Below are 144,179 nucleotides of genomic sequence, written 5' to 3'. Positions count from 1 at the left end.
GATGTGTAGATCATTTGCATCAAATGACTTAAAACTGATTTCTTTCTCATATGGGTTCTCTTAACATGTAAATGATATTGCTGCATCACTGTCTTGCATACCCTTAAAAAACTCTCTTATCTTATGTGGATTGTCTTTATAATGTATTCCATATTGCTTCTTTTTTGCCTTTATTATCTCTAATATAACTAGTTTATAACTATTGTGGCATCTTTGCCTTTGTATCACTTTTTAAAATAAACAACTTTATGGACCTTAAGTGTTTTTCTTTGACAAATATTATTATACAGTACTTTTAATACTTTTTCTATGACATGCAGTGCACTCTGTGTGCCTTTATATACCAAAAACTTGGTGATTTCACCACAAAATGATGTAATTGTTATTGCTGTGCTATCATTAACAGTTGTTAACAGTGTAGTGAGGCACATAAGATTCAAACAGCTTCCCCCCCTGGCAACGGCAATTAGACCCGCTCACCGAGATGAAAAGGTACACCTGATGCCCGCTGGGATAAAAGCCAGCGAGTGAAACAGTTCAATGAGAAGTTGGTGAGATGTACTGCAACCACGCTCATATACAGTAATATGTAAACATAGAGTGATCACGCTTACACATCTTTCTATGTTTTACAGGCAGAGATTAAGAGGAACGTGTTGGCATCTGGCTGCCTCAGGACTGGAATAATCGGCACCCATTCACCTCCACACAGCACAGAGGAAAGGAGGTCGACTGCACTCAGAGCACCTTCGCCTACCCTGCGCACTTCTCCATTCTCACTTCACACAATAAAAGAACCTTGTACCTTACCTGTATCTTGCCTCAGTCTATGCCCAACGTGTTCTGCTACAACAGTAAAGTATCTAATAATAGGTCAGACTGAAGATGGGTTTTGTGTTTAGATATCGCCATGTTAAATTCGTAACATGCAGGGTTTTGAGTAAATGTATAACTAGTATATATGGCAATAATATACCATCAGTATTGCTACTATAGAGCTGTTCAGCCATGACGTCAATTGGTAAGCAAACCTAGAAGTCTAATTTGCCATTAATTCCCTTGGGATTTTCCTATGGGTTTTTATAATTGGGATTTTGATCTTATGAGTTAAATAAGATTTTAGGTAAACACTACTTTACCAAAGGTGGATGTTTTGTTCTACAACATAAATTACACACTTTCATACTTCAAACATGAGCTTTAAATTTTTGGCACCCATTCACTTGCATTGGATGGACCAAAAGAGCTGAGATATTTTTCAAAAAATCTTAATTTGTGTTCTGCTGAAGAAAAAAAGTCATACACATCTGGGATGTGTATGATGAGAGACCTAAATGATGAGAGAATATTTATTTTTGTGTGCATTATTCCGTTCAATCCCAATGTGGCTCCTATACCAAACATCTTCTCTACCGCCTCTATTGTGCGGGACATGACGCACCAAGTGACCCTGATTTTTTTGTGTTACTTTTATTGTATTTTTTTGCATTGTATTGAAAAAAAAATTTTGTGCAATAATAACTATCACAGTCGGCATTAAGCAAAATTTTGCTCCTTCACATGAACTGATTTTAAATGTAATTGTTTCATACATTATGATATTGAAAATAAATGTTTCATCTTTTCATGTCGCCCTTTTATTTTTTTCCATCAGATTCATGTAGTATTTACAGTATCATAGATAAGTGATGTACCGTATATACCCGTATATAAGACGACACTGAATATAAGACGACCCCCCCCCCCTATTTTCCAGACTTATTTTGGGGAAAAAATAGATTTTTGTGGAAAAAATCTGGTTTTCAACAGAAAATAATTTTATTTGAAAATTCTAGTGATAATTCATTGGAAAATCTATCATCAAGTTCTGCAAACTTGCCACTTTGAGGTCCACGGAAAGCTTTCCTTTGGCTGTTGGTATTTTATAGTCGTTCTTTTTGTGCTCGCCACCTTCGAACGTTGCATTCTGTGACTCCAAATTTTTTGGCAGCTTTGCAATTATTAGATGATTCCGCCTCATTCACGACCATAAGTTTAAAGTTGGCGTCATAACTGTTTCGAACATGTTGGTTTATTTGACCAACTTTTGAAGCGCGTTTCTCAAGATGATCTCTTGATCTCTCCATGGCGGCACTTTACTGTTTATTTAATTCAGAACACTGTCACTAAGTAACCTATCGTGTTAGCGCCCTCTACTGTTTCCCCCTGCTTTCTCCCTTTCCCCCCATGATTTTGTCTATATCGCGAATATAAGACGACCCCCCATTTTTCAGCCTATTTTTAGGACAAAAACCTCGTCTTATATTCGGGTATATATGGTATTTTAAAAGTTGTCAATCACAAACACCTGTATAATACCTCTATTTTTTATTCTTTCTGGCAAACAGCCATAAAAAGGAATGTAAATTACGGTATGTGTGCTACATTTTTAAATTGCAGCATCGAGTTTTTATTATAAAGGGGCATAGTTTTCGCAACTCAGTACTCATGAGTACTTTTAAATGAGCTACTCTTTTAGGTTCTAAAAGTACAGGTACTTTTTCTCTACTCATACAAAAAAATGTAATAAGTAACAGGACTTTTACTTGAGTATTATTTTTCAGTACTCTTTCCACCCCTGGTAATTACACGCAACCTAGCAACCTCATAATGACTAAACAAATGCCATTTTATCCAGGAATTCACAGTCAATCTGAAATGAAACTTGATGATAACTGTAATTTCTCCTGCTGTGCATAGATTGCATGTCAACATGACTTTTCGACTGTGTAAAGACATGCTAATTCCTGAACAATGTTGGGCGCAAAAAATGAATCAGTCTTTCTTATCTGCATTCTCGTATGGCCGCCTCATTGTGTGGGATTTATTCTGATTTGTGAGACATGTCAGAGAGAGAGAGAGCATAACTCAGACTGATGCTTTCTAAAGAGATCTTCAAGCATGTTCTAATGAAGACAAAAGAACAATCTGGTTTGATGGGGGTGGGGTGTAGGATCACAACACATTAGGAAGTGAATGATGGCTGGATTTTCATTGATACCAATGCCATTTTCATCAGAGGTCCACTGAAAAGCTCACAGCCTTAACTTAAATTTGATTAGAAAGTAACACCAAGGTAATGGGCTGGTTAGGATATTAGTTGCAGAGGTTGTTTTACAGATTGGACGTTTTCTTTGATGGAAATTGTTTGTTTTTGAATATATATTATGGGGAACCAAATAGGGGGTAAATTGTACATTGATGTGCCAAAACATTATGACCACTCATAGGTGAAACAAAAGGAGATTGATCATCTCCTATCACGGCCACATGTCAAGGTCTAGATAGCATAGATGGCAAGCGAACAATCACTTCTGAAAAAGTGGAAAAAGGTTGCCTGGTCTGATGAGTCCCATTTTCTTTTACATCACATGGACGGCCGTGTACATATGCAACATTTACCTGGGGAAGTGATGGCACCAGGAGGCACTGTGGGAAGACGACAAGCCTGGGGAGGGAGTGTGCTCATGCTCTGGGCAATGTTCTGCTGGGAAATCCCGTGTCCGGCCATTCATGTGGATGTCCATTTGACACATACAATCTACCTAAACCTCACTGCAGACCAGGTACATCCTTCATGGCAATGGTATCCCCTGATGGCAGTGGCCACCTTCAGCAGGATAATGTGCCATACTGCACACATTGTTCGGGACTGGTTTGAGGAACATGATGAAGAGTTCAAGGTGTTGCCCTGGCCTCCAAATTCCCCAGATCGCAATCCGATTGAGCATTTGTGGGATGTGCTGGACTTACAGATCTTGAATGATCTGCTGCTAATATCTTGGTGCCAGACACCACAGGACACCTTCAGGGGTCTTGTAGAGTCCATGCCTCGGCGAGTCAGCGCTGTTTTGGCAACATGCGGAGGACCAACAGTATATTAGCCAAGTGGCCCTAATGTTTTGCCTCATCAATGTATACTGTATACAGTGTATGTATAATTAATTGTTACATACATTATATCAGATTTACAACGATATATTCAATTTATACAATTATATCCTGTTTGGTGCTCCATAATATACAGCACATAGCAACTTTTAAATTCTAAGATATAAATGGAAAATTTTTAATTTCCTGTTTCTTTTTGCATCCCGTTAGCTCACAAGCCAATTGGTTAGCCTATTAGCTTAGCATCTTTTTCTACTCTTTATTTTCATTACGTTTATCCTCACTGTCGCCACCTAGTGATATGGGTTGCTGCGGGACTCCAAATAAATCTATTTATCCATCCATCCATCCATCGATCTTAGTACTATTACAGTAATTATTACACATTGGGAAATAATGTAAGTGTAATTTATCCTTATATAATCGATATAAAATATAATATAATATTTATTAATTCCTGAGGTCATTTACTCACACCACATCCAATGGTTTCTCACATTGTGTTTGATAGCGACACAACAATGCGAAGGAGGAAAGTGCAGCAACATTAGTTATGGTAAATAGGATGAGCCCAAGTATAGGTTGGACATGGCATTGTCTCATTTAACAACTTTTTGAACAAGCTTTTGTCTTTAAATGTAAAGCAATTCAATGCCCATTACCAAACATACAACTTTTTCCATAACCGTAACAGAAAAGATACTCAGTTATAAACGGATATTCAAATTAGCTTACCATCTGTACCTTTTGGCAACATTAAATGTAGGTTAACTTCAAGCATTTCTTCAAGATTTTCAGGGATACAGTGGTATGTCAAGCCTACCAATCTTTCTTTGTCCACTTGGGTATTGTTTTCCTTTATTTTAATGCACTGTTTTTCATTTTCCATCGTACTTTTTCTGATTTGCACCGCAGGCCAGAACGTATTCCCCTTCTGACCATTTTTGTCATGTGACAGTCAGAGCAACGTCAGTAGATTATCTATAGGAGATTTTACAATGATTGTTACAATGATGTTACCAAACAAATTACAATTAATTCTACATATGTTTCCATTGATCATGGTAAAACATATTTTATAATATTTATAATAATATTTATAATTTTAGCATCTTGATGTTTCCATCCAGCATATTTGTATGTAATATCATATACCCATATTCACATGTAAATAAGAGAAGAGAAACCTAAATATCACCCAGCTTCAGATGACTGTGAAAATAGCACTCAAGTCACATTAACTACTATTATGGTGTTTTTTTTATTTTTTTTTTGTTGCTGTTTTTGGAGCTTGACAGATGTGATCACTATGAACATCTATGGAAAAGAGCTGCATGAAGATTCTATACTTCTTCTTACATAAGGCGAGTACATAATAAATTATAGAATTTACATTTTAGAATTTACCATTCCTTTTAAGTATCAAATATGCAAGACTTAGAGCTGTAGAGAACCTGAGTGAATAAACTCATCCTTCATTCTGGCCTTGACGTGAGAATCTTATAAGGAGGATGCATTTAAGACGTTCCACTTTAAACTCTTCCTGAATGCTACCAAGGACATACGTAAACCAACACAAGCATTTTAACCTTTTCAACTTTTAAGTAATATTGATGTACTTTCAATGTTGCTTTCAGTGCTTGCATTTGTTCAGACAACTCCATTTTAAGGAGCACAGGTTTGTGTCCTACCATGTCACCACAAACTCATCACAGAGCAAAACACATCACAGAGCAATGTGCGAGAGAGGTTTCTTTTCTCTCTCTTTAGATTAAGAGAAAATGCCGAAAGCCTGAGATGTGTGCAACCTGAAGAATTCTCTCTCTCTCCACAACCGAGAGACCTGAGTTGCATGTAAACTCAACATTTCCATAAACGTTTTTGGAGTTTTACATTGGAACAGCATCTCTGTAGAATCGGCAGCACTTTGCAATGAAATCCCCCGGGAGAAGATGTGAACCGTGCAGCAGCTTGCCTTAGTTACAGCATGCTTTTTTATTCTCTGTGCAATTGGACATGTGCTAAGGTCTAATCAGCACACTTTCCCTCTCTACATGAGAGACATATTTAATTGGCAAATGGGGTGAGGCATTACAGCAATGCCAGGTTTAATATTGCCCATTGTCAAACATTACAACAGTCCAAGAATACTGATGAGAGTTACAAAGATTCAGAAGAATCTATGTGATTAGACAGACAGACAGACAGACAGACAGACAGACAGACAGACAGACAGACAGACAGATAGATAGATAGATAGATAGATAGATAGATAGATAGATAGATAGATAAATAGATAGATAGATAGATAGATAGATAGATAGATAGATAGATAGATAGATACCTGCTGATGATGTTCAGTTGGTATTCCCTTTTCTGTCTACAGGCCTCTCACCTACTCCCATCTCCTCTACATCACACTCACAGAGACCTAGATAAGAAAGAGGGGAGAGAGAGAGAGAGAGAGAGAGAGAGAGAGAGAGAGCAGGTCAAGGTATTAGAGCTCTGAAGCAATTAAAGCTCTTACATCTTGTGATTGAGTTTCCATCATTAGAAACTACACTGCTCTCTCACAGCATGATGGTTACCTGCTGAAGTTCAAAAGTCATAAAGATTTTTATAAAGACAACCCCCAAAAAATAACGTGTAGTGATGCAATTTATTGTTTCTATATATTCGATTAATCGTTGATTATTTATTCAATTAATTGGATAAAAAAAGATATATATTATTTCCTGCATTTTATTAAAAAAATACATTATTTAAACATTTATGATTGTATGCTAGTTTTGAATGTTGCCCATATCCGAGTGATCGATAAAGAAATTAATTGTCAAATATTTTCATTATTAAAAACATTAAGTCGGCACGGTGTTGCATCCAAACAGGTTTTAATAGTTTTCTCACCCCCAAAATGTTGTGTAGTGATGCAGCTATCTAATATTTTTCTAATCAATTAATCATCGATTATTAATTTGATCAATCATATAAAAACTATTTTGAAAAAATTCTACATTTATTAATCAAACTAATTTTATCAAGCAAATGTATTCATATCTACTGTAAAATGACATCACATATAGAGCTTCGACTAATTGATAATGACATTTTTTATCTATTATTTTCATTATCGAAAATATTAAGTCGGCACAATGTTGCTCCCAAACAGGTTTTTAATAGTATTCTCTTCCATCAAAATACTGTGTAGTGATGTAATTATCTGTTATTTCTATATTTGATTAATCATTGATTTTTTTATTCAGTGAATTGGATAAAAAAAATACATTGTATTTCCTGAATTTTATTAAAAAAATATATATATATATATATATATATATATATATATATATATATATATATATATATATATATATATATATATATATATATATTATTTTCATAATCAAAAAGATTAATTCAGCACAATGTTGTTCTCACCCCATAAAATATTATGCGCAATGATGCAACCTATTTTTTTCTAATCGATTTTATTAAAAAAATATTTAAAAATTGACATTTATGATTGTGTGCTATAAAATGCTAACTCATCTTTCAAACTAATTTAATCAAACAAATGCTTTTCTGTGAAATTTGCACATATCTGACTATATATATGTTGTCAATTAATTTCATTATCAGTTATTAGCAATTTTAGCAATTAGCTGTTGCAGCACTTTGTTACATTTGGTACAGTAGCCTACACATTTTTTGTTATGCACATTGCTGTGTGCAATTGTTCTTGGAAGTTTATGTTTCACAGTTTTAAAGAATAAATGAAGAAAATATTTACACATAAAACAAGAAAAAAATATTTGCAAATGGCGCATGAAAAAATAAACATGAAAATGTGAAAATGACGAGTTTTGGTAGATGTTTGTGTCTCTCAAACAGAGTTGATTGAAGTACACTGGAGGAGCTGGCTGTATCTACCAGTGATGATTTATTCAGTAAAGCCTGTGTAATATGAGCGTGTAGTCCAGGTCTCCAAATGCGCTCAGGTTTCTATATTCTTTTCAGAAAACCCTGATGACTTTCTCCTGCCTAAACAATTGCTTGAAGCTTTAAACCATCACTGCTATTCAAACTGAAAACACTGAATAGAACAGTGAATAGTTCTCTGGCTTTGATTATCTTTATGGCTGAACACAGAATAAATTGTTAATAGGGGCATAATGGTAGAGTTTATTTTATTGATTTTAAATGATGCCAGTCAAATTATAAAACTCGATTATGTCGATACTGAAAAAGCATAATTTTGTCTTAGGTCAAGTATCAAAAGCATTTTATTTTACCAACGAATGCAGGATAACAAAAAAGAACAGATTTTTGTAAAGAATGAAAACCTTTGGGTAATTAAGTATAACAATGTCTATAGAAGTTTTCTTTCTTTCATGTTCCAAATCATGGTTAGGTTTGGGGTTTGGGTCAGGCATTAAAATGAGAAAAAAAATCAAAATAAAGATCTTTGTTGTTTATTTTTCTCTATGGGAGTATAAATTCATACATCTTCAATTTCTTATGATTTAGCCATCTTCAATCAGGAAGGAGATTCAAGTCTATTAGAACAAAAACAACAAGACACAAGAATATTTGTTTTCCTAGAGCTGCATCTTTGTTTAACACATAAGAGCATAGGTGGCGCTGTACTCTCTAATATTATGGGCCATTTACATCTGCACTTGCACTTTTTGTCCATATATACATACACATTGATGGAACTGTATAAATGCTGTACACCGTTGCAGACCTTTGCTTTTCTCTCTTTATCTATTCACACATATTTGTATTTACTGTATTGTACTACACGTATGTACTTAGAAGTATGTTTGTTTATCTTAATGTATGTCCTCTGTCTGTAACTACCAAGTCAAATTCCTTGAAAGAGTAATCTTACCTGGCTAAGAAAAATTCTGATTCAGATGAAAAAATAAATAAAACACTATTCTGATCTCGTATTTTTATCATGATGAAACTATCCCTATGAATGTAGTGCATCACAGCTTTTAATTTGACACAAAAACAGTTTAGTACCATTACAAAAATAACTGCAGTTTTTTAATTGTAGTACAAGTGTGGTATATTGTACGCAGTATTACTGCAGTACTGGAAACTGCAAGAACACTGCGTCCAAATTACCACACTTGTACGGCAATACTGAAAACTGCATGAATATTGTGTCCTAATTACCACACTTGTACTGCAGTACTGAAAACTGCAGGAATACTGCATCCCAATTACCACACTTGTACTGCAGTACTGAAAACTGCATGAATATTGTGTCCTAATTACCACACTTGTACTGCAGTACTGAAAACTGCATGAATATTGTGTCCTAATTACCACACTTGTACTGCAGTACTGAAAACTGCAGGAATACTGCATCCCAATTACCACACTTGTACGGCAGTACTGAAAACTGCATGAATATTGCGTCCTAATTACCACACTTGTACGGCAGTACTGAAAACTGCATGAATATTGTGTCCTAATTACCACACTTGTACTGCAGTACTGAAAACTGCATGAATATTGTGTCCTAATTACCACACTTGTACGGCAGTACTGAAAACTGCATGAATATTGTGTCCTAATTACCACACTTGTACTGCAGTACTGAAAACTGCATGAATATTGCGTCCTAATTACCACACTTGTACGGCAGTACTGAAAACTGCATGAATATTGCATCCTAATTACCACACTTGTACGGCAGTACTGAAAACTGCAGGAATACTGCATCCCAATTACCACACTTGTACAGCAGTACTGAAAACTGCATGAATATTGTGTCCTAATTACCACACTTGTACTGCAGTACTGAAAACTGCATGAATATTGTGTCCTAATTACCACACTTGTACTGCAGTACTGAAAACTGCAGGAATACTGCATCCCAATTACCACACTTGTACGGCAGTACTGAAAACTGCATGAATATTGCATCCTAATTACCACACTTGTACGGCAATACTGAAAACTGCATGAATATTGTGTCCTAATTACCACACTTGTACGGCAATACTGAAAACTGCATGAATATTGTGTCCTAATTACCACACTTGTACGGCAATACTGAAAACTGCATGAATATTGTGTCCTAATTACCACACTTGTACGGCAATACTGAAAACTGCATGAATATTGTGTCCTAATTACCACACTTGTACGGCAATACTGAAAACTGCATGAATATTGTGTCCTAATTACCACACTTGTACGGCAGTACTGAAAACTGCATGAATATTGTGTCCTAATTACCGCACTTGTACTGCAGTACTGAAAACTGCAGGAATACTGCATCCCAATTACCACACTTGTACTGCAGTACTGAAAACTGCATGAATATTGTGTCCTAATTACCACACTTGTACTGCAGTACTGAAAACTGCATGAATATTGTGTCCTAATTACCACACTTTTACTGCAGTACTGAAAACTGCATGAATATTGTGTCCTAATTACCACACTTGTACGGCAATACTGAAAACTGCATGAATATTGTGTCCTAATTACCACACTTGTACTGCAGTACTGAAAACTGCATGAATATTGTGTCCTAATTACCACACTTGTACTGCAGTACTGAAAACTGCAGGAATATTGTGTCCTAATTACCACATGTGTACTGCAATACTGAAAACTGCAGGAATACTGCATCCCAATTACCACACTTGTACTGCAGTTCTACTTTTGTTCTCTTGAACTGCACTCTGTACTCCTAAACTTAATACATTTGCTGTTCTTCCCTTCCCTACAAAACACAGCCAATTACTGGAAACACAATGCAGGTTATTAGCATTCAGCAATTTATTGACATTCAAATCTTTAAAAAGGTTTAAAAGCTTTTAAAGATGTGTCTGGCCATTAGGACACCTGAGTATCAGCAACACAATATTTCTAATTAATCATTCACTAGCAAATTTAAAAGTATAAATTAAACATGAAAAGATTGGCAATGTATAAAAATTATATATATACATATACGTACACAATTTTTATACATTGCCAATCTTTTCATGTTTAATTTATATAAACTGTATATATATATATATATATATATATATATATATATATATATATATATATATATATATATATATATCAGAATGAGCTTTATTGCCAAGTGTTCTCATGTACACAAATATTAAATGTTTTATTTTTTGCTGATAGGAGAAACAAGTGCACATAAACATGTGAATTTACATATTTATATGAGATGTATGCATTTATATTACTGTACTATGGGGGAGTCCTGAGGCAGTTTAATTGTTCATGTGGAAAATGGCCTTAAAGTAAAAACTGTTCTTGTGCTTGGATGTGAAGTCCACTATGATCTTCATTGTTTTGAGCGTGTTCAGCTTAAGGTAGCTGTGACCACACCAGACAGCCAGCTGTTCAACCTCTTGTCTGTATACAGACTCGTCACCATCGGTGATGAGGCCAGTGATCGTGGTGTCGTCTGCAAACTTCAGGAGCTTAACAGTGGGGTGTTTTGCAGTGCAGTCATTCGTGTACAGAAAAACACATCCCTGAGGAGCACCAGTGCTAATAGAGTGCCGAAGTTATGACGTTTTTTTGTAGGCCAAAACGCGGAAGTGAGTTAGCATTTTAGCACTTCCGGTTCCCTCGCCCTAAAGTCTATGGGTTTTTTGAATGGGTTTTTGCTAAATCGCCTGAAATAAGGTCTGTGGTTAACAAAGCCTCTAAATATTTTCACGTTTTGATCTATGAAATAAAACACACCAGTTATAACCTGCTTGTGGTTTTTTAAACTTTATTGTGTCTTAAAAACGGTGATTGCTAACAAGTTGCTAAAAGGGACTACATCCTTTGGCGGGGACTTTAGACGTCATCATGACAAATAGGACATCTCTCACTAGCCCGCGTTTCAGCCTCACGTTCTTAGAAGTTTACCTTTTCATCTCTCCCTAGTTTTACTTACCGAGACTCGATAAACCTTGTCCCTCATGCTGGCCCTTACAATACCGGCAAGTAAACCAGCATCTAATCTGCACTGTTCTACATGTCCGGATTTATAGTGGTTCTCTCCTCGATCTATGGTTTTTCTATCGTTTAAGAAAAAGGACATAAGATTGGAAATTGATACGGCCATAGCTAACGTTAGTGCTTATGAGATGGTAAAATCGCGGGTTTTTTCTGGCTGAATTAGCAAATGGTATGCAAACATACAATCAAACATAATACTGTGAAAGATAATCTTTAAAGTTTATTTGGGGCACAATGATCAGGCATAATAATCTTAATCACAAAGAAAATAATATTAAGGTTTATATAAACTAACAAAATAATAAACGAATAAATAAAACATTAACAAAAGATTTTAAAAAAAAATCTCAAAGAGACACGCATAAACAAAATTAGTTTCTAACATTTTTGGAAAAAAACGAATGGGCAATATTTCTCATGAAAAAGTGGATAAGTGTTCATACACAGCGCAGATCATAATGAGCGAGCGTGTTTTTTAAATAAAGTTTGAGGAAGCTTGATGATGACGTTGATCTGCGACCATGGTGTGCTGTAGTCCGTTTATAGCCTACCGTTAGCATTTTATATCTGACGGCTTTATTTAAGCTTCAAAATGTATACATTTTGGATTAACTTGTAAATATTATCTTGATAGACAAAACGTGTAAGGGTCACAACTCTTTGCCGAACACAGATCTTATTTTTTGCGATTTTCCAAAAGTCTATGGGGAAAATGCATAGCTTTTCGATCGAGGGATCCCATGCGCCGCTAACTTCAGAATTGTCCTACAAAGTGACGTCATAACTTCGGCACTCTATAGTAAGGGTCCCGGATGTTACCCCAGTCTCACAAGCTGCTGCCTATCTGTCAGAAAGCTGGTGATCCATTTACAGATTGGGGTGGGCACAGAGAGCTGGGTCAGTTTGGTTGAGAGAAGATCTTTCTTCTCAGAAGTCTTTTTGGGGGATGCTGGAATGATGGTGGAGTGTTTGATGCAGCAAGGAATTTCGCACTGCTCCAGTGATCTATTGAAGATCTGTGTGAAGATGGGGGCCAGTTGGTCAGCGCAGACTTTCAGACAGGCAGGTGAAGCACCGTCTAGGCCTGAAGCTTTCCTAGTCTTTTGTCTTGGAGAAAGTGACTTCATCAATGCACTTGCTGATGTAGCTGGTCACTGATGCTGTGTATTCCTCCAAGTTGGTAGAATCGCCATCTGTTGCAGCCTCCCTGAACATGTGCCAGTCAGTACACTCAAAACAGTCCTGAAGAGCAGAGATGGCTCCTGCTGGCTAGGTTTTCACCTGCTTCTGAAGCGGTTTTGTGCGTCTGATGAGAGGTCTGTATGCTGGAATTAACATAACAGAGATGTGGTCTGAATTGCCGAGGTGGGGGTGGGGATCCGCCCGGTACGCGCATGGGATGTTTGTGTAAACAAGATCAAGCATGTTCGCTCCTCTTGTTGCAAAGTCCACATACTGATGGAATTTAGGGAGCACTGTCTTGAGATTCGCATATTGCATGCATACTCAATGTTATTCTGCTAATAAAATGCTGTAGGCCTATCAATTTTGTAACAGATGGAATAAGCAATTTGAAAGGAAACATTACAACAAAGTTAGTTCTAAATAAAAATAAAGTCTAGTAAAGTCTTGTACTGTGGGTGGCAGTGCTGTGAAACACATAAATATTCATTAGTTTTTGTACAATAAAATACTATTTTAAATCACTTATTTTGATAAACAGTCATTCTTAATGACCGATTCAAGCACTCAAATAGATATTTCACTTAATATGGTAATTTCGTCTAAACCCACTATCAGTCTTGGGATTTTGTTAGTCAATAGATGAACACATAGATAAGCAATTTCATCAAGAAAATTTCTGATTGGTCAAGTTTTTTATTTTTTGTGCCTAGTTTTTAGAGGTTCTGGTTTCTAATTCACCCAAATATAACTTTTTATTGTAATAAACCAAGATTGCATCGGTATGTAAGTGGATGGGTGTTACACTTTAAAAATGAATGAATACTGAATACAAGTTACATTTATATAGCGCTTTTCTGACACTACACTCAAAGCACTTACACAGTGAACAGGGGACTCTCCTCAACTACCACCAGTGTGCAGCATGTGGTGTAGCTAGGAGGAGGGTGGATCCGGGCCGTGATGATGCACACCTTGCCCCATTTCAGGCTAATCAAGCTGACAAGTGGGATAAAGGCGGTCAGAGGTGGAAGTTCGGCAGAAAGAGAGCTACAGGCAGCTGCCCTGTATGCGTTTGTGTTTAAGATTGTGTCTTTTTGTTTAATTAAATATTACTTTGATGCTTCGTCCGGATCCTCCGCGTCTGAGACCATCAACCCGCACATCTTATCACGTTGCCACGGAGCGCATTGGCACAGAACGTAGCCAACATAGATTGTAGTAATACTGCAATTAATCTGTGCAATGCATTTTTGTAAGGGTAGAGACACGAGAATTTCCCTAAAGCATTTATTTCATAAATAAATTCCATAATATGGTATTTCTACCAATTAAATCAAAACTACAGTGAATCAGCAGCCTTGAATCAATTAATCCTAACCTTCTGTCCCCAGACACACACTGAGCTGTCATAAATCACATGCAGTTTTAATGCCCAGGTCCCAATTAACGCAACACCCAATTTCTACAGCAAGACAATCCAACTCAAATGAGGATGCATAAATCTGTAAATGCATGAGGCAGCCCATCTCAGGAGAGCTCATTCAAGCTAATAAACATAATTTTAAGGTGAAGTGTGTAATTTCTACACCACTAGCTGCTCTAAAATGAATTGCAATCTGTTTATTGAAGCCAGGGGCTCAAAGCTTGGCTTTGTCAGTTAGCCCCTGCTGGTAGATGCTGGAACTACACTATTGTGCAGGCAAACAGCATGTTTCTCTATTGATAGCCATTAGAATGTAGCCATATATATTTTAACAAAATGCATATTATTGATAAATATGTTTGGTTTTTGTAGGGTTTTAAAATGAATAGTTCACCCAAAAATGTAAATATATAATTTTCACTTAATATAATTAAAACATAATTTACTTACCCTCATGTATTAATTCATATGACTTTTCTTATGTAGAGAGGTATAATTCACCAAAAATGTTTAATTCTCAAATCATTTATTAACCCTTATGCAATCCCAGATGTGTATGACTTATCCTTAGAGTAATCCATTCGACTCCAATGGTTAAATTTATGTCTTCAAAAAAGATATAATAGGTGTGGATAAAAAACAAAACCATTTTTATGTCCTATTTTTATTTTCTTTTAAATCTCCACTTTCACTTTCACATTCTGAAAGTGAAAGTGGAGATTTATAGTAAAAAGGATTGAAATATTGATTTGTTTCTCACCCAAAGTGATTGCATTGCTTCAGAAGACATATGGATTACTTTTATGCTGCCTTTATTTGATTTGTGGAGCTTCAAAGGTCTGGCCACCATTCACTTGCATTGTATGGATTTACAGAGCTGAGGCATTTTTCTAAAACTCTCTGTTTGTGATCAGCAGAAGAATGAAAGACATACACATCTGAGATGGCATGAGGGTTAGTAGGCTAAATGATGTGAGAATTTTCATTTTTATGTGAACTATCCCCTTACGTAGTCCATGCGGCTTATTTTTTAAATGTATTAGTTTTATTCATTTTTTGCGCTAATAAATGTAAGTTCTCCCATGAACACAAGTAACTGTGTAGGATCTTCTCTCATAGCGCTCGTAAATGTTGTTTCTAATTAAACAAATTACTTAAATTACAAATGCCCTCAGAAGACTTGAAATATGACACACGAGTCATATGGACTACATTTACAGTATGATACTTTTGAGTAATTTTTTAAGCTTTAAAGTGACTTTAAAGGCAGACAGGGATATTCATATTCTTTTTTTCTTTTTTTGCGTTCCACATAAGAAAGGAAGTCAAACATGTTTAGAATGATATGAGGTTGAGTTGGGCAAATTATAATAAAAAACAATTTATTTTTGAGGTAACTATTCTTTTAAATGCGCTAAATGGACTTAAAAAAAGAAACACTCTCAGTTAAAAAACGATAAATGTGCGATAAATTATTTTGAACAGCAAGATGTAGATATGCCAGAAAAGAGTCTAAATAGGAGTCTCATGTGTAACTGTGAGTGAATTTACAAAGGTTGTAGTTGGGGACACATGTGAGCGCTGGCAGCACTGTTGCTAGGCATTACCTCAGCTGGCACAGGTGCAGTTCTGTACTGTGGGTATTATTTTTAGCCTCTTTGAAATCAAAGGAAAGATGCTTTCGCACACTCAAGGTCTCAAGCTGATTAAATAAGCCATCCTGAATGTCAAATTAAGTCAGAGAACTGTGCAGTCATCTGTAGCTAGCATACAAGTGTGGATATAGCATCACTTTCATTTCAACAAATGGAACGTGAAATTAAAGGTTTGCTTAAAAATTCCCTGTAAATATGGAACACACAAGCACAGGAACTGTAATTATTTGGTGCCAGACCGAATGAGTCTATTTGCATAAAATAAATGGGGCAAAGGCCACTTGTGGTTAATTAAATTTCTAAAACGGATAGTTACGACTCTGGATGAGTCTGGATGAGACGCACTGGAAGCCGTTGTAAAATGACGATAAACACACACCTGCAAATTTTATATTATGTACCAAGTTGCTATGTCGCTTATGACTATGATTATGAAGGAATTATGATATTCAATTAAACAAACCTTCATTTATAACTGACGAATGAATAGATACAGTAGTTAAGTAGCAATTTTGGTGAAATTCTACCTTCATTTACTCGTCCTCTGTTAGTACAAACCTGTGTGACTGTCTTTTTTCAAAAGGCAGAATATATAATCTCAGTCACCATTCACTTTCACTGTATGGGAACAAAAATCATACAGGTTTGGAACAATAGGAGGGTTAGTTAATGCTGACAAAATGTGTATTTTTGCATTTATTTTCACAGAATACAGAGATGACATTCACTTTGGTAATGTCCAATGCCTGGAAAACTCAAAATATAATTTGCTTATAATTTAGTTCAAAAGCATTTTTTTAATTTCCAAACCATTTGGCTTTAATTAAACATTCACAGCAATGTTTGAAATGAATTGCTATACTAATCAAAGCATTAATCCACTAATAAACCCTCAATTTAAAGAGGGAGTTATGAAACGCAATGCATTTTTATCCATTCGTGTTTTAATCTGTGAATGAAGAACACAGTGTAATTGTTTTTCACAGACGCTCATCCCTGGAGTTAACAGAGGAACCTCACAACCTCACAATAAAGAGACTATCACTTCATGAATTACAGGTATTTAAGCAGTGTGACCTGGTGCCACGGTAATATTCTCACAGTGCTATAGTGATGCCAACATCACAGAGAAATACATTACTAATCAAATGCCATGCAACAAAATCTCACATTCAAGAATTATATGAAATAATGTGAATTGGATGTTAAAGGTGATGCTGGTGAACGAAATGCTTTTGACAATGACTGTCTAAAGATGAGCACTAGCCAAAACTTCATTACAATTTGATGAATGGGTTCACCACAAATGGATTTCTGCTCCTGTGTTTCCTGTGAACATTTAACATAATTTTTTCCAGACTGTTTTAATCATTAAAGAAAGCAGCAAATGGACAAATGTCAGCATGGGGGTTGTCATCAGGTTAGACCCAACATGATCACACAGGAAATAGACATGTTGCTTTCAAAAGTTAATGGAACCTGAAATTCGGCCAAATTACTGAGAAGTGACACCCCCCATCAGACATGTTTGCAGACATTTTATTGCCAAAGGTCTGGCAATGCAGCTCCGGGAAATATTTATCTTAACATACCATCCAGTAGATCTAAGGATTTGCGATCCACAGTCCGCTAAGTCTGTTTTATTGGCCTTTTATGGTTCCTGTTGAAATTGGACTATTGAGGCCACCCACTGTTTTAGGGTTTCAAAGTGTTCCAATATTACATTTATTGCTGGAATATTTGACATCTCAGAATGAGACTAAAACTTTAATAATATTGTATATTTATAAATGACATGTTTTAAGGTGACTGGACACCTGTCCAGTCCGTTTCCCTACCTTCGGCCCAAGACAGCTGGTATAGGCTCCAGCATTACCCACAACGCTGCACAGGATAAGCGGCTATAGAGAATGGATGGATGGGAGTTTTAAGGTTAATTCTTCAAAGAAATATTAAAAAGTATGGGACATGTCCAAATACAGTTTCAAACCCTAATTTGTGTGAAATCATGTCATATATGTCATATACAGTACATCAGTATCATAATTTTAACATGATTTGTTCAAAAAACAGTCTTTATACTAATATAAATATACATATTTATATACAGTATATCACATGAGAGATCATCAGTATAATGACTGAATGGGAATCTGTAAACTCTTAGCAGCACCATACTTTTTTTACAGTACAAATATAGACAAGATGTACTGAATATACACCGATCAGCCACAACATTAAAACCACCTGCCTAATATTGTGTAGTTCCCCCTCATGCTGCCAAAACTGAGCCAACCCTCATCTCTGAACAGCATTCTGACATGACATTCTTCTCAACATAATTGTACAGAGCGGTTATCTGAGTTACTGTAGACTTTGTCTGTTCGAACCAGTCTGGTCATTCTCTGTTGATCTCTCTCATCTCATCTGGTCATCTCTCTGTTTTCTGTTTTTGGCACCATTCTGAGTAAATTCAAGAGACTGTTGTGTGTGAAAATCCCAGAAGATCAGCAGTTACAGAAATACTCAAACCAGCCCTTCTGAAACCAACAATCATGCCATGGTCTATATCACTGAGATCACATTTTGTCCCATTCTGATGGTTGATGTGAACATTAACTGAAGCTCCTGACCCATATATGCATGATTTTATGCACTGCACTGCTGCCACACGATTGGCTGATAAGATAATCGCATGAATGAATGTTGGCATCAGACAGGCTATTTCTGTAACTGTTGATCTGCCAAAATTAAAGCTCCAGGTCAATTAAGTACAACAAAAAAATATTACTTTTGTACAAAACATATACATAATCCATAATAAATAAATACATAAATATAATAATAAAAATAATAAGAAATAATAATTCATTATTATATTTTACTATAATAAAATACTGGGCTACAAAAAGTGAGAGAACTTTTAGTTTTTGTACATCATGTTTATTCACAAGAAATGTTACAGTAAAATTACATGTAGGTAAATATTGCTTTTTATTACTGTACTGTATTGGTGCATTTAATAATAATAATAATAATAATAAAAGATTCTTTATCATCCTTCCTTGTGCTCATTAAGTGGATAACTGAGGAAAACATAACTTCATTATTTATAAATTTTTATTTCATGCATTAAACATTTTCAGTATACTTGGCTTTAATGGATCTTTGGTTGAATTTATTGGTCTTTGATTTAATAAAAAATGGCACATTAAATTCCATTTTAGAACAAATACATAATTATTGAGAAACATATTGAATATCGTCAATAAAATGAAAAATATTGAGATATAATACTAGACTAGTGCTTTAAAAAACATAGTAATGGGGCACCGAAGTGTAACTAATAATAGTCAAATCCTGTCATGTCCATATTTTGGGGATAATAAGGTGACAAGATAATTTACATCTAGATTTTTAAAGCCCTATTCTCCTGGATTTAAAACAGCAGCAGTCTGTGTGTGTGTGTGTGTGTGTGTGTGTGTGTGTGTGTGTGTGTGTGTGTGTGTGTGTGTGTGTGTGTGTGTGTGTGTGTGTGTGTGTGTGTGTGTGTGCATGTTTTTGTGATTTACGAGGACAATTTTGTAAGTTACAAACTGGTAATTACAAGGTTATTATGCTATAAATGTGATTTATGAGGACATTTATAGTGTCCCCATAATTCAAATCGCTTAAAAATCATACTAAACAATGTTTTATTGAAAATGTAAAAATGCAGAAAGTTTTCTGTGATGATTAGGTTTAGGGGTTGTGTTTAGAGGTTTAGAGGATAGAATCTATAGTTTATACAGTATAAAAGTCATTATGTCTATGGAAAGTCCTCATAATGATAGGTAGACCAACATGTGTGTGTGTGTGTGTGTGTGTGTGTGTGTGTGTGTGTGTGTGTGTGTGTGTGTGTGTGTGTGTGTGTGTGTGTGTGTGTGTGTGTGTGGCATCTCTTTAAAGTCACATCACAAGCATGGTTATCATCATACATTTACAAGAGATTTAAAACGATTCATTACTGTGTGTTTTTTTACAGCATTTGTCTTCTAAATCTTTTGGCAGCTGCTCTTTGGGTTTCACACTAAATCCCTCTTTGGGAATATGAGTCAGCCGCTGTGTATTGTTTACAGGTTAGTCACATAACACCTTAACCCCAAACCAGTGTTCTGAATGGTTATTCTACAAAAAGTTAATGAGAGGGTGAATCAGATAAAACATTAATATAAATGCATGTTGACAGGAGAATAATATGTTACTGTTATCACTGGAGATTTTTCATCAGCTCGGCTTGGCAAAGAGCGCTAATGGTTAAGGCAAGCATAACTATTACTATTGCTCATGCTTATGTATAGTATAATGGTCAGTTTAATAATACCTATAATAATTTAATAATTATGCAGCTTTAAAAAGGGAGGTGTACTATTACACATGACACATTTCATGAGGGGAATATACAGTTACTACTTTTTGTAAATTTTTGGTAATTTTCTGCCATATCGTTCAGTGTTTCGATTATTTTGAGACCCTACACTGCAGTCATTTGAAAGTTTCTTGCCACGTCTAACGTTAAAGGGATAGTTCACCCAAAACAAATATAATCCTCCCATCATTTACTTACCCTCAAGCCATCTCAAACTCATATGAATTTTTTTCTTCTGCAAAACACAAAAAGAGATATTTTGAAGAATGAATGAGGTGATTTCGGTCCAAATGTCAATGGGGTCCAAAACTTTTAAGCTCCAAAAAGGACAAAAACACAACATAGAAGCAGGGGCGTAGATTAATCAAAACAAGTAAGTATTGATGTATAGTGATACCTGGATGGAAGTGTCAAACAATCAACTTATTGAAGCCTGCACTGTGTTCCAATTGAGGTGTATGTCAAATTTTTTAGTGAATAAGGACTTACAATTTAGTCTGTTTCTCACTCTAAGCAATCGTTTTGCTTCAGAAGATTGGCTGGATTACTTTTTTGCTGCATTTATGTCCTTTTTTAGCTTTAAAGTTTTGAACCCCAAAGTTTTGAACCACATTAGCTGCTTTTGGCCCAAATGAGGGCATGCTAGTGCCATCGTGCCTTCAGCGTTCCTCTTCGGGTCTTTCTCGGGGGAAACGGCCAATGGCCTTTGGCCCGCCGATTACCCTAGGGCCAAACAAGGCCTAATGGGGATAGAGGTGGTTTCAATGTCAAAGACAGAGTTTCGCCGAACTTGTCAGGATATGTAACCAGCACACAACAGTACAGGGGGGTTGGGGGGGGGGGGGGCATTGTCCCTCTGTTAGTGGAGAGACCACTCAGGACATCATGGCATTTACAGTCGGTGAGTTGTTATTGCTCAGTTATCTTGCTAGCTAGCCAATGTTTACATTCAATATAAACTCAATATTCTAGATAACTATAACATGATACTTCAGCTTTAGCTCCCCTCTTGCTTGTGAAATGGGTGATGGGTGTGACGTTGGCACCAGGGCGGCATGTTAAGGGTGGGTTTTAGGGCAACGCCGCAGGGCTATTGGCCAGATGGTCCTGTGGCTCGTGGTCCGAGACTATTGTTCCCGGCTGGCCAGTTGACAGCCCTGGCTCACACTGGCCCAATAGTACAAAAGTGACTATTGTGTGGACAAAAACACTTCATTAATTCTTCAAAATATCTTTGTTTGTGATCCATAGAAGAGAGAAAATGATACAGGTTTGGACAGCATGAGGGTGAGTAAATGATGTGAGAATTATAAACATTTGTTTGAACTGTCCCTTTAACCACAAACACACTTGGAGACGCACTGAAAGCTGATTGGCTTAAAAGTTTATCTCAGATAATTATTGGTTATTCATTAGGGAAGACGCACATATAATAATGACGCTAAATAAATATAAGGGATTATTATAATAATAATGGTAATTATTATTATTATTATTAAACGAGATATGGTGATAGTACAACTTACTGAAATATTTTATTGAACGATGCTGATATATGTTCTCTCATGGATCACCACTGACGATTATTAAAATTCCATGATATCGCCAGGTTTACCAAACCCGACGGAATCCTGCAATGTCGTGTCTGGACAAATCCTAAAATCTGCCACCAGATGTCAGTATTTAATATACTAAAGATAGATTGTACCGTCAGCTGAGCACCTTGGTCAGCATGGAACGATGTAATGTATCTTTATTAAATCTTCCTTTTTAGTGTCCTTTTCCCTGTTAGAAACGCGTGTGTGTTTATTTATGTATTTATGTAATTATTATATATATTTTTTTTATGTTTATCAAGCTCTTTAGAAATACAATATCCTCGCCAAAATCCAGATCTTTTTATTTGTGTATTTATGTAGAAAATCTGTGTAATTTAATTAATGGATAACATTATGTTCATAACATACCTGTAGTAAAATATCTTATTTATTTAATGAAAGTATTATAAAATAAATATACGATTAGTATTACACATTATGTAACTAAATAACATTATATATATATATATATATATATATATATATATATATATATATATATATATATATATATATATATATAAAGCGCTATACAAACAAAACTGTCTTTATTAATATCTTTATTTCAAGCAAAATAACAGCCGGTCAATTTTAGAACACCCCACAGTCACTGTGATCTTGCACTCTCTAGTAATCATCAACATCAGCCTGGAAAACCCTGAATCTCCCTCAGAAGACACTTGTGTGGCTCTCTAGTGGCCACTGGCTGACTTGTCATTCCCCAATGCAGCCTGAGGGATGTGCAGTCAGCTGTCTGAAAGCCAGTTTACACATTCTACTACGGCGAAGGTTTGCTACTTCCAAGCCCTTCGCCATTGGAAGTTGCCAATGGAACGTCGACGTCACAAAACTAATATTCATTACTTCCGCTTTCTCCATTGGAAGACTACCGAAGAGTGTCAGCATGATATAATTAATATTCATGAGGTAAGCCTTCGCTGTAGTAGGAATCGCAATTTCTGCACCATTGTTTCCACTGTCGGCTCCACGAAAGCGGTGTAGCTGCGGCAGATGCCGGTCTGGCACAAATCATACATCCCACTGTAAAGCTGTCTGTAATATCTGCGATGACAGTGTGATATGCGACCGTTATTTGTACTATTTTATCTCGCGCCTGTGTACGATCAAAGCGACGGCGGTGTGCTATCAGCTGACGGTGATTTATCAGAATGAATGGTGAGTGCGTCCGTTTATTCGCTATTGTCAAGTGAGTGAAGCGAGCTGTGTGCTTTTCCCACGCTTTCATCAAGGCTTTTTAAAGGTGTGTTCCGTGTTGACCCGTGATGCATCTTAGAGACCGACCGGTATTGTTTTATGTTGATTATTGTTATGTTTAAGTGTCTGATTATCAGAATCGATTTTCAATTATTGTTTTATTTCTTCTTTTTGACACAATAACCAAATAATAATTAGTCTACAACAATAAAACATGATTATTATTATTATGACTACTACTAGGCTATTATTATTATCAATAATAATAATAATTTTTTAGTCGTGCTTATGTTCTTATCTGCACATAATTTTTTTATTATAACTAGAAAATGTGTTGATCAACAGTATTAATCGTTTATATATTAGCCTATGTGTGTATATCTGCTATTCAGTGTGTGCATGTATGTGCAGTAACAAAAGTCTGTGTCTGTGAGTCTGTGAGTGAGTGAGTGTAGTGTGTGTGTGTGTGTGTGTGTGTGTGTGTGTGTGTGTACTGTATATATGCATAAATATTATATGCATGCTTGAGGGAGTATGTGGCAATTTCGAATGTGACCCCACTCACAAACCTGCCCTCCTGCCACTGAAAGCCAGTGAACCAGAGGTCCAGAGAGGAGGCTGGCTGCCATCACATCTCTCCTTGAAAACGTGCAGCTGTGTCAGGCAGAGCTCTGCTTTGCTCCCCCTCCCCTGGGAACACTTCCTCCAGTAATGAGGCAGCGTTCATAGAGGGCCCACACTGGCCTACTCTACAGCCAGTGCTGTAATGGCTGCTCTTACCCATTACTAGAGGAAAAACGCATAATATTTTGTTTTTATAAAGTGTATTTAATACATCGTACTTGACTCGTTTTGTACTGTAAAATTAGGTTATGAATGGTTAATGGACAATGTCTAAATACAATGTAATAATTCTTAATTTATCTATTTTTCTGCAGAAATGTAAAGCCTGTTGCATTCTGCAATCAAGGTAAGAGAATGGATTCACTTTTGTTTTGCTAAATGTTCTCACATTGGTTTGTTGGTAAAGCTTTATCATATTTGCTCAAAATCAATCACAACAGCTGTGACAACCATGTATTATAACTTCCTTAACTTAAAATTTACTTTTAAAATTATGCATTTTTAAGGAATACATTTGATCAGTTTGTGTGGGCTGATATTTGAACTGATGACCTTACCGTTGTCAGTACAGCGCTCTACCAGTTGAGCTACAGGAGCACAAAAGCTGTTGTATTGTTCATTCATTAATACACACCCAATATAATTGTGTTTGAGGTCTTTAGCTTGAGATAGCATGTGCCGTTCATTACGTTAAGCTAATCTTATGCATGTTTTGTCTTTGCTATAGTAATAAGTGATGACTGTCATTAGTCAGTCATCTTTCTGGAGAATTGACTTCCTCATGTGCCTTCAAGTCAACATTAAATGCGGTTTGCAGGAATTTATTTCATGTTATCATCAGGATTTGATTGGATTGTGAAAAGTGGGGGTTATACCAGAATGGAGTCAGGTGGTTGGAGGGGTTACATGATGATTGATGCACAATACGATCGAGAACATACGTACTGTACACGGGGAAAAATTCTTAAATCAGTATTTTTTGTCTTGTTTTCCAAAACACTGCAAATGGGATAAGAAAGAGGAAAACGTAATTCAAGAGATACTGGTCACTATTTTAAGAGTGCTAGCATTAAGCGCAGCAAAAAGCCATAAGCCATACATGCCAAGTCATTTGGCATGGCCAGGAAGTTTGGGTATTTTCATGCAAGCATGTGCAGCAGTGCGTCTGGTCTTCAATCAGCCCAAAAGGGCTCATGTCACCCCACTCTTGATTTAATTTCTCTGGCAACCTGTAGCTGCCTGCATCAAATTCAAGGCTTTGACTCTGGCCTCCAGGACAGCCAAGGTAACCGCACCCTCTTACTTCAATTCACTTCTCCAAGTCTATGCTCAACTCGCTCTCTGCTATCTATGAAATGAGCAGCGCCTGGTGGTCCCTTCACAAAGAAGCTCGAAGTCTATTTCAAGATCTTTGACTTTCTCTGTTCCACTGTGGTGGAATGAGCTTCCAACCTTCACTTGACCTGCTGATACCATCTCAACATTCAAGAACCAGCTGATAACACATCTGTTCCACGAGCACTTAACCAATCCACACTAAATGCACTTGCTATTGAACTTAACTTACACTTACTGTACACACAAAAAAACAATGTAGATGTTATTGAACTTTGTATAAAAAATTGCTTGCTATGTTCCTCATTTGTAAGTTGCTTTGGATAAAAGTGTCTGCTAAATGACTAAATGTAAAATGTAAATGTAAGTCTAGGTGCAAATGGGTTTGGTGAAATTATGCGTGCAAAGCGCTAATGGGCTGGGTCAAGTGTAATTCTCTTGTAATTGCAATCATCTGCGTCCTGTTATACAGAAAAGTTCCTCAAGCACCAGTGATATAAACAAAGCCAGAACTTTCATAATAATTTGGTAGTATAAATGGATTATATGCAGTGAATTAGAAGAATAGAAATATGGACTCGCATTCTTTTGTGCAATAACTGCGTTCTTGTACGTCAACAAGGCAATTTTGATTTTGAAAATGTAATTCATTTATTGAAACATAAAGAACTAAACTCTCTCCAGCTTCTTCGACTGACTTAAAAATCACCCTACGACAACAGGTTGAAACATACAAATACATATTGCATCATAAATTCAATTGCATATATAAACAAAAATGATAATTTTAAAATAAACCATGACCTAAAGATAGTTTAACACATGTCAAAAATATTTGTTTCATATAACGGCTACAGCAGTGATCGTCATGGACATAATTTGATGTTCCATTTTATTGTCAGAGTTTGCACATGAACTTTATTACCACCTACTGGTGGAATCTCCAAACTGCAAATGCAGGAACTGAGTTTAGACTTTGCACTGCAAACAGACCTGCTTTTGTAACATCTTAGCACATTTACCTTTTTCTTAGGAAAATGGCAAATTGCGCTTTGCGCCACTTTATTTGCATACAATACACCCACAGTAGCATAAAAACTCTCAGCCACGCCCACATGCGCTTTGCGCTGGCACGAAAACTATGCTTCGAATTATCGCTCTTATGAAAATTGGATGAGATGTAGCGTGCATTTGTAGTGCACTCATGAATATAGAGCCCATTATCTGTAAATTAAGTCTCAGGAAAACGTGACAAAGATATTGATCAAGAAACAAAAGCAGTGTAAATACTGTACAGTTACATGTTTCTTTCATTGTATGTATTAGAGGTCTTAAACAGTAATATAGGTGCTGAATAAAGAAGTCTCTCTGAATGTTCATCCTGCTGTAGAGTGAGTTTGTAGCTGGCTTGTGGTCTGTAGGGACATGCATGGTGTAACAGTATGACAGTTTAACCAATTAAAGACTGTTGCAGTATGAGGTGCAGCATGTGTGACTGAGAGAAGATTGGTCCATAGAGGCCAAGGTGTTTTCAATATTAGCAAGAGAGTGAGCGAGAGAGGGGGAGAGATACGATGAGGCGAAATGTGCCAGTGCAGCTTGTTACCAACTTCCTTTGTTGCAACCCCACTAGCTTCTTTTGTCATCAGGAATTCACCAAAAGCGAATGGCAGCATGCACAGAACACAAGCCAACAATTTTAGAATCTTTGTAGTGGCCTTCAGTTTACACCTGTTATTCTTGAAATTACCTAATTAGTGGTGCTTGCTGAGACTAGCATCACTGGTACTATAAGCAGTGTTTCAAAACCTTAAACATGACTTCAGTTTATCTCCTTTTGTGTCTCACTGAAACAAGAAAATAGAACGGGGCCAGAAATAAATGAGGATAAGTAAATGTTGACTATTTTCATTATTGGGCTAACTATTCCTTTAATCATGGCTTCTGAATGCACATTCAAACACAGCAATTTGAACATACAAGCCGGCACTACACACCGTTTATCAGTCAGCAGTATCATGATGATCAGAGAGGTTTGATGTTCACACCACTCCTGACTGCATCTGTTTATCCTTTCAAATCTTTCCCCCACAGGAACGAATGATTTAATTACTCTATATGACACACTTAAAGGACACTGAAACATTACAGAATGGATTTCCAGACTGCAAGGAGGCGCTGATTAAGCTGGGTCATTTGAATAACTAAATCTCCACACATGGCACAGATGGCAATGCTGCCAGCTCGCACTGAATCCCTCTGATTACAGATTCGCAGGAGAGGTGGCATGCCGTTTCCCTGATAACAGCCCAGCGCTGTCTCTCTCCGCATGAAGTATTCACACATTATGCTACTACAAGCGTACAGCCAATCAATTTGGGAACGCTTTGTATGGAAATGGCTGAAATGTGTTCGCAACAAGTTTCCTACAACAAGAAAATTGTGCACACTGCTGAGTGACATGACACAATCACAGCCAATCAGAACTTATTTGATGTATAAATGTATAGTTACAGTCAAGACAGTTAATTTACAGAGCACATTAAAACACGTGTATACCAAAGTGCTGCTCTAAAACTGTAACATACTATAGAAGAATAAACCAAACCAAAATGCTGAGAAACGACAGAACCCCGTAGAGGACAGGATGGGAAGATTTTTTCTGAAATTATTTTGCATTCCATCACAGTATGTATGCGCTCCCTCGCAGTAGGTATGCGCTCCCTCGCAGTAGTATTAGCTCCCTCGCAGTAGGTATGCGCTCCCTCGCAGTAGGTATGCGCTCCCTCGCAGTAGTATTAGCTCCCTCGCAGTAGGTATGCGCTCCCTCGCAGTAGTATTAGCTCCCTCGCAGTAGGTATGCGCTCCCTCGCAGTAGGTATGCGCTCCCTCGCAGTAGTATTAGCTCCCTCGCAGTAGTTTGCGCTCCCTCGCAGTAGGTATGCGCTCCCTCGCAGTAGTATTAGCTCCCTCGCAGTAGGTATGCGCTCCCTCGCAGTAGTATTAGCTCCCTCGCAGTAGGTATGCGCTCCCTCGCAGTAGGTTTGCGCTCCCTCGCAGGAATAAAACGTATTCCAGGGTAATATTATGCAAAGTACAATGTTATAAATTTACACAAAATATTTTTAAAATTGGAAATATAAAAAAAGTTTGCTACTGTGATGTTGTTAAAAAAGGTAGAAACACATCATAACAGTTCTGTGAAAACAATACATAGTTTTGCATTCCCTCACAATAAATTGACCATGGTTTTACTACAGTAACCATATTTTAACCATGATATTCATAGTGAAACCATAGTGATAATACAGGAAAACAAAATCTATGGTAATGCAAATCATAATTTTGTGTTCATTATGGTTTTACTTTACAAATACCATAGTTTTACTTAAGTAATATTGTAGACTATAGTAACCATAGTTTGTGGTGGAAATAATTTGTCTATAGTAATATTGTAGTAACCATAACTGCTGTAGGCTAATCAGTCTGTCCACAGCCAGATGTTTCATGTTAAATGTAGCTATGCCTTGCTGGATTATGGATTAATGAACTTTCAAAGTAGGGAGTGGTGGTGGTGGCGGCGTGAGTGGTCTAAACCACATAACTGGTAATCAGAAGGTCGCTGGTTCAATCCCCACAGCCACCACCATTGTGTCCTTTAGCAAGGCACTTAACTCCAGGTTGCTCCGGGGGGATCGTCCCTGTAATAAGGGCTCTGTAAGTTGCTTTGGATAAAAGCGTCTGCAACATACATAAATGTAAATGTAAATGCAAAGTGGGCACAGCTACACAGCAGGTACCCGACCAAAATGACGCTTACTGCCACGGTAAAACTACATTCAAAATCAATTCAAAGTGGCGCAATGGGAAATTTTTTGCACGTTTGTTAAGTGTGAATAAAGTGAGATTTGTTACTTTTTTAACACTGTTAATATTATTTTGATTTGTACTTTTTGATTTGTGAATGGAGATCATATAATGCATTTCATAAATGGTTGCATTAAAGTTATAGCTCATGAGTTAAACATTGGCATTGTATAATTGGGGGAAAAATGCTAGAATATCAGCCTTTTTTAATAAATGGAAACTGTTTCTTCATAGGTTTCTTAAAAAAAACAATGCAGCAAATTAATGGTGCTGCCATCTCATGCTACTGTTGACCCAATGAGTCGGTAGTTGTAAGCTAACATAGTGGTTCAAATAAAACCCCACTCGCAAGTGTGTTAAATTTATTATTGTCGTTATTGTGTGTGACACAAGCCAAATAATGAAAGAAACGCCTTACACTTGTCGCGGCTGGTTAGGACAAAAACTCATCAATTCAAGTCAAAGATTAAGATTTACATAAAAAAGATAGCAGTTATGAACACAGTGTAAAAGTTAACTTGGAAATCTATTCATATCCAGACCTTTTACAAGGCAGCTTGTAAAAGGTCTGGCAAGCTTTGTGCCATGGTGGGAGAAAAAAACAGTGTCTGGTAGCTAGACAAACGTGGCTGTTTGATCAATAAACATGCTCTGCACTCTAACAAGCATGCATGCCTTAAGAAAAAGTGTGAAAAGAAAGAAAAAGGAGAAGAAAGAATGATGTTCAGAGCAAACGTAATGAGAAACAAAGCCTCTTTCAGTCTGTTGCCTTCAGAAATATTGTGGTAGTGAGGTGAAACATATAGGGAGCTCGCTGCACCCTCAGCTCTGGGCCATGTTGTTTTAGGCATGGGTCCATACTTTCAATTTTCCCTCCGATTTGTGAATTCTTTCAGTTTGTTATAGCACACACTACAAAGCTAATGTTAAAATGCCCCCCAAATGTTTTGGAAATAAGATCAGCTGTTATATATTGCTACAGTTGCTTGCCAATTATACAATGGAAGAAGATAAATAGTTTTGTCCTAAACAAACTAAAGCACCCATGACAAAAGGTGCATCCTGAACCGCACGTTTCAGCACTATTCTACATCATTGTAAGTTGTGCGAGTAATATGTTAACACTGAAAATGCAACAAAAAGAAGCGTACTATGAGTCCTCGGATGATGCACTTCTTCAACTGTCAAAACCGTGTCGAATTTTGGACACTTCATGCACTCATTACTCGCACCTTGCGATACGTAATTGAGTAACCTGGCTGCGTTTAGTCTGACATAACAATAGAAAATAATAGAGAATTTAGCAACTAGCGAAACTTCATTGAAGAAGGCACCTAACAAATGTAAGTTGAATGCTTTACCAACTCCCCACACTCTGTGAATATGTACTTACTTAGCAATACAATTGTTGAACTGAGGTTGGCTAATGCGCCAGAGCTAGCGGTAACACAACGCATGCGTTTTAAATGTCTCTCCCGTAAGCCGTTTAAATGGCAACTGCTTCATATATTACTTGTTTATTCTAATTAATACCAGTTCTTTATTCAGTAAACAATTCTTGGGTGAAGAAATATAGTTCTTAAGCATAAATGGACTGTTTGTGGTTGCCAAGCAAGCGCATGAATATAGAATGTGCAGTCACAGGTGTGTATTTATTGGCATATAAAACATTCACAACATGGCAGATCCAATTAGAATTTGCATTTCTTATTAAGGGAGAGTAAATGATGAAAGACGGATCATTTTTGGGTTAACTATTCCTTTAATATTAGCATAGAATGAAGTGCTCTGTATTGACATGCTCATTCAGTCATTGGAAGCAGTTTGTTTGTGACCGTAGGACTCTTGGTGATCAATTAGAGACTCGCTGTGTTTTGAACATCGCCGTGTTTGATCTGTGTTCGAATTCTCTCTCTCTCATATTCCGGGATTCATCCATGACCGGTTGCCATGACGCCTGCATAGAATTTTAAGTCTGTGTCTTGCCTATTATGTGTCGAGGGGAAGAGCACATGTATTTTCTTTGCAAGCAAGCATCGCACAATTACATGGCAAACACACTCAAGCACTCGACTAGACACAAACAAGATGACAGATAATACATTACCTTGACCCGCTAGTCTTCCATTTCCCATGTAGTGAATGAATTGATAGTTTCATACTGTGTGATGTAGCATGCAGGTTATTGATTGAGTTGTGTGTCATTGCCAGTGGAATCAAGCCCTGTGTATTTCAGTGTCAGCACTCATCAACCACCTAATTTTTGCAGTCCATATAGTCTTGTGTAGCCAGACTTTTTGATTATCGGCATAAGGTCTGGTCCACATTGCAACTATCAAGTGAGGAACAGCCGATTTAGATGGAAAGATTCTGTCTGAATTACATGTTTTTTAATTTGTCGTCTTGGACATAAACTCAAGGGCGGATTAAGGACTGTGCGGCTCATGGGCCAGTACACCATGGAGGCCCCATGATGTGTCACGTGATTACGTTCAACTTTATGCACTACAGGAGGCTTGCCAGATATGGTTGGATTTTTCAAATTGACAGAAGAGAAGTTTTGAACAATAGGCCAATTCTATGTACTTTTTAATTATGAACTGATTCAAAATGATGCATTATTAATAGGGATGTGCATGGTATTCAAATACCAAAATCACTATTTGGTTATTCTACACGTGTTTAGAGGTCGTCAACCCACGCTGAGTCCAACTGTACCCGACAAACCTACAGGTTGTGGGCCAGGTTCGGGTCAGGTTTTCAAGTAGGCTATAGGGCGAGTTACAACTGTTCACATGTGCATCAAGGCCATGTAAACACACTGGACGGATGTCTTTGATCGTTGTGCCACAACCTCAGCATATCGCGCAGATTTTTTAGAGACTGTTAAGTTTAAAAGAACTTTAATATTCATAAACGCATCTCAAGACAACTGTGTTCTGTTTTACAATTCATTGTGCAGGAGTTTAGCTTTTTTGTTACACTGTTAAGAATTTCAATATCTATTAATGCATCTAGAGATACCTGTGTTCTGTTTCACCATTTGTTGCGTTGCATAAAACTTTGTCAATGCTGGTGTCACAAATTGACATTCTGATGAAGTTCAGGTGGCAGAGAAGACTTGATGTGACTGTTACACATGATTCCAGATTGTTTTTCCCCTGGTAAATTTTCAGTGCTTGATAAACGGTGAGTGTTTTTCCCCCATTTGCTCTGGTGTGCAGACAATAATTACACAAGTTAAATGCTGAATCATTTAAAAATCAAAGAATCCCGAAGTCGTGTAGTAATACGTTAGTTGCTAAAGCACCCATGACAAAAGGTGCATCCTGAACCGCACGTTCGTGAGTTCAAGTCCAGGGTGTGCTGAGTGACTCCAGCCAGGTCTCGAGTCCTAAGCAACCAAATTGACCCGGTTACTAGGAAGGGTAGAGTCACATGGGGTAACCTCCGAATGGTCGCAATTAGTGGTGCTCGCTCTCAATGGGGCGCGTGGTAAGTAGTGCATGGATCTCGGAGAGTAGTACGAGCCTCCACATGCTGGAAGTCTCCACGGTGTCATGCACAATGAGCCACGTGATTAGATGCATGGATTGACTCTCAGAAGTGGAGGCAACTGGAGACTTGTCCTCCACCACCCGGATTGAGGCGAGTAACCGCGCCACCACGAGGACTTGCTGAGTAGTGGGAATTGGGCATTCCAAATTGGGAGATTAAGGGGATACAGAGAAAAAAAAAGAAGGACTGGCCTATAATGTTACAGGCAGTGACAGAGATTATTTTTGTTTGACTTTAATAATGTGATTTTATCATTTGAATATTTATGTAGGACTTTTGTGCAATTTAGGATGATAGCTCACTGTGCACTTTATTCCCCGCTGTCTGAGATTGTGTTTGATGCATCCATGGCAATAAAAACATTTTTATTCTCGAGGTTGACCAAATATTACAAAAGTTTACAGTGCACATATTTAGGGTATTAAGGCATCTTTTGCTTTATCATTAAACATTAAATGCATGCAGGACTTAAACATTTTAAAGTCCTCTATACTGTTGCACAAATTCTGTGGCATATATGAATTGAAACTATCAGCTTTGTACACAGCCAGGGTAAACTGCACCTTATCTTTGTGTTTGGAAGCGTTTTGTAAATCAGATGCTGTTCTCTGTAGTCCATCAAATAAACGCTCTGCACCTGTGAGAATCGGATTCCTTGAGCACCCACACGATTCGTCCAGCTCACATTCAGCTGAATAAGTAGTATTTCACATAAGGCTGACATTTATGTGGATTTATAATAGATATATCAAAATAAATATATGATTGATTTAGAGCTTGAGACCTTTGGGTTTTGAGGCCCTTTAAATTAAAATCTAATTTCTGACACTGGTATACAGTGCATTCAGAAAGTATTCTGACCCCTTTATTTCACATATAGTTATGTTGCAGACTTATGTTAAAATGCTTTAAATTATTTTATTTCACATCTATCTACACTCCATACCCCATAATGATAACTGCATATTTATTAAAAAGAAAAAAACTAAATATGAAATATTACATTGACATAAGTATTCAGAACATTGCTGAGACACTTGAAATTTAGTTTCTGGTACATACTATTTCTCTGGATCATCTTTGAGTTGTTTCTACACTTTGATTAGAGTCCACCTGTGGCAAAGTCATTTGACTGGACATGATTTTGAAAGGCCTGTCTATATAAGGTCTCACAGCTGAAAATGCATATCAGAGCAAAAACCAAGAGGTGAAAGGAACTGACTGCAGAGCTCAGAGACAGGATTGTGTCGAGGCACAGATCTGGGGAAGGCTGCAAAAAATGTGGGCTGCATTGAAGGTTCACATTGGTACAATGTCCTCCATAATTCTTAAATGGAAGAAGTTTGGAACAACCAGGACTCTTCCTAGAGCTGGCCGCCTGGCCAAACTGAGGGGGGGGGGCTTGGTATGTGAGGTGACCAAGAACCCTATGGTCATTCTGGTTAAGCTCCAGAGATCATGTGTGGAGATGGGAGAAATTTGCAGAAGGACAACCATCACTGCAACACTCCACCAATCTGGACTTTATGGCAGAGTGGCCAGACGGAAAACTCTCCTCAGTACAACACACATAAAAAGCACCTAAAGGACTCTCAGACTGTGAGAAACAAGAATCCCTGGTCTGATGAAATGAAGATTGAACTGTTTGGCCTCAATTCCAAGAATCATGTCTGGAGGAAACCAGGCACTGCCAATCACCTGCGCAATACCATCCCAACGGTGAAGCATGGTGGTGGTAGCATCATGATGTGGGGGTGTTTTTCCTCAGCAGGGACTGGGGGACTGGTCAGGGTTGAAGGAAAGCTGAATGCAGCAATATCCTTCATGAAAACCTGGTCCAGAGCACTTGGGACCTCAGACTGGGCCGAAGGTTCACCTTCCAACAGGACAATGACCCTAAGCATACAGCCAAGACAATGCAAGAGTGTGAATGTCCTTGAGTGGCCCAGCCAGAGCCCAGACTTGAACCCAATCTAACATCTCTGGAGAGACCTGAAAATGGCTGTCCACTGACAGTCCCCATCCAACCTGAAAGAGCTTGAGAGGATCTGCAGAGAAGAGTGGCAGAAAATCCCCATCTCCAGGTGTGTAAAGCTTGTCGTATCATACCCAAATAATTTTAGGCTGTAATCGCTGCCAAAGGTGCTTCAACTAAGTACTGCGTTAAGGATCTGAATATTTATGTCAATGTGATATTTCAGTTTTTTTCTTTTTAATACATTTTCAAAGTTATCAAAAATCTGGTTTTTGCTTTGTCATTATGGGGTATGGAGTGTTGATTGATTGATTGATTGATTGATTGAGAAAAAAATATAATTGAAAGCATTTTAGCATAAGGCTGCAACATAACAAAATGTGAAAAAATGAAGGGGTCTGAATACTTGCTAAATGCACTGTATGATTTCAAGCCGACCAAAAGTAATAAGTACGTATCTAGTTTGCTACTAATGCCTCAAACAAAATGGTGACTATCATTGTGTGTAATAACAGAAGGGACATTTTTATAAAGAAAATGCCAGGAAGTCTCATCACCTTTCAATCTATTAAGAGTTAATTACAGCTCTCTACATAGAAGCATTGAAATTCAATAGTGCAGCATTGGGGGTCATCATAATTAAAGGTGTGATCTTTTATCTTGACAAAAGTGTGAAGGCTGTCACAGCACAGACATGCTTTTGTTTTAATGCATAAAAGAAACACATTATTATAATGCTTAGACTGCCTTTTAATTACGCAATTTCTTGTTTAAAACCAGCGCCTTCAGTGTTTTAGGCAACGTGCCATAATAGCAATAAAATATGTTTGTTGTTGTTATAATTGTTCTATCAGGAAGACCTGCAGACTTGAGTGAGATTTAAGATGACATTTATTTGATGAATATAAAACAGAAAGGTAATGTCTTTGGCGTAGGCCCCGTCTGGCGGTCCGAAGAAGTTGTACTCGGAACCTTCATATTTCCTGCCGGAAATAGGAGGCAGAGGTGAGGAGCCTACCCCCATGCAGGACGGCACTCAACTGGTGGTGGTGGGGTGGTGGAGGTTGCAGTGTTAGCACACTGAAACAGCAGTGTTATAGATTGTGAGCAGACTTATAAAGCAACAGCTTACATGTGATTGGCTGGGAATTACCCAGCTAATGGTGCGATGATGTACAGCTGCTAGTCTTCCCGCTAGAACTACACTGCGCTTACATTTACTCTCAATCTAACAGCAAAAGAACAGTGTTATTAATTACTTAAATGAATAGTTTACCCAAAAATGTAGTTAATCATGTAGTTCTAAACCCATATGATATTTAAAAGCATGCATAATGCATTCACATTTTAATTGGATTAATTGTGCAGCCCTACCTATCAGAATAGGTAATTGTTTCAGTTTGTGTTTATTTGTGTTCTAACCTAATGCTATCCATTATGCATGCTGACTGTAAAAAGCAAAGTGTGTGGGAGAGAAGGGGAAAGGAGGCGCACATAAAGGGAAAACTGATGCAGATAAAATGTGAATGGTTTGAAGTTTATGACGTATGATATAATCATTAATGCAATTTTCAAATGCATCACATTTTTATATCAGTGCATTGAAATGTTTTAAACACAAAATACCACAATAGAATGGATATGGACTATCTCTCCTGTTCTCCATTTTTGGCTTGTAGCACAAATACAGAAATGGAGATGTAGCTGCTTTTGCTTAATCAAAATTCAAAGAAGATTTTCTAATATGTACATTATAGCATTTCTAGATTCAATTTCATATATATATTTTAAATAGACTATTTTTCATGTATTAATATTTTTATCTCACAGTATATAAATGCAGTTACAAAGCTTATTGGAGTCTTAAATTAATTCTGAAAACAATAGAGGTGCTTTTTCTTATTGCGCCTTGTTTCAGTTTGTAGTCTTTACACTGACATTGTGTTGTGAAAATAAAATAAAAAAACATGGATGGTCCCGACAATTCTGATTGGATGAGCCACCTTCAAAGCCTGTATAAAATGCCATTTAAATGCACACCTGTGACCGCATATTCTACATTATAGTTGAGATGTAGTTGCTATGCAGCCTACAGATATGTTAATGAACTAAATCGCTTGGCTGTAGAACAGTTAGTTTAGATTATTTTTAATAAATACAACCACATTTTTTAAGCATTTGTGTCCTTAATCATGTTGCAGTTGCTGTTTTAAGAATGCAATAAGTCACAAGAGGCCATGTAGTACAGTGATTTCTTTATTGATTTTTTACCACAGTTATGCCATTTTGTTCTACTTCTCTGCTTCTCTGTCTCCACCCTCCACACTCATTGCTATGGAAACCACTTTTAATACAGGAGAAAAACTCTATAGTGAGACAGTTGCCGTATGGTAATATCCGTGCTAGTGTCAACCAAGCTGCAACAATCCTTCAGATATAAATGACAAACATGATAATTGGCGCTGCCTGCCGTAGCTGGACGGATGTGTCAGTGATGTTAAAACTGGCAGATCATTTGTAACAAATCATAATTAGCCGTCAGTTGTTAGCAAAGTAAATAAAACTGTCGTCAGCGCATCAGAGATTAAGGTTAGCTTTTGTTGATGTTCTGATGTCAAACATACTCAGCTCTACATCAAAAGCTCTAAACTGTTAAAGCGAACAGGCTGACATCCATTTGAAATATTGGCTTAATTACACTGACAATATACTCTCACACAAATAAGACAACAACATACAGAAACATACAGTACTTTATGCAAAGAAGCAGACACGAATGCATGACCAACACATTGCAAGTGCACAGCCCCGTTGAACATACCCCAGTACTCAAGGTGGGGGGGGGGGCGATAGAGTTACCTTCAAATATCAATCAAGGATGACGATATCTATAGTCTAATATAATACTGGGGTTGGCAACCTTTTTGACACAAAGTGCCAGTTTTCTTGTTAATGAAAGTAACAAATAAAATACAAAAACCTAGTCTGTCATCCACTTAACCGTACTATTACTCCTGCAATACACCAAAAGCGATGTGTTTGTGTTCGCTGTCCTTCTCTGCACATTGCGGCTCCGTTGCGGTCCGTTCTGCGTAACGCGGCGGCTCATAGTTGCTTATCACGGCCCATTCGGCACATTTTGCGACAGCACCATTGGCCCGCTCTGTTCTCCCGATGGCCATTACGCCCCTGATCGGCACGAAAGTGCGTCGGCCCACAGGGAAAATGCCCGGTATGCCAGATTACCAGTCCGGCCCTGATGTAAGTGCCAAACCGGCTGCATTATCAATCAGATATCCTGCCATAAAATTATCAAATGTAATTAATTTGATCAGTTAGATTTGGACTAGGGCTGTGCCGATACAATCATATATTGATATATTGTATCGATACTTTAGATTCCTTCATTTTAATTGCAATCCAGTTATGATATTGTGATGTATCACTGTATATATTGAGTTGTGAAATATGCATAGCAATAAGTATCAAATTGAGAGGTGGTTGCCGATACCCTGCCCTAGTTTAGACTTGGTTTGCACTAAAAATTACTACAATTTTATACACAATTTACAGTCATATTTAATCAAACTACACAATGATCATGAAGACTTTATAGATATTACAGTTAAAATGTTTTGTTAATGCATGATTTTCTGTAAAGCTGCTTTGAAACGATGTGTGTTATGACAAGCTCTATACAAATAAAAATGACTTGACTAATGGCTAATGGTTATAGCGCCACTTGTGGAAGCACAGAGAATGCAATGCGTGCTTGCAATGTTTTCGGTTTTATGACACATTTCCAAAACACAAAAATACTGTACATAAATTTGTGCTTGCATAGCTAGAAGAATCTAAAACCACTAATAACTAATAAAGAAAATAATCAACAATGAATTTCATTATTGATTAATTGGATATGTGCAGAATGAACGGAGGAGCTATATCAGTGACATCACCAGGGACGGACTGGCCATCGGGAGAACCGGGAACCACAAAACAGGCAGAAATAAGCCGCCGCATTATGCAGAACAGGCCACAAAATGGCGCTGCTATATGCTGAATGGGGCAGCGATATGCAGAAAATGACAGCGACACCCCTATATATAAACTTTGGGTTTGGACATCAAATTTAGGTTAAAATGTAACCATTAATGAAATTCTACCTATAATGCAAGGAATTATATTGTAGAAGAACAGTAACTGTAAAGAGTCCCTTATATTCATTGAAAAAAATGCATTAAAACATTCTACCTTTTTTGGGCCAAAACGTAGCCCATTTGTATGTTGATTTCCCCGAAAAGTGTAGACACTATGGCTCTTTCAAAACAATGCTCTGTTGGAGCATACCGATAATTCTGTTGGTGGTGTTAGTGATGCACACATTACACACTTTCCCTTATTTCTAAATTGACAATATAGCTGCTTAACTCAATGCTCAATGCAAGTTCCTTCTAGTATGTTGTGAACAGCGAAACTTCAAAACAAAATCCACAATTAAACTTCTCAAACAAAGATACAAAACCTTATTCCATGGGACCTTCAGGTGAGGTAATGGCTTGAAATGGTTCTGATGTTTGACACAATCAGGTTGCAGACAGCAGACTTCACTAGAAAGGGGATGTCATTAGTCACTCATCGCTCTAAATGCCACATCTCTATTCACAAGAAGGGTGCCACGGCAACAGCGCATCTGTCTAATATCCCAGATAAGAAAGCGCTGCTGTTACAGTTCTAATTAATATTGAGAAGTACTCTCATGAGTAAATCTTCCTTTGAGGGCTGCTATTTTTTTCTCGTGAACAATGGAGGGGGCTAGTTGATTATCAGTTGTCTGGAAAGTCTTGACTGGTTTGGTTGTTCAGTTCGCCTGCACTTCTCTGGCATGAATGACGGTTTAGTCATCTTTTAGTGACACGCTCACTGTCTCAGCCCACACTCGCGCTCACAGACACTCGTCTAATTTTAGACTGCATGCACTCAGTCTGTGAGGTAGCTGCCAATCAGCTGTGTATATCTTGAATAGGACTGTTGCATGACAGATGCAGAATATTAATTGTGTGAGGTGTGGTGTTATAACATATGTGACAGACTCCTGTTAAGAGAGTTATTATGGTACCAATGGGTACATTATTGAAAGGTGAATACATTTGTATCTTGCGTGCCAAGTATACAGATTAGAAGCATACGCAATTTTAGTGTGCAACCATGGACGCTTCATTTTTGCCTTAATTTAGCAGGTTAAATCTAGCAATATTTATTATTTATTATATTAAACTTATATAATGTATATGTTACGTTGTATTACAACAAACCGAACTACTCACCACTGCTGTGATGTGGTTTCAAATGGAAAGAAATGAGGGAGTGACAGTAAATTTGTCTTATTTATCTTTCTCTCTTTTAACTATAATGCATTCATCTCTGTATTTATTTCTCTTTTGAAAAGTTTTAGAAATGTTGTTGTGGGTTTTATTTTTGTATTTTGTTTTAAGCAAATGGGTTTGCAAAAAGATAATACTTGCAATGGTCTCCCATTTATCTCTATACACCATCCACAGTACCCTTCTGTTGTATACTTTCATGTTCCAAAACCAGAAATGTGCTGCTGAACGTTGAGTTTAATGTCAGCATCTTTAGCGTTGGTTGAAATGATCTAATGTATATGCTACTGTAGAAGCCACGATCAGTTTAGTTTACAAAATGAGTTTAATTGTCAAATTCCCAGAGATGAACAACACTATCAAAAATCCAGAAGAGAGCACCACCAATCAGACAATCAGAAAAGTTGATCGTACCACCACCAAAAGAGCATTCATTTCCCTGTTCCATAAAAAATTATATTTTTATCCTCCAACTGTTAACCACAATAAAAGGCATAGCAATCACAAAAGGAGGTAAAACCAAAGTTTAAGAAACAGAATCCCAGCAGTAATCCACACAAATATGTATAAATCCAATTTTGCCAGTCATCTAATCTAATCTAATACTAGGGTTGGCAAACTTTTTGACACAAAGTGCCAGTTTTCTTGTTACCGAAAGTTACAAATAAAATACGAAAATCTAGTTTGTCATCCACTCAACCGTACTATTACTCCTGCAATACACCAAAAGTGAAGCACTGCCTGAATTGATTTGTGCCGGCTCGTGGTGCACGAATGGCTTGCTCGTGCTGCGCTCGTCTTTTGACTATACACAGTCTCGATGCGTAAATAGTGTTTAGCTTCCCATTCAGCTCATTAAAACACGCTGTGTGATCATTAAGATATATTACATCAAGAGGTAATTTGACATGCAAGGGACTTCAAATAAATAATATAGCCTATTCCTGTCTCGATGTGGCTTGCGTTCCAGTGATTACCCCTCTGCGTGCCGATGCTACCATGTGTGCCATAGATTTCTGACCCCTGAAATGATATAATTGGGGCTGTCAATCGATTATTTGAGAGAGGCCACCCGATTAAAAATTATTCATAAATAATTACATTATTTTATATATTTAATTTGTATGTATGTATATATATGTGTGTGTGTGTGTGTGTGTGTGTGTGTGTGTGTGTGTGTGTGTATAATATATATGTGTGTATGTGTGTGTATATGTATGTGTGTGTGTATAATAAATATATATATATATAGGCCCATAGACTCTCTTTGTCTGTGCATTGATTAAATTAACAGTTGGATCTGCCAAAAGTTCCTTCACTTAAACATCGACAAGACAGAGGTCATTGTATTTGTCAACCAAGGCAAAATTCCCAAGTGAATGCATCCTTGACTCCAAGTAAGGAATCTTGGTGTCATTTTTGATTCAGACCTTAGTTTCATTAATCATATCAAAGTAATAATAAAAAATATATAGCGAGAATTAGATGTTTTGTATCTAGTCAAGATATTTGTTCATGCATTTATCACCAGTAGGGTGGATTACTGCAATGGGCTTCTCACTGACCTTCCCAAAAAAACCATTAGACATCTGCAGCTCATTCAAAATGCCAATGCCAGGATTCTTACCCAAACTCAAAAATCTGAGCATATACTATTCCAGTCCTCATGTCTTTATACTGGCTTCCAGTTATATTTAAAATTGATATTAAAGAACTATTACTCATTTATAAATCACTCAATGGCCTAGGACCTTAACACATTGCAGATATGCTTGTTGAATATAAACCTAACAGACCTCTACGATCATGAGGATCAAGTCAGTTAGAAATACAGATGGCTCACTCAGAACAAGGTGAGACTGTGTTTAGCTATTATGGGACCTGCAGCAGGAACCAGCTTCAAGAAGAGGTCAGGTGTGCTCCAACACACCTGACCGAGTAAAGTGTGAATGTACAAATCCAGACTGAGAACTGTTTAGCTGTGGATTTACTGACTGAACAATTTGCTGTACTTATTGATTGCACTGCATCATTATTTCTGTATTCTTTTTATTTTCTATTTTAATAATTTTTCCCTTTTTAATGATCATATTGCTTTTATTCTATTTCTTGCTCTTAATTGATTTAAAAATATATTTTTAATATATATATATTTTTTTAATGTACAGGATTTTTAATTGCCAGTGTGTATGAAATGGGCCCGGCCACACCCTCATCCTCGTCACAGTGCTATATAAATTATCTTGCCTTAATAAAATAACTTAATTACACAGTAACTTTCAGGGTTGGTTCATTTGGGGCTCTTAAATATTTCCTATAAAGAAAATGATTGGCTCTCATATGAAGTGGGAGGTCCATAGATATCAATACCTAGATATCGCATTAGCAATAGTTCCTATGGACCTCGATATGTCTCTTATAAAACAGCTAATTTGTTTCATAGAAAACTCCAAATAAAGGCAAACAAATTGAAGATTAGCACCCAGGCAGTCGATTCATTATATAATGAACTGTTTACACACTAAAACCGTTTATTAAACTCACTAAAGCTTCTCCTGCATTGACTTGCAAGAGGTTGACGGATGTTGGTGCTGTTGATATTTGTTGGTAATTAGACCAGCCTAAAGTGGTATTAAGGTATTCATATCTATGAGGTGATATTTCTGCGTCATGCCGACACCCCTCAACATTTGCGGTGCCATTTTGTCTTTCAAATTTCAACCGGGCTTTCTGTTTTCTTTTGAAGAGAGACCCAACTAAATTTCATTTTGATGTTTGTGCGTCACGAAAGAGACCGTTTCTTTTGTAAGATAAACATAAACAAGCGTAGCTTCATAGATCCTCACAGACATCACATCCTAGCGTTTTACATATGAAAATACCAGAAGATCTCTCTGAAAAAATAAATGAATAATGAGCGACCGTGTGAGCATGTGTGTGTTTGAGGCTTGCGTAGACCCCCGACACCCCCAGCCTCCCAGCTCTTGTATTAAAGATGAAAGCCTCGCTCACTTTGCGAGGTGCTCTTCTTCGCTGTCTGTCAGAGAGCTTGGCTTTCTCCAACTTTTTTCGTGCGCGGGGGGGGGTACAGACATAAATAAAATATAGTTTTATGAATAATTCAGGTGTGCATTGTGATTGGCATGAGGGTGAAAGTACCTGATTATGCCACGGCGGTACGTGAGTGGAATGAGCTCTCGAGCAGGTCGGTGGAGCTGTAAAGTTAAACTCCCTCTCTGCATCTCTGTAATATCAAATTCCAGTCTGAGTGCAGAAATCAAGTCCTTCCTTGAGTTTGTGGAGATTTTCAATCAGTTCCTTCCTCTTCTTCCATTTTTATTGTGCAGAAATTGCACTCATTCAATTTTGATTGTCTAGACTAGTGGTTTTTCACCTTTATAAATACTCTACCTGTTATTTTCCAAACCACCCTCAAGGATTTGAGTGCTACATAGATTTTATCTGGTTTACCTAACAGCAGTGTCCTAAAAGGCAATGGGTTGATATAGAGGTCTGCATGGGCCTTAAAATGAAATCTGACCCGTACCCTAGACTGTGTGGCACAACTCTTCTCGGCCCGAAAAATACTGTCAGATTTTAAGCCCGACCCAAACCCCTGCGTGAAACAAGTTTGGTAATACTGGGTATTTTTTCATTCATACAAACCCAACCCGAACCCGTAGTCCTACTTGGAAAAACTGACCCGAACCCGGCCTGAAACCCATTGGGTTCTCTGGTCCCGTCGGGCCCGGGTCGGGTTACAGACCTCCAGGTTGATACAATGAAATTTATCAAACATTTTGTGAAATAATTTTATCAGCAATTTAATTGGTATTCGGATAACTTTAACTTCAAGGTTGGATGGAAGTATATTAATGACAAATGTGGGGTGTGGGGTGTGGGGTGTGGGGTGGGGGGGGGATGTCATATGGTTGTATATTTTAACTGTGAGTATTTCAATTATAAATATTTCACTAAAATTTTTCAAACAACTTCCAAAGTTCAGTTTCAATTTAGACATTTTTTTTGCTTTGCAAATTTGCTTTTAAAATTTCAGTGGCTAAAATTTGGTTTAAAATTCAAAATTGCACTGGCATTGCAGGAAAAGCAGTAGAGTGCCGATGCACAATCTTCACTTCATGCTACTAGGGTGTTGATGAAGAACAGAAGCAACAGGGAGAGATCTTCACCGAGAAGAAAAAATATATATATATATTTTGGAACTGAACTTTGGAAGGTGATTGAATATATATTATAGAATTTTTTAATTATACAGTTTTGTGCAAAATATTTTCAGTTGAAATATGCACCGCTTTAATATACAACCATATGAAATTGCATCCCACAAAAATGCAAGCACCGTTAATAAAATGCATTTATTTTTCAACTAGTGCAATTCAGGATGCTATTTTAAAGACTTTTGATGTTAATATACTTCCATATGGTTATGTCCAGCATACTATGCAGTTTTAAAGTCTAAGTTTAACTAAATAAACAAATAAATAATATTTTGAGGAAAAACGTTTTGTGATGTAAACACTAATATTTTCAATAAGTTATTATTAATATGTTACCAAGTAAGATCAAGATGTTTCCTTATTCAAGAGAAATTATCTCTTTTATTAATCTTTTAGACTATCACATACAGTATTTGTCCATTACAGGGTGGGCATTTTGTGTCAATAATTTGTTTAAAATGTTGCCGTAAATAATGCAATGTATGTCCCTTTTACATTTATTAATGTCCCATTTATGATGAATAATGAAGACGCTAAAAAGTTTCAAAGCCCCAGACCGAATTGTGCGAATACTCTTATGTATGTGTGGTAAAATCACTGTAACTTTTGTTGCTTATTGCTTTGCTCTAAACTCCACTCAGGTGCATCGAGACATTTCTAGATCTCATTACTGTATGCAAATGCGGTTAATCGGAATAACCAAAGCCCAATGTAAATCATTATTTCAGCATAATGCCATAGCCTCTCTTTCAAAACTTATAGAGCTGCCTCACTGTCTAACACCTACATAATTCCATTTCATTACTTTTAATATTATTTGCATAAAGGTTTTTTCAAAACATATTGTTCTTAAGCAGTTTTACAGTAAATAGAAAAAAAAAAAAGAAAAATAGTGCCTAAAAAAGTCAAAGGAATAGGTAGCTGCCGTCTTAGGGGCCGTTCACACGGAACGCATCATTGGCCTAAAAATCTAGATGCAGTGCCATAAATAGTTTGGAATGTAGGTGTCACAATACGCAATTAACAGTTGAAGCAAAGTCCCTTTCAAGCCAAGTCAGTTCACTCTGCGGCTATCTTCGGAACACTCCCGGGCAGCCATGTAAATAAGTAGCACAAAAGTACAGCTCCTATCTACTTGAATGGGGAAAGACTGAAATCTCCAAAACAGTTGTTTAAGATTTGGATCAAAGAACATATTTTTAAATATGGTATCATAAATTGTGCTGCTTTAGCTCAGATCAAGGGAAAAATGCTATTTTTAAGGCTGGTCCAGCTTAAGAGTTGACTGACAGGAGATGTCTTGATCTGAAAGGCTCTATCTTTTACCTGTAAGGCAGACTGCTGCCATATTGAGCATTCCAATTTCATTTTAATAATAATAATAATAAAAAGAAAGTGGTTAGGGCTGGGCGTATATCGAATATTCACAATATAATCACGATGATTTGGCTGACGATATATAATTAAGCAATATCATGAATATCACAGTGATTTTAATGTGCTTTTTATTTGGCCATTAAGTTTCATAAAAGGTGCATCAGTAGACTAATTTCACTAACCTTCTGGGCAGCACAATTTATCAAAATAACACAAAAATTTTAATATGGTCATATATGATTATAAAATTGCAATGGACTGTAACAAAAGGCATAAACCTGGTCTGTGTGTGCTTCAGAATAGGTGATGGGCTGTTCTGAGCATGCGCTAGACCGATGCGTGGTGTTAGCGCTTTTGAAGCAGATCACATGCATTGTGAAAAAAATGAAGTACTGAATGTTCAAGAATTTGCGCAATTCCAAACATTACACAAATTCTGCTACAAATTATTATTCAAATCTACAAAGGTGGCATATTATAACAGAAAAGGAGTGGACAGTATAACAGAAAATAGCGCTTCACCAGATGCGGGGCATTGTAAAATACACACTGCAAAATAAAAGCTCAGTGTGAAGTGTCAAAATAAAAGCTCAGTGTGAAGTGTCAAAATAAAAGCTCGACGGGAAGTGTCCAAATAAAAGCTCGGTGGGAAGTGTCCAAATAAAAGCTCGACGGGAAGTGTCCAAATAAAAGCTCGACGGGAAGTGTCCAAATAAAAGCTCGACGGGAAGTGTCCAAATAAAAGCTCGACGGGAAGTGTCCAAATAAAAGCTCGACGGGAAGTGTCCAAATAAAAGCTCGACGGGAAGTGTCCAAATAAAAGCTCGACGGGAAGGGGAAGTAAATAGGAAAGAAATATATTACTTTTAAATTAAGCAAATTTAATCCTCAAAATATTTATAATTCTGTATTATAATAATAAACTTGACTGGGTCCCACAGTGATAATTTGGTATCATGCAATATTCAACTGGCTTAACAAAAAATAAGTGGAGTACTTTTTGCACGTTCATTTACAAAAAATATTTTAGTAAAAAATATATGAAGGTAAGTAATCGTTTATTATTAAGCTATTACATATTATTGTAGATAAACTATAAATATTAATGTGAATATCAATGACAATGATTAGATCTCATTCTACCATTTATTGCAAAACTGTTGGAAAACATGCCTTGATTTATTTTATAGCAAATACATAATTATCGAGATATATTTACATTTATGCATTTGGCAGACGCTTTTATCCAAAGCGACTTACAGTGCACTTTATTACAGGGACAATTCCCCCGGAGCAACTTGGATTAAGTGTCTTTCTCACATTGCCCGCAAAGTGTCGTGGGACTCTTGTGAATAATCTGATTTCTAAAAATCCATCTTTAACTTTACAATCTAATCAAAAAATTCTGGTTACTATTTGATTTCTTTGAGATACCTGATCACAGCAGCATGATACCTGCTGTTTTTTGCTATTAATAAACTAACTAACTAAGCTTTTAAATAATGTTTAAACTTTTTATTATCATTATTATGGTGTCTTGCAACATGCATGGTAAGCAGGTTGTAATCTTAATGAGTGCATTCAAGCACAGATCCTGGATCAGATTCCATAAGCCCTTCAGTTCAGATTCAGCTGGCACGCACTGACTGATAGAAGAGCAGAGTGTTTTTTTTTTTTTTTCTGTTATTCTGGAGAGAATCAATGCAAACTGCAGCAGTCTGCTCCGTGTGCTGGATACTGAACAGTATCCAGATATGTCTGTCTTCCTTCCTTCCTCTGTGTGTGTGTGTGTGTGTGTGTGTGTGTGTGTGTGTGTGTGTGTGTGTGTGTGTGTGTGTGTGTGTGTGTGTGTGTACTGCCTTAGGCTACAGCAAGTTACAAATGTACAGCGAGCAAATGAATCCTCATTTCCATAAAGCAGCAAGTGTAGTAGAGTATTTAAATGAGCTCCTTTGTTTCTAATTGTATCCTGCTTTCTTACTTCTCCAAAAAAACCTTTCAAGCGTTTAAGAATGCATGGTGAATCTGGTTTTATTTGCAGTTTCTTTTAATAAACTATCTTTTAATGAGAGCTGCCCTGCTGAAATGTTCTTCACAGCACAATATTAAAGATTTAACGGCTAGCTGCAACACTTTTATTGGAATTCCAACGTCCGTAGGTCTCTGAATCACTAATTCTTCAGAAGTAATAGCATAATATTCAGTGCAGCAATTGGAGACAAAGTCTATAGTTAGTGAAAGCAATGAAATTAGCGTTATATTAAGCATACAGTGTTAAAGGAATTGTTCACCCAAAAATGAACATTCTGTCACTATTTACACATCCTCATGTTGTTCCAAACCTGTGCCACTTGCTATGGAATGAATGTGAATGTAAATTTGGGCTGTCAATCTCCAAAATAACAAAAAAGCATTATAAATATGACTACATATGACTCTGTGCTATATTCAGGGGTGTAAAAAGTACTCGGAAATTATACTTGAGTAAAAGTATGGATAATGAGTGAGATTTTTACTCAATTAAAAGTCGAAGTACCTAGCCAAAAACATACTTGAGTGAAGTAAAGAGTGAAAAACTGTGTGAGAGAGGATGTTGTTATATTTGATTGGTTTAAGTCACCTTTTTACTCTCTCTGATGACTATAGAATTGTTACAGTAGCAACATTTTTACAGAATTATTTTTATGTGGCCTGTTGTACGTAACACGGCCAATGCTATCTGGTGGCATCTAAAGACTTTTACTATAACGCATGTCTCATTTCAATGTTTGCATTACATAACCAGCAACATTTACAAGCTTGTTTAAGTAACTCAACCGATAGTATTGCATTTGTGATGTAAAGGACCAGGGTACGAGTCCTGAAGAGCATGGGAGTCGACACATGAGCCGGAAGTGTCAAAGAGGCACCACAAAATGACGTGGTTGCTTCAAAAATAATTTTTCATCTCACATTTGCTTTTTATGACACTATCGGCTAGGTTTGGGTTAGGGAGGTCGGGTTTGTTGATTTAAATCTCGATAGAACATTAACCTTCAAATCGCTACATTCGGGAGAACATTTCACTCGCTTTTAGCACCACACAGTGGACATTTCACTTCTAGTTGCCAAACAATGTTGTTTGTCTGATGCAGTGAAAAGGTGGCTTCAGTCCAATAAGATGAATGAAAATGATCTGCGAAAATGATCTGCAAAAATGTAATGAGTACTTTAAGTTGAAATAACATTGTAATGAGTAAAAAGTAAAAAAAAAAAATATTTGGAAATGTAATTAAGTAAAAGTATTCTGTTTATATTGCACTAGAGCAAGGGTTTTCAAATTGGGTTGAAGTGAGCCTCCCCCTAGAGAACTTGTAGACTGTGTACAAATGTGAACCGTTATGTTTTTTTTTTCCCGCGCTGCGCCTCACCTGGGGCTCTCTGGCGCCCCCTAGGGGAGGCGCACCTCACCATTTAAAAACCTCTGCACTAGTGTGAAGTACAACCCCCCAAAATAAATAAATATTTTACTCAGTTTCTTAACACCCCTGGCTATATTACAAGTCTTCAAGTCATTCGCTGAAATGACTCTTCGCTAAGCCCCGCCTTAAAAGCATTTTTGAGCAATCCTGTCTTAGCAACTGTTGCCCCACCGCCATTTCTCTGACAAGTGTTTGCCTTTTTACAGTGAGAGATTACAGGAAAATGTGTTTGAGTAGTTTTAAATGGGATTTTATCAAAAGAAACCCTTGTTGCTGGCAATAGTAACATGAGGTACCTAGATGGGATACATCCAGTGTTTTTTCCTTTCTTTTAAAAAACTTGAAATAAATATCAAGAAGAGCATACTATGGATTAAACCGTGTCTGTCATCATTCCCAAATGAGCATGAATAACATCAGCAAGAACACCCACACTTCCTCAGATAAATTAAAGCTAATAACTGAATGTTAATTAACACCAAAATAAGTGTATTATGAGTTCTTATAAGCAGTTCTGTTCACTTAAATAAATGTTATCAGGTGTGTTTCAGGGTTTCTCTCAGTGACGGATAATCTTTATTCTGATTCACAATCTCTGCAGTTTTCAATCAAATTACTCTATAATGATTTCTGTTTCTAAAAATTCCATATATATGTCTTATAATGTCACTCTTCATTCCAGCACATTTAAGAATATTATCCATTCTTTTTCTGAAAATATTTGGCAAAGAAACGCACCGTTCACAGCAAGCTCCCATTCATTCCTCTATGGGAGTTCTGCAGAGCTTTTCAGAGCGAGCGACTGTAACCAAAGATGTGGAGCCTAGCGAAGGGTCAATTATGCATTATTATTCACTGAAAATATGATGAGAGGATTATCAGTAAATACAACTTAAATTTGAGTCTGTTCCTCAAACAGAGCTCTCGATATTGGCACATTTTCATATGACCTCGCTTACTTAAGGATACTCTTTTTGGTTGCATGTGATATTATAAGGTTGAACACAACCTCTGAGCCTGTACTGCTGTACTTGCCTAGTAGATCTCAAATGTGCTTGTAGTCTTTCAAACAGCCTGTGTGTTGGCACAGATCCAGTCACCCCAATTCAGTTAAGCCTGCAGGGCCCGTCTGTAGAGCTGAAATGTTTGCATTATGCCATACGACAGTAAACACACTGACACTTAGAGATGAGATGACCCATATTGAGCTTTAAATTAGCCTTGCAAAAAAAGACTCATTCACTTGCTTTTTAGCTCCGTTTTGTTTCTGTTCCTCTGTTTCTTCCCCCTATAATGGCTCTGACTCAACTCACAATGCGATTACTCTGATAAGAATAAAAATGCATGGCACACATGTAAATATCATGTAAATAGATGCATCTAATATTTTTAGTAATGAAGGAATTACATTTATAATTGAGATAATCTTGGATGGATTTTTAGCACTGTGCTTGTTGCATTGCATAATGCATACATGCTGCTTTTGTGGTTGAGTACATATAGCAGAAAAGTACTTTCTACATTTGAATAAGTTTAAGCATGAACTTGAAAATATTAAGTAAATTCTACATATGTGCTCAATTCAAGCATTTAACAAATAATACTCTAGCTTAAAGGTAAATATTATTTATGATTGTTTGTTATTTTTACAATGCGTTATCATGTATCAATCCTCAAGTACGTAGAAAAGCGTTTCATTTTTATTCGCGAAATTCAGTACATTTCACTGGTAACTTTTCATTATATATTTCTTGAATAATTAATGAGACTGTTCAAGTTTATTTGCACCATTTTTACTGTTGAGTTTGTTGTTAGTTATGTGTGATAACTTTCTATATCTCTATTCCAATGCCATTTAATGCAAGTTGATTTCACTATATAGCATGCATCAAGCTTCTTTGTATGGTACATGATTAAACTCGTTTATAAGTATAGTTCAAAACGTGAAATATTCTAATAAAATGTCCATTCATTTTTACTACGTTAAAGTACCATGTACATCAGATTTGTATGTTAAAGTTACTTTATTAACTGAAATGTTTACGTTTAATTTACGCACTTAAATCAATATTATGTCATGAAGTTAAGAAGAATTTATGTAATTTTATACCATTAAAAATGTACTTAGATAAACTGTGGGCAAAAAACTTGTGAAGTAAAAATGAAAGGAACAGTTCACCCAAAAATTTTAATTATTGCATGATAGACTCGCCTTTAAGCTGTCCCAGATGTGTATGTCTTTCCTTCTTCCGAAGAACCAAAATTAAGATTTTTCTAAGCACATTTCAGCTCTGCATGTCCATTCAATGTATTTACTTTTAAAAAACGCTTCCTGCTAGCAGTCAATGCATCGAGCTGCCGCATGATGATGGCGCACAAGCGATCGGCCTATCGATTTGCTTCATGAGACATTTATTGATCGACTGTAGGTGTGTGGATTACTTTTATGCTGCCTAAATATGCCTTTTGGACCATCACATGTTTTTGCATAAAAAAATGCTAGATGCAGCGCAAAGAATGGGACAGAACAGAGGTGTCTAAAGATGCGTTTTTTAGTTCGACACTCCTGCATAAGACAGTGCAACTGTCAAAGACTTCTGTCTAGCGTATGTTTGCATAGAAAACTATTTAAAAACAGTGCAGACAGATAAAAAAACTGTCAATGGCCTCTTAGAAGATAACATAATCATGTTCCTTTTGGAACAGCCCTTTCATCACGAGGGAATCTATGATGCCTTAAAATGCTGGCTCCATACAGTAGGCAGCTCACTTGGTTTTGGAACAGAGCTTTTGTGTTCTGTCTATCTCTCATTCTCTTTCTCCCTGCCCCCTTTGTAATTCCCTCTCTGTCTAGGTGCTTGCTCGCGCGCGCTCTCTCTCTCTCTCAATTTTTAAAGTGGTACCAAATGGAACACATAACTTTTTTTCCTACACTGAAGCGTTTGCTGTTTAACAGCTGATGGACGTGACGTTTCAAATGCATGTGATGTGTTGCCGCTAGCTTTAGGGCAGCGGTTCGAATTTCGGTAAGCACTGAGCGATTTCAGCAGCAGAACTTTTGACCTACTGTCACCGAATATACAGTGAAGTCATTGCAGTATTAATCCCGACCAGGGACATATTATCGACCAGGCCAATGAGGCCAGTGCCCAGGGGCCCATAATTACCAGGGGGCCCTTGACTGCCCGGGGGTGCCTTGGGCTTTAAAGCTGCGTGATCTAGTTTGGTGATCCCCCCCCCGCTTGAAAACCCTTTTGGGCATGAATAACTCAACAACGTTTGGGTGGAGGGGGGCCCTTGGAGATAATTGGCCCCAGGGCATTTGCAAGTCATAATACGTACCTGATCCTGACATCCAATGAGCTTGGCCTTTTTGTGCATGTTGCAACTTGAACCCATACTTTAAATGGCCTGGGATGTATTTTCTTTTACCTTGCGTAGTTTTTTCATGAGGGCATGTTACACAACCTGTCCAGAGCTGAATTTGCACCAAACTGCCATTGAGTTAACTTGGATGCACGGTCTTTGATGTTAACGGCAAAATCCATGTTCTCATCACTTTTAAAAGTTGATAAGCCTATGTATTTTGCTATTCTAACTATGCAGGATTGGTACAGGGTTTGTTGCTTATTATTATATGCATTTAGCATTGATTTTTCCAAGCTTTCCATGATCCACCAGTTGAGAATCACTGAAATAGAGAAGGGGAGAGTAGAAAATTAAGAATATTTAAACAATCAGTTACATCCTCAATGCTGAGGTAAAGACTTGTCACCTTTCGTGTGGTGATACTGGTAGCTCTGAGCACCCCTTCAGTTGACTCTTAGTAACAGTCCATTGATTTTGTTCTGTGGAGTTCAAACGGAGTCATGGAACAACATTATTTTTTAATGCTCTCGCAAACTTTAATCACTGGAGCTGAATCATAGCTTCAGGCTCTCTCTGAGTAGTTGTTTCAGAATGGCAGATATAACATTTTATTTATTCTGTCATTCAGAAGTCAGTTTATTGTTCTTTCTTGAAGGTTTAGCAGCAATCTTGGCAGCAGAAGATAGTGTGTGCTAAAAGCCATCCAGTTATTAAAAATCACTTTTCTTAACTCCTCAGGCAGCAGAAATAATGACTTTTTTATTTTTTTCCCGGATTGTGCCATCAATTGTTTTAATGCAACCGTCTCAGCCAATCATTTGATTTGGAACCGGACTGCTCATTTGCATATGGCCTAATTTTGTCAGAACATTAGTAATTCTATGGGTGCTTTAACTTTATTTAAGCTGTGTTTTTTTGTAATTCAGTATTTTGTTTTGCGTTTCCTTTAAACACATACACGAGAGATGTGAAATATTTTATCAGACCAGATTAATTCCTCCCACCCCACCGAACATCAGAATTCCAATATCAAGGGGAAAAAGTCTATATAGCATTCAAGAGTCTAAAACACTTTTTTTTTTTTTTTTTCTTTCGGGCTTGTCAAGTGTGATAATTATAAACGTTAAATGAGTTGAATTTGCTTACCTTTGCACTTGGCTCCTCTGAGAACTCAAATGATGTCACTTCCTCTTCATTATGTCATATAAAATGACAGTATTCTTTCATTTTGAGGCAAATACTGGATGTGGTGTCAGAATTCAAATAAAATGTATACTGCTTTAATTCAAATTAATGTTTTTTTTTTTTTTATATTAACTTTATAAAACCAATACACATTTTTATCATAAAGTTTTAGAAATATTTTAACAATTTCTATGACCTGTAAAAGTGCATTTACTCCTTTTTAAATGTTTATTAAAAAAGTAATATTTCATAAACAAAAATAAATTGCATGCCAAGAAATGATTCATTTTGAATTTATATATTTAAGCTTGGATAATAGATTTTCGTGTTTAGTGCACTTAAGCTCAATTATAATGACTCCATGCAATATTTGTACATTATTTGCTTTTTTATGATATTCACATCACTCATATGCACAAAAATGACAAAATAGGTCATGAATTCAAGCATTCGAGGAACAGTCAGTATGTTTAAGAAAGCGAGTTCGACAGGCATTTGTTTTGCATTTTTACATAATGGAGCTCCCGGTATGATATCCCATAAGAAAGAGACTAAATGCAAATTAGATATGACTGTTATACAATAGGCATCTTTCCAAGACTGAGAGGAAACGAGAGGGAATAAATTGATTGCTTTGGTGAAATCAAGTTCTGAACTGCATGAATGTCTATAGTGCTCTCTAATAGGCTACAGAGAGTCTGGTCAGGATAAGCCTTTTAAACAGAAGGACATTTTTTAAACAGAAGGGGATACCTGGGGCAATTGTATCATGTTTGACATTTTCCTTCATAATTCACAGACTAATACAAATCTACCTGCCATCATTTAGTATGAGAAAAATGTCCCAAAAGTAACTGTAACATGAATAGGCTTATAATGAGAAATCGTAATATCTTATTTTATACAAGAACTCACGAGGTGAATTAAAACCATAAATAAGTCTCTGTATCCAAAAGAAGACAACTCAAAAAAGATGTATGGTCTTTTTTTTTTGTGCTTCACTTGTGTGCCAAAATAATTTAATGAATTTTAATTATCTGTATATTTTTCATATTATTTTTATTTGAGGGGATTTCTCAGCAAATATTTACATATGCGATTAATTGTGATTTAATTAGATTAATTGTAATTCTATTAAAAAAATATAAATTGACAGCCCTAATTTGACCACAACTAATTCTTAAAGCTTTCTGGAGTAATATGTTCTTAAAGCAAAAGTCTACGTTAGACTTGCACCAAAATAATTTAATTGATTAGCTGATATAACAGTCTTCAACTTGATACTTGATATAATATTTGTTATGCATTTCTTTTTTTTTTTTTTTGTAATAGTGTTACAGTTGTCCCTGACTTCAAAGCCATTAAAAAATCCTATTAAATATGAGCTACAGTAAGCATCTCCCGTTCAATCTAACTTTTAAACGATAACCTAGAGATAAATAGAAATATAGTTCAATTCATAGGATCAGTAATAATCAGTAGACACTTGGACAGGAAGCAACAGTCTGCTTCTGCAATACTGAAAACATTCTCCATGTCACAACGACTTTTATATTTGAGATTTCCACAAAACAGAATTGAATATGCTGTCTCCCAGGATGTTTTCAAAGAAAGTTCAGTCCAGGATAAGTCCACCCACAGCCAAAAACACAGCTAGAGCTCTGATTTAAACCTTTATTAAATCCAAATCTCTCATACAAGCTCACTTCGTCTGAGAACAGCTTTCTTTCCAGTAAAACTGCCATAAAATGCTGTAAACACACTATGAAATCTGCATTGGTAGGATTAACTACTTTTTGATGAATGATCAACACTTTAATATTCTTTATTGGAAGGATTTGTAGATTTATAAGCCTTCTCACACTGTAATGGTCTATCCTTCTTTAAAGTAAGTTGGCATACACTGCAATTACAGGGATTTAGAGAGGTTGTAAATGAATTATTAGACCTCCTAATAGACTTTTGCTTAATAACAGGAAGTCCACATGCCTCGGTGAGCAGAGGACAAGTCATCCTGCATCCAGTATTACTGCAGTGGCGGTCACACAACGCTGAATGCAATAATCAAAGTCTTTTGACAAAGCATTTATTCAATTTGAAATATCTGGATGACCACATACCTTTTAAATGTGCCATCAAGTTGTTGCAATAATTTTAAGACTAGTTTAGAGGCATCCAAACCTTAAAACTAGGTGATATAGTTAAAAATCTCAATATTTTTCAGTCTTTTGATTATATTAAATATATATCTTAAAGGAGACCTATTATGCCCCTTTTTACAAGATGTAATATTAGTCTCCGGTGTCCTCAGAATGTGTCTGTGACGTTTCAGCTCAAAATACCCCACAGATCATTTATTTTACCATGTTGTAAATGCCTCTTTTTGGATGGAATCAAAAACATGCCGCTTTCGTGTGTGTGTCTCTTTAAATGCAAATGAGCTGCTGCTCCCCGCCCCCGAAATAGCTCTGGTCTCAGTGAATACAATCAGAGACAATGGTAACTAGCTGCATTAGCCGTGGAATCAGCTAACAAGCATATTCGGAAAGGCGATTTGCAAACATTCACAAAATATAAAGTGCGATACTTACATCTTCAGGATACAAAGCTGGAACACGAACAGTTGGTGCTGATCCATGCTTGAGACTCACATTTATGGAAAATCCTGCTTTATATTGACACTCCTTCACAAAGTTGTCCAGTGTAAAATTATTTGCACAAACATACACATATTTTTGGATGTTTTGGGGCACATTTCCTTCAAAAACAAAACTTGTCCACTGCGTCTTCATTGGCTCTGATGACGGGAGTACATGAAGACTCTTATGTTCATTTTTACAGCCAACAACAGAACACTTATGAAGCTGAAAAGTGAATTTTGCATAATAGGTCCCCTTTAATATTTATGAACAATGTTTGGCATTTGGCATGTCTTCAAAGAAGAATCATTTTTAATAATTTACATTTTTTTATGTACCCACAATAAGTAATTAACCGTAATATTTACCTGCATATATTTTTGCTTAAACATTTGACTACATGGAAAATGCAATTTGAGCATTCCATGAACATTTGACACACATTAATTGTTGACTTAGTTTTAAATCGATTAATTGAAAAAGGCAAGTTTAAACCAAGTAATAGAAATTAATTGAATTGACCAAATCTAATGCCATTTTTGCTACTGAAGTTTAAAGCTGAAATGTGTCATTTCTGCATGACTAGTGCTACCAAACAGAATAAAATTTACATATACATTTAGGCAGATGCTTTTATCCAAAGCGACTTACAGTGCACTTATTACAGGGACAATCCCCCCGGAGCAACCTGGAGTTAAGTGCCTTGCTCAATGACACAATGGTGGTGGCTGTGGGGAATGAACCAGCGACCTTCTGATTACTTCTGAGTACTAGTTATATGCTTTAGCCCACTACGCCACCACCACTCACCTATAACATAAATAATGACCACTTTTTTATCATCTTCAAAAAATTAGAAATAAAGTCTTTCGTTAGTGGGACAAACAGATAGTTCCACTCTAATTAGCCAGTATTTTCGCTGCTAGATCTAATGAAAATTACCTGACTGTGGCGACATTTTGCAAATTGATATGACATGATTCCTTAAACATATCACTGTAGTCTCAAGGCCAAATGTTCTCTGTGTGGTGCTAAAAGGGAATTAAATGTACATCCAAACAAATGAGGTTTCAAGTTATCAATCAACAAAACTGACCTCCCTACACTACACCTTGAACCTAAACCTAACCGTTAGTGTCATAAAAGCAAATGTGAGAGAAACACAATCGCTGAAGCAACCACATAATGTTGTGGTGCTTCTATGATACATGGCTCACGTGTCGACTCACGTGCTCTTCGGGACTCGTATGCATCACAAGCGCAGCGCTCCATCAGTTGAGTTATCCCGCAGTTTTATCGAAATTGAACAAGCTTGTAAAATGTAATTGGTTATGTAATGCAAAAGTTAAAACAAGTCATGCGCCATAGTAAAAGTATTTAGATGTCATAATATAGTACTGTGTGAGTAATAGGGCAAGAAGTACGTGTTTTAAATATGCGATTTAATTATGATTCATTAGATTAATTAATCAGTACTCCATGTAATTAATTCAATTAAAAAAAAGGTAATCGATTGACAGCCTTAATTATGACAATTTTATTGCCTGGAATGTGCATTAAGACATTAAACAGTCAATTTTAATGTCATGTTTACTTTTATACCTTGAATAGAGTATTTGTAAAGCACAACAGCAGGACCCAAGTTAATTACCACAAATTCCAGCATGCAGAAGTGTGTGTGTGTGTATGTGTGTGTTTCAATATTTATATTTGTGTTTTTGGCTCATTTCTTAGTGCCCTCAATCACCTCTGCAGATTATCCTGCTGTGCCGGGTATCTCTGCTTTTCCTCATGCTTTATCTCTACCTCTCTCTCATGATGGTAAAAATATCTGCAGACAGCAGGAACACAGGCAAAGCTGCCCCCCCTCCCATGTGATCTCTCAGGCAGGCGTCTCTGTGCTCAGTCTCCAGCTCTTTGCCGGCAGCAGCAGCTAATGAGTCTTTGTGTGGCTGGAGCGAATGAAACTCAGTCTTTGCTTTTTTTTTTTATACTGAAGCGTATGCAAACAACACTGGAAAACAACTGGAGCCAGAGAGCTCACCTTCCTTACTATCGCATCTTCCTGTCTGTAATCCTCTGCTCTCCTCTCGTGTGCTCTAGAGTGTTGGGGGTCTGGAGTCACAGGGCTGTTGGTGTGAAATGGAGTTCCTTCATTTATCACTTCTCGTCTGGCTTTGAATCGGCTCATTCACGACACTGAGTGAAGTGGCGCGGCGAGAGGGAGGAGTTAACCAGCGTCTGACACAGGTCAGTGCATTCTCAAGTGACTACATGACTCGTGCCCTCTGTTGGTGTTTTGAATTGACGTGTCATGCCGGGCCTTTGCCTCGGGCAGCCAGCTGTGTGCAAGGGGTAGGGAATCTTGGGTCAATTGAGGTCTGTCACTTCTTTAACTTATAGGGCGGTATGACTTTACATACTGTGTGATTGCAGAAATGTCAACTGGTAGAGATTTGAAACGATGGATGTATTTGCGTGGCTCTCAGTGGAGGGCTGCTTTTATTCACTTAAGCATACTGTAATAGCGACAAAGAAACGTGGACTAATATGAAAATACAGAACTGGACGTGTCCCAAACAAATGAAGGCAAGGAACTTGTTGGAAAGGTACTTGTTGTTTATGGTTGCAGAGCAACGTCACATCTTTAAGGAATATTCCGGGTTCTAAATATGTAAGTTCAGTTAACAGCATTTGTAGCATGATGTTAATTACCACAAAAATAATTACGACTCATCCCTTGTTTATAAAAATAAAAAGCAAAAACTACGGTTACAGTAAGGCGCTTACAATGGAAGTGAATTGGGCCAGTCCATAAACATTAAAATACACATCATTTCAAAAGTATAGTCACAAAAATTTTAACTTTTTATTTGCTAACATGATTTTGGTTTGATAAAACACGGGATTTACCAACGTTATAGAGTTTTACCAGATTACTGGGTTTAACGGCATAATGTTGCCATGACAACAAAGATGTAATTTTTTAGTAAGAGATTTTATCACACTGAAACCTTGTCAAAACATATGTCTTGTGGCTATAGTTTAGAAACAGTGTGTAATTCAATGTATATGAACTGGCCCCATTCACTTCCATTGCAAAGTTTTTTTAGTTTTTTTTAAATAAACGAGGGACAAGTCAGGGAAGATATATATATATAATGTATATGTGTGTATATGTATAATGTTTTTTGTAATTATTGTGGCAATCAACATCATGCCACAAATGCTGTTGATTGAGCTTAACTTGTACATAACACCTTTAATATTACAATATATATATATATATATACAGTGAGGAAAATAAGTATTTGAACACCCTGCTATTTTGCAAGTTCTCCCACTTGGAAATCATGGAGGGGTCTGAAATTGCCATCGTAGGTGCATGTCCACTGTGAGAGACATAATCTAAAAAAAATCCAGAAATCACAATGTATGATTTTTTTAACTATTTATTTGTATGATACAGCTGCAAATAAGTATTTGAACACCTGTCTATCAGCTAGAATTCTGACCCTCAAAGACCTGTTAGTCTGCCTTTAAAATGTCCACCTCCACTCCATTTATTATCCTAAATTAGATGCACCTGTTTGAGGTCGTTAGCTGCATAAAGACACCTGTCCACCCCATACAATCAGTAAGAATCCAACTACTAACATGGCCAAGACCAAAGAGCTGTCCAAAGACACTAGAGACAAAATTGTACACCTCCACGAGGCTGGAAAGGGCTACGGGGAAATTGCCAAGCAGCTTGGTGAAAAAAGGTCCACTGTTGGAGCAATCATTAGAAAATGGAAGAAGCTAAACATGACTGTCAATCTCCCTCGGACTGGGGCTCCATGCAAGATCTCACCTCGTGGGGTCTCAATGATCCTAAGAAAGGTGAGAAATCAGCCCAGAACTACACGGGAGGAGCTGGTCAATGACCTGAAAAGAGCTGGGACCACCGTTTCCAAGGTTACTGTTGGTAATACACTAAGACGTCATGGTTTGAAATCATGCATGGCACGGAAGGTTCCTCTGCTTAAACCAGCACATGTCAAGGCCCGTCTTAAGTTTGCCAATGACCATTTGGATGATCCAGAGGAGTCATGGGAGAAAGTCATGTGGTCAGATGAGACCAAAATAGAACTTTTTGGTCATAATTCCACTAACCGTGTTTGGAGGAAGAAGAATGATGAGTACCATCCCAAGAACACCATCCCTACTGTGAAGCATGGGGGTGGTAGCATCATTCTTTGGGGGTGTTTTTCTGCACATGGGACAGGGCTGACTGCACTGTATTAAGGAGAGGATGACTGGGGCCATGTATTGCGAGATTTTGGGGAACAACCTCCTTCCCTCAGTTAGAGCATTGAAGATGGGTCGAGGCTGGGTCTTCCAACATGACAATGACCCGAAGCACACAGCCAGGATAACCAAGGAGTGGCTCAGTAAGAAGCATATCAAGGTTCTGGCGTGGCCTAGCCAGTCTCCAGACCTAAACCCAATAGAGAATCTTTGGAGGGAGCTCAAACTCCGTGTTTCTCAGCGACAGCCCAGAAACCTGACTGATCTAGAGAAGATCTGTGTGGAGGAGTGGGCCAAAATCCCTCCTGCAGTGTGTGCAAACCTGGTGAAAAACTACAGGAAACGTTTGACCTCTGTAATTGCAAACAAAGGCTACTGTACCAAATATTAACATTGATTTTCTCAGGTGTTCAAATACTTATTTGCAGCTGTATCATACAAATAAATAGTTAAAAAAATCATACATTGTAATTTCTGGATTTTTTTTTTTTTAGATTATGTCTCTCACAGTGGACATGCACCTACGATGACAGTTTCAGACCCCTCCATGATTTCTAAGTGGGAGAACTTGCAAAATAGCAGGGTGTTCAAATACTTATTTTCCTCACTGTATATATATATATATATATACACATACATACATACATACATGCATACATGCATGCTTGCATACATATGTTTATATATATATACATCTGTTAGTTCCGATCCTCGAATGTGATTGGACAAGAGACATTCCATGAGCACTCGGACACTTCACAGTGTGTATCACACTGCTTGTGTTTGTGTCGTTCTAAATTAAAGTGTCATTTGTCTGTTAAGAGCTATGGTTTGTCTTTTTTTTTTTTTTTTTTTTTTAACATGTATTTTTTTTTTTTCATATGTTAGCCAGCAGGTGGTGGCAAAAGATCCATTTATGTGTAATATGAGCCAGTTAGGTGATGTGAAGCCGCTTTAGCCGGTTACAGCTCTTCGTGATCGCTTGGATTACTACTACACTATTAAAGCTAGGAAATGGCTTTAAACATGTTTAAACGGACAACTTCAGCATTATGGCTCATCACAGCTGAGAGACGCAACAGACTGATTAATTACACAAACTGAAAAAATCATAAATACTCAAACCAGCCCATATGGCACCAACAATCATGCCATTGTCCAAATCACTGAGAAAATGTGTTCCCCATTCTGATGGTTAATGTGAACATTAGCTGAAGCTCCTGACCCGTATCTGCATGATTTTATACACTGCACTGCTGCCACATGATTAGATAATCACATGGATGGTTGTTGGTGCCAGACGGGCTGGTTTGAGTATTTGTGATTTTCACACACAACAGTCTCTAGAATTTACTCAGAATGGTGCCAAAAACAAAAAAAAACATCAAGTGAGCTGCAGTTCTGTGGATGGAAATGCCTTGTTGATGAGAGAGATCAACAGAGAATGACCAGACTGGTTTGAAGTCTATGGTAACTAGATAACCGCTCTGTACAATTGTGATGAGAAGAATATCATGTCAGGATGTTATTCTGAGATGCAGGTTGGCTCAGTTTTGGCGGCACAAGGGGGACCTACACAATATTAGACAGGTGGTTTTAATGTTGTGGCTGATAATTATAATATATACCAGATTTTTTCCCTTATACTAATTGTATCATTTAATAGTTATGAATATTGTCATATTTTGGTTTGCATGCTTCAAGCGCCAAATAAAAATAGAAAATAATCAAATGAGATTTGATTCATATATTATATATCTTAAATACATCAAATCAAAATGTAATATATAAATTGTTCATTCGTTGAATTTCTAGCAAAACATACTGTATTGTGATGCATACACAATCTTGATATAAAATTACTCGTACTGTTATATACGATTTTTGGACATACCAGCCAACCTTACTATAGGGCTGCAACATGCAACATCGAAGCGTACAGTGGATACTTAATGAAGCATCAGTTGCTGTAGGTTGTTAGAGCTGCTTTGCCAGCATTGAAGGATGTGTATGTAATTGTACATACATGTCTATGTCTAGCTTGAGCCTTGTAGCCTTTATTCTACGGAATTTAATCAAGGAGTGGCTGTTTTTGTCTGCTGGTTTTTGCTGCAGGATTTTCACTTGCAACATGCTGTAAGTGTGCTGTGGAAAACTACAGCGGCTCAGAAGAGACAAAGGGAAAGAGAGAAATCAAAAGATTTAGAGAAATAACTAGCTGCGTGTGTGTGTGTCTGGACAGTAGCTCTCTCTGCAGTTCAGCGGTCGTATCATGCCAGTTCATTGTGTCATGGAATGAAGAAGTTGTTTCTCTTGCTTTGGTCTCAGTAGAACAGTTTCAAAATCTCTGGACCTTTAATGTTGACCATTATAATGCAGAAAACATCACCATAGTAGAATCTGCTGAAAAAATAAAGACATCAGGACAAAAGAATATATTAAGTGATTGTTCACATAAAAATAAAAAGTCTGTCGTGTACTCTCTCTTTCTTTTGTGAATCACAAAAATGAGCTGTTAAGGCCACACTACACTTTGCTCTCCATTCACTCCCATTCAAACGCGTCTAAATGCTGCAGATGGGAAAAACAAGCTCATGCAAAGAAGTTTCATAATATGATGCATGCCAAAGTTCAAGCTTGGTGAACTCTGAACTGTGAATGTTTTACGACAAGAGGGCCTGTGACCATATGAGATCGAAACATCACACAATGACCTCTCGGCTTAATTCAGGAGACAAATTTTAAAGATGCGAGATTAACTGTTGCAGGAAATGGAGTATAATTTAAAAAATGTAATATAATAATATGTGTGATTTGTGATTTATTATTTACTTAGCCCACCCACGTGACATCCATATCCTGGTTCGTAGTGCTCAAAGCCTAGTGTGACCACCCTTTTAGGTAGAATGGAAGTCTCAGTCGCTATTCACTTTCATTGTATGGCATAAAGATGTAATGAGAGTACTAAGGCTTGATTCTTTTTTTTTTTTTATTGTTGATTTAAGGCTTGATTCTTTCTAATTTTGCCAAAATTAGATTAGATAAAATTGGCAAAAATTTTGAAAAACAAACTTTTTGATTTGAGATCTGAAAACAAGTCCTAATATCTTGTGCAGTTTAGCTTCTTTTTACGTAGATCTCGTTTTAAGGATGTTTGTATATCATTTGTATTACAAATAACATTGGTTATGCATATAAGCATACATTTATACAACAGTTAGTTCTGGTCCTCGAATCTTATTGGACAAGAGACGTTCCATGAGCACTGATGGTCTCACACCATCAGCACTCGGACGCTTCACTGTATGTGTATCACTCCGCTTGTGTTCGTGCCGTTCTAAACTAAAGTGTAAGAGCAGTGCAGATGTAATAAGAGCTGTGTTTTCTTTTTTTTTTTTTTTTTTTTACATTACATATGTTAGCCAGCAGGTGGTGGCAAAAGATCAATTTATTTGTAATATGATCCAGTTAGGTGACGTGAAGTGAAGCCGCTTCAGCTGTTTACATACAACAGCTCTTCGTGATCGCTCGTATCACTACTACTAAAGCTAGGAAATAGCTTTAAACGGCTTTAAATGAACAACTTCAGCATTACGGCTCATCACAGATGAGAGTGTAAACAGTTTTATTAATTACACAAACTCAAGGCGTTTACCTCTTATCGGACTTTCCACATTGGAGTGGACACACGAGGACATTGCGGTTTCTACAGTGACACACACACACACACACACACACACACACATATACATATATCTTGTTTATGTACTGTATGTATTTGTATTTATTTTGTTTGTAGTTATGAGCGATCGACTTGTAAACAGTCAATGACAGAAACACGAATATTCGCAGCTTACTGTAAGTGCAGACCTAAATATAATTTATTTAAATTGTTTTCTTTTAAGTAATTTCCTTAATGAACATCCTGTGATTACAGATGCACTCTTGTATGAATGTTTATTTTCGGATCTCGGGGATGTGTGTGGTAGATGCCCCAAATGAAAAAGCGAAATGACTCCTCAGATGTGAAATTTGTGCACATTTTTAACCATCTCCATGGCAACCATTTTGGGTTTTGCAGAGCAGCGCGGCATCCGCTGAGGACGAAAAATGCGAATGGATTTTCAACAAGGGGAACTAATTATGATGATTACAAGAAAATTGACATGCATTTTGTCCCCAAAACTAGAAGAGCCATTTTCAATTATTTCGCACCACCTGTATCTCACAGAACTGCTGTGGGAAACAATGTGATTCAAACGGATCTGGGGCTTAGATCAACAGAACCTTCCTGAAGGTCCATAATATTCATCCTTACATCCAGTTCTTTGTAAGTTTGGAGCCAAGAGTTCTAATATACCTAAAGAAAGCTTTCTGTAAGCATTCCCATTCATCTCAATGGCAGTTGCTCAGGTGATGGACCAGTATGCTCTGTTGCAGATACAAAGGAGTCAGTCACATGAGCAGTAAACACCATGTGACTAATCACTCTTTAGCTGCAGGAAAACAATGTTATAATTATGCTGATATCACTAGAAGAATGTTCCCATTCCCAAACCCCTTGACTAGCATCCATTTAACTTTTAAGGGAACCACCAAAAACAAAGAAATTATAGAAGAGACGAGTCTAGTTGTTACATGGGGAAGTTGTCACAAGGGCTATATGTCAGAAAGGATGTGATTTGGAGTCAAATGTTCAATTGCACAAAAGTGTGTTTTCTCAAGCAGAGGTTTTGTATGTTGGTTTCAAACACCTGATTTAAAACCTAATTAAATTTGAATTATTTTTATAAGTTTTACCTTCCAAAGTAAATTTTCAGTATCATATTTGTGTTATAGCTCTTGGGTAAACACGTGAACCTAATCAAACCACTCTGGTAGACATTAATGCAAGTCAACTCTATTACAGTATAAAAGCAGATTTTTCATGAAAATAAATGTTCATGATTTTTTCATGTTGTCACTTTTTTATCAGGGCAGGCTGTTAAACACATTATGTGTTTTAAATGTCATATATGTATACAATTTATCAATTGCTATATTTGTTTGCCAAAACAAGGTTATAATATTTTTGCAGGTTCCTCTTTAATTTTGATTGTTTCATTAATCATTTTGCACCTTTAAATTTAGCTGAAAAGCCTATAATTGTCTGTTTAATGCAGGCTTAGATTTAAAGAGAGCCATATATATAGATTATTATATATGGCTATATATATATATATATATATATATATATATATATATATATATATATATATATATATATGCCATCCAAAAGTTTGGAATAATGTCAAGATTTTGCCGTTTCATCTATAATAAGGACATTATGAATGTAAAAAACAGCACCGTCACTATTTAAAAAAAGTCATTTTTGATCAAATCTAGACAGACCCCATTTCCAGCAGTCATCACTCCAACACCTTATCCTAGAGTAATCATGCTAAATTGATAATTTGGTACTAGAAAATCACTTGCCATTATATCAAACACTGCTGAAAGATATTTGGTTCATTAAATGAAGCTTAATATCGTCTTTGTGTTTGTTTTTGAGTTGCCACAGTATGCAATAGACTGGCATGTCTTAAGATCAGAAATGGCAAAAAAGAAACAGCTTTCTCTAGAAACTTGTCAGTCAATCAAGAATAAAGGCTATACAATGCTTGAAATTGGCATTGGAAAGATTTCGTACAAAGGTGTACATACAGTCTTCAAAGACAAAGGACAACTGGCTCTAACAAGGACAGAAAGAGATGTGGAAGACCAGATGTGCAACTAAACAAGAGGATAAGTACATCAGAGTCTCCTAATAGACGTCTCACATGTCCTCTTCTGACAGCTTCATTGAATTCTACCCGCTCAACACCAGTTTCATGTACAACAGTAAAGAGAAGACTCAGGAGTGCAGGACTTATGGGAAGAATTGCACTGAAAAAGCCACTTTTGAAACAGAAAAACATAAATAAAAGGTTAGAGCGGGCAAAGAAACACAGACATTGGACAACAGATCATTGGAAAAGAGTGTTATGGATCTTAACCCCATTGTGATTTTGTGGGATCAGCTAGACTTTAAGGTGTGTGAGAAGTGCCCGACAAGACCGCCACATCTATTGCAAGTGCTACAGGAAGTGTGGGGTGAAATGTTACCTGAGTATCTGGACATACTGACAGCTAGAATACCAAGTATCTGCAAACCTGTCATTGCTGCACATGGATGAGTTTTTGATGAAAACACTTTGAAGTAGTTTAAGAAGTTCTGAAAATTGTTTTCAAATTGTAATAGTCATTTTTCACATTATTAACTTCCTGATTATACATTGTGATTAGTTGAATGTCATGTGGTGAATAAAAGTACTAATTTCTTTCCATAAGGGCAAAATCTGTACATTATTCGAACTTTTGGCTGCGGATGGATGGATGGATGGATATAATTTTTGGTGGTTGTGATCAGGGCTTGACGGGGGAACGTGTACCCTCCAATGTCCACGAGACCTATGCCACTGTGATATCTTGCCACATATAGTGTGATAACATGCATCTTTTTTTCTGGGCAATAATGGTGAAAATATTCAATAGCTTTTTTGTAGCTTTGACGTTAGCCTGACATATAAAAGAATTGTTGGAAAATTCTATTTGTATTTTTTTTGTGTGACATTTATCTGTTTTAGTAACGTTAGACAAACTCGAAGAAAACTCTTCTTTTTTTTTTTTTCTTTCTCTTTTAAATTTTTTTTTTTTTTTGATGCATTAGGCTTTAAAGGTCATTATCCTCCTGAGGCCCAGCAATTCATTATTTTGTAGGACATTTGTTATTTTAAGATTTTCTTAGCCCATACATGCTACAGTGGTAAATCTTGGGGTACTATCAGAGGACTCCCTGGGCTTTTCAGAGACCCCAAATATTTGAGAGTTTGGCCATGACAACTTCCCTCATTGGTCTATAAATATGGATTGAAAAAAAAAAAAAGGAAATTGTAAAACTTTTTTCGCTGGGTCTCAGGAACTTATGGTAAGATGACATCATCATAGCTTGTAATATAAAATAATTAGATCTTTATAATGTCAGAGCAGGCTGCATATATGAAAATACACAGAAATATTAGTTCACACTTTAAATATATCTTATAAAAAGTATATGTTAGAATTTTCAAAGCTCTGTGATTATTTATTTATTTTTTTTGTGGAGAGCATGAATGGAATGCAATGGCGATTGAGAGATATGCCTCAAAAACCTGTTGTATCATATTTGATAAATGGATTTCAACAGGCTTTTTCAATAAATAGATAAAAAAATAAACAAGCACAAGTTGTTATATTCAGCAAATACTAATTTAAAATATCAGTAACGAAATAATCATTACTGACACTTTTGCTTTATTGTTGGGATAAATTACAGCTTATTTTAATAGTCACTTTTCATGCCGCCTCCATTTTAAATAGATCAATATAAACATTGAAACCATTTTGTTTTTCACATGTAACCACTAGATGGTGCCATAAACATATGAAACTTACATGCCATTGGTTGTTTAGCTCATCAGCTTGAACAGTGAGGGAAACAGGAGCCGTCAAATGTTTTGTATCATATTTGATATACTGTATTATAAGGTGGAATTTTAAAAGTAAACACACCTGAGATTATTCACTGGAGTACAAAGTGTGACAACTAGTCCAGTCTCCCCTCTATAACAACCTTCATGATATTCAGGTAACATTCATGTTCATTATATAAATGGCGGAGGACAGGTTATGCACCAAATTTGAATATTTTGAGTGAGGGGTTTGTTCAAATCATTAAATCAGTCCCACATTATATTAGGTGTCTTTAAGTACTATGTAAAAACATGAAAATACATACAATACAATGTGTTTATTGTGTAACTGCATAATTCTGACAAGATTCGCATTTGCTGCTGCTGATGTTGCGGTACAGACAGGGTTAGGGGTTTAGGATTAGGGTTGAGGTTAACAACATAACTACAGATGTAATTAAATGCAGGTACTTTAAATGTAAGTACAATGCAACAACATGTATGTACTTAATGAGTAGAGTGTATGAAATGCTTTATGTACATAATAGTTAAAGACACCTAATATAAAGTGGGCCCACTAACTTCAAGTATGTGCAGTAGTAATTATGATGCATTTCAATCGATTCATTCAAACGATTGTTATCTGACAAGCAAATGTAATTCTGCCCCGCAATCTCTCTTGATTTATAAAAATGCCTTTTCCAGTAATCATGAATGACTTGAAAGGTCATGGAAATTCATTGGGTTTGGGAAAACTGCCTACCAAAAACTAGTTGTTTCAAGTTGGTTATTGGGTTGCTGCCTTACCTCGTGACCTTATAGTAAAGAGCCAAAAGTTTACACTAGGTATGTGTGTGGAGAAAAGAGCTGTGTTCTTGTCCTTTCCTGAGAGAGAGAGAGACACATTCTGCAGCAGTACTGTGGTTTGGAGTCTCTCCAGCTGCTGTGTTCTTGCAGAACACACACACACACAGGAACAATAGTGCTTTGCTGAGACCCATGTAGCCCAGCCACGAGGCTGGTCTCGCTCCAGTTCCACACCCCATCTGCTTGGACTTCTGTAGTCACCTGATATAGCTTTGTGAGGGGGAATTCTCTAAGAATTGAATTGCCGATTGCAGCTTTTATTTGCATGCACTGTCTACGTTTGCACCTGATTCACTACAGGAATCATGCAAATCAGGTAATGGCGCAAATGCACCCACAAAATTAGAGCTGAACGTAATTTGCATGTTGCAATTTCCCATATTGCTGGCCGGTTTTGAGTTCTGTGTCTTAAATGATGCAGCAGACCACCATGATCTGGCGTAGTTTACTGGGACTATACAGCATTACTCCAAAATTGTGATTTGGCTTTTTAAAATGCAGAAACTTCATTTAACTGCATGTGATGTCTGGATATACAGGATGTCTGTTATAATATTATATGAAATAATATAAAAAGATTATCATTCAACAAAAACCTATCTGCTGGCATGAACCTCTCTTTGAAATTTAGTTTACCACCTTCCCCAAGTGGTAACAAAGCAGTGGTAATTGCGGCAGGCAAAAAGCATCCCATTTTCTCCCCAATTTGGCATTCCCAATTCCCAATGGTCCCTAATTCCTCATGGTGGCGCTATGACTCGCCTCGATCCAGGTGCCGGAGGACAAATCACAGTTGCCTCTGCTTTTGAGACAGTCTACCCACGCGTCTTATAACGTGGCTTCTGAGCGCATTACCATGGAGGCCTAGCGCAAATGGAGGCTCACGCAATTCACTGTGCCATCACGCACAACTCACCACGTGCCCCACAGAGAGCGAGAACCATCTTATAGCAACCATGAGGTAGGTAACCCATGTGACTCTACCCACCCTAGCTAACGGACCAATTGGTTGCTTTGGAAGCCTGGTTGGTGTCACTCAGCACACCCTGGATTATAGCTCACGATTCCAGGGGTGGTAGTCGGCGTCTTTGCTTGCTGCACTACCCAAGCCCCTAAAGAAATTTTTTTTGTAATTTTTTTTTTAATAAGGTGTATGACAGAAATTATGACAGAATTGTAATTTTTGGGTGAACTGTCTCTTTAATTTAAATACATGGTGCAGTGCTATTTACATTTATGCATTTGGCAGAAACTTTTATCCAAATTGACTTGCTGCCACGTCCACACTGCTAAAGTTTTTCGGTTATCATTTAGTTACATTTACGCCTCTCATCCATACTGGAATGGAATGTTCTCCACTTAAAAAGAACGTGTTTTGAAAACGCTCTTCAATACAGAATACTTTGGAAAATGATTATGTTAAGAAACTAAAAACTATGTTTTCAAACAAAGGAAATACAGCATGAAAAAGTGATACAACCGTCTAGTTGGAGTCTCTGAGACTTGCAATTAAACATTACATTGAATACTTCGTTAATGATCCTGCCAAGCAGCCATTCTCTCTATCGCCAGACTCCTTTTTGTATGTGTGTGTGTGTGTGTGTGCGCGCACGCACGCATGGTTTTTTCTCTTGTCACTTTGCTGGCTCAATTGTTGTTCCAGAAATCCAGAAATAAGCAGTAGACAAGGGGAAGAGAAACTGTCAGGATGTGTTGTGGTGCTGAGCAAACTATGTGAAATCTGTCCAAATTGTTCACAAGATTTTGTGGAGACTTCATCCATGTTAATGTGGTGTGGGTGGTTGCCAAGGGCATTGTTACACAGTTTCTAAGGTTTTCTGAGTAGTTTTTAATCTGTTACTATGCGGTTGCTAAGGTGTTTTCAATGTTTGCTAGTAGTGTTGGGAAGTCAGATTCTTTTTGGCAAATTGATTTGGTTCGTTTCAACGAACCAGTTCACAAAATGTTTTTCAAGCTTCAAAAGTGTTTTCCGAAGTCCCCACCCAACATTTTACGTAAACATTTGTTTTAAAATAGCTGTTGGGTTAGGTTGTGTAGATTGTGTTCAAGATGTTGTTTATTGCTCCAACATTGTTAAAGGAATATTAAAGGTTCAATACCAGTTCAACTTAATCGACAGCATTTGTGGCAACAATTTATTTCGACTCGTCCCTCCTTTACACACAAAAAGAAAATGCATCGAAGAAAAACATTGGCCCCATTCTGCCAAGTCACAAGCGCCATCTCTCATCAGTTTATCTTCTCTTTAAGCGTGACTGGAAGCATATTGTATTATTCGTCCGGGAGACCCGGGTTCTCAACTCAAGTTGAAATCAGGAAGTATTTGCGTTCACATAAACAGTAATGAGCGTTATCCGGAGGATCCATTTTTTCCCTAAGAACACGTTTTTACTTTACTGATGGTTAGAATTAGGGTTGGGGTTGGGTTTGAGGGTATAGTTAAAATGTGCATTTCTTTTCACTGTATTACATCCTTTACAGCTAAAAACAACTCACTTTACAACTCACTTTTGGTGCCCCTCCGTGGGCGTTTCAACTGGAAACTGGCAAGTAGGTTATGCTGCAGAAGGGGGTGGAGCCAACTCCAAAAGGGGCAACATGGTAAGTGTTAGGGAAAAGGATAGGTTAGGCTATATATGTTTGCTGGTGGTTTGGAGGTCCACTCCATTTTCGTCCTTTAGCTATATCCTTTTCGAAATTGCATGTGCCTTTATGTTCAAAAACACTACCCACTCTGGCCACTGGGGGCAGTGCTTCGAATTTCTGTAAGCATACTGTAGACCAAGTTTAGCCCAAGTAAATTCAACTGTTTCTGAGATCAGTCTGGAGGCAACTAGGTTTTGACTTTTGTGTACCATTTGTACTAATGTGTTCCTCTCTTTCTGAGCGACATTGAGCTTTTATGTCTATTTATTTTTTTATTTTTTTTCAGTTATGCTGCATCCTTGTACTCCAATTAATATATTTTTGAAGCCGAAGTAGCTATTTTCTGATGAGATAAAGAGAAACTCCAAAAACTCATCTCAAGTTTCCAGTTTGTTTTCTTTCCTGAAGCCACTCAATCAAACACAGACATAATGGACTTCCTGGAAGGTTGAGGTAGAATTCAATTAGTAGTTTGTTTTTTTTCTTCCCCTGCTTCCATCTGGGGCCTGGAGTGTCTTGATGATCAATGACTGAGGAAACAGTAGCAGGGAGGAGAAGTGTAGTGCTCAAGAGTAATCGAGTGCTTTGATGACTGAAGCATGCATAAGCATCATATAGAGCACAACAGTGACCTCACACCTTTTACAGTGTATTTTATTTATCCATTCTCTATATAGGCCTTGAATCAAACCAACCAGCTCTGATATTAAGATTAAAATGGTTCATTTATAGTAAAAAAAGTCTTCTTGACTAAGGTACAACACTAGAAAAATGACTACTCATCCCACAAATCATTGCAAATGGCATAATCAAATCATTAATGATGGAACTATACAAAATTATTGATATATTGTGTTTGATTATAAGTATTAGGAATTTGCAAACATACATATTTTGCCTGTACATCTTGTTGGTCTTAATGAAGCCCTGTATGATTTGGCTGTTTTTAGGTCCAACTGAGCCCGATCACATGACTATTCACACAGGATTCATACTTGCGTTCAAAAACAGCAGGTTGCTCTTAAAACAGTGCAAGACGCAATGCAATGTTCCAATACATCCACAATGAATGCATGTCAGCGGCTGTTGGCGCTGATTTATTTTGTTTTTGTTTTCCTTAATAAACATGTGCTAGGTGGACATCTTTGAGTGTTGCTTTTCGTTGTTTATTGTTTAGACGCCATGTCAAATTAAAATGAACTTCATCTGTTAAAGGAATGGTTCACCCAAAAATTAAAATTCTCTCATCATTCACTCACCCTCATGCCATTCCAGATGAGTATGACTTACTTTCTTCTGCTGAACACAAATTAAGATTTTAAGAAGAATATCTCAGCTCTGTAGGTCCGTACAATGTAAGTGAATGGAGTCCAAAACATTGAAATTCCAACAAGCATATAAAGGCATCATTAAAGCAATCCATATGACTCCAGTGGTTTAATACACATGTTCTGAAGCAATCTAATAGATCAGGGGTATTCATTTAAAGTTCCAAGAGGTCCGGTCTCTACATTTCCTTCCCAGCAAAGGTCCCGATAATAATATGTAGCTTACATGGTGTCAGTAGTTATATGGCTAGGAAATATGTTGAAATAGTTTTTATAAATTGCCACATTGGCAGCAATAGTGTGTGTATATATATATATATATATTCCTAAACTGTCTCTTCAAATCTGGGCAGGGATGAGGACATTGGGGGCTCAGAGACAGCCAGAGTAGTGGGGTCTGAGAGATCTTTTCCATCAAAAGATTAAACTATTTAATAAAGACTTGGATAAGACCAAAACATTATAGTCTAAAGGTGCCATGTTATCTTTTTTTATGTTAAAGTAACCACACCTGCAACTCATACGTTCAGTCAATTAGGCTTTATGTGGCTCCTCATGTCTATAGCGGTGAGAAAGGCAACACGCGGAGTGGGAAAAAAGCGTGCAGCGCTGAACGGTCCTTATTCCCGCTCCGTACGCGTATACACGTATGCTTACACAATCATTTAGCCATGTATCAGATAATTAGCCTAACAATTGAGAGCTCGGTCTGGATCTGGACCGGAGTTCACCTATTGAGTACCCCTGATATAGGTTCAGTGCCCATTGCATCTCCCTTTTCACTACATCCTGACAGCAGGTTCCTCAGCGATCATGATTTCAATTTGATTACACTAGCACCATCTAGTGCTCCATGCATGCGTCAAGCACTAGGAAGTGTAATCAAGCTTGAAATCATGATTGTGCCTAGAGACTGCAATGGCAAAAATGTTGTGACATTTTTTTACATTTTGGTCTTTTCTCACCAAAAACCAACTTCATTGCTTCAGAAGACATGGATTAAACCACTCGAGTCCCATGTTTTGCACATGCAGAAATAAATGACACATGAGGGGCGGCTGTGGCTCAGTTGGTAGAGCGGGTTGGCCACTATTAGCAGGATTGGTGGTTCGAATCCCGGCCCACACGACATGCCGAAGTGTCCTTGGGCAAGACACTGAACCCCAAGTTGCTCCCAATGGCAGACTAGCGCCTTGCATGGCAGCTCTGCCGCCATTGGTGGATGAATGTGTGTATAATGGGTGAATGTGTCACAGTGTAAAGCGCTTTGAATACCGTTATGGTATTTACCACTTACCATGTACACATTTAATTACAAATGCCATTTAAGCAACAGAGCTTAAAAAGGCACTTTCCTCTATGATTTTGTGGTGCAGAGTTAAAATAGCGAATATATATAAGAACAAGCATACAAGATGAACTAGTCTGTTCTTGGACGGCTAGGCGATTAGTCGAAGATTATAAAAGCTTCTCTATGGAGAAAATGAATTAGTTTGCACTTCCAGAACCCTACTCTTGTGTTCTATTAACACTCTGTTTAACACAATCTCTCTGTCTCTGTTGTGCAGCTTTGCGGCAGATATGAGTGGAATCCTGAAGAGAAAGTTTGAGGAGGTGGAGGGGGCATCGCCCTGCTCATCGCTGAGGGAGTCTGAGGAGGAGGAGATATTGAGCACTGAGAGTGGAGACAGCAGTGACAGCGTCAACCCGTCGGCCTCACACTTCAGCCATTCTTCATCAGCAGCAGCATCCTCATCATCACAGACACTGCAGCGCACTGGTGAGAACACAGTTAGTTGAAATATTCAGAAAGACAGTGAGGAAATGCGATAGACAGATTCTTAATATTGACACAATTCATCATCATTATTGACAACATTCAAATGATTAAATGAAAAGTAGCCAGTTTTACATGTAAAAATGTAGTTGATATTTCATAATGTCATAAATAATTACATTTTAGTCCAATTTACTTTGAATAAAATGGCATATCATTTCAGTCGACGATAATGTGCAATATGTCAAACTGTAAAGGACTGAATTATAACCATTTAAGCTCACTGGCGGGCCTGTGAGGAAAAAGATTTGTCAAAATATTAATAACTACAGACTTGACAAAGACAAAAGCGGTATCGTTTGAAAGCTTAGAAGTTTTCCCATGCATGCAGACATTATGACCAAAACTGACTAATTGCTTTCAAATTTGCAGACACATCAGAAATGTTTTGTTTTGATTATATATTTTTAAAAAAAATCCACGGTACATATCAAACTCATCAAATACCCATATAGCGTGTAATAGCTAAGTATATGTAATTATGCAATTATGTTGGTTTTGCTTATATGCCGCATTTTCGCTTATAACTTCACGAAAAATGAACAGAACATAAAATGTCACACATCATTACTTAGTGGAGGTGATTATCGTTCCAACGAGGCCACACCCAAGGTAATCATTTGCAAAGATCATTCGATAATCCACTTGAAGCACAATGTTACACATGGTCACCAGGAAATGGCGCCAAATAAATTACACTGACTCATTGTGTCAAATGGCATTCATTCTGTGAAATTTAATTACTAAAATCATGTCTGCATGCTATGCAAAACCTTTATTTATTGTTGTGTTTGCATGTGTAATTAGTTCATATGTATAATTATTATGTTTTATTTGTTTGGAGAAGTTTTTGGACTCTATGATCAATAATTTTTGTAATGCTATAACTTTATATTGATTTGTCGTACCAACACAAACTTTTTCTCAGATACAGTTGACATGATTGGGAATAAAACAAAAGCAGTTATTCAGAGCCACCTTATATACACCCAGAGTTATATAATTTCAAATAAGAAATATAGCTGCAAGCAGCGATGACGGGCCCAAGCACCATGGGTCCATTTCTACCCGTTGGCTTTTGGAAAACAATGCATGATGGACACATGCATTTGGTCGAGTAAACAAGTAAGACACCTTCTGCTCACACATAATGGTTAACAACTTTGATGTGTGTGGCAAATGTAATAAATATGTAATTATGGCAAGTGTTAACCCTTGAACAGTCCAAAAAAGAATATTGTTATTTACCTTGTGGCTATGAAAATATCATGCAAAATATCAAAAATCCCCTTACCTTATTAAATTTGACACTAGTAGGAAATTTGATGTGACGGGTGAAAATAAGAGGGGTTGTTTTTTTCAAAGCCTATTCGAAGTGTCACATCTATTGTTGCCAGCTGGAGGCCCTGTGACCGTGACCCACCATATCCACATCCATGTCATATGGCTGAGTGTGTCAAATACACCTGAATACACTACAAAATTATAGAATTTGATCTCTTGGCATAACAGTATTTAAGATATCAAGAATCCCTTTACAATTTTACACCAGCTGTGACTTTTGACATTATTCTAAAAACTTTTGAAGGGTTTTGAATAAAAATAACAGGACTATTTCAAAATGTGTTCTAAGAGCATCACTTCCTGCTGCCGGTTGGTGGTGATTTGACCATGACCCACAATAGCCACGTCCATGTGATCAGCCCCCATTCCCAAACATGGAGCTCAATTACCAGTTATTAAATCCAAGGGTTCACTTAATTTTTCCATAGCACTGTGAATGTTTAATGGGATGTGTTCAATAAAGACATGAAAGATTATAATTGTTTGTGTGTTGTTAACTTAAGCACATTTTGACTATACTTGTGTTTGTGGCTGATGAAACCAAGATTCATTTTATGACCAATTAATGCAGAAAACCAGCTAATTCCATAGGGGTCACATACTTTTTCTTGGCACTTATTTAAAAACCCCATAACAGCAGTGATGACTGCTTTGTTTTTGTTGCTATTCCCAGGCTAAAATAACCCATAGAATACAGTTCTAAATTAAATTAAAAAACGTGGAAAATATAAAGTTATATAGACGCCGTTAAATTATGGTGAAAATGCATATTCTGTAAAAAAGGGTGCATACAGTAAAAACAAACAGCAATGTTGCATTTTGTCAAGCTACCCTGTTACTTGTTAGAAAAAGAAAATTATTATGAAATCTACTGTCACTTTACTGAATTTACACTTTACTATATATATATATATATATATTATATTATATACACAGTATCTCACAAAAGTGAGTACATTTTTGTAAATATTTGATTATATCTTTTCATGTGACAACACTGAAGAAATGACACTTTGCTGCAATGTAAAGTAGTGAGTGTACAGCTTGTATAACAGTGTAAATTTGCTGTCCCCTCAAAATAACTCAACTCACAGCCATTAATGTCGAAACCGCTGGCAACAAAAGTGAGTACACCCCTAAGTGAAAATGTCCAAATTGGTTCAAATTTACAAAAATGTGAGGTGTGTACTCACTTTTGTGAGATACTGTGTGTATATATACACACACAAAACCCCGGAAATAAAAGAAACCCACGTTAACATGTGTTCTGATATCATCAGGTTACTCTGTGCATTGGATAAGCCGTTAAGAATGTCAGTAAATATGTTAACATGAAATCAGGGTAATGAGCAAAAATGTACATGTTCTGATTCTTTTTGCTTAAACCGTTTATGACTTTACCCCGATAAAATAACGCTGTTTAAGATGTTTACATGACCTTGCACATTGTTGGCTTATTCAGCATAATCGATTCCACATTTGAGTGCTCCACCACCTTTCTGTGCTCTTAAATGTGCTGTGTCGCTCGTTACCTCATTAAAAATAATGAGAAGTTCATGTGCACCAGATGTTTAAGGATGACCCACAGAACTGGGTATCCCAAAGGAGTCAGTTTCCTTTAGAAAGCATTGCCCTTTTTTTATAGAGGTCTGAAATATAGGTGGTGCTGTAACACATTTTAACCCTCACAGATCACTCAATCTAGGTGTCATTAGATAGACGAGCTCCGCCCCTTTGCGATGATGTTCTGATGATTTGTTTCACATACTTTTCCTTCTGGATGGCATATTTTATTCTGGACATTTAAGATATACCATTGGATTATTCAGCCAAGCAAGCTCACAGACAAGTAAACAATAGGTCATTTTTTAGAAAGTTTAAGGTTTTTGGCTACTTGGGGCTTACAGCAGCATTTATTTGAGTATAAATTAGATGTTTGTATTTGATGACTTAAAGAAATCTTTCGAGTTATTAGGGCAATTAATTTACTGTACGGTCACATTCCTGAGAATGAGAGCTTTCATTTGAAATTAGACTTTTCCATTTAGGTGCTATGTGAAGGACTTATTTCTTCCCCATTACCTCTAGGGGGAACTAATTTTATTATTAATTTTGTCTCTGAAAAGTTCAGATTCTAAGCTTTCAAATGATTCCTCATATGCCTGACTTATGTATACAGGCACTTTAACATTTTAAGCATACATTTTGTTTGCGATAGAGCCCCCCTTGGAGGGGTTTATGGGGTTAATGTGCCAAGTTGCTTAGCAACCCTAAACAGCCTAGAGTTAAATGCTGCATTCATGTTGTGTTGGAATCACTGTAATTACGAGATGACACACCTGAGATTCTACTTGTAACTGTTTACGGCCTGGAAAATTAATCTACATGTTGCTTTGTTGTTGATCACAGCAAAATATACATGACCTTGCAAAATGTTTAAGAACAAAGAAAGCGCTCCAGGTAACATTGGCTAAAATAAAATGAAATATCCGTTCACTACCTTTAACTGTTGAGGCTGCTGGCATTTTGATAATTTTTACATGACATCACGACTATCAAGTCAAAGCTTCTATACATTTCAGTGTTTATAAATTTCAGAATTACGTGTCCTAAGCAGACGTGAATGTTTTTTACAAGTTGAAATCTCGTATTTACGGTAATTCTGACATTAAGTGGACACACCCAGTGGCGGAGCTAGGGGAAGGCCAGGGGTGGCCGTGGCTGTTTTAGTCATTTTTTTGGTCATTTTTTGGCACAATTTAGTTCTTTAGAGGTGAAATCATCTCTGTACTTATGCGCACACCAAGGTCGCCAAACACCTCCGTCCCGGGTGTATCCGCCCATGAACGCACCATTAGACACATCCGCGGTAATCCCTTATCTGTTTTGTAACATCGGCATTTTCCGACGTATGCGGTAATGGAGAGCATTTTTTTAATTCTTCGTTTTTGGGGCAGGCTGATACAGAGCCCCTTAGTGGACAGGATCAAAATAGTTTTCCATTCCCTCTAAATAAATTTACCATGGTTTTACTACAGTAACTATATTTTAACCATGATATTCATAGTGAAAATACAGGAAAACTATGGTAATTAAAATTATAATTTTGTGGTTATAATGGTTTTACTATACAAAAAACACAATTTGTAGACCGTAGTAACCATAGTGTGTGGCAGAAACCATGGTTTTACTATAGTAAACAATTTTGTAACAATTAAAAATAAATTAACTATATATTTTGGTGGAATTTTTTTTTATACAGTATATAATACAGTATAACTGGTTTTGCTGTAGATTTAAGCATGTTGAATGTAAATCTTCATATCTATCATATTACAGTTGCCTCCAGTTTATTAAAGCTACAAGCAACTCATGCCATGCGTTACAGTGATTTTCTTTACCACGGTTAAGGAACACATTTAACTATGGGAAAAAAATCACTGTAGTACATCGTATTTGTACTTGTGACTTATTTGATTGAATTACTTTCCCTCAAAAGTCTTTTTTTCTACATTACTGCACTTGTAAACATTTTTGGCTCACATTTTTCCTTTTTCAGTAGAAAGCCCTCTACTTGAGCTCTGCCCCAGAGTTCCTGCTGGAGTCGGAGTAGGTTAAGCATAGTGCACACATTTATGTGTTTGTGCATTGTGCTGGTGATACTGAGCGGGGGACTGGCAGCAACAGATGGTTCTTATTTGTCCTATTTGTGTCCGACATGAAGACAGCAGTGTGAGAGACAGAATCGGGGAAACTCCAGGACTGGTGATATTTATACAGGGAATATTTACCATCCCCCTTTAAACAGCCAAACAGTGAGAACCGCAGGAATGCTGGCCTTAAAGGAGCCACCAGGGGCGCACAAAGGAGAATGAGATAAGGCTGAGTGATGTAGCTAAAAAGAATATACTCAATATGTTTCAGTCTTTTGAGGATATTCGTTATTTTTCTTGCTATTGTATTTGATCTGAAATGGCTTAAAAGAGTGATTTTTGTGATCAGAGGAACAATAATTTCATCAGCCATCATAGCCATTTATGTCTTGTGTATACTTCGTTTTTCTGCGTGCCGTGAGTCTCGTGAACAGTTGAGACCTCTAGCCTTTCAAAGTGTGCTCTTTTGGCATGCGAGCCCATGCAGATGTGTTTGAAACGTGCAATATTCTTTAGTACAGTCAAAGTCCCTTTCAAGGCAAAACAGTACACTTGGTAGCCATCTTTGTAACGTTGCCGGACAGCTATTTTCTATGGATACTAGAGGCATAAAAGTAAAGCTTGAATTGGGAAAGACCGAAATCTCCAAAACAGTTGGTCTACATTACGATCAAAGGGTATATTTCAAATCAGAGGTAAAATCTGACAACAATGGTATCATAAATGTTGCATTATGCTAAAAATGCAATTTTTCAGGTTGGTCCAGCTAATGTGCTTACGCATTCCCGAGTTGACTGACAGGGGATGCCTGTATCTAAAAGGTGATAGGCTCATTTACCTGAAAGGTGGGACTACCTTTTCTACATCCGCCAAATTGGGCTGTCCAATTCCTTCCATTCATTTTAATACAAGTGGTCCGTCTCAGGCTAAATAGTCTCTGGTACATTCAACTCAAGGCACAACTGCAGATGACAGGCATAGTCTGTCCGCATGTCTAGAAAAACTTGGTTGCACCCAGACGGTCCTCAACTGTGCAGATGATGAAATTTGTATAATGATCAAGCAAGCGAAAAACCAAAGTATACTTGAAATGCTCTAGAAAATGTTTGCAAAGAGCAAAATACGGTAAACCTCATTTATATGCTCTAATAAAACAATGCAGAATAAACAGAACTATTTACCTACAAATGCTGTTTTTTTAGTAAAAAAAAAAAGATATTTAAAGCATATAAAATGCCACACATGGATTTTCTTCCATGAACATTTTTGAGTGATCACGCAAACACATATTTTAATCAGTGTTTTGAAACGATTCATTGAAAAAGACAGCTTTTAAGAATGGATTTACGGCAATTAATCAAGCTTTGCTAAATATATTGGTATTTAGTCACTGAGGTTAAAATCAAAGACTTTTTAAAAACATATACATTTTAACGTTCTTATACTGTACTAATGAGCCGCGAGTTGGCGGGGAATGTGAAACAAGTCAAATGGCAAGCAAATAAAAAGTGCATTAAAGTCATCACAATTTTCATAATGATAAAATTTTCACGACTGTAATAATTCAATGCAATATTTAAAATATTGTTTAATTTTATAATGTTCAAAAAATAGGTTATAGTAAATTTTCAATGTATCGCCAAGCACTATATTGCACAAATCACTCCGATACAATGCTTTTTACAGGAACAATACTTTTTAAATGTTTTTTTTATTTTTTATTATTATTTATTTTTATGTAAAAACTGAACTGTACTTTATTAAAAAAAAAAAATAAAAAATTACTTTAATGTCTTGTTTTAGCATCCTCCATCCTGAAGCGCGAGAAGAGGATGAGGACGAGGCGTGTGCGCTTTGAGAAGGTGACGGTGTATTACTTCAGCCGCAGGCAGGGCTTTACCAGTGTGCCCAGTCAGGGTGGCAGTACTCTGGGCATGTCCAGCAGACACAGCTGCATCAGACAGTACACACTGGGCGAGTTCGCCATGGAGCAGGAGAGGATCCACAGGGACATGCTCCGAGACCACCTTAAAGAGGAGAAACTCAACTCTATACGAGTCCGGGTAAGGAAATAAATCACACTTTTGTTTATTATGGCTATATTCTTATTCTTATTGTTGGGATTCCCAGTATTTATGAAAATACCAAGGAAGTTTAAAGGAATAGTCACCCTTGTTGATCCAAACCTGCATGCTGAATTATTTTGTCTGTGCATTTAGTGTCTTTTTTTAAAATAAAATGTAAGTTTAAATTAAATGCTGCACTTCTGAAATCTCTGATCGGTTTCATAACAAAAAAGTTTTTTTTTTTTTTTTTTCAATAATATGAGCCGTGTCTGCTGCGCCAAGCCCGTAATGGTCCACGCATCAAGACTGGTGAAAGATTCCGATGGCAATCTTATAGCAACTGAAGCAAACTGCCTTGAAAGCTGGAAAGAGCACTTCAGCCTCCTTCTGCAGCACGGTACCTCCCCTGCTGATACCGCCACCTTATCGACCGTTAATGCTACAGCCCTAAGTGCTGTCTGCAATACAGACCCTGTCACACCTGAGGAAGTCAGAGCCGCTCTGGAAAAACTAAACAACAGGAAAGCCCCCGGCATCTGTGCAATAACCGCTGAGATGCTAAATTCTGGGGGTGAAACCATTGTCGAGTGGCTTACCCACATATTCAGTGAGGTGTGGGAGACAGAAAGGCTTCCCAGCGACTGGACCAGAGGAGTCATCCTGCCCTTCTGGAAACATAAAGGTGACAGGCTAGTCTGCGGCAACCACAGAGGCATTACCCTGCTCTCCATCCCAGGCAAACTCTTTACCAAGATTTTGCTCACTCGTGCTCTCCCAGCCATCAGAAGCAGCCGCCGTCCCCAGCAGGCTGGCTTCATGCCTAACCGCTCCACGATAGACCAAATCTCTGCCGTTCGCTTGATGATAGAGAAGACCTATGAATTCCATAAAGATCGCCATCTTTACATTGGGTTCATAGATCTGAAGGCTGCCTTTGACACCGTTTGCCATACTTCACTGTGGAGTATCCTACACGCCCTTGGAGCACCACCCAAGATCGTTGCACTTCTGAAATCACTTATGGCACTGTTAGATGGATTGCAGCAGCTATAAATAAAATAAAGTGGCTAGACAGGTCATGGAAGTCATGGAAGTAAACTGGTCAAAATGTTTGGGAACACTGTATTGATTTTTGTGGCACATTGAAACATTTAAAATGTATAAATAGAAGCATCTTTGACTAGATAGATAACTGATTACATTTATCATCCTCAGTTGACGAAGAACGGTTCTGTAGAGTCGGAGGAGGCGAACGCACTGACGCTGGACGATATCTCTGACGATGACCTGGACATTGACAACACTGAGGTGGACGAATACTTCTTCCTGCAGCCTCTGACCACCAAGAAGCGTCGCGCTCTACTGCGCTCATCTGGTGTTAAGAAGATCGATGTGGAGGAGAAACACGAGCTGCGAGCCATCAGGGTGTCCAGAGAGGACTGCGGCTGCGATTGCCGACTCTTTTGCGACCCCGAGACCTGCACATGCAGTCTCGCCGGCATCAAGTGTCAGGTAGCATCAACAAATACACACATTACACACTGGTGTTGTACTCGAAAGGTTTTCTACTACAAGACTTTCATGTAAACCTGATCAGTATACATTTAATAAGAAATTGAAATTAATATATTGTAAATAAGTCATATAATTATTAACATATTATGATTTATTGCTTTTTAATTAATAAGTATACACCCCTCAGCCACAACATTAAAACCACCTGCCTAATATTGTGTAGTTCCCCCTCGTGCCACCAAACAGCGCCAACCCGCATCACAGAACAGCATTCTGACATGATATTCTTCTCACCAATTGTACAGAGCGGTTATCTGAGTTACCCTAGACTTTGTCAGTTCGAACCAGTCTGGCCATTCTCCGTTGATCTCTCTCATTAACCCTCTGGGGTTTGAGGGTGTTTTGGGCCCTGGAGAAGTTTTGACATGCCTTGACATTTGCTTAAAATCATATTAATGGATAAAGTCTGATAACACTGTATTCAGCACAAACTGGGCTACAATAATATGTGAGTGACATGTGTGTACATGTTTGTATTTTTGAGAAAATAACGTTTATGCATAGTTTTTGAAAAAACAAAAAATGTAAGTCATTGAAATAAGGCCATATAACACATACTAAACATTTGTCCACAAGACTTTTGAGAACTGGATCTTGTAGCCTAGAGTTTATGCTACAAAATTATGTGAAATCCTGATCACTCATTCATACAAAACAATTTAGTCATTTAACTTTTGTAAGACACTGTTAGTGTTAGAAAGGTCATATGCGAGGAGGCGTGAACTATCATAAATATTGATTGTAATTCACACCTGAGACAAAAGACCCCTCCCCTGGGCTGTGGAATGTGACAAAGATGAATGTGAGGAGGCTTAATGATCTAAATCAAGTTTTAAGTTAAAAGTAGTAGCTGGCTATACATTTTCTTTACATAAAGACTACTTAATTTTAGACCTACACTACCGTTTAAAAGAAGTCTCTTCTGCTCACCAAGGCTGCATTTATTTGATCAAAAATACAGTAAAAACAGTGATATTTTGAACTCTTTTTACAATTTAAAAGAACAGTTTTCTATTTGAATATATTGTAAAATGCAATTTGTGATCAAAGCTGAATTTTCAGCATCATTTCTGCAATCTCCAGTGTCACATGATCCTTCAGAATTCATTATAAGATGATGATTTTCTAATATGGGCATATTTACATAACATTTTACTCATTCATACCCAAACACATATTTGCAAGCACAAGCATTGATAATGAGGCAGCATAAACACTAGTTAAAATATAATCTAAACTATCTATTTTTATATCATATTACATATCATATTTATATCATCCAGCATACAATTTAAATACCTGCTTTAGCCAAAACAGCATTTAAATGTAACTAAAACTTGCCTATTAGGACATATTTCAAATGTCAATACTCTGAATCCTGGCTGGCAAGTCTGGAAACAGTCCCACTAGTAGAATATGTACATGTTTATATAAAATAGCATGTCAACTAATGAAAACTAAATGACTTACTCGTCCGAAATTGTATCCTCTGCTGGATCAAATCTCTCTTCAAAATACAAACGTTCATCGGAGTCCCGCTCTTCTTCTGAGGAAAATGTTAACTCTTCGTCACTATTCAGGTGCTTCCCACCGAAGATCATGCGATCTTTCAAACGTGCAGAAAAGTGAATGAACTTGATGTTTTTAAGGCACAGTCGGGGGCGTTCACCATTTGCATTGATCGTCTCAGCACATTTCCGTATGAATAGCGCCCTCTGCTCGTGGGTGTGATCACATTAGGGATAATTAGCTGAGCCAGGAGAAACTGTACATCACTTTGTTTCATACAGATTACATTGCAGGAGAATATTTGTTTTAAATTTGAATTGTTTTATTTAAAAGTAGACATTTTAAGCTTTCTTTAGACATAGGGTTCATGTTTGTGTGATAAGTATTTGTGGAGTTTCAGTTCATTTTGTGACGTGTTTCAGAAATATGCTTGCGAAAACAGAGCCCCTTTTTATTTTACAAAAGCACAAGGTTTTGTTGTTATTGTGAGTGTACACAAATAAAAGTAGACCCTTTATAGTCTCTAATGATGTCTTACACTTATCTGTATGCCCCAAAACGACTGAGAATTTGATGTCATTTCCGCTGTAATGATGAATAAGGATGCGCCGGCACACCATTCTGAGTAAATTCTAGAGAATGTTGTGTGTGAAAATCCCAGGAGATCAGCAGTTACAGAAATACACAAACCAGCCCATCTGGCACCAACAATCATGCCACGCTCCAAATTACTGAAATCAAATTTTTGCCCCATTCTTGATGTGAACATTAACTGAAGCTCCTGACCCGTATCTGCATGATTTTTTGCACTGCACTGCTGCCACACGATTGGTTGATAAGATAATCACATGGATGATTGTTGGTGCCAGATGGGCTGGTTTGAGTATTTCTGTAACTGCTGATCTCCTGGGATTTTCACACACAACAGTTTTCATTTGTGTCCCTCAAGATTTCTAGAAAAAAGCATATCCTCTGTCCATATACTGTAGTCAAGGAAATGTAATATGGCAGCTTAACAAGAAAAAATTATTTAGATGTCACTAAGATAAAGTCTAATGGATGCATGGCCTAATAAAACTGATTAAGATGTTAAACAAGACATTAGATCAAACTGATACAGCAGGTTAAATATTATGTGGTACATCGGATCTTCAGAAGAGAGAAGTTAAATTTAAATTATTGCAGCTGTGTGTAATTCAAACCATCCTACATAAGAGGTTCTCAACTGGTTCTGCTTCAGGTCCCAGATATTTTATCAAGTGGCGATCCAACACAGTAACAAATATCCTCATCAAACTAAAGTAAACAAAAAATGTCATTAAAATCAAAACTGAAACAAATTAATATTAACAGTACCTTGCACTGCAAAGGCCCCACAACTATCATTTTAAGAAACACTGTCCCATATTAGCCTGAACTAACATCTGGTAAACCTGTTCTTGAATATCCACAGGTGGACCGAATGTCATTCCCATGCGGTTGCACAAAAGAGGGCTGCAGCAACGCAGCTGGTCGGATAGAGTTTAACCCCATCCGTGTCCGGACACATTTCCTGCACACCATCATGAAGCTTGAACTAGAAAAGAGCCGAGAACAGCAGCAGAATTCCGGCACTGCGGCCACTGCGACTGGCAACGGTTTCCACAGCGACCCGAATGGTCACTGCAGCCCGCTGACGATGGGCCAGCATGCACTGGAATACGCAATCCCCAATTCCGTTCCGTCGAGCACTGTCATGCACCTGCAGGCTGGCGATGACATGGATGAGGCCTTGGATGAGGAAGAAGAGGATGACGAGGATGAGGAAGAAGATGATGAGGAAGACGATGAAGACGAGGATGAGAGCAGCAGTCTATGTAGTCTGTCTGACTCAAGCTTACAGAGTTTGGCAAACAGTGACTCTGAGGAGGAGGAAGATGATGAAGATGAAGTCAACACGGAGGAATTCGACGCTCGACTGCCGACTATGCCAACGCCATGCAGTGAGGTGGCTACGCCCTCTGTGATGTGTTACCCAGAGAATACGGTTACATCGTACAACCAAACCAATGGCAATTCATACTACATTAGCTCCACGGCAGAGTACTATCAGATGGAAAACGCTGCACCACTTTTAACCACCAACAACCATGCTAGTGACGCCTACGTAGAGGACTCCGTTTCTTATCAAGAAAGGGTTAATGACTCAAGTAGGATCATATCTCAGGGTCCCTTTAATGTGACCACTGACCAGTACACGGACTACTCCCAACACCCCGAACAGCCATACACCAATCACCACTTCACCCTCGACAATGGATCGACAGCTGTGATTGGCCGTTGTGCTCCAGAAGCAGATAAAAGCATCCAATCCAAAGGGCCCTTCCTCAGCCAATCAGAAGAGCTAAGCCAGATGAAATTCCAAAACTATCTGAACAACAACAATACGCAGGATGGCTACACCGCCAATGGTAACTGTTACATAGCTGAACAGCCAAAAGAGATGCCTCACAATCTGCCTGACATTTCGTTAACGGACAACACGAAAGGACCAGCTATACTGGATGCTTTCGCAGAGCCTACCCCAGTTTAAGTTTGAGACGTTTGATTCAAATTGTGGTGAGATTATAAAAGTAGCCTTTGATTCTGCCCACCGTTGTTCCAATTCGTCTAACATTGGTGGGACGGGTCCATAAATATGTATTTTTACTGGAATAAAAAAAAAAACGGTATAAGCGGCAAAATCATATTGTATAACAGAAATGATAAGCTTTGGGGCCAAAATATACTCTCTGCAAATATGTGAACACAGACAATTCTGTTGTGCATCGGAGAGCAATTCATAATACAATGCAACTATTCATTGTATTCTTAGTGCTGCCACAAGTGGTGCTATACTGTAGTTGGCATTAGCATAAACTGTCTTATTTTACCGTCAGTTTTCCATTTCATGTCAACTACCATCATGTTGAAGCAACGGTTTGAAGAAAATCTTGCTAAACAAATTAGTTAAACTTTTGCATTGTTTATTGCTAGATAGCTAATAATAAAGCATCTAGTTTAAAGGCACAGACATTTTAAGATAACTGTTACTGTCAACAAAAAAAAAGAAATGCAATCACAGTGCAATTCATAACGCGCAGCAGCAAAAATGCATTGTATTCTTAGTGCTGCCACAAGGGGCGCTAATTGGCATTAGCATAAACTGTCTTATTTTAACGTCAGTTTTCCATTTCATGTCAACTACCATCATGTCGAAGCAATGGTTTGAAGAAAATCTTGCTATTCAAATTAGTTAAACTGTCGTCCATGTTTAGAGCTAGCTATCTAGCTAATAATAACGCATATAAAAGGCACAAACATTTTTAGCTAACTCTTTGTTAACGTCAAAAACTCGGGACCGTGCACTTGCAAAGCTGGCATAGCGTTCGGATCAACGTATTTGCGTAAAGTATATTTCTGGCCTCGCACTAACGCAATGTTCTTGTAATTTCAAAAGTTCTAGTTTTGAGCAGAAATGTGGATAGAACTTTTCTATGTATTTGTGTCAGTGTTGCAAAAAAGAAAACCGAAAAAATTAATTGTTGCTGTTCGTGTTCTGAAGTAAGTGTATATCTAAATGGTTAACAAAAGCATGTTTTTTAGCGTTCATCGTTAGTTTATGGTTTAGTAGTTCAATGTACTGTAAAAGAGAAAATACTTTTGCGATTTCGTACACATATATTATGTTTTATCAAGAGTTAGTAAAAGCATGAAAATGGCTCTTAAAAGATGTGCTGGTCATTTGCCTTTCGCTAACAAAACCAAAACCATCATATTTAAGTTGTGAACACAATACATTTTCTCAACACAATTGCACTTTTCCATTGGCTGATGTTACACAACCGTAACCAATCATTATCGGAGCACTGAGGGGGGCGGGGCTATCTGGTACCGTGCCATGACAATGGCTCTGTTCATTATAGCCTACTACCATACTGTACCTACTATTGCCGCAGTTTACTTACTACACTTGCTAAAATGTGCAGTATACAACTCTCACGCAAAAATAACCATTTATTAGTTCATAATTTTCATAAGAAGACAGCAGACCTGACTGAAATGCAATGTGACAACCAGACTACAGTTTGAACTTTGAATTAATACTAACAAATTAGCAAGAAGTATGCAATGTATACAATACTGCACATATTGGCAAACTGCAGTAAGTTATCCGCTTAGTCCACGCATACTGCAGAAATAGTAAAAATAGCATGGTAAAATACTATTTCGAACATAGCCTTTGATCTTATGTTTTTATACCAAGTTTTTAATGGAGACATAACACTATTATTATCATTAGAGAGCTACATATCACTATCACCATTTGCTTTAAAAAAGTCAGAGTGTAGATAGAAAATTAGTTCGATGACAGATTTAACTTTTTAAAAGCAGATTAAGATACACAAACTGAAATACTGAAGTCTTTGGGATTATACAGGGATTTGTGATGAAATGCACTTTGCAATGCATCAAGTTACTGCGAATGAAGCATTCCATTTCAGTCAGGTGAAGATTATTTTTAAGTGTTTAAACTCTAGAAGACAAAATATCTAATATAAGATTAGCAAAAAGTAGTCATTTACATTTATTGCATTAATAAGTGTTGAATGGATGAAAGCCAGAAAGATGAACAGATTTTTCTCAAGTTATAGCGAGAAATATTTTAAGGCATGACATTTGTTTCATCCCTTGTTAATTTACAAATGAACTATAACTGAGCAAATCATTCTAAAGAGTCATTTGTTAAGTGCAATAGTTTACGCAGTGGCTAATATTCATTTCACATTCTTTTCCTACCTAGTTAAAGGGACAGTTCACCCAAAAATGAAAATTCTGTCATCATTTACACAGAATTATGATGTTCCTTACACAAATATATTGTATTGCTTCAGAAGACCTGCAATATAGTGCACAAGTTACCTTTTAAATATTCTCTTGTTGTGGTTTGGAACAACATGATGGTGAGTTAATGATGACGTAACTCATTTTCGTGTCAACTGTCCATTCAAAGCACGGACTGGTTTAAAGATGAAGCTCTAATTTTCAACTCACAAACATTATGACGCATCTGTCGGTTTATCCTCTTAAAGGAAAGAGTCGTTGTCTAATGGAGAATCTCTGTCAATAAGCTCAATACATTACAATCCATTTCCTTTTATGTCATTACCATAGTAGCGTGACCTTGTGGGGTGGGACTGAAATACTCGAATCCTTAAAGATGATGTCATTTCTTGACGTTAAGATATTCTCTACTATCCCGGCTGATTTTCCCAACAAGTTTAGATTGTTTGGAGTACAAAACTGGTACAAAATCCCATGGACTTAAATTGGAACGGGCGACCAGAACACCTTAGCAACACCCTCGTTTAATAGTGGTGAGATTTATACGGGCAAAATCTAGTTATTTTTGCATGTATGGTGCCATATGTTGCAGACATTACACACCTCGCCTTTAAAGATTAAATATTTTCATAAAGGAAGGGAGAAGCTGATGTGTTGTCAAATGATTGAAAATACTGAATGTTTTCTAAGGATATAATTTGGTGGGCAGCAGCATTGAAACACTGACTTGGCTTAAGACATGGTTTACTTAAAAAAACAGGAATGCATTCATTTTATAATTCATTTTTGCCATCGTGTCTAACTCGAAGAGGTCAAATTCACACTTTGTTTTGCCTTTTAGGATTTATTGTCTGGAGTTTGGTTCAGATTTATTGTATTTACACAGTGCTGGTCCAAGAAAACTAATTCTTTGAAATATGGGATATAAGATACAAGTCTGACTATAAATGGTATCGAATGCGGGCAGGAGCAATCATGTCATGTTACCAGTTAGATTCTCCTCATTCTGTTTTCAGTATTTCTTATGAATGATCTATTATAATGTGTATTTATTGTGCGTTCCTTAAACGATATGTATTGAATAAAAAGTTTTTGTTAACGTGGTACTTGTCGTGTAATTAATCAACTAGAAAAGAAAAGTTTGTCTAGATAAAAAGTCTGATGTTGGCTTGACACAGCCTCATCTAAAGACAAAAAAAAGACAGACAGACAGATAAAAGATTGTTACCAAAATGCAGCATTTCTCCAATTTTAATGGACAACCCTTAGAAACTTTTCTGTAATTCTGAAACACTATCTTACAAAAATGAAATCCAATTTAAAAAAATATAAGCAAGACAAAAATAATCTACATCAATTCATGGCAATGTAACAGTGGTATATAAATCAAATTCAGTTTTGTAAACCTGTCTTATGAAAATGTAAACATTGGCAATATTTCTTTCATCTGTTGATTTGTGTTCATCCCCCATTCTGAGGGCAGATGCTTGTATTATAGCGCCCCCTTCTGTCAATCACTGCCATTCACTCTATGGCCAAAGGAGGGATTAGCACGGATTATGACCATGTGTTCATTCCCTTCAAATATTCAAGTGGCTCAACAGCAAAATATACACACATCATATATTTAAATTTGGTGAGATAAAAAAAATAAAAAACATTTTGTGGCTGAAAACATAATAAAAATATCCCATTAGAAATTCCTCTTTAAAAGGTCTGACCAAGAACCAGTTTGTGAGAAGGGACATCAATAATATTCAGTGTATTTTCATGTCCCAAAAATATACATATTTATATATACTGAATAAAATGTGAACTATTCAACTTTAATTTTAAAGATGAAAATGTGTTTTCTTTAGCAGAACAATATAAACATAGGGGTGATTTTTAAATCATTAAAAAAATAAAATAAAATGTAAGGCTATTTTTTAGATTGAGACATACTTTTTTTTAACACATTTTCATTAACTTTAATTGTGTAATCATCATCATTTTTCAAATTAAATTAATACAACTTGAAATATATATATATTTCTTAATTTGATGGAAATTTGTTAAGAAATTGAAATGCGTAGATCTTTAAAAAAAAATACATATATATATTTTAGTACAACTGCTACTGGCATGAAAAACTTGCAGTTTACTAGGAAGTATGAAAACACTTGGTAAAAAGCGAATACGAAACAAATACTTTCAAGTCTTTTGTGGTTCAAAATTTGCCTATTGCATAATAGGATTATTTGAAGAATCAGACAGGCCTCTGCTCTTGTTGGACATTCATAGTCTGCATTTCACATTAGAATTTGCAGCTGATATTGAGTGTCATTGTGATCTTACTGAGCAAAATGATTAGTCTGATAGTCTTTCACATCTAAAGAAATAAAGACAGATAAAAGAAAAGTTTAAAACTTCACTTGAATGCACTTTTCTATGTGTCCACCCAGACGGTGCCTTGGCCCATACAGTATGTACTATTTATACTATACTGGAATGTCTGTGCGTGCACTGCTTTTTTGGTCCTTTAGATTTCTCCAATGTCCAGCAGCAATATTTTCCAAGTACAAAAATAAATTAAAGTTCGATGTCTCTGCAGGGTCCAAAATGAACACTTGCCAAGTCAAGAAAAAAGGATAAAAAATCCCATTATCATCAGAAATAATTTTTTTTCTTTGTTTTATATAAATTGCAGCTTTATCACTGGTAAGAAATATTTATGAAATGTACATTTTTTCAATTCACCCATTATTGGCAGCTGTGGCATAAAGTTAATTTTGGACCCTGTGTGTGTGTGTCCCTGCACTCAGGCGAAGAGCCAGAGTTGGTATTTGTCTGCCGGATTGCAGGGCACCAGAGAGGGGTTCTCTTGTCGAGCTGTCAAACACTGTTTTGAGCCCTTGTTAAAGAACAGCTGATCCTGCAAAGAGAATAAAATAACAGAGAAACATCTATCAACACTATAGACTCCTGCCAAATCACCAAAGCAAACATTAACAAGCATTAGATAGACATCCATAAACTACAACTGAAACTGTGAGAAGATTAATTTCTCTCTTGTCTTTGTCCTTTGTGTGTGCTTCAGTTTAGCCAACCCAAAAAGAACACGTTTGACTTTACACAGGCAAAACTCACAGGATCTGTTCCAAAACCTAGTGAGCCTAGTTTCTGATTTGTAACTACATCAGAAGTTAACCCTTTAAATTACAGTCTAGAGTCTTGTGAACATTATACAGTCACTTTTTATTCAATTAAATTATGTGTTGTTTATAGTGAAGGCAAAATACAACATCCATGCTTGTGGACGCGGGGTTACACAAGGTTAAGCTGGTCTGATGGTGTCACGGCGAAATTGTTCATTAATTTAATCTTGATATTCATTGGAAATGTGTCCACACATTGTGCTAAAACCATGGAGGGTGTAGTAAGGGACCGTCTGAATGCATCAGCCAGCATCCCCCATCAAAAACTCTAGAGTGTCCCATGTTTTACAACTTCAAAAGTAGCAAACCTAGTATCGTGTTGGATACTTCCTGTGAGAAGCGCTATTTGAGTTGCTGCCTTGGTCACTTGTAAAGATACATCATGATTAGGGTGCTGCCTTAGAAGATAGCTGAATACGTAGGTAGTAGACAAGGCATCTCAGAAAGTTTTGGAACACTGATTTTGCTAATTAAACTTTGGTTTAAAAAAGAATAATTAACAAGCACAACAAGAGACAAGCCTCTAAAGACAATGTTGTGTTAAGAGAGGAGTGAGTTATGAAACAGCACTGCCTCAGGCTGTTTTGAAGTCGTATTTAAAGTAAAGATCAGAACTCCACATGGTCTTTAAATGTTCTTGTACCTCTCTCAGCTCCCATTTCTGCTGAGGTCCTGTCATGGTGTTGTAACCTTTATACTGGCACTCCTCTAATTTGACGATTCCATCGGTCGAGTGCAGACACAGCTCCTTCTGAATATTGTGTCGTATCTCATGATGGGTCGAATACTCGAAATACTGTGTAATCAGAGAAGAGAGAAGACCTTGACCAGAGGGAAAACATTTACATTTACATTTGACAGATGCTTTTTTTATCCAAAGCGACTTACAAAAGAGGAATAATACATCATAACCGATTCAACTTGAGACACCGTTACGAAAAGTGCTGAATAAAAACGTTACACTAGCATCAGAATAGTAGCATCCAAGACAGATTAGAGTGCAACAAGAATAAATAAATAAATATATATATATATTATGAGTGCATGGCTAAGTGCTCTTGGAAAAGATGTGTTTTGAGCTGTTTTTTGAAGACAGAGAGTGAGTTTGCTTCACGGATTGAGTTGGGAAGGTCATTCCACCAATATGAGACCGAAAGTCTGTGAAAGTGTTTTGGTGCCTCTTTGTGTTGGGTACAACAAGGCGCCACTCATTAGCCGACCACAGGCTTCTGGTGGGCGTGTAGCTCTGCAGAAATGATTTTAGGTATGCTGGAGCAGACCCAGTGACTGTTTTGTATACCAGCATCAGAGCCTTGACTTTTATAAGTGCATCAACCGGCAGCCAGTGGAGAGAGACAAAGAGTGGTGTAACATGTGCTCTCTCTGATTCATTAAAGACCAGATGTGCTGCTGCATTCTGGATCAATTGCAGAGGTCTAATTGCACATGCAATGAGAGCATTACAGTAGTCCAATCTAGATATGACAAGTGACTGAACAAGAAGTTGTGTATCATGTTCAGAGAGGAAGGGTCTTATCTTCCTGATATTGTAGATATCATGATCGTGCTGTCTTTCAGATGTGGTCTGTGAAATTGAGTTGGTTATCAATGGTTACCCCTAGATTTCTGACCCTTTTAGACATATCGCAGATATTCCTGAGAGCTACTGGCAAACATACTAAACATTCTAATTAAAATGTATATGTGCGAATCAAACAGGCCATGAACACGCTGCAAAGTTTTGGGAGAGACAATTGCATTCATTGTATATGCGGAGGCAAACTGCCTTAAATTATCATTCTGTGTGTACATAATACACAGATAGATGCTGTTCAGACCAAACATGTTCTTGCAACAAATGGCACAGAATGCAGGTGAGCAATTGAGACCAAATTTCAAGACCAAGTTCTTTTTGATCTTAAAAATGTGGTGTTCCTGCAAAATGTGGAGCAATGATCAAAAATGTCTGTCTAGTGCATGTTAACATTTTTTCATTGTTTTTCAATAGTTTTTCTGTCTGATCGACCCCTTACTATTGAAATTGCGATGGTTGACATGGTGATGAAAGAACTATGCCAAAGAACGATTCGCTCACATATTACATCATAAAGGCTTGCGAACAATTTTTGTTGTCTAGACGAGCATTACGAAATATTTTACAGCAAAGCCGAACTAGAGCCAAACCGTGCCAGGAATAATATTAATATTTGTCCTTAAAACAAACAAGCTTTGCTGGAAAATGGTGGCATAGGATGCAAAAGCTAATTAGTTAATACCTACTAGGGATGGGATGATATGGTTATCTCACGATTCGGTTTGATATACGATATGATGTTTACAATTCAATATAATAACTATTAAATGACAAAGTATGACAGAAATATTTATTATTAAATTTTTTTTAATTGTTTGACCAAAATGTACATTATAATTTTTCATTAAAATAAAGCTTTTTAATGGATAATATAAATGCTCAAATTTGAAATAATAAGATTTTCTCATATACTTTTCTCAATAAGAATAGATCACAAACAAACCTTCAAAATTAGTGTCCTAATTTACATTAAAAAAAAAAGTACGTTAAAGAGTACATTTATTTTGTAATAATTTGTTTGTCATCATTAATAGTCAAATATTTAACATTACACAGAAGAAATGTTCCATTTTCATTTCAAGCACTTTTCCAGGTATTCCAGTGCAAACATTTCTAAAATCTAAATTTAAGCACTTTAAGGACCTTGTGCAGACCCTGTAAACAATGGTAAAGTCAAGCGATAGAGAGATTATGATGCTTGACTGGTCATTTCATTTTTTATCACATGGACGGAAAACAATGTTGCAAATTTCAAAATATCGAGTTTTCCCTTAATATATTTCGACATTCTTTTGATTCACGATATATAAAAATTCGATATATCGTCCCATCCCTAGTTCTTACTGATGCCTCCAAGACACGGAGCAACCGTCAGAAATGTCTGTTTATCGCATGTAAAAATATGAAGGAATGTACAAAAACTATTATTGAGCAAGTTCATAAAAATCTGCATTCAAAACCGCATCCTTGAGTCACTACGGTAAGTGTACAGTAATGTTTTTACATGAGAACCTTCGGGTTAAATTTGGCAGGAATTTCAGGCTTCCGTTATTTGTCCCCATGTTTGTTTACATCATGTTGGTAAAAAAACAAAACAGTGAGACCGCTTACTTGCACATCAATCCGTTGATTACTCCCAAAACTCAGCTTATTTAAACAATCAGACAAAGCAAGAAATTAATGTTTACATGACATTTGAAATAATTTTTGTTATTCTCTGCTTTTAACGTCAAGCTGTGAAGAGGCATGCGCACAACACGTGTGCACACTGGATAAGCCAGTAAGAACGACAGTTATTGTGTTTACATGCAACGCGGTGTAATAGACAAAAATCTTCCTGTTTCGATCGGTTTATGCTTACGCCGTTTATGATCTTACACAAATGCAAAAGCTGTTTAACGCATTTACATGACCACACAGGTTGTCGGCTTATTAAGCATAATTGGTGCAAGAACGTGCATGTAAACGCACTCATTGTTCCTCTGCAATTAACTTGCTATTTCATGTTTCAACCACAGATGTCGATAAAGAGCCCAGAAATTCATAGAGTGCCTTTTAGTAATTTCCATCACTTTTCCAAACCCTGATATTTCCAGGTTGTCCCTAACTGTTACCACTAAAGTAAACATTCAATATGGAACATTTCCAAACAAATCTAAATTAGTTTTTGCCTAATAATAAGCAGTCTATGATGTATTTTATCAATTCCCTTGATTCATTGACAGGTCACACTGTTTGCTCTGGCAGTACCTGGTTTCCTCCCATCCCGTGGCAGGGGTACATGATCAGAGACTTCCCTCCCTCATTATTCTCTCCAGCGTCCAAACAGGCCTCCTTTCCAATGTTCTTTATCTGGAGAGAGACGCGGAATGTGAGACGGTCAGAGGGAAAGGAGAGAAATAGAGCGGGAGGGATGGAGGAAATGGGATGGATTGTGGCGTCGTAACATGAAAGCTGTTAAAACAAGGAGGTATGCACTCTCCGAGATCCGCTGCATGGTGGGAAACCACAACCACCAGACACAACACACTGTGGTGTTGAGTGAGAAAGGGAGGGAGGGAGAGCGAGAGAGAGAGAGATATGAATAGAAAGAGAAAAAGAGAGGGAGAGGTGTTGGGGAAGCCACTTGAAAGCTGTAGCTTCCAAATACAAGCTGCTCATAATTTAAGAAGTTAAACTACAGTCAAACTACTCTAGCTATAATTAAAAAAAAAAAAGCTAACTACATGCTTTTCAAGGTGGCAATATCTATAAGTCTGTATATAGTATCTATATTCATATTAAAACCTATAAAAATAAAAAAAAATGTCAGGTTTATAATTGAATATTTTCCTTTCTATATTCAGGATTTATAACTGTTTAGGCCACTCATCCTGTACATTCATCACTATTTTGAAAGAAGCTCAGCTACAATACTGAAAACTGTAGTTGAGATAGTACTGATGCTAGTCTTAGTAAGTTATTCTTTAACACTGCTGCCAGTGTACACACACACATACACTCACCGCGCCAAAATGCAGTGGATTGAGATCGGGCATGAAGACCTCCGGATAGACGTTCTTCAAATACCAGGAAAAGCTCTTACACTGAAGCTTTTCCCGGAGATCTACACGCTTGGAGACATCACCAAACGAATGCTGTGGAGAAACAAAGAGAGATGGTTGCTTCATTACTCAAACTGCTTTGAATTATATATTGAATCAGCCCTCAGGCTGTCTGAGGCACCACTTTAAAGCTGTCTGTCTGTGGTTATGATCCAGCAGCACGTTTTGGCTACACATACACAGAATCTTGAGAATATCTGTGGTATATGAAACAGAAGACAGCAAAAGGCCTTCAGTCTTAAAGTCGGTTATATCTGAGGTAGCGTTGCATTTTCTCGAAGGTTATTTAAGATCTATGCATGACATAATTTTTAATTTGGGCTCTTTTTAATCAGGAGCATCTGCTGGTTTTATATTCTGTTTATGTTTTAAGAAGTTAAACACGAAAATGCAACAAAAAAACACATCTGTTTACATATACATTAACATTTATGCATTTGGCAGACGCTTTTATCCAAAGCAACTTACAGTGCATTTATTACAGGGACAATCCCTCCCGGAGCAACATGGAGTTAAGTGCCTTGCACAAGGACACAATGGTGGTGGCTGTGGGATCGAACCATCAACCAGTTCTGTGCTTTAGCCCACTACTACACCACCACCACCACCACAACATCCGTTAAGCACTTTAAACTCTAGACTCTTACTCGATTAATATTTGTTATGTGAGTGACACAATATTTGTCATGTTCTATTTGAGACACTTACGATCTGTATGATGTTTAGACCGTATAGTTTACAGAAAATACTCATATTTGCAACTATTCTAAAATGTCAGCAAAGTAAAAAAGCACCTACTAAGAGTTGTTTATATCAGTACTTTTCAAATTGGGGTACAGGGACCCCCAGGGGGCCACATTACTCAAATATTGTGGTGAAAAAAGTAACACTGTCAACATAATATAAAGTAGGCTAAATGTTTTTCAGATGATTAGGGATCCACCGATATTAATATGTTTTTGTAGGTATTTACACATAAAAAATATTGTACACTTAATACAACACAATACATTCACATAATTATAAATAAACCATTGGATGGCTGATATTGGTGGTTTGTGTTGACAATTTTAATTTGGTCAATTATTGGCCAATAAATATGGTACATACCCACAGTTAACCGTACTCAGAACAGACATGCTTCCTCCCACATTACGTAACTGGGGCTGTCAACCATACAGTCGTAAAAATATCCTCCATGAGGGTGTAAGAAATAAGATACACAAATAATAATATAACTACATAAACAAAATCCCTATTTATCTTGGAGTTCAGTGTTAGCGGCAACAGCTTATACACACAGACTATTAAAATGCTCTGTGGGTGAGTAAATATACCATGAAAAAAATATATTTGGCGCTGCTGACTTTCCGCTTGCAGCTCAAACACAAACATGACATAAGAGTAGTCTTTGACAATCCTCATAAAGTCTGGCCCACAATGCAGATTATTCTGGCCAAGAACTGCCCACTTAAACAGGAAGATACCTTCTGAGTGACAAGAAATGTGACAATTAATTTTATTCCCACATCAAGTACAGGTCTCTGTGGAACAGTAATGGGTGTTTTCAAATCTGTGGGTGTATTCAAACTGGGATGGGTGTTTCTAAACTATTGAAAACACCCTCTGATTGGGAAAAGCCCATTTTACATAATTATAAAAAAAAAATGGCAAACAGTTATACAGAAAGAGGTGAAAACACTTTCTGTCTGTATAAGTACTTATTATTTCACAGACAAAAACAGTTCTGCTTGTAGATATCTAATTTACATGTTAGAAAATGCTTGGAAAAACTATGCTCTTTCAAAGATTTTCTGCCATTAAATAGATTTTTGTTACCTCTTTGGCAATCTGAGCCGCCTGCTGGTTTCTCCTGTAGAAGATCTCTTTATAATCATCCATCCAGACTTCAGCCAGTCGCACCTGGTTGCGAGCGATCACCTGTGTGCCTTTGGGGAAGGTGTGAGGGCTCTTTGTGCGGAACACATGACCAACGACAGAGCAGGGGATGATTTCCAGCTGCCCACCACACTGCCACACCTGAAGGGGGTCAGGACCAGAAAAACACAATGAGAACGAATATGAAAGAAAACATCGACCTTAATAGATCATAACATTGCCCGACCACATATTTTTCCATAGGGATTTCATAAAATATTACATAAAAGAGTTGTGAGCCATGCACCACACCAACCAACTCCGAGGTGAATCACAACATTTCAAACTTTGATTAAAAGAAAAAAAAGTGTTTGAAAATCAGCAAAAAATATGAAGACTGTGTTAACATCTTTCATGAGGGAATGAACAACAATTGAATTTAATTCAAATGTTACTGAATTAAAAACTATGGAAAGAAATAAAACTATTGATTAAACATGTTGATTATAAGTATAGAATCAGTATATTTTAAGTCTACTGCAAAATATTCAGATATATACTGTACAGATCAGAGCTGTTGAAATAAGCGAGTTAATGCATGCATATAATTTAAAACGAAGCATTAATTTTTCTTAATCACAATTAACACATTTACTGATTTGACATTTTATTCAGCTCCGTATGATAGAGTAGAATTTATGTGTGCATTGCCATGGCTAAAAGCAAAACAAGAGGCAATCTGCAAGCGCTTTTCATGTGGAGTACAAAATGGAGCGAATCATGTACTATAAATGCGGCTTCACGATTGCTGTAGCAAGTGAATAGCCATGATTAACATTGTGAAGAATGAGAGTTTAAGAGATTTAATGCCCATTACAATGAATACTTATCCTTGTTCTTACAATTAGTCAACCTCCCACTTAGACTTTGGAAAACATTTAATATTAATTGAATTAGTGCAATTTTAGTGTATTTCTGTCTATATTTTGTAGAATACTTTGTTTGGGAAATGTTACTAAAACATTAGTTACATGTTACTAAAACATCTTTTCTAAGAAGAAAATAAATAAATATTGACTGAAAACAAGTATATATACACTAAAGTCACACAGGTCAAAGAAAATACAACACATAGAGACTGTATCACTTAGATATCACATAGATACTGTGTCTGATCCCCATACTACCAAACACGAACCCCTCACTAAATCATCAAGAAAAAACTGATTAAGGTAAAACCTGAAGAAATTTTGTTTTGAAGATAAACATCATATAAAAGGTAGGGCTAATAAACATTAGATTTCTTTAAACCAAAGCACTAATTATAAATGCAATTATTACAAATCATATTTTGGTCAGATGTAAATAAAAAAACTCTGTTGTCTTTTACCCTTGCTACCTTATATAGTTCACCTGGGCTGTATTCTCATTTCCTTGCAACTTTTTTATCAGATCTTGTAGTTAATTGTTGGAGACTTCAACATTCACATAGATAATGAAAATGTCACATTGGGATTAGCATTTATTGATATTCTCAACTCTCTTGGAGTCAGACAAAATGTGACAGGTCCAACTCATCACCATAATCATACGCTAGATTTAATTCTGTCATATGGAGTTGATGTTGATAATATAGAAATTCTGCCGCAGAGCGATGACATCTCAGATCATTACCAAGTGGAAGAATACAAAATTAGAGGTATTTCACGATTCATAGAAGGATAGTGTCTGTAGCTACACAGAGGCACTAAATGGTAAATGGTCTGCACTTATATAGCAACTTTTATTAACCTTAGAGGTTACCAAAGCGCATTACACTGTGACCCATACACACATTAACACACACACATACCAATGGCGGCAGAGCTGCCATGCAAGGCGATAGCCTGATATTGAAAGCAACTTGGGGTTCAGTGTCTAGCCATGTGTGTCGTGTGGGCTGGGAATCGAACCACCAACCCTGCGATTAGCTGCCGACCCACTCTAACACCTGAGCTACAGCCGCCCAGGTTGTTAGGGAGTTAGCAAACTCCAAGAAAATAACCACAACAATCCTAGGTGTTTATTCAGTACTGTGACTAATTGTTTAGGAATAAATCCTTGACTGAACCAGATATCCGTAACAGCACAATAGTAATGACTTCATGAATTTCATTACTGATAAAATTGAAATCATCACAAAAAAAATGTGAATTATACAATCGTCTGTCACAGTACCAAAGAAAACAATGTCTCATAATCTTCCTCATGAGCACTTCAATCACTTGCTGTCATAGGTCATGAAGAGCTTTTTGAAGAACAAAATGTATCAAAATATCAAAAGCCACATGTATGTTAGATCCAATACCAACTAAGCTCTTAAAAGAGGTAGTCCCTGTAATCTCATAACCTTTTCTTAATATTATTATCTCCTCGATATCCTAAGGACATGTCCCAAGAAACTTTACAATGGCAGTTATCAAACCACTTATTAAAAAGCCACAGCTTGATCCTGGAAAATTGGCTAATTATAGGCCGATTTCAAATTTCCCGTTTATGTTGAAAATACTAGAAAATGTAGCATCCTCCCAACTATGTTCATTTCTATAGAGAAATAGTATATATGAACAATTTCAGTCAGGATTAATGCTCCATCACAATACAGAGCCTGCACATACAAATGACTTGCTCTTATCATCTGACCTTCATTTCTCTTCAAGTGTTTTTAGATTTTAATGATGCCTTCGAAACCACAGATCACAACATTCTCTTGAATAGGCTTGAGAATAATGTTGGCATTTATGGAGTTGCATTAGCATGCTTTAGGTCCTATTTAGTAGACTGCTACCACTTTGTCTATGTAAATGAGGAATTGTCAAATCAAACAAAAGTATGGAGTGCCACCGTTTTAGGGCCTTTACTTTTCTCCTTACATATGCATCCCCTGGGAGATTTTATCAGGAAATTGTGGAATAAGTTTTATGCTGTTATGCTGACGATAACTAACTTTTTTCTTCAAACCCAAAGAAATTTCACAATTCTCCAAATTAGCAGAGTGCATTAATGAAATCAAAGATTGGATGGCAAGACATTTCCTTTTACTCAATTCCAACAAAAAAGAGGTACTAATTATTAGACCAAAAACTAAAATATTGATGTTCCACATAACAGCTAAAATATAATTTGACTCTCGATGGAAGTACTGTTACATCGTCTTCTACAGCGAAGAAATTAGGTGTTATATTTTATACCAATCTGTCCATTGAAAATCTAATTTCCAATGTTTGTAGAACAGCATTCATCCACCTCAGAAATATTGCCAAGTTACGACACATGCTCTTTGTTGCTTATGCCGGAAAACGAATTAGTGTTCATGACCTCAGGACTAGATTATTGTAATGTATTACTGGGAGGATGTCCAGCATTGGTTCAAAATGCAGCATCCAGAGTGCTGACTAGAATCAAGAAATATGATCATATTAGCCCCATTTTATTGTCGTTACATAGGCTACCTGTTAGATTCTCCTCAGTTTGGAATGCCCAATGCCCTCGAAGTCCTCATGTTGGCGTAGTGACTCGCCTCAATCAGGGTGGCGGAGGACGAATCTCAGTTGCCTCCGAGTCTGAGACCGCCAATCCGTGCATCTTATCATGTGGCTTGTTGAGGGCATTACCATGGAGACCTAGCGCGTGTGGGGACTTCACACTATTCTCGACGGTATCCACGCATAACTCACCATGCACCCCACCGAGAGCGAGAACCACATTATGGCAACCACGAGGAGGTTACCCCAATGTGAACCAGAAATATTTATAATGATCTATAACACAAAACCTTTTATTGCATCTACGTTAATATTATTCTATTTCTTTCCCTGTCTCAACCTCTTGATTCATATCCTGTGGTTACCAGAGCTGGCCGGATCCAGCTCCATTCCTGCCTGGTGTCGGATTCCAATGCTACGTGTCCCTAGCGATGGCAACTAAATGCAGCTGTTGCCAGCCAGATATCACTTTTACAGTCTATTACGGTGGACTTCAGAGGATGAATTGATGCCAACTCCAACCACAAGACATGGGATACTTCATAGGCCATTGCCTGAACCTTGGACTTAGCATAGACCTCACCGAAATGACCTGCCGGTTGAACTGCGGTGCAACTCACTGATCTCTGCCTGCATCACCATGGTCTTGGAATACACAAAAGTCTTCATAAGCCAACTAGCAAAGGACAATGCATCTATGTGAACTTCTACAGTTAATCCAGGATGAATTTCAAAGACATTAGTCATTCATCTTATAGTTCATACAAAATCTTTGTTTAAACATTGACCCTTAACACTTACTTAGTTTAATAATTTTAAACCATGGCCTACACTGCACACAAATAACTAATATTGGCAATATATTCATGCTGTTTAGCCAAAGGGGAACTGGCCTCCACACAGTGAGTCTGGTTTCTCCCAAGGTTATTTTTCTCCATTAACCAACATCTTATGGAGTTTTGCGTTTCTTGCCAGTTTCCTTGGGATTGCTCACTGGGGTTCTAAATACAATTATTATTTAATTACATACATAATTTACAATCATATTTAATCAAATTACTCAATGATGACTCTAAGACTTTATAGATATTACGGTTTCATTTTCTGTTAATGCATGATTTTCTGTAAAGCTCTTTTGAAACGATGTGTGTTGTGAAAAGCGCTATACAAATAAAAATGACTTGACAACTTGTATATCGAAATATGCGATTAATTGCGATTAACTACGGAAAAGCATGCGATTAATCACAATTAAATATTTAAATCGACTGACATCACTAATACAAGTATATAAGTACTTTGAAAGTGTAGTAAGGTCGACTTGATTGCGTCATTCACGGTGCGTCATGGAAGTGAGAAGTCGCTGCAGAGCTCTTTTGCCGCACGTTGTTAGCTGCGATTCTCTGATTGGTCGATTTTCCCTCTTCAGAATCATGGGTAGTGTAGTTCTTCACCAGGAGTCCCGCTATTTAACACAGTTTTTTAAAAAATGAAGTTGAAATAATGCAGACTGATGGCTTCAACAGAAGCATATACCATCCATTAACAACCTTGGAGCTCACGGTAGGTCTGTCTTTAAAGGTTTTTAAGTTAACAGTAAAAATCAATACGCCTTTGGAGAAAATTTATGAGATTCAGTGGAAGCGTGTCCAAACTTTGGTAGTCCATTTATGCTAAGACTGACTAAATGGTGTTGATGAAACAGTAGGATTGTGTGTGAGAAATGTATTTTCTCTCACCCTGAAGGACATTTCAATATTTTCTCCTCCCCAAATCTCCATTTCCTCGTCATAACTTCCAACGTGGTAGAAATAATCTCTCGAAATGGAGAAGAGTCCCCCGGCAAAGGTTGGTGTCCTGTGAGGGCAAATGCGATTATGATGTAAATTGTCCTAAAATGTAAAGTTTTTTTCATTAGACACAATATGACTGAAATGAGACTGTGGGTACTAAATTTTAATGGAAAACAATGAAAACCAATGCAGTTCTGAGAGTATTTCAAAATATACAGTATTTAATCTATCAAGTTATTTAGAGACGGTTCACCCAAACGTTTTGCCACAATTTAATCATTCCATTGACATCAATGATTCTTGTGAGTCTTGTCATTTATGTCAAGCACATTTCGACAAATGATTTTATTTGTCATTTTTGGACCTCAACAGCCTCAGTCTCCATTCACTTGTATTGTACAGAAAAGAGCAGCCTAGATATTCCGCTAAAAACTTCCTTTTGTGTTTTATGGAAGCCAAAACTCATTTTGATTTGGAACAACTTGAGGGTGAGAACACAATTACATCATTAACCTTTTTTGGGTGAACTATTCCTTTAATAGTGAGCAAGTGTAACTTAGATAATTGCAAACCAGCACTTTTTCTTACTTTATAGAGTACGTCTCATCTTTGCGCCTCTGTTTTTCGTGATCGGGAAGAGTCTCCCAGCCAAAGGACAGACCCCAGTCGAAATTTCCGCGGTTATGATGCTGTCCGTAGGGTGATGGTTTCATAAATTCAAATGTGTTGAGGTCTATGGTGGTGATGTCGGGACTCACTACAGCTGTGGAGTTATCTGCTATCCGAGCCAACAGGGGCTCAAGCCATCCGTGGAAGCATTCACCTGAAAAACAATCATAGTATATTAAAAAATGCTAAGCACAATGTTAGCTTTAGTCACCATTTACTTTCATTGCAATGCATGTCAAGAGTGACTAATGCTAACATACTGTCTAACATCTCCATTGGTGTTCCACATAAGAAAGTAAAGTCATACTGGTTTGGAACAACAGAATTTTCATTTTAGGATGAAACTATCCCTTTAAGACTTTGATGTCATTCATAGGAATGATGTAGAACAAGTTTCCTTTACTTGGTGCACTAGATACATTGATCTTAATCATAGAACAGAATCATATCGGCAGAAATTAACCAGTTAAATTGTTTGAATGCAATATTGCAATAGGACATCACTATGACACTGATTACAACTGGTATTAAAATCATTTCCCAGGTTCAATACAAGTTAAGGTCAGTCGACAGCATTTGTGGCATAGTGCTGATCACAAAAAGAATGATCATTTTGACTCGTTCCTTCTTTTTCATTAAAAAAAAGTTACTTACAATAGAAGTGAATGGTGCCAATCAGTAAATGATAAAATACTCACTGTTACAAAGTTATAGCCACAAGATATAAACAATGTGTTTTAACATTAATTATTAGTTAGCATGATAATATTGCTTCCTAACCTTTCAATGCCAGTAAGACACATCAACGTAAACCCTAAAAACGATCGTCAAAACAATGATTTAAAAACTTTTCAAAACTTAAACGTTTTCAAAGAAGAATTAATGTAAGTGCTAAAATTGTCCCAATTCACTTACATTGTAAGTGCCTCACTGTAACCTCGATTTTTGCCTTTTTAAAGAATAGGAGGGACAAGTCTAAATTATTTTTGTGGTAATCAACATTATGCCACAAATGCTGTCAATTGAGCTTGTATTGAACCCGGAATATTCCTTTAGCCTTCGTCTAGGGAGATGTGATCACCAGGTGCTAGGTATTGATACAGATTACCAGATTTGATTTGATTCTGATTCACAAGCTCTTGATTCAATTCTGATTCATTTGGGAATATTTCAGATATAATGTCTAGTTTGTTTACATATGAAATTATTTATTGCTTGGTTAATGCTGTAAATAACACAGGAACTTTTTAGCTTACTACATTATGAAAAAAAAACAGGGCCGAAACTATGCAGTCCAATTGCAATTCATTTAACATACATAATTAATCAACACAACGAAACCTGAAGTAAACTGTAAAGCTGCACTATGGAATGCTCTTTAGCAACATTTGTGGTTGAAACCTAAAGTTGCAAGCAATTTGCAGAAATTTTTACGCGAGTTGTGTTTCATCGCTGCTCTTCTGCGCGGATGAATCTCGTGGTTTGATGTTACTGGGACTTTGCCAGTGATTACTCAAATATTTTCCCCAGCAGAGCCAGAGTCATCATTACATGCCATTTTCACATTGATTTTCATTTAAACAATTATAACAGAGATATTACTTGCTTTGAGGAAGATAGACAACACTCGACTAAAAACAATGTAGACTAATAAGATGATTTAATAATGATGGGGGTGAATTACTTAATTAAACACAAAAATAATATGCAGAAATATGCAATACAACAATTACAATAATAAACCGTTTTCTTAATTGTTTCTATGGAAGTTATCATAAACACATCTGCTAGGGCTGGGTGATATGGCTTCAGAATTTATATCTTGATATTTTTCAGCAAATTGACGATATATATAGATATATATATAGGGACGGCTGTGGCTCAGGGGATAGAGTGGGTTGCCAGTTCAATTCCTGGCCCACATGACTCCACATGTCGAAGTGTCCTTGGGCAAGACAATGAACACCATGTTGCTCCCAATGGCAGGCTAGCGCCTTGCATGACAGCTCTGCCATCATTGCTGTGTGTGTGTGTGTGTGTGAGTCACAGTGTAAAGTGCTTTGAAAACCACTAAGTTAAAAAAGCGCTATATAAGTGCAGACCATTTACCTTATCTCAATAATCATATTTTTGCTCTGAAATAACATAAAAGTGTTGCTGTTGTTTTTTGTTTGTTTGTTTTTTAAATCAGAGGAACCATCATTTCATCTAAACTATTAAAAAATGACGAAGGCATGTTTCCCACAGTTTCACACAAAGGAGCGTAAATTGTAATCATTGTCATTGATTCGCACATTTATACTTTTAACCTACCTGTACAATCAATCCTACATGGAAGCTTAATACAAATCTTATTTACCTTCATATATTTTTACTAAAACATTTTTCTTTGTGAATGAACAAGGTGTGCATAGTACTAAATTATTACTGTGGAACCCAGTCAAGTTTATTAATATTATACAATACTGTATAATTATTATTTTAAGGATAAATGAGTATATTTCTGTCCTATTTACTTCACCCACTGCAAGTGCAGTGGTGTTTATTTCACCTTCACAAGGAGTTTTAATTATGAAACTGAAAGTGCAATATTTATTTGACAGTTATGAGATTCGCATCTTGTGGACGACTGTCAAACTCTCCTTTACTGTTCTGCGTTTGTAGATTTGTATAATAACTTAATACAGTTACTAATGTTTGGAATTGCGTGAATGCTTTAACCTGCAGTATTTCACAATGCAGGTGAACTACGCTAAAAACACCAGCCCACGAGCCCCGCCGTCCCCGCACGTGCACACAGATCAGCGCGTCGCCAGTTCATTCTGAAGTGCAGACAGACCATGTTTATCTGTCTTTAATCGCAGCCTTTGGCAGTTAAATAATATCTCCATTTTGAGGTTATTTTGATTAATTATACAGCCCTGAATGATTGTGGACTTAGTCTACTGATGCACTCTATGAAACTAAATGGCCAAATAAAAGGCTCATTTTAAGAATAAATATTGCTCTCGCTCAAATGAACATCATTGCTTATATATATATATAAAAAAAAAATGGTAAATGGGAGATGGTCAAACTTTAATCTTACATGTCTTGAAAAGAATAACATTAACTAAACAAACAACTAGAATAACAAGTTTGAATATAGTCTGTATGTGAAGCAGTTCGGCTGAACTAATTGCAAAAAGGTTAACGATTAAGTTTTCATTTCATAATAGGAGTTTCATAATATAAACAGAACTGTGTTCTGAACCAATTTTAGTAATGATGAACCGCAACATCATAAACTCTGTCTGACCACGTCCCAGTCAACCAGTGGACACAACAAACATGTTATAAATAATACCATGAATCATTAACAAGCCTAAACTCAGACAAAGCATTACATTCTTTCCTACGGAGAACAGTTCGAACTGACCGCAGGTCTGTTTTTATTAAGAGACAAACCCAATGGCACAAGATTTCATAGTGGCTTTAAAGTGACTAGCACATTTGAGTAGGAGTGAAGGGCTTGGAAAAGTCACATCTCTCATATGACTCAATGTTTTTTCTGACTCATGTCAGAGTTTGGATACTCACAGTGGGCATCCAGGAAGGTGAGGGTGTCTCCTGTAGCCACAGACGCCCCAAGGAGTCGAGCAGTGATGAGGCCTTTTCGCTCACGCTGACGTACCACATGGACGATGTGCAACTGTTTCAGATACTCGTCCAGTTTGTCCTTTAATTGCTCTGTGAGAAACACAGACATGTCAGGAGGGTGTTTGTGTGCAATGAAGGCATGCCATGTGCTTTTTCGAGTTTTTGACTACTCGAGTACTTCACAGGTAAAACAACCAACTACAGCTAAATGTGCAAGCACTGTGAGGTCTGTCTGTGCTATTCTATTTTAAATTGTTAATCTATTTCCAGACCGATCTCATGAACATTACATGACTGTGGCAGCATTTCTGCAAAACCAAATTGTGTGCTTCATTACACGTTTTACTGCAGTTTCCCAGTGAAATGTCCTGCGGGGGGGCGCCAAAAGCGAGTGAAAGTGACGTAATCAGAAAAGGTTTTTAAGTTGAATGTTGGATGGAGGTTTTAACGTGCATCCCTGACCTTAAACCTAACCTAAAGTGTTCTATAAAAGCAAATGCCACATGAAAAACACATTTTTGTTGCAACAACGTAATTTAGTGTTGCTTCAAAGACACTTTCGTCTCACGTGTCAGCTTGCATCTTTGGCTGGGTTCGAGGTACGGTCTTCTGAGCCAAAAGTTGTTGAGCAGGGGTGTTCGCTGTCCTTTTCTGCATATCGTTGCACCGTTTTGTGGTCCGTTATAACGCGGTAGCACATTTTAGGTTATCGCGGCCCATTCAGCCCGTTTCGCGGCCGACCCACCAGCCCGCTCAGTTCTCAAGAGGGCCAGTCCACCCCTGATCGGCCACAATGTGTGTCGGCCCACCAGGAAAATGCCCGGTATGCCAGATTACCAGTCCAGCCAAATAATAGACCAAAATAATGGTAAACAAATACAAATGTTTTATGATTTTGTATTTATTATCCCAACCTGGTCCAATAGAATCACTTTACTATACCTACATTTCTGCGAAATGACTTTTACGTGACTCGTTGTACATATCGCAGCAGTTTCCTAGTGAAATGAATACTACAGGCACAACAACAACAATTACTTTTATTCTCTTTCGCACAAATCATGAGTAAAACATCAGTTAATTAGTTCATAAATACGTATTTTTCACCTTGTTCCTCACACAATTCTATCTTATGCTATCTTATCTATCTTAAGCTGACACGTGAGACGAAAGTGTCTTTGAAGCAACACTCTATCTCCAAAAGACTGGGGTACGAGTCCTGAAGAGCACACAAGTCGACACATGAGCTGAAAGTGTCATATAAGCATGACAAATGGATGTGGTTGCGTCAGCATTTGTGTTTATCATCTAACACTTGCTTTTTATGACACTATTGGTTAGGTTTAGATTTAAGGTTTAGGGTAGAGAGGTCAGTTTTTGTGGATAAAGCATTAGCCTTAACCTCATCTTTTTGGAGAAACAATTAACTAACTTTTAGCGCCACAGTAGACATTTCACCTTGGAACTGCTGCATTACATAAAACTAACCACGTAATTTTGTTTTGCAAATACGTTGCCACATTCATGTAGTTTTCATGTGATTAGGATGTATTATCCTCTTCAGAATCATTCTGAATCCTTCATTAGTAAAGATATAACCCTTAAACAGCAACAATCTTGCACCAGTTGAAATGAGAGCCAGCAGCACAGCAGGTTGTTCTATAGGTTTTGGCTCAGTCTGACGGTGAGTGCCGACAAACAGAACACTGGTCTTTCTCAACGGAAGCTGACACTGCATGAAAAAGAGTGTGTGTGTGTGTGTGTGTGTGTGTGTGTGTGTGTGTGTGTGTGTGTGTGTGTGTGTGTGTGTGTGTGTGTGTGTGTGTGTGTGTAATTATATTAAGAGAGAACGGTACAGAGGTAGTTGAAAGCCAATTCCCTGGCTTTCATTCTCACATGGCAAGCCGCCAACAGAGGAAGTTCAATCCCTGCGTGATCATGTCAGGGGACCGACTATTCCCTCATTGACTATAGACCAGGTGTACTCTAGTGCAGCGATTCTCAATGGGTGGGTCGTGACCCAAAATGAGTCACAGGTCTGTTCTGATAGTTTCATGAACAACTTGGAAAAACAATGCTAAATGGAAATAATAACAATTGCAAGTGCTTTGTAAAGATATTGAAATAAAGAGGTTTATCAACAGAAGCGGGTCGTGACCACAGGAATAGGTGGGGAAGATCCTTGCTCTGAGTGCAATAGGTTATGTACTGTATAACTGTAGCATATGTTACATTATTCAACTCATTATGCACTATTATGCAAAGTATGCACTATCTGACAGAATGTGTCCTTGCACTCTAAAATTGACTGGGAGATGTTACAAGAATGCTATAATTTTCATAGTACTTTGGTTGTTTTATACAATATTGCCAAAATATCAAAATGTTGTTGACATCAAAGGCCGTGTGTCATTATTTCTACAATTATGTTTTGTGATGCCGAAATTACAAACCTTTGTGTTTACTTTTGTACAATAGACAAATTTGGTACTGTGCACGGTCGCCACTTGATGTCAATGCTTGTAAAGCGCCTTCATGCATTTTTTTTTTTCCTTCTCATTTTTTGCTCTCTTCGCCTTGTCAGAGATCTGGTTTTTAAGAGTCCACTGGTACCCCCCCCTGAAATCCCCTCCACATTCTGAGCAAAACTCCACTGAGAACTTTCCCAAACAACTCTGTTTCCCATAGTAACCTTTTTCACGAGCCTAGCCTCGAGCAGCCTGGTGTCAGCAGGCTGACAAGAATTCTACATTACGGTCAGCTTGAGGGAAACCGGACGCTCATTAAAAAACACGAGCGGTCACGGTGGGGCTACGCTCTGGAGGTGAGTTACCATGAGTGCTGGCGTCATCTACAAGGATGATCTCTTTGAGCAGGAGTGCAGGCGAGGTGTGTAAGACAGAGTAGACAGTCCGCAGTAGTGTACTCCACGCCTCGTTATGGAACACGATGATCACACTTGTGGTTGGAAGGGGTGGACAGCGTCTGAACGTCTGTTCGATGCATCTGTAAGAAGGTTAAGCATGGGATAGACACAGATGGAGAATTTTATTCAGGACTAGGGATGGGTGATATACCGTTACATATCAAATATTCATGGTGATTTTGCTGATGATATAAAATCAAGCAGCATCAGCATATTTCTGTTAATTGTTACATTGGTGCATAAAACTGAAAATCATTAAATATCATTCTTCCATATGTTCTTTATTAAGTGAAAACATGTCTTGACTATCATTTTGGGTACATTTAAATGATGGTTGATAGGGGAAATAGACCATTTTAAGCCATGTATAGCAAATATATAAATAATGAGACTTATATCAAATATTAGGAGAAGGCTAAAAAATATTGAGCTAATTGTTTTAGCAATATCGGCAGGTCCTGATAAAGCACCGGACACTTTTTCATCTGTCATGGTTCCAGAAGTGTTTTTCCCATTCATTTCTTCCAAATCGATTTCATAAAATCCTTAATAAAAGAGTTCTAAGCCATGAACCACACCAACCAGCTCTGAATTGAATCACAAGATGACAAGCTTTGATTTGAGGCAAAAAGATGGGGCTCTGTAAGTCGCTTTGGATAAAAGCGTCTGCCAAATGCATAAATGTAAGTGTAAATCAGACAAAAAGACAAAAGGTACAAGACTGTGTACTTAACGTCTTCCATGAGGGAATGAACTACAGTCCCATGAAGCACAGCAAATGACGTAAATCAAAAGGAAAACAAATGAAATGCATAAAACTATTGACGTAAATTTCATACCACAATTGTACAGAGTGGTTATCCGAGTTACCGTAGACTTCGTCAGTTCAAACCAGTCTGGTCATTCTCTGTTAACCTCTCTCATCAACAAGGCATTTCCATCCACAGAACTGTCGCTCACTGGATGTTTTTTTGTTTTTGGTACCATTCTGAGTAAATTCTAGAGTCTGTTGTGTGTGAAAATCCCAAGAGATGAGCAGTTACAGAAATACTCTAACCAGCCCATCTGGCACCATCAATCATGCCACGGCCCAAATCACTGAGAATAAATTTCTCCCCATTCTGATGGTTGATGTGAACAATAACTGAAGCTCCTGACCCATATCTGCATGATTTTATGCACTGCACCAACAATCATTCATGCGATTATCTAATCAGCCAATCATGTGACAGCAGTGTAGTGCTTAAAATCATGCAGATATGGGTCAGGAGCTTCAGTTAATGTTCACATCAACCATCAGAATGGGGAAAATGTTATTCTCAGTGATTTGGAGCGTGGCATGATTGATGGTACCAGATGGGCTGGTTCAGTAATAAGTGTGGGTTGGCGCTGTTTTGGCAGCACAAGTGGGACCTACAAAATATTAGGCAGGTGGTTTTAATGTTGTGGCTGATCGGTGTATATATGTATATATACTGTATATATATATATGTGTGTGTGTGTGTGTGTGAGAAGGGCGGAACCTTTGAATGTGTCCGTCCAGAGTCATTAAACTGACGCACACACCACAAACAACACACAACAGTGCCAGAGACCTTCTACCGGACTATAAGATTAGCATAACATAGCATAACGAGGTGGTCCCATAGACATTCTATGGACTGTACTGTTATAACCTTCTAGTTAACTGTTACGCTCTCTCCTATTATAGGAGATTGCTATATCCAAATAAAAGAATCTCTGTCAGTGATAAAATAATGGAAAAAGAAGCTCTTAGATCTATTTGATGTACAAAACATGCCCAGATGTGAAGTATTCAGCCTATGTAAGGCAAATATTAATTACCACAGAATCACACCAAATCTTAACTATTAACCAAAACGCAGAATGAGACTTTTTTGTCTGTAAGCGCTTTTTAAGGGGTGGCTGTGGGGTGGTAGAATGGGTTGGCCGCTAATCGCAGGGTTGGCGGTTTGATTCCTGGCCCACATGACTCCACATGACAAAGTGTCCTTGGGCAAGACACTGAACCCCAAGTTGCTCACAATGGCAGGCTAGTGCCTTGCATGGCAGCTCTGCCACCATTGGTGTATGAGTGTAGTGTGAATGGGACACATTGTAAAGTGCTTTGGAAACCTCCAAGGTTAAAAAGGTGCTATATAAAGTGCAAACCATTTACCATTTATATTTTAATTACCACAGAATCACACCAAATCTTAACTATTAACCAAAACGCAGAATGAGACATTTTTGTCTGTAAGCGCTTTTTAATGGTGAGTTTAAAGCAGCACTCGACGCTGGCGTTGACGCTCTGACACGAATCATGATTGCGGCTTCATGATTGCTGTAAAAAAGCAGATAGCCACAGTCTACCAGCAGATTAATATTGTGGAGGATGAGAGTTTAAGAGATCTAAAAATGCCCAATGCAATGAATATCCAACCAGTAGGGAAACTAGTTCTTCCAATTAGTCAAACTCCCACTTAGACGTTGGGAAATGTTTACACCTGCCCAGCAATGTGACTAACCTCACATCCAATTAAATAATACGGCTTTAAACTGTGATTGTTGAGGTCACATAAGCCAAAATGGCGGTACATACTCTGGAGGTCTCGTATCAGGCCCAATGTCTCTGCTTAGTGAGATCCGATCACTGGCATACAAGTTAAAGCAATGCTTCTCCTCTCCCCTCTCTTTCTCTTTCTGCTCAGCTGGACTCAGATTCTCAGTGTGAAAGGCCTTTCCGGAAGCCCCCGGGGCGCTGGGGTTCTGCGGGGGTCTTTCCAGGACTGGTCTGAGTTCGGCGGCCGTGTAAAACCCAGATAGACAGGCCGAGCTGCCCTCGCCTTGCTGCTGTCTTATTGGAGCTTTAATCTGCATCTTTGGCATAGCCTCACGGAAGTTATTCATCGCACCCATCACCATCCCAAAAACAGCGTCCCGTTTCACTGCAATCTCTTTCAACCAGGGATCGTCTTGGGGGTTCTGACTGACCACTTCTCGTTGCATTAGAAACAGGAAGGTCACAAATACTAATGCCACAATGGCAAGCTTCCATGGGTGCAGTCGTCTGCGCAGAAGTCTGCGGAAAAATGTCATTTTTTGTGGCAGAGCCGACTGGGAGCGTTGGAAACAAAGGTTCACCATGCACACACCCTGTGCATAACATCACTGGCTGTCACACCTGTGAAAGGGAGAGAAAAGCGATGACACATAGATTACACTGACATACGAGTCGCATCAAAACCTGAGCAGACTCCTGCGAACACTTTAAAAGCTAAACACTTCTGACAACTGGTTTGCAGACGGAAAAATGAGACAGTTTTACTCCAGTTCCAGTTCTGAACATCCAACTTCAATATTTGCTTTGATATATGTAAGCCCCTTTTTGATGGCTGGGTAACCATTCTACACAAGAGAGAAGTAATTTTGTGAACTTAATTTCTTTAAAAACATCCCCTTGGAATAAATGTAAAAAGGAACTTTCCAAATCATAAACTATTTGGTGCTTTTAACCACCGAAAAAATAACAGTCAAGTGTTCTTTATACGTAAAATGCAAGACTTGACAGATCTATCTTTTCAAAAAATCTAATTTTAACCCTAGAATGCATACAGGCGTCCAGCTTTTGGGGATTATATTTTTCACATTAAGTGCTTTTTTTTCATATGAGAATTCCTCAATTATGGCATGTTTTTGACCCAATTGTTTTCACATTAAATTTGCTACTTTATATTGTTTTTCTATTTCACTTTTGTACTATCCCAAGTTGACACACACACATATATATACACACATCATCATATCACATATATATATATATATATACACATACAGAAAGTGATATATATCATTTTCTACGTATTAACGGCATACATATGTAATTATCTTTAGGCAATGTTAAATAATTATGTTAATGTTCAGACCTTTATTTAGTAATAAATAAATACATACAATTTATTAATTTGGCAGATGCTTTTATCCAAAGTGATTTACAGTATGATACAGTAAGCCTATATGCAGAATAAACAGTACATTAAGTAGCCTACACGACAAAACAAAACAACACATACACAAAGACACACTTACACAATCAAAATGATCATAACATTTTATTTTAATTGAAAAAACATTAAGTGTTCTGAAGAACATGCATCTTAACGTATGCATTTTCGGGTTAAATTAATCACTTTAATACTAGCTACTGATATTTTTTAATTATTATTATTTAATCATTTTAAGGACTCTGTGAAGCGGTTTCATGCTAAATGTTCACACCTCACCTCAAAACAAAGGTTATCTAGCTCAGACATTGGATAAAGAGTGAGACATACCGTCGGCGCTTGAAAATAATGCAAGTACATATCCAAAATGTGTTTTGAATTTAACATGGACTCTCGCAAAGAAGAGATGTAGGCGGTATCTGACTTCTACCGTGAATCCAAAGTGGAATAATCTCAGCAGGATTTCCGCGTCGTTGGATCCAGGTGCGCTTCTCTCAGGTAGAGGGGCGGATCGTGCATAACGAGTGCGTAAACGCCACGTGTTAATTTCATCCATCTCTCAGAACCGTTCTACATAGTGTAGCCTACAAGCTTAGCATAAAATAAAATAAAGCGGCGGTCCCAGATACACTTGCGAGGAGACAAGAGGCCGTATTTTTAATGGATGTCAATGGAGGAATTGCTTCATTCAGAATCAGAATTGACTTTAAAATACAAGGAACTTTAAAGTCATGAATTTGTCTTGGCGTTTGATGCATACAATAAACATAAACAGAGTAAGATAAATAATAAACTATATTTAAGATACAATAGCCTATCTAGAGTAAACTGACTGGTTTTAATAAAGAACCTGTACAGTTGTGCAACATATGTGCAGTTGTGCAGGGATGTGCAGATTATGAACAATAGAATGGGCAAATGTTCACTGTTTACAGATGTTCTCAGAAAAAAATCACATAAATTATTTAGCTGATAAAGCTACTTTTTAAGGAAACAGCTCACATCTTAATAAAATGACAGCCTGTCCACTAACTTCAACAGGTTTTACGCTAAATTATCATTTTGGAATGAACTGTTAAGTTTACTGTTTTAAAAGGGAAGACGCGGAAATATTTGCGACAGTTAGGTGTCAGTAACCGGCTCTCCCCATTCGTTTGTATGGTATCAGCAAACGTGACTTACTGTCGTAACACGCTAGTTGTTAAAAACGCGAAGGTGGTAATCACAATATAGAAGATCTCTGATCTCGAGGGTGCGTCCAGCAACCAAGCATTTAAAAGATGTTGCCATCCATGTAAAGTAAAAAAAAAAAAATTAACTGTAAAAAACGTGAGATACCTGCGTTCGTGGTGCTATGTTTAGATTTAGTTTTGTTTTTTAAACGCAAAAATGTATTCATTGTGAAAGCCTTTATTGTATTGGAATAAAAACAGTGAATGAGGCTGTTATACTTTTGTGTTTCACTTAAGAAAGTGCTTAGGGGTGAGTAAAGGATGACATTTGTTTATCCACTGAGTCTAAAACTATAAAATACTAATAAAAATAAAACCAAAATGATCATGAATTTGAATGAATAAAATCACTTAATAAAAATAAAAACAAAACTCAAGGGTTATTTGTATGCAACAATAAAATAATAGTAAACATTAAAAAAATATACAATAATTTATAAAATAATAATAATAAAAAGTCTGGAGCATTGTTCGTCTCACCGTTCTCTGGGAGACGAATAATGCTCCGGTGAATGTAGCTGGAAGTTTTTATTATTATTATTTTATCCCATTTGAGACTAAAATCTTATATAAAAAAATAAATAAAAATAAAAATGATTAATGACCAAACTCAACCATTATTAACTCAACCATTACTTAAAAAAATAAAAGAAAACACTTTTTTTTATTCAACAGTAAAAAATTAATAAGTATAACAATACAAAATAATAAATAAATGTAATCAATTAATCTCCCGGAGCGTTGTTCGTCTCTGAGGGAACAAAATCTTAGCGGGAAGTTTTTATTTTTATATCCCATTGAGTCTGATATCTTAAAGTAACCGGTTTAATCTAAAATATTAATACAAATAAAACAAAAACGATTGTTAATTACCAAAAACACTTACTTAAAAAAACACAGCAAGGATTATTTTTATTCAACTATAAAATATTATAAAATAATTAATGAACAAATCTAAACAACAAAATAAGAAGAAAAGAAAGGGGAAAAAAAAAAAAAAAAACTCCCGGAGCGTTGTTCGTTTCCAAGAGACCGGAGGATCTATTCATTTCTTTCGTTTTTTTTTTTCTCCCCAGAAGAGTCTATTAAGTTTTAACTGGATTATCTCTCCACAGCGATGTTGCTAGGAGACGCAGAACGCGCTCGAACCGCATCGAATCACAGAGAAAAGCGTCTCAACACCAAATTATACATTTAATACGTTATGCAGATTTAACAACAACCAAAGGTTGATTAACCATGTAAAAAATAAATACGTCCCATCGCCGGTTTTCTTCCCTTTAAAAAAAAAAAAAAAAAAAAAGCGTTGCAACCGAAATCACTTGGACAAAAACGTCGTGCAACATCTCTGACGTCGGTGCTGTGTGACATTTGAGTTTGCAGCGATGTATAACTCCCTTAGTAACTCACTAGAAGCCGTTAACACAAAAGTTGCCCATATTAAATGGAATGTAGATGTGGGAAACTTGCTTACCAGACAAGCTCAGCCTGCGAGGATGTTTAATCCACCGTGTCCCGTGCACATGGGCTTCATAAAGAGCTTCAGTGTTTTCGGAGCAAAGAAAAGAAACCGGACACGAGAAGAATACCGAGGCTCAGAGTCCTCATATAGACCTCAGCAGACAAGGGTACCGACTTTAAACCTTACTTTCCCCCACCCCGTGTCCCTTTGTGCTGAACCTCACTACTGTATGAGTTAAGTGAGAATGACTTGAGTTTGACATGTGCTTCTGGTGATATCTGAAAGTTTGTTCATTTGTGGGCTTTATTGCACGATTTAAATTATCTAACGTAACCCCGCCATGCTAACGTTTTCTGTGTAAACCTTACAGAACATTTCTGTCTGTGTGACAATATTTGTTCAATAGAATTTAACCCTCTGATGCACGGATTGTTTAATCACAATGGCGGGAAATCATGAAGTTTCTTTTCACTTTAAAATAATATATTCATTCATAATTATGTATTTGGAGAGAGTTACACATCTGTCCACTGCAACAAAAGATATATTGGTGGTGCTTCAGTTGTTACATTTCTGTTGTCATAAATCCAAATATAAAAAACACAATATTAATATAGAATATAATATGCATAAGGATCAAAGGTAATCCGCCATGTTGGTTTGGATGCAACAGCACACTCTGAATGGTTAAAAAATGGCTTTTAAAGATCTGTCCACTGTAGTGAACACAAGCATCAGATGTTTTTAAGGAATATTCCAGGTTCAATCGACAGCATTTCTGGCATAATGTTGATTACCACCACAAAATAATTTCAAGTCATCCCTCCATTAATAAAAAGAAGCAAAAATCGAGGTTACAGTGAGGCACGTACAATGGATGTCAATGGGGCCAATTTTTGGAGGGTTTAAAGGCAGAAATGTGAAGCTTATAATTTTATAAAAACACTTACATGAATTCTTCTGTTAAAACGTGTGTATTATTTGAGCTGTAGTCTTTTAAATTGTAATTTTTACAGTCATTTTAGGGTTTCAGGCTTCACATGTTACGTCTTCATGGCAACAAAGTTGTAAAACTGGCTTGAACTTTACATGATGTCATCACAATAAAATCATATTAACACAAACATATGTTTTTTGGTCTGTCAATCAATTAAAAATGTTAATCAAATGTATTACATGGTATACCAATTAATTAATCAAATTAATCGCGCACATAAATATTTGCTAACATAATTTCACTAATCATATCAGCAGCACCTGGGAAAGTGTGAACTAGTACTAGTCAGGTGAAATCACTCTATCATTCTGATTGGATTATAAGAGCAGACTGATTGATATAAAAGGAGGGAAGAAGAGTTTTCAATCATTGTGTTCGTGTTAGCAATGATTACCTCTAAGATAGATGTGCAGCCATCATCGCTTTGCATCAAAATGGTGCAAAGCGATGATGGCTGCAAGGAAATTGCTGATGATCACATGCAAGGAAATTGCTGCAAAGAATATTGCACCTGAAAGAACCATTTACCGGATCATCAAGAACTTCAAGGAGAGAGGTTCAACTGCAGTGAAGAAGGCTTCAGGACGTCCCAGAGTGTCCAGCAAGCGCTAGGACGGTCTCAGCCTGAGGAGTCCGCTACGGAATCGTGTCATCACCAGTGCAGAGATTGCTCAATTTTGGCAGCAGACTGGTGTGAGTGCATCTGCACGCTCAGTGAGGCGAAAACTTTTGGACAATGGCCTGGTGTCAAGAAGAGCAGCAAAGAAGCCACTTCTCTCCTAGAATAACTTCAAGGATAGACTGAAATTCTGCAGGAAGTATAAGGATTGGACAGCAGAAGACTGGTGCAAAGATATTTACTCTTATGAAGCCCCCTTCCGACTGTTTGGGACATCTGGAAAATCGATAGTCCGGAGAAGAAAAGGTGAACGCTACCATGAGTCCTGTGTCGTGCCAACAGTGAAGCATCCTGAGACCATCCATGTATGGGGTTGCTTTTCATCCAAGGGAGTGGGCTCTCTCACAATTCTGCCCAAAAACACTGCCATGAATAAAGAATGGCATCAAAACGTCCTGCAAGAGCAACTTCTCTCAACGATCCAGGAGCAATTTGGGGATGATCCATGCACTTTCTAGCATGATGGAGCAGCATGTCACAAGGCATGAAGTGATAATGAAGTGGCTCGGAGATCATTACATTGAAATTTTGGATCCGTGGCCAGGCAACTCCCCGGATTGCAGATTATACACACACATACACTTCTATAGCCGTTCAACAAGAGGGACATTAAAATCTGCAATTCTTTTGAAAAGTATTATTATATTCTGTCTGTTTGATATGATTTCACTCAGCAGCACTGACATTTTATGCAGTAATGTATGCTTGTTTTGTTATTGTTGTTCTGTATATTAAATTGCATGCTAAAATAAAATAAAGGGGCAGTGGTGGCTCAGCGGTTAAGGCTCTGGGTTACTGATCAGAAGGTCGTGGGTTCAAGCCCCAACACCACCAAGACACCACTGTTGGGCCCTTGAGCAAGGCCCTTGAACCTATCTGCTCCAGGGGCGCCGTATCATGGCTGACCCTGCACTCTGACCCCAGCTTAGCTGGGATATGTGAAAAATAAATAATTTCACCATGTATATGCAGAAATGTATGTATAATGTGTGACAATTGGTCAAATTAAATTAAATTAAATGAAAATCGATAAAAGAGAACCGCAAATATTCTTGCGGCAATAAGTAGATACAAGCCTCAGCCCACAGCTTAATGCACAATCTGTAAATTTATTTACAGATTTTTATTTTAGTCTTTTAACGAAAATTCCCTTTTAAAATGAGAACATATTTTTTCATGTAATATTAATACATTTTAGTCAGTTATAATGGCATATCATTTTAGTCAAGGAATGTGGTCAATGCATACGGGTCAATGAGGTGGCACTCATTTTTTGCCCATGTCTAATAAATTATTCTAAAATACATTACAAAAGCAATTCAAAAAACTATTTCTTAAATACACCTCTCCAATGATGAACAAGTTTTCAATTACTGAGTTCCAAGTCATATTTTTTCTGGGGCTTAAAGTAAAAAATGTCATGTGGTGTAACCGTCTGGAGACAGTAAAAAAGCTGAAATTCTTAAAAAAAAAAAAAATGTTGGCAAGAGTAGTGCAGAATAATCTATTATCATCATTTCTTAAAATAATATTTATAGTGACATTTTTTATTTTAAAATATAATTAATATATGACAAATGTCTTATCAAGGTCATGTGGTGTAAATAACATGTAGGAACAATTTTGTTGTTATATGATAAAAATGATGAAACAGAGAAAACCTCTTAATTCTTTCTTTGTTTTCTGTTCAACTAATCGTTGACCAACACTTATGTCCAATCATTTTTTTCTGAGTTTTTCTGCATGGGTTTATTATTGTGGTATCAACTATTTCAGATGAACCCACCCCTGAACTCGCTTTTATGTCATTTAGACCGGGCGAACAACAAAGTCCCTCTCAAGGCAAATTAGTCCACTCTGCTCGAATCTTTAAAACGTTCTCGAGCAGCTAATTTTAAGGATACAAGCAGCATAAAAGTACAGCTCCTATCTACTTGAATGGGGAAAGACCAAAAGGGTTGGTCAAGATTATGCTCAAAGAACATATTTCAAATCAGTAGTTAAATCTGGCAAAAAAAATAATAATTGTATCATAAATTGTGCCTCTTTAGCTCAGATCACACAATAACGCTATTTTTCAGGCTGGTCCAGCTAATGCGCATGCGCGTTCTCAAGTTGATTGACAGGCAAAGTCTGTATCTAAAAAGGTCATTGGCTCTTTTACCTGTAAGGCAGGACTTCGTTTTCTACATCCATCATATTTGATGTTCCAGTTTCTCCCATTCATTTTGTTACTAGAGCTCGGTCTCGGGCTAAATAGTTTCTGGTGAACAGGCTTCTTTTAATTCTGCCAAAAAATATAAATATATATATATATATATATATATATATATATATATATATATATATATATATATATATATATATATATGATGAAATGCACTGACCTTTTTGTTTGGCTAAAGTGAAATTTCTCCGGTTCCTGGAAATTCTTGACCTCGGAGAGAACTCGGCTAATCGAAGAGTGTTAATGAATGAGTTGACAACCTTCCGTGACGTCACCCTCAACAAACTCATTTTAAAACACTGCTGCTCGTAATATAAGGGCAGCATAAGTTTTGGTTCTTGGCGAGAATAAGCTGCAATGTAGACCACAAGTTATGCTGATAGTCAAAAGTTTGACAGCGTAGCATAATGACAACTTAATATGTTAAATATTAGATGCAATACATCATATACCACCAGGCCATAATAATGTATTAAAATTAGTCTACAACACAAATACAGAGGTACTTCTAAGAGGTAGAAAAACCTCTTCTGGTTTATCACAAGGGATGAAATCTTTAATGTTTGAAATATACTGCACTTTGATTATTTGCAGAGCATAGAAGCAGGTCAGCGCTGTTTAAATGCAGCACCACACACACAACTGAATCGCAGTTCCAGCTGCAGAGAGAGCGACACACTGGACTCACTGATGCGGCTCTCACTGACCTTGCTGTCACTTTCACAGTACACAAGCGCCTCTTTGTAGAACTTGACGGCTTGTTCGTAGCCACGCTGGCTGCTGCCGATGTTTGCCAATTTCGGCACAGAATTTCTGCTGCGAGCTGCTTCTACACAGGCGCAGAGTCAGTGCTGCTCCATCAGAACCTTCACCTGGACATCTGTCACCTGATGATCACAGACAAGGAAGATGTTTATGGACTAGATGGCCTACAATTTTAGAACATTAACATCAATTGTAATAGGCGAGAAATTGAAGGAATAGTTACTCAATCTCATGTCGTTTAAAACTCATACGCATAGTGTTTTGTTGACATAAAGGGAGACATTTTTAAGAACATTCACAGCTCTTTTTATGCAATGACAGTTCATAGTGATAATGGCTGTCTTGCTCCAAAAAGGACAAGAAAAACTGCATAAATGATGCATTCCAAATTTTCAGGTACAGACCAAAATCTATGTTGTTATTCACTGAAAATCTTCCACTCTACAGCAGCTCTCAAATCTATGACTTTTATGGAATATACAGCACACATGTAACATGGTCTATTTCTATGGTTTTTTGGAGTTTGGCCTGGTCACTATGTATGAAATATAGTTTCCCCTTTTGTGTTCCTAAACAGCATACATGTTTGGAACGACATGAACGTGAAAAAATAATAATGACAGAATGTAATTTTTACAGTGAACTATTCCATTATCGCAGAAATAAATGAACATGATTCATACATTTTTGAGACTTTAACCTTGTGCGACTCCATGTACACATGCATGGATGTTGTATTTTGTCTTCGCTATACGCAACACATAATTTAAATTCATTTAAACCAACTGATCTCAGTTCAGGAAAATCTGGGCTGTCAGTAAAAGGTTAAACTTTCAATGTCATGTGACAAAACAACATGGCACTGACCACAGCAGAATTTGTCTTTGGGAGAAATGCCAATAAAACTACATTTGGTAAGAAACCTGTTTTGAGTCACTAGTTTCATCCAATATGTCATTTTTTATCGCAAAACGCCACACCGCTATACAAAATATACACTAATTTGTACTTAAGCTCGTTTTACTCTATCACTCAACATGTTTGGCGGACATGGGACAATGATAATCAGTACATAGATTTACAATTTTAAAAAATCTGACTTTCTATAGCTTGGTATTATTTAAAATTTCACAACTTAGTTCAGCTGTCCACAAACGTTGACATAAATTTTTTTCTTTTTGCATGTTTATTAGGTGCTACTAGTTACAAATCAAAAAGGGAAATGGAGAATGCACATGGCGGTCACGCTCGGGTCTCAGGAGCAGAGTTGAACAAAGTACACAACTCCATTACTTGAGTGAAAGTACAGATACTACTGATCAAATATTACTCCATTACAAGTGAACGTTGTAAAGAGAGATTTTTACTTAAGTAAAAGTACAGAAGTAATTGGTTTTAAAAGTACTTAAGTATCAAAAGTAAATTTCCTTTTTTATGTCAACACATAGTTTTATTATTGTTGCATTGTAATACTTACAATAACTTATGCCTCTGAAGCAACCTACTGAATACACTGACTAGCTTGTAGTATCTGTGGAATAAAGAGCTTTTAGAATGTTACAAAGCATATAGAAATGAAACAACTGAATTGACAAAAAAAGACTTATCTTAATTTTTTGAATACTCCTACCCACCCCCACAATTGCAGCATGTGTTTTCACACAGCTCTGGCAGTGTGCACACATCTATGTGTATACATTCATCCACATTTGAATCAAGCGGACAGTGAAATTGCTTTAAATACAGACATGGCCATGCAGTTTGGCAGTAAGTCCAGGACTAGAAAAGACTGTTTATGAAGGTGTTTCATACCTATACATGAAAACCGCTCTCTCTGGCTCAGCGGCAGTACCAACGCAGATTTGAATGTTCCGGTATGATTTTTGTCAAAGGTTTAATAGTCAAATCGTTATCATATAGAAAGAGATCATGTGGGTGTTTGAATTGAGATCACAATCTTTTTTATGATTTAATCGTGCAGCTCTACACATAAATATAGTAATTATGCAAGGTAACAACAGCAACAACCAAAAAAACTCTAAAAGTTAAAAGATATTATCATATTTAACTCTTAAGCTCATTTACATTTAAATTCACGCTTTTGTATGCTCACTAATGTCATTGTAGAACCTTACATATGCATTAGCGGTGTATCCACAAGGCTATGGCAACTTGTCTGGCAAATCCATACAAAATTATTTGACCGACCATACTTCGTACTGAAAATTTAGCTCTAAAGCTCAGATAGTTTCAAGCTTTCACAAGAAATTAAAAGTTTACATACCTCAATATGCTTACGCAGGTTGGACGGTGAGTTTTTGAAGGCTGTGTAATGGTATGTTTTAGGCAAACAAAGCAAACATTTAAAACAAAATTAATCTAAATTTTTCAGAACCGCGCACTGCGCCGAGGAACCACCGTCTTCAATTTTGCCAACAGATCAGCGTTCAAACCACTGTGAAATCATTGAACTTCACGACGCGTGACCCTACAAGACTCATTATGTCACCTGCAAAAAAACAATCACGTTTTAGAGAAGAAAAAAACATCATCCACTGATTTTCAAAGCTGCTACATACTGTAGTAACGACTTTCTACTCGAGGACCTTGATAGAAATGTAGTGGAGTGAAAAGTTTCCAGAAAAATAATACTCATGTAAAGTACAGATACTCAAAAAGTGTACTTAAGTACAGTACTCAAATAAATGTATTTTGTTACTGTCCAGCTCGGCTCAGGGGGTTAAAGGGGGAAAATCTGATGTAAGGGATGACTTCTTACAAACATAAGCATACTTTAAAAGATTTGTATTGTACACGAGACATGAATTGGTGGGTTTGAGGTGAGCTGTTGAAAGCTTTCTGAGGAAGTGCGGAAGGAATTTAACTTGACTTTGGTGAGCAGCACAAGATACCGACCGTCTTTGGGAGCAGGGGCAGTTCATTCACTAAAAACACAGACAGAAAGTGGCCACTGAGGACAAACAGTTGCAGTGTGGTGACAAAATACTAGAGTTGGGGTACTCGAGTTCGGACTCCGAACCATCCGAGCAACGAGTCCAATTTTAACAGACTTGGACTTGTCACGGACTCTGATGCATTTTTACTCAGACTTGACTCTGACTCGAACCTTTGGGACTCTGGAGTCCAGCCACGTCCATGGCATTATATTTGTGATGCAATGAACAAAATAAATAAATTAAAATAACGAAACAGAAATAAATGGACACTCTGTCTGCGAGCTGTTGTAGCACCCCCTGATGTCGTATAGATGTAGCCAGAGTTTGTTGAGCAAACACACCTGCAGAGCGGCACACTCAGTCAACCAATACGCTTGAATGTTACTATGGAGACTGCTGTATAACATTAGACACATCAAACATCCACGAACAACTCCCCATGCACCCCACCGTGAGCGAGAACCACATTACAGCGACAACGAGGAGGTTACCCCATGTGACTCTACCCAGTGTTGTGAATTTTGTGTTAAAATGTGTATCTGACATGACAAATCTACTCCTAATTACACATGCAATATGAAATTATATGGATGGAATAGGCTTTGTGGAATTTCTAAATTAAAAAAAGTTAAAAAAATATACATTTTCACAAACTATAAATTGCGAAGTTTGCATACCTCTTTTGTTTCAGGCCTGTACGTTTTCACACCCTTTCAGAATGTATGCAAATATAAGAGATAAAAGATCATATTTTATGTAGTACTGCCCTTCAAAAGCTACATTACACAAAATGTACTGTAATTTACACAAATCACCCTGTTCAATAGTAACGCATCCCCATTGGTTTAGTTCTTGTGTATCAATGAATGTTTGCACCTTTTGTAATAGTTGTGTATGTGTCTATCAATTGTCCGAAGTGTCAAAGGCTGGATGTCTATTTCATTTAGCTACTGTTGGGAAGAACTCAAATGTGCAGAAGATGCTGGGAAACCATAAAGAATGTACAGAACTTTTTCTGCTTCACAGCTCAGGACAAAGCAGGAACTCTTGAACAATTATTACACAAACAGTCATTAATCATCGAGAAAGCAACACACCATTTTAAAGGGTTGCTTTCATGCCAGTAGCTCAGTCTGTCTCGTGAACGCACACAGGAGATCAACGGTCGGTCAAGAGTTTCACTTAATAATGCATCAGATTTCAGTTAGTTCTCACCCAACCTTATCGTGTTCCTTGAGAACAAGACATACGTCGCATACAATAATTTGTTAGACTTCTGAATGATATTTTTTCATTCTTTTGAAGCTTGAAGAGGTGGTCACCATAAACTACCATTGTGTGACATCACTGAGCACAGTTTTGTTTATCTTTTTTTTTTTTCACAATTTCTCCCTTTGTGTTAAGAAAAAGAACGAAAATCATATGGAGTTATAACAACACAGGGGTGAATAAACAATGACTGAAGTTTCATTTTTGGGTGAACTAATCTTTTAAGAACCGGATAATTTGTTTAAATTCAGTTACTATTTTTGTCTTGAGGAATATATGTGAGTATCTGTTGTCAAATAGCTTCTTCAAGGTAGTACTAAATACATTTTTATGATACCTCTTATTTTTGAAAACAATAACAAACAGACGCATCAGGGTTTTAGGTGCACAAGCAGTGCATAGAACTGCCCCACATTTTCTGCGAATGAACAGTCATGTCCGTGTTAAATGGCCCTAATATTAGCAGTGGGCTTTACCAGTGTTTTCAGATGTAGCGTTTGCAGTCAAGTCGTGAGATGGAACTTCTCAGCGAGTGCTAATTACTACTGTGTTGATTCATTATTTTCCCAAACCAGTCATCAGATAGAGACTAAAATCTGGAAAATCAACAAATAACTGAAATGTCAACAGAACGCAGTAAGAAGTGTGTTGAAGTACAGTTTTGTCTTCATACACCAAAAGCATATGCGTTCATTCTGAAACCACTGTGAAGTTTTTCAGCAGGAAACTAATCATAAAAGGGGCGGCTGTGGCTCAGGTGGTAGAGCGGGTCGGCCACTAATCGTAGGATTGGCGGTTTGATTCCCAGCCCACACGACTCCACATGCAGAAGTATCCTTGGGCAAGACACTGAACCCCAAGTTGATCCCAATGGCAGGTTAGCGCCATGCATGGCAGCTCTGCCGTCATTGGTGTGCGAGTGTGCGAATGGGTGAATGAGTCACAGTGTAAAGTGTGTTGGAACCGCTAAGGTTAAAAATGTGCTATATAAGTGCAGACCATCTAAAATATTGAGTTTACGGTTACAATTTGAATTCAGATTCACGGACAGATTAATTCAGACTTGACTCTGATTCAGCCTGTTATGACTCGGTCTTGAGTCCGACTCGGTCCCTTTTGGACTCGGACTCAATTGTTTAAAGACTCGGACTCAACTCTACAAAATACTCAATTCAGTCTTACAAATCAATTGATTTTATTATCATTATTAGTTGATGACTGATTTTTTTTTTTTTGATGACCCCTCTACACTATCCCAACATATAAACAAGGATTGATAATTCCACATTTTGGAAAGAAAGGGGAAATGCATCTATAAAGAAACTACTTTTATTTAAGATGTTTTTGCACTTGAAAGAAATACTCCTCTCTAAACAAATTTGGATAGGATGGCAAGATTACCTTGACATAGTTTTTCCATGCTTTTCCAATATTACTGGCTACAGCTCCATCTTTAGGGTTTTTCTTCAGGGCTTGTTCATACACCTCTCTAGCTGTCAGTAGAGGACATTATATTCTTACAGTACACACATGCATGACTGTTGGCACTGAAGATGAAACTGGGCATTGTGCTAATAACAAATTGCTTGTGATGTTTTGTACAACAGTAGTTGCTTTGGAATAAAGTGAATGTTTTCTCAAAGACTTTCATGATTACTACATAAGGATTTTGATTTTGGGGTGAAATGTGACCCCGAAATGTTTTCGTGTGATTTACCCGTTTACACTGTAATTATTTGTGGGGTTATCGAAGAGATTTCTCATAAACATGTAAGCTTCTAAACAAAGATCTTGACTAATTCAACAACTTTTAATATGAATCAATAACATGACTCTTTCTACACTATTGAATGTTGATGTAGGCATCACCGAGCAACAGAAAGGTCCGAGGGTTTGGCAACTTGTCCAACAAATCCCTGATAAGAACACAGATATGTTAATGTTTCTGCACAATACAACCGGAAATAAAACCAGGTCTGCAAGCGTATGTGTGTTTGATGATTATTTGCGTCGGTGTATCCAAGCTTTTAGCAGAAGCCTGTCAACACAAGTGAATAACATTCAAGAGAGCTGCAGGCCTGACGGTAAACACCTAAGTAGGGCACTTAAATACATATATACAGCTCTAATAAAACCTGTATCAAATATTCAAAAACTAATAACTAATATCAAATATTTACAATATTGTAGGTGAATCTCATGAAACCTGTCAGGAACAATGCGGTTCATATTTCACCTTAAAATCAAACAAAGAGTAATTAGTCATTTTTTGTTTTGCATTTGCATTGTCATTTTATTTTCATAACAAATAAAGGGATAATTCACCCAAAAATGAAAATTATCTCATAATTTACTCACTCTCATTCAATCCCAGATGTGTATGACTTTCTTCCCTCTGCAGAACACAGATATTTCGGCTCTTTAGGTCCCTACAATGCAAGTGAATGGGGTCCAAAACTCTGAAGCTCCACAAAGCATATAAAGGCAGCATAAAAGTAATCCATAAGAATGAATGAATGAACGTTACATTTATATAGCGCTTTTCTGACACCACACTCCAAACGCTTTATACAGTGAACAAGGGGACAGTCCTCAACCACCACCATGTGGTTTGATTGGTTTAATCCATGTCTTCTGAAGTGATCCATTTGGATTTGGGTGAGAACAGACCAAAATACAACATCAGTTTTCACAGTAAATTTTGACATCAGCATTCTACATGGTGATCGATTACATTTTCTAGCGCCATCTAGAGCTCTGCACATGCGTCAAGCATGAGCTTAAAATCACGACTGTGTCTAGAGACTGCAATGGCAAGATTAACCCAAAAACTATTGGATCACTTCATAAGACATGGATTAAACCACTGGAGTCTCAAGATGGCTCTACACTAGCTGATTTTCAGGTGTTAGCTTCAAGAACATAATCACCGGCCAGGGAGAGGGAGACAGAGCACTCATTAGCACCTCTCAGAGGGAGGTGTTAATCATTTGACTGTCGGGACTCTCTGCTGAGTTAATGGCTTCAAGCTCTGAAAAAACACAAATGTTTTGTTTGCAAAAATCATTCTGTCACTGAGAAGAACTGACAGGATGGCAAGCCGATATTAACTTTTTTTTTTTTTTTATCACATTCAGCTGCTTATCATCACAAACGCTGATTAAATCCATAGTTATTCTGTCATTCTGCAGAAAGAATGCAAAAGCTACTAATGATGGATCAATATATCCTTGGCAGACATTTGAAAGTTTTGATGCATTTTAAAATATAACCTTGCGAAAGCCAACTGAACCATGAAGAAAATGCAACTATTTAATAACTATTTTAGCCCATTTCCGAAAACTCAAGAAAGCTACAAGTCTGAAAACGCCCCAAATCACTCTGCAATTGCAATTATACTCATGTTGTTATTTTGTTAGAGAGAGAGTCATTATGTGTGATACTCCTCCATCATTTTTAATTGGCAAGTGTGTCATACCTCTGACTAAAGAGAGCGAGATCTCAGCAAAACAGTCTGTATGCGTGACACCCTCGGACAAATACGTTTTTTTGACTCTGCTAGTGTAGAGCCAGCTTTATTGATTACATTTATGCTGCGTTTATGTGCTTTTTGGAGCTTCAACGTTTTGGACCCCATTCACTTGGACCTACAGAGCTGAAATATTCTTCTAAAAATCTTTATTTGTGTTCTGAAGAAGAAAGAAAGTCGTACACATCTGGGATGGCATGAAGATGAGTAAATGATGAGAGAAGTTTCATTTTTGGGTGAACTATCCCTATACAAAAAACAAACAAACAAAAAATACATCAAAAGAAAAATGTCTGGATGCTTTACTGTAATGAGAATATTGACAAGGAAATAAGTTCATAATGCAAAATGTCTTAATGCAAAATATAATTTGATTTATTCATGTATTTATTGATTTTGGGGTGAAATGGGACCTTATGAAATTCACCTATACTGACAAAAACTAATTCCATAAGCTATAATACATAATATGTAGTAAATCCGAGCAGTCAAGCTGACAATTAACATGTTAGCTACTTAATTTCTGTAATTACCTGTAGCAGCTCATGTAGAGGCGTTTCTCTTTCCTGTGGTTCAGGTGGATGTCTGCCATTTTTTTCTTTGGCTTGTATGTAGTATGGCTGCTCTGGCGTGATGTATCTGAGCATGCTCAGGGCCAGCTCGGTATCGCCACGCATTAGCGTGAGGTTTGCATTGGCGATAGTGGACTCCTCTGGAGTTCCTGTAAACTCATTTATGGCATCTTGTATCACTTTTGCTGCCTTGTGCTGGAAGCCAAAATAACATTTTAACCCCGAAAACAAAGCAGACATCAGTTTGAAAACAATGTTTATTTTTGCAATTCCTTTTGGTGACGCTAGTGTGGCAGAAATAACACACTTCAGCTTTAACTGACGAAATGGGATGAGACCAATGAATAACAGTTTTATTTTTTTTTATCATTCAGAGAACACTAAATGTCTTACTGTGTCTAAGACAGGTCAGACAGGTTAAACGCACATTTTCTGGAAGAAAGTTCTCCACTTACCTAGTCCCCAGAGAGCTTCAGCTAGCTCCAGGAATATGGGCACACAGTCTGCTGAGCTGAGCTTGGCTCTGCCGTTTGGCTAAAGAACCGGCTCTCTTCACAGCACACAGACTCATGGCCATCTGCAGCATTTGAATGGTCTCCTTAAGTTGCCCCATCTTCCTCTGAGCCCGGCTGTGATCAGGTGATACAGAGGATACCACGGATCTGATCACATGGAGAAGAAAAAGGTTTGGCATGCACTGGTCACAGTTTTTGTTTTTATGTTAATATCAGGCGTAAACAGGGCCTAGTATTCAGAGAGAGTAATGACTGGCTGGCAGTGATGTTGCAGCACATGGTGTCTCACCTCAAAGTTGTGGCAGAGTTCCAGAGATTGGGACGAGAGCTTGAAGTTGCCCTGGATGAGATGGATTTGAGCCATGAGGAGACGAGCATCAGCATGAGCTGGGTTTTAATCCAAACAGTGCTGCAGACTAAATTAGTGCTGCTGTTGGATAATAGGTTGAGTGCTCTATAAAGTATTGTAGGTGCAGGGCGGGGCTGTTCAGGTCTCTTTAAACAACTGTAGAGCGGAGGAGGGCGGGGCCAGGCTGGAACAACGCATGCCCGGTCCCCAATCAGCCTGATGGGGCGCGCAAGGGATAAAGGTGGCCGGTGACAACAGTTCGAGAGAGAGAGAGAGCGAGAGAGACAGGCAGCTGCTCTGTGTGTTTACGTTTGTGTCTTTTGGTTTATTTCTTCATTAAACTACTATTTATATTGCAAAGCCAATTTTTTAAGAAATACAACTAGTAAAATGAGAACACATAACCACAAGAACACCAGTTTTAAGTTCATTGAAATAAATGACTGAACAGCAGTCTGACTGTACATGAGACTGAGGGACGACCTAGGCGGGAGACAGTGCCAAATATTCCTTGGCGATCTCCAGCAGGAAGTCTGGGTTGAGTTTCTCAAAGAACTCTATGCTCAGCCCCTGCAGAGCAGAAAAGTGCGTGTCCAATGCGTCATTCAACAGGTTGGTTGCCTCGTCTGGAGGTCGCTTTTTTACAGCCAGCAAGGTCCACAGATGCAACAGCTCCTAACACACAAGCAAAGGTCAAAGTCAACAAGAAATCAAACGTGGCTCTATTTGCTATCTTAAAGGAATAGTTCACTCAAAAATATAAATTCTCTCATCATTTAGATGTGTGTGAATTTCCTTTTTCTGCTGAACACAAACAAAGATTTTTAGAAGAATATTTCAGTTCTGTAGATACATATAATTCAAGTCAACAGGGTCCAAAATTTTAAAGCTCAAAAAAGCTTATAAAGGCCACAATAAAGATATCCATCTGACTTCAGAAATAAACTAAAAACAACATAAAACATAAACGAACACTGACACGCAGAGCGACTGCATGCGTCTCTCTCTCGAACTGGCGCCTCTGGCTCCCCTTTATCTCGCTCTCCCACTGATCAGCTGATTCAGCGCCAGCCGTACACCATCATGGCCCGGCCACACCCTCCTCCTCGTCACACTCCTCCCCCGCCCGATTCAGGCCTAGGCGCCACTGGTCTGACCCCACCCGCCACCCATCTCTGAAGGGGAGCCGTTCTGTCAGCCGGTGCTCCATCGTGAACCCGTGGGATAGACAAGAGGAGGCATGGGAAGAGGTGAAAGGTGAGCGGAGACACACAGAGAGAGAGAGGAGAGAGAGAGAAGAACTTGCTCGCTGACTCCCGGACACGCTGTCGCTGGTCCTCAACCGCCCCTCCACCCCCTGGCTGATGCTAGCTCGCTCCTCCCCCTGCGGACGGAAGTGAGTCCTCTGGCCCCTGGCTAACGGAACCGCTCTTCCCCTTCTTCGGTGGACGGCAGCAGTTCCTCTGTCTCTCGCAGGCCATCAGCGACCCCTCTGTCCCCCGACGACGACTCCTCGCCACAGACACTTCAATCAATTGTTGTGTTTCTAGTAAAACAGATCAAAAACATTGATGACTCATCTTGGACACACAGGCGAAATCCAAATTTTTTATTCAATAAAAAGTTTATCACAAAAAACTAATTTCAAATCGTTCCTCCTTTTCTTAAATAAAAAGGAAAAATTAAAGTAACAGTGAGGCATTTACAATGGAAGTGAATGGGGCCAATTTTTTTAGGGTTTAAAGGCAGAAATGTGAATCTATTAATTTTATAAAAGCACGTTAACATTTCTGATCAAACTCATTGAATGTAATTTTCATTTTGAATATCTCCAAATTCATCAGATTATTAAAGTAAAATGGGCTGTGAATGCTGTTTCAAAGACTTTTTGTAAAGAACTTTTCATATCCATTAGGAAAGATGTGCTAATCTATGTGTATTAATGGCTTGTGCAGTTTATTCCCTTTTCAAGCAAAGCTGAAGATAAATAGGATAAGGATTTCTCTGAAGGGTTTTGTTTTTGTTACACATTTACTCATGCAGTTTCACTACAATATGATGTAGCCCAACAGCTGCTTTTTGCTAAACAGATACAGTATGTCTGTTTGTGCAAGTGCGTTCTAAATCTATCTTTTGTGTAAACAGGCCCTTTTATGCACAGTTGATTACGCAGCAGAAGTGGATAAATAAACCAGGTATCTGATTGAATCAGAATTTTTTTTTTAAATCACAAAAAAGAAACAATTCAGTTTCCATTTCATTCTTTAGTCTGTGGAAATATTCTGGAAAGAGTCTATAGAGAATATGTCATTTATTTACAGTGCTCATATTAGGGTTTTTTTTTTAAGGTAGGAACTTGGAAGCAATTTAAAAAGTCTCTCACCCCTGACTTGCCAATGGACTGTTGAATCTCTGTTAGGAATTCCAGCTGTTGTTCTGCATCCTCTATGCATCCTTCAATGAGCTGACATCTGATAATACCTGCACACAACACAACAATAATACACAAGAATAAACCTACAAAAACAAAGAAAGTGTGCTGCTATAAACGCTCTTTAGTAATGCATTTTGAACTCATGATTGAATTTCTTTTTAAATAAAGCAAAAATCCAATGGTGCAAAAGCCAATTTATTTCCTCCCAACATACGTCCATGAAACAGTATTTTGCGTTATTTATATATTTAAAATTTTATATTTGTTCCTATGAAAAAAAATGTGTTAACAGGCTTTTCTTGAGTTTTGATTTACTCATATTTTCGTTTTGTTGACTTAATCTTGAGTTTAAGTCTTTAGAAGCTTAATATATGGGCAGTGGTGGCTCAGTGGTTGAGGCTCAGGGTTACTGACCAGAAGGTCGGGGGTTCAAGCCCCAGCACCACCAAGATGCCACTGTTGGGCCCTTGAGCAAGCCACTTAACTCCAGGTTGCTCTGGGGGGATTGTCCCTGTAATAAGTGCACTGTAAGTCGCTTTGGGTAATATCTGCCAAATGCATAAATGTAAATGTAGAAGTGCAAGTTGCAAAAGATGGTTTTGAGTTGGTTTGATTGTCACGGTCCGGTCACCTTGTCAGGTTGGGTTTCTGTCTGACGGGACCGTGGCATTATCATTCCCTGTGTGTTTACATTTTTGCCCTCATGTGTTTCAGGTGCCACTGGCATGCGTATTCAGCATTTCCATGGGAACCCTGATTGTTTCCATGAGAACACTGATCATGCAAACTTTCAGCTGTGAGCAGCACCTGCCCCTTGTTTGTTCTTGCCTATATTAATTCCCTCATGTGTCATGTCCTTTACTGGACTATTGAATGTTAAATGCAGTTTAATGCTGAATGTAGTTTGTTGCCGTTTGTAATGTGTTTACATTATAAATAGCTGTTTTATGTTGATTACTAACCTCACTCTCTCTGCCTAGTTGGTCCTGTCTCTTGTATCAGTTGGTTGCCCACGTGTCGGGAGTGTGGATGCCTTCCAATTTGCTGCGTGTAAGCAGATCTTCCACTGAGGATACTTCATCTCTGCCCACATTTCGGGAGAATGGATGCATTCCAGTGTGATGCATGTCAGCTGGTCTTACATGGAAGATTACACAACTCAGTGACTGCACTAAATTGCTGTAAATAAATCCTTGAACTGTTCCTCTGCTCTTAGGTCTGCTCTTGCTATCACTCGTTACATTGATCTGAATCACAGTAGTTACGTACATAAGTCGATCGTTCTAACGATACAATATAAAAGTTGATGTCCCAGGTGAAGTTACTAGCCAAATGGTAAGTGACCAACACCATTTTTACTCACATTTGATGCTTGTTAAGTGTAAAATTTTTGACTTAGAGTCTAAAAAGAATTCAGAGTCCATTTTATAAGCTCTATTTTTTAAATGGTTTTCCAGCTGGCCTCACCTATCAAAGCAGAGACGCTACTCTCGTCTAGAGTAATTCCAGTCTTGTATCATCTCTGTGGCGAGGTCAGAGTCACCCAACGCGTCTGTAAACGCCTGTTCCACCATCCTGGAAGTGTACTGAAGGACTTTCTCTGCTCTACCACACTGCAAAGTGATCACATATTAAATCATACATTACAAAACATCACATCTACCTGCAGCAATGAACATTACATATTACTATAGACAGACAGACAGACAGACAGACAGACAATTATCTGGACCTTGGCATGATTGTTAGTGCCAGATGGGCTGGTTTGAGTATTTCTGTAACTGCTGATCAGAACCCAAACCATGCAAATAACCATAACCCTGAAAATGAAAAGACATGAAGCTCATGCGTAAATGTAAAATCAATGCTAAAATGAAAATGGATGCCGGACGGGGCTTCCTTCACAGAGAGGGACATCACCTCCCGTTTTATATCTATCAAATAAATGGCATCTCAAACTTCACTCAAGCCTGCGTGTCTTCCCGATAGAACTTCATTCAGGCCTAGAATTCAGGCCTGAAAATGTAAAATTACCTAAAAATGTCCAGGTTTTCCATGACTGTTGGAAGCTGGGAACCCTGCATAGCTGACTTTTCACAATAGTTTCCAATTCCATTTGTTTCTAAGTCTGATAAAGGCCATTCTAAGTACATCACATTGTTGAACATAAATAAATGCATTTTGAATGCTGTTTCATTTAGTCTTAAAAGAAATAACAACTCAGTGTAACCCCGGTGTCCTGGCAAAATTCCCCACATTGGCCCTTATCAATCATGGCTTCCTAATAATCCCCATCCATTAACACTCCACTCTCTCCTCTTCACAACAGCTGGCGTGTGGTGAGCATACTGGTGCACTATGGCTTCTGTCGCATCATCCATGTGGATGCTGCACACTGGTGGTGATTGAGGAGAGTCCCCTGTTCACTGCGTAAAACACTTTGAGTGCAGTGTCAGAAAAGCTCTATATAAATGTAACGTTCATTCATTCATTAATTAATTAATAATCTGCAAGTTCCTTAACCCTATGTGTCCTTCTAATGCCATGATTATATAACATTGCCGATAAGCAAGAATCTTGAGTTGTGACTACTTTATTCTGTATCTGGATGTGAGTATTACCAATCGATTGAAAGCTAATGACATCCTGTAGAAGAATTCTGTATTGTTCAGTTCTTGAATGTCCAGGTTAATGATGATATTTGATAGCTGGTTTACAGACTGAAAAGACAACAAGACGAAAGATGCATAACCTAATTCACATCAAAAAATACAATTCAGATCTATGTAACATAATTTACATTCTCAATATATTATTCACAAACACAACCAAATTCACATTCATAAAATATGATTCAAAAGTGCAAAATTCGTCAGGGGCTTGGGTAGCTCAGCGAGTATTGACGCTGACTACCACACCTGGAGTCGCGAGTTAGGATCCCAGGGCATGCTGAGTGACTCCAGCCAGGTCTCCTAAGCAACCAAATTGGCCCGGTTGCTAGGGAGGGTAGAGTCACATGGGGTAACCTCCTTGTGGTCGCTATAATGTGGTATAATGTGGAGTTATTATTACAGGAGAAAGCAATTATATTGTGCTTTTAATGTTAGATAATGAGGATACCTAGCAGCAATTTTTGTGTGTAATATGAGCCAGTTGGTGACGTAAAGTGAATCCGTTAGTCATTGTTTGCATAGAACAGCGCTCTGTGATCGCTCGTATTACCACTACATTACTTAAGCTAGGACATTGTTTTAAATGGCTTTAAATGAACTATTTCAGGATTAAGGCTCATCACAGCTGAGAGACACAACGGACAGTTTGATTGCAGAACTCAAGGCGCTTACTGAGTTTCCACATTGGATACTCTGTGTCGATGCTGCGGAGAATAGCGCAAAGCCTCTACACGCAGCTCCACGGTAACATGCTCAACAAGCCACGTGATAAGATGAGCGGATTGATGAGAGTCACTAGGCCACCATGAGGACTTAGCACGCATTGGGAATTCAATATTGGGGAGAAAAAGGGAAATCAAATCCAATAAATAAATCGTCACACATTTGTAGATTGCCTTGGATTTGGATTGACTTTGAGAATATATTCATTTGCCTTTTCGATGTCTCGCTCCCTGCAAAGCGAGTGCAGAGACAGCATCTTAAGAAGCCTGAACAGATTGAAAGAATGTGGAAGTCAAGAGCAAAGTTTGTTTATTTGTAAAACAAATGTTTAATTATTGTCTTTATTTGAGGCAAATGTCACTATTTGAACATCTGGATGCAAATGTTGGATTTTTTTCTTACTAAATAATCATATTATTCTTGTGTGTTTGTTTGAAGGACACTTTTTAGTAACAGTCTGCTGATTGACATACAGCATCTGTTCCACTCAAGGACACTTTACAGTCAATGACAGATTGATGTACCCGTCATCTGTTGCTATTACAGGAGAAAGCAATTATATTGTGCTTTTAATGTTAGATAATGAGGATACCTAGCAGACTACACAGCAAAGATTAGAAGGGCTGGGCGATTTATTGATATATCACAATATAATTGTTATGATTTTGCTGTCTGTATGGGTAACACATTTGTTTATAGTTAATTGATATTTTTTTTAATTATTGTTTCTACATTATTAATACACTAAATACAAATAGTATGTTATCTTATATATTTATTTTGCAATTTTTTTTTATATTGAAAATTTTACTGTAAGTTCATATATAAGCAATGGGTTTTCATCCTTTACATCCATTAATAAATGTTAAATTAGGCAGATATATTTCTCACATTAAACATGATCACAAAATACATGGCTAGCAGTTAGTCAGAGCTTTATTAAAACCTTTATTAGCATTACTTGCTTTAAAAGTCCCGGTCCAATTCATTGCATATGTAAATGCATAAATAATTTCTTTATTAATTATGAATTTATGCCTTCTTAATGTTTTCATAAACACTTCTTCACTAGAGATTAAAAACAATTATCAAACTGCTCATATATGAACTTATTAAATAATAATAATAATAATAATAATAAATTGTTTGCTACAGGAAATATGAATGAATAACATGCTATGTGTATATACTCTATGATTATGTATTAACAATGTAAAAACAATTATTTATAAATACTGGATTAAATATAAACTTATGCTTTACAAACACTTTATACCAGGATATGAAATGATGCAACATGGGGAATATTGCAATGAATTAAATGTGCTTTTAATTTGGCCATTAGGTTTCCAAAAAACATCATTAGACTATTTTTGTGATCCTTCCTTGTCTTGCGACTTGTGGGTGTTAGAGCGTTGACACAGACATGTTTTAATTGCATCTCTGATTTAAACTTCAGAGAAAGTATTGGTAAGTTTGATGATTGACTATGAATCACTTTAAACTCTGTTTCAATGCACTGATTCATAACTCACTGGATGGGATTTTTCATATACTGTATTCATTTTATTTTTTGATAAATATGTTATATTGCTGTTATATTGCTGCTAAATTGGTTCATATTAATACAAATTATTAAATAAAATTTGTCCTTGCTCACTTAGTGAAAAGCTGTGTAAAACATGCCTAAACTTATTTGAATTTTATTATATGTCATGCATTAAACATTTTGAACCTACATGGCTACAATGGCCGTTTGGTTTAAATTGTGGTTCTATCATCTGTCAGTCTATCTATCACTGAGGTTGTCCTCACAGTAGCTTGAGTTTCCACCACTGAGAGAAACTGGTTTCATACAAACTCTTTGAGGTCTGGCCCTCAAGTGCAGATCTAGTTCTCAGCCTAAAATACCCTTTTCATTCTGTCTGTCGCTGGCTCTCATCCAATGAAGAGGAAAAATGATCCAGGCTTTCTGCAATCACTTCTAACTCCCATTTATACTTCAATCACCCCTGTGTTTTATAGCTTCAGAGGGTATTTATTTGTTAAAAAAAAACTCCACAGAATGTCTCAATTTCCCTAAATCTTAAAGGTAAATAGCATCTAAAAAGATCAAAAGAAAAGTGGGGCAAAAAAGTGGAAAATAAGTATCAGTGATACATTTCAGAGCGATATGTTGTGTCGTGATCAGAGTCTGAACTCTGAGTGGCATCCATAGTTGTTCCCAGTTTTGTAGTGTCAACAACAGCTTCATCTTCTTCACCTTCATCATTGAATATGTATTACAGAATTATGATTATTATTATTAATGTCATCCTGTCATCATTCACCTTCATGTTGTTCCAAACCTGTATAACTTTCTTTCTTCCATGCAACACAATAAGGAGATATAAGTGTAACGTATTCAATGGAAAGGAGGAGGCGAGAACCGGCTTGACAATATAAATCATAGTTTAATGGTAAACTTAAAAGACAACAAAAACACACATGACGGACATGTCCGCTAATGATCTCTCTCTCCCGCACGGCCCTCTGCAGTCAGCCTTTAAACCTCACGGAGGCATAATTAGCCTAATAAGGGACCGGGTGTGTAGGATCACGACCCGGCCCCGCCCTCCACCCTGCCACAATAAGACAGAATGTTTGCCTGAGTCACTATTTACTTTCAGTGAATGTTATAGTGAATGCAATATATATATATATTGAAAGTGAATGGTGACCAAGGCTGTCTAACATATTTTGTGTTCCACATAATACAAATCCTTACACTGGTTTGGAACAACATGAAGGTAGAGAAATTATGACAGAATATTAAATTATGGCTGAGCTATCACTTTAAAGAGATAGTTCACCCAAAAATGAAAATTTACTCATCATTTAATCACCCTCATGCCAAGACGAGAAAGGTGTTTGACTAAATCAAAACTGTGGCGCCCTTTAGTTCCACAGGGTGGCGCCACACTCCACTATTTGCGATGTGATAAAGGTGCCTCTGGTTGTTCCTTGCAGGGTACTCGGCCTTAAAGTCTCCATATGGTTAAAATTAGGGTGTGGTTTGGGCATCTTCTGCCTCCCAGGAACAAAATCAGACCTCTTTGACCAATTATATTCAAGCACAGATATAAAAGCACAGAAATAAAAGCCAGTAGAATGGCTATTAAAATGACACTGGGGCTACAGATGGGCGGGACCTAGTGGTAAGGTCGTTTTTCTATTTTTCTATTTTTTCAAGCAATGACCATGCCGTTGAAAAAGTTGTATTTTTCTTTTTTGTTTGCAGTTTAAAATGTCATACATAAGAACAAACTTCTTGATTATTTACCCATATTCTAAGTCGCTTCAGATGAAACATCTAATAGCCTACAATACAGTAATTATTAATCATTTATTTAATTGTAATTATTTATTTTACCTTTACAGATCAGTCTATATTTTTCTGACACTTTGGCCTTTTCCCCCTTTCAAATATTGACATGTATTAATATATGAACTGCATAAGACCAACTACATGCAAACATTACTGAGTGTTTAGTTTCTAAATGTCTTTCTAAATTTACATTTGCATTTAACATAGTTTTTTCCCTTCTTTTGTATCAGGACAGATCTGCAACCCATATGTGGGTTGCTACCCATCAGTTGAGAACCACTGTGCAAAAAGTACAGGATGATGTAAAAAATTGACAACATTTAATTTAACAGTCCACTTGACTCACTCCCAGTCAGAAGAATCTGAAGTGTTTGAAGGAAAATTCCAAACTATGATTTGTATCTGTGATAATCGAGTTCATGATTTGAGATTATATATCTCAGGGTGTAAATAAGGCTGCGCTGAAAAACTGATTTTGATTAGTTCCCAATCATGTCACCTGTAACCGAGTAACATTTTGTTTTGATATGGCAAAGCAATCAAAAGTTGTGTCCAAAAACATCTTGAAGTGTCCAAAAGCCTCTCCAAGCAAGTAAAACATACTGTAATATTGTATATTAGAACTAATTACACATGCAAATACAACAATGACTAAAGCTATGCTGTCTCTCTTCAAAACTTACAGGCATGCTTAACAAGATCTCATTCAGTTCCATTCTGTGTCATTTGAGTCATCATTGAGCCTGTGTACTTGGCACCATCTCATGGTGGCATATGTAATTACAGTGAACGATCCTCTCTGCCCATATCTGGATGACTTCCATCTCTGGTTGCAGCAATCTGAATCCTAATATGATTGGTTTAACAATCCATGACGCTGGAATACATACTACATAATTTCAGATGAAGTCTGATCCAAGAAAGATAATGCGTTTTTAGCCAGAACGCACATTATGTGCTGTGAGCACATAGTGCTTTGTGTGAATTATCTAATGATCTATGTATCTGATTACGTTCGGTGTGGGCTTGTTAAAGATCGCCTCATCGATTACAATGAAATGTGATGTTCAAAATGTGACATTTTGTGACATTATTTTGAATAATTTGTTTAATTTGCATACTTTTCATTAATATTTCTTTAGAAAGTAATGCAATAGTAATTTGAAAAGCCATTATTTTTTGTTAAGTATTCATTAAAATAATCTTATTACAATTTTAGAGAAATAAATAGTTATTTGTAGTGATCTACTATTTTATATTAATTTACAACCCCAATTCCCAAAAAGTTGGGACAGTATGACATTTTTTTAATATAAACAAAAAAAGAGTGATTTGTAAATTAAATTCACCCTTTGATACATTGAAAACACTACAACTAAACATTAAATTATGTTTAACCTTGTTAATTTCATAGTTTTTTTATTTTATTTTTTAAATGTGCATTCATGTAAAATCAGATGATTGCAACACTCTCCAAAAATTTGAGATGGGGCAATTTAAGACTAATAACAATTTGACGAGTTGAAATAACAGGGCGATGTGAAACAGGAGATGTTAAACAGGTGAGGCAATTGTGTCATAATACTGTATACTGTGTAAGGAGTCTCCAAAATTAGCCTAGGCCTTCAAGAGCAAGGATCTTCAAGACTTGTCAATTTGCCAACAGATGCTTCAGCAAATAATCCAGCACTTTAAGAACAATGTTCCCCAAAGACAAATTAGAAGGATTTTGGTCATTTCACTCTCTACAGTGCACATTATAATAAAAAGATTCAAGGAATCTGGTCAAATCTCGGTGTGTGTAAAGGGCAAGACGAAAACCATTTCTGAATGTGCATGATCTCAGATCCCTCAGACATCAATGTCTTAAAAATAGTCAATCATCTGTAATGGATATCATGAACATTGGCTTTGGATAATTTAGTAAACCTTTGTTTGCCAACACCACTCGCCACTGCATCCACAGATGCAAGTTAAGACTTTACTATGTAAAGCAGAAGCCATACATCAACACTATCCAGAAGCACTGCCGACTGCCGAGGAAAAGGGCCATCCAAGCTGTTATTAGCATCAGGTCCAAAAGCCAGTGTCTGTATGGGCCAGGGGTGTGTCAGTGCCCATGGCATGGGTAACTCGCACAT

General features: G+C 37.3%; 2 protein-coding genes and 1 pseudogene across 5 annotated transcripts; 1 reads left to right on the top strand and 2 right to left on the bottom strand.

Annotated features, from left to right (window-relative positions):
• The first annotated feature begins 23,227 nt into the window (after positions 1–23,227).
• csrnp3 (cysteine-serine-rich nuclear protein 3) lies at positions 23,228–91,058 on the top strand. 3 transcript variants are annotated; one of them, XM_052142726.1, is made up of 7 exons: positions 23,228–23,382; positions 24,360–24,391; positions 58,537–58,683; positions 74,683–74,894; positions 81,752–82,011; positions 83,230–83,526; positions 86,552–91,058. In XM_052142726.1, exons 4-7 carry the CDS (start codon positions 74,696–74,698, stop codon positions 87,668–87,670), a joined length of 1,875 nt encoding a protein of 624 aa, XP_051998686.1. In that variant the 5' UTR covers positions 23,228–23,382; positions 24,360–24,391; positions 58,537–58,683; positions 74,683–74,695; the 3' UTR covers positions 87,671–91,058. The 3 variants fall into 3 exon arrangements, with proteins under 3 accessions (XP_051998686.1, XP_051998687.1, XP_051998685.1); XM_052142727.1 differs by lacking the exon at positions 58,537–58,683 and having other exon boundaries at positions 23,380–23,467; XM_052142725.1 differs by lacking the exons at positions 23,228–23,382; positions 24,360–24,391; positions 58,537–58,683 and adding an exon at positions 69,418–69,435.
• Positions 91,059–91,202: 144 nt separating this feature from the next.
• On the bottom strand, positions 91,203–119,112 carry LOC127655056 (polypeptide N-acetylgalactosaminyltransferase 3-like). 2 transcript variants are annotated; one of them, XM_052142653.1, is made up of 11 exons: positions 118,996–119,112; positions 114,888–115,469; positions 112,193–112,365; positions 109,300–109,449; positions 105,640–105,874; positions 104,998–105,115; positions 99,696–99,896; positions 97,758–97,889; positions 97,003–97,104; positions 93,802–93,954; positions 91,203–92,875 (listed from the first exon to the last, which is right to left on the bottom strand). In XM_052142653.1, the coding sequence occupies exons 2-11, from the start codon at positions 115,430–115,432 to the stop codon at positions 92,762–92,764; spliced, it is 1,923 nt and encodes a 640-aa protein (XP_051998613.1). In that variant the 5' UTR covers positions 115,433–115,469; positions 118,996–119,112; the 3' UTR covers positions 91,203–92,761. The 2 variants fall into 2 exon arrangements, with proteins under 2 accessions (XP_051998613.1, XP_051998612.1); XM_052142652.1 differs by lacking the exon at positions 118,996–119,112 and adding an exon at positions 116,620–116,730.
• A 4,619-nt stretch (positions 119,113–123,731) lies between these two features.
• LOC127654625 (tetratricopeptide repeat protein 21B-like) lies at positions 123,732–140,887 on the bottom strand (annotated as a pseudogene).
• Positions 140,888–144,179: the final 3,292 nt, after the last annotated feature.

The sequence above is a fragment of the Xyrauchen texanus genome, chromosome 14 (assembly GCF_025860055.1).
Source record: "Xyrauchen texanus isolate HMW12.3.18 chromosome 14, RBS_HiC_50CHRs, whole genome shotgun sequence".
Classification (NCBI taxonomy): Eukaryota; Metazoa; Chordata; class Actinopteri; order Cypriniformes; family Catostomidae; genus Xyrauchen; species Xyrauchen texanus.
Note: the sequence above shows the minus strand (reverse complement) of the source record. Positions and strands in the feature narration are given on the sequence as shown.

Excerpts from the sequence above, each read along its gene's own strand:
- csrnp3 (XM_052142725.1), top strand. Across the intron at positions 74,895-81,751 it reads ACAGACACTGCAGCGCACTG|CATCCTCCATCCTGAAGCGC; the intron begins GTGAGAACACAG and ends GTCTTGTTTTAG. Across the intron at positions 82,012-83,229 it reads TCAACTCTATACGAGTCCGG|TTGACGAAGAACGGTTCTGT; the intron begins GTAAGGAAATAA and ends TATCATCCTCAG.
- LOC127655056 (XM_052142653.1), bottom strand. The coding sequence starts at position 115,432 with ATGGTGAACCTTTGTTTCCAACGCTCCCAGTCGGCTCTGCCACAAAAA. Across the intron at positions 112,366-114,887 it reads CCTGATACGAGACCTCCAGA|ATGCATCGAACAGACGTTCA; the intron begins GTATGTACCGCC and ends ACCTTCTTACAG. Across the intron at positions 105,875-109,299 it reads CACCTTCCTGGATGCCCACT|GTGAATGCTTCCACGGATGG; the intron begins GTGAGTATCCAA and ends ATTGTTTTTCAG.